The 144179-nt window shown below is 37.9% G+C and overlaps 4 protein-coding genes and 2 long non-coding RNA genes across 7 annotated transcripts; 3 read left to right on the top strand and 3 right to left on the bottom strand.

Annotated features, from left to right (window-relative positions):
• The first annotated feature begins 3011 nt into the window (after nt 1-3011).
• LOC110923264 (flowering-promoting factor 1-like protein 3) lies at nt 3012-3674 on the top strand. The gene has a single exon (XM_022167411.2). It carries the CDS (start codon nt 3039-3041, stop codon nt 3363-3365), a length of 327 nt encoding a protein of 108 aa, XP_022023103.1. The 5' UTR covers nt 3012-3038; the 3' UTR covers nt 3366-3674.
• Nucleotides 3675-5658: 1984 nt separating this feature from the next.
• Nucleotides 5659-6383, top strand: LOC110923523 (flowering-promoting factor 1-like protein 3). The gene has a single exon (XM_022167604.2). It carries the CDS (start codon nt 5706-5708, stop codon nt 6030-6032), a length of 327 nt encoding a protein of 108 aa, XP_022023296.1. The 5' UTR covers nt 5659-5705; the 3' UTR covers nt 6033-6383.
• Nucleotides 6384-50709: 44326 nt separating this feature from the next.
• On the top strand, nt 50710-51260 carry LOC110922031 (flowering-promoting factor 1-like protein 3). Its single transcript, XM_022166358.2, has one exon. It carries the CDS (start codon nt 50799-50801, stop codon nt 51123-51125), a length of 327 nt encoding a protein of 108 aa, XP_022022050.1. The 5' UTR covers nt 50710-50798; the 3' UTR covers nt 51126-51260.
• A 33628-nt stretch (nt 51261-84888) lies between these two features.
• LOC118489100 lies at nt 84889-99268 on the bottom strand. The gene is made up of 3 exons (XR_004886227.1): nt 99125-99268; nt 86630-86713; nt 84889-85098 (listed from the first exon to the last, which is right to left on the bottom strand). It is a non-coding gene; the product is annotated as an uncharacterized LOC118489100 (long non-coding RNA).
• A 2790-nt stretch (nt 99269-102058) lies between these two features.
• On the bottom strand, nt 102059-115942 carry LOC110922498. 2 transcript variants are annotated; one of them, XR_002583202.2, is made up of 3 exons: nt 115799-115942; nt 114543-114631; nt 102059-102268 (listed from the first exon to the last, which is right to left on the bottom strand). It is a non-coding gene; the product is annotated as an uncharacterized LOC110922498 (long non-coding RNA). The 2 variants fall into 2 exon arrangements; XR_002583201.2 differs by having other exon boundaries at nt 114543-114626.
• Nucleotides 115943-132100: 16158 nt separating this feature from the next.
• Nucleotides 132101-132430, bottom strand: LOC110923730. The gene has a single exon (XM_022167794.1). It carries the CDS (start codon nt 132428-132430, stop codon nt 132101-132103), a length of 330 nt encoding a protein of 109 aa, XP_022023486.1.
• Between the last annotated feature and the right edge of the window lie 11749 nt (nt 132431-144179).

Genomic DNA, 144179 nt, shown 5'->3' with positions numbered 1-144179 from the left:
AAACATGTATCAACAAGTTCCAGTGCAGACGAAACCACCTTCGTGCGTTTTAAAGTGTTTCGACACAAGGTGTTTCGCCCCAGGTGTTTCGACCTAAGGTGTTTCGCCCCAAGTTCCTGTGCTTCGCGTGCATAGTGTTTCGTCTCAACACTTTTTGTTTTGCGTGTCACTATTTCGCGTGACTAGTGTTTCGCCTTAAGTCTTCTGTGTCGTGTGAAGACAGTGTGTCATGTGAGTAACAGTTGCTCAGTTTTTATAACAATTAGTTATTTTAACTCACTTAACCTTTATATCTCCAGAAGTTATTTTACCCATCTTAGTATTAGTCAATATGTCTTCTAATTCATGGGATTGGAGTGTCAACGATACTTCGAGCGGTACCGCACCTTCACAAAATTCCGCAACATCATGGGTTAAATCGATCATGCTATCTCCATCCGCAATGATATCGGCTAATAAGTGGGCGTTCTTTGCAAATCAGAATCAACAACCCACTTACCTTCAACCCCTTCACTTTTATGATTAATGTTACCTGCCATGTTGGCTATGGGAGGTTCCTGTTCTTTAGTTGCATTTAGTTTTTCACCAAAAAATTCATGATTTGTTGATATTGTACGTCTGTTAATTCCGGCATCTTGCTCTTCTCCCCTTCGACACACGGAGCTTTGGGCTTCGGCTTTTCTTGTTTTGCTTTGCCCGACCACCATTCTGGGTATCCTATTAACTTGAAGCAACCTTCTTTATCATGGACATGTTTTTCACAAAGTTCACAGTATTTGGATGGTTCACCGTCGTTACGTTGTCCGTCCTTTTGGTGAACTTACTTTGTGATGAATTGTGGTCCTTCTTCTTTGGCCCAAAAGCTTGAAACGCTGCTGCATCTACGGTGGGCCTTCTAATGCCATTAGATGATACGCGGTACCAAGAGATGGCGTGGGTTGCATAGATAATATCTAAATTCGTATGGTTCCAAACTCACCATCTAGGCCAAGTAAAAACTCATACAACCTTTCACTTTCTTTGAGGCTGTTAAGTTTCATTCTGATATCACACGTGCAACCGTTACACTTGCAAACGGGAACCGGGAGCACAGACTGGATCTCGTCCCAGATGGAACACAACCTTGTGTAGTAGGCAGAGACAGACGTACCTTCCTGTTTGATCGTGGCTAATGACTGCTTCAGCTCGTACGCCCAAGGTGCGTTGATTTTCCCCAAACGCACCTTTAGATCTGCCCAGATTTCTTGCGCCGTGGCCGCATATTTGACGCTTGTTCTTATTTCTTTTCTAGTGTTCAACCAGCCTTTGAGCATGGCATCACATCTCATCCAAGCCATGTAGTTTGAAGAAGTAGGTTTTGGTTTCTTGATTGACCCGTCGATGAATCCGACCTTGTTTTTTGCAAACAAGAAATTCAACATCTCCTAGGACCAATCGATGTAATTCCCATCGTTGATGTGTAGTTGCATTGGGTAATCAGAAGGATATAGATAATATGGGGAGTTGTGGTTGATGGTTACTTCATCTTCTTTGTTTGTTTTGTCGCCGGCCATGGTGGCGATTTAGGGTTTTGTGTATAGGATCGTAAAGCGCTCTGATACCATAACAAATATGTTATGGAAAGATAATTTTGTTACAATGCAAGCCTTTCCTTATATGGGGAATAGAACATCATATAAAAGGAAATAATAGAAATTTGGAAGCCATAATTAAGGAGAAAATAGGAGAGGATTGTGAAGAGATATGTGTAATCTCGTTTACATATTAAATAATAATAATAATAATAATAATAATAATAATAATAATAATAATAATAATAATAATAATAATAATAATAATAATATTAATATATTTTGATCATGTGTCTTCTAGTTGACCAACTTTGAAAATAGTGATGAGTTTTGGATAAAGTTGTCTAATTTTATTGTATAAATATAAATTATGGATTTGATTTTGTTGGTATATTTTTATCTGTATCTTGGATATATTTAAGAAGAAAATACTCGAAAACAAAAATGCCCAGGAATATTAAAAGCTAAGAAAAATTGATAGAAAATTCTGTAGTCAAATTCGTAGGAAAAAAGTGGTAGTCAAATCCATAGGAATAATTGTATAAGCTATCCTATAACATAAAGGGTTCTAGTACAATCTTTTTGTTTTTGTAGTAGTGGCAAGCAAACGTAACGTAACATCGTTTATTCCTTCTTACCTTTTCTAAGATACTAATTTCTGGAAAAAAACTACAATAGCCGCCGTACATGTGCTTGTTACCAAGCAATTTCCCCAATATATATCAAAATTTCCCGCAAACTAAAAACAGCATAACTTTTTTTCTAAACAAAAGGGCATTAAGGGGAGTTTTTGAAGCATTGTAACAACCTTAGAGCAACTTCCAATTGTGAATTTAATAGATAGTGCACAAAGGGGCTCACACAATGTATGAGCATGAGACAAGAAATGTCATTCCTTGTTTTTGATACCTAGTAACATTATTTAGCCCAAAAACATTGTGGATAATAATAGTATGTACGTGGCTCGATCTATTGATCATTAAGCTTAGTGAAAAAAACAGGATGTATCTTTATCTGGAAAATAAATTCTGCAACTTCAAGAAACGCCAACTAACGTCTCCATGAACTAGAACAACCAGTTTACAATAGTTAGATGTTTTATTTCAGTGAAATGGACTGAGATTGTGCCTGTAACATCAATCAACATCTGGTGATACAGGATGCGGATCTCTACAGTTGTTTCCGATTTTGGATGTTCAAAAAATAAGCCGGATCAATTCAGCCGAAGATTCCCTTTATGTTTGTGGGGATTTCCCTCCCCCACATTCACATGTGGGTAAGTGATGCCCTGAACACACAAATCTTTTTTTCTCAACAGTTTAATGGGCCCAAACACACGCTTTATGTAGTAACTATATACTCAACGTGGCTAGAAACTCTTATATAAACCCCCAGCCTCCCAATTCCATACATTCATATTCTTGTTCATAAAAACCAAAACATAAAACCTTATCTATACCTAAAGATATGTCTGGTGTATGGGTGTTCAAGCAGAATGGTGTGGTTCGACTGGTGGAGGGCGGTGGAGGTGAGTCCTCTCAGGGTTCGCGCCGACGTAAGGTCCTTGTCCATGTACCAACGAACGAAGTGGTGACTTCCTATGATAGGCTGGGAAGAATCTTGTCATCATTAGGATGGGAAAGGTACTATGATGATCCTGATTTATTGCAGTTTCACAAAAGAACAAATGTGCATCTCATTTCTCTCCCCAAGGACTTCAACAAGTTCAAATCAATGCATATGTATGATATAGTCGTCAAGAACCGCAACATATTTGAAGTAAGAGACATGTAGCTAGCTAGTACCAATTAGCTATCTAGCCTTCCTTATCCAGTTGTAGTTGGCTAGGTTCCATTTGGATTATTACAAGAGTGTATGTCGTGTGGTGAATTAGGTTTTCATATAGAAGTTAATTCGTGGTTTGTTTCCTCTAAGGTATGAGTGAAGTATGTATGTCCAAGTTTGATTATGGGTTGTCAAACATAATGTTCGAGTGCTTAATGGTCCTCACTTTTAGGTTTTGTGTTTATGGGTGGTCGCAATCTTCGAGTGCTTACTAGTCCTCATTTTTAGGTTTTGTTAGAAATTAAGAAGCGAATTTCATGTACCTGTAAGTCATATATATTTTGTGTGATGAAAAATCAAGTTTGTGTTTTAATACGAGTATCTCATATATATAATCCTTTCTTATTTTTCGGATTGTATGCATACAAATAGATTCAAATATGGTCGATACATGAAGCATATGTGTTCTTGCATTAGTTAGGAAATCGACTCCGGCCAATTAACCCATGAGTTTTTTCATACAGCAAACCTTGTGGACCCAGCAATTATGCTTAGATGATTAGGGTTAATTTTAATTTAACAGCTATAATTTAAGAATTATGTGTTTCAATTTGATTTTCATTTTTTGAACCGAAAAATTTATTAACGAACCGGCAACTAGCAAAGGACTAGAAGCCATGTGTTTCAATTTGATAATATGGTTTTTGTGCTCTTCTAAAAGGACCACCTCATTGATAATATGGTTTTTGTGCTCTCCTAAAAGGACCACCTCATGTTTTCACTCATGGATTCATGGTTTTATACTTTTTCTTTATAATTAGCAAACATTTAAGCTAAGAAATTCTTCCTTTTGGTCCAATTGGTTTTCAGAACATGATGATATGTTAAAGACTATGCAAGCACGGGAAACATGGCTAAATTTGCAGGCTTAATTAGCATTAGTATTGGAACATTAGGCGTGTCATATAGTGAATAAGAAAAAGGCTTAGAATATGTGCCTTCCTTTATTTATAGGTTATCTATAATGGGAGAAATATTAAATCATAATGGCATATGATGTCATATTTCCATCTCATTAGAGTGGGTATCATTTTAATAAAATTTGCGATTTTGCTGTTAGAAAATTTTCACCAGCAATGTTTAAGTTGTAGTGAATAGATGCATTCTAAACTTTTTACAGTAGTGTTCATGATTGGTTATATATATTTGGTTATGCATTAAGATGATAATTATTGTTTAAATAACGAATCCAAACCATGTCATGCTTAATTTTTTTTAACAATAATTTCTAGAATTTTTTAGGATAAACACACCACAATATACATTTTACAGTATTTGAACTTTCAATATTTTAGTTGTAAAGCATATCACTTAACCACTTGGATGTCCCCTTGAGAACCCGTCATGCTTAAATTTGACACAAAATCCATCTAATTGATTTAGAGGGTGTTTGAGTTTATGTTTTGAAGTGATTATTTGATTATTGCGTTTGTAAAACATAAATTATCTAAAAAAGTGTTTGGATGAAAAAGTGATTATCTGCCTACAAAACGCAATTTTAAAGAAGCATGTACCTACATGCTTTTTCAAAACGCGGTTTTGAAAACGCAAAATCTATTTTGAAAACGTATAATCTATTTTGAAAACGCAACGCCAAACACCCCCTTAGTCTCCCTCTAATTAGAGTTTATGTACTCAAGCCCAATTAGTTAGTTAAGCGAGGTTGTGGAATTGCAAGGCAAGAATGTTAACACTGTTTAGATAAATATCATTGTGTGATTTATTAGTTATTTAAGTACACATTATTATTAAAATTTTGATACGTTTTGATTAATTTCGGTGGTAAAATGGTTTCTCAGACATTCCAATCAAAACTGCATAGTCATGACCCATCAAAAGATTTCTCAATCACCCTTAACTGCTTGTAATATCAATCAATATATGGTCACACAGGATGCCATCAGTACAGTTGTTTCCAATGTTGGTTGTACCAGAAACGACTCGACAATATCTACTTAAGAATCCCTTTATGTTTGTGGGGATTTATAATGACTTGGAAAGAGATTTCGGACTCCCCTCCATCCAAAATTTCCCCTCCCCACTCATTCACACGTGGGTAAGTGATGCCCAACACACAAAGTTCTTTTCCCTAATGTTTAATGGGCCCAAAACGCACGCTTTTATCTATTATCTATTATATATAGATAGAGATATATGTGTATGCATATATTCTCCACCCTAGGTGGCTAGAAACCCTTATATAAACCTCCATCCCCCAACTCCAGACATTCATATTCTTGTTCATAAGAACCTAAACTCAAAAACCTATCTAGCTAGTACAGAACTAAAATGTCTGGTGTTTGGGTGTTCAACCAGAACGGTGTGGTTCGACTAGTGGAGAGCCCTGGAGGTGATTCCTGCCAGGGTTCGGCTCGACGTAAGGTCCTGGTCCATGTACCAACGAACGAAGTGGTGACTTCCTATGATAGGCTGGAGAGAATCTTGTCATCTTTAGGATGGGAAAGGTACTATGATGATCCTGATTTGTTGCAGTTTCACAAAAGGTCCACTGTTCATCTCATTTCTCTCCCTAAGCACTTCAACAAGTTCAAGTCTGTGCATATGTTTGATATAGTCGTCAAGAACCGCAACATGTTTGAAGTAAGAGATGTGTAGTATCTTAGCTAAACTGACTAGGTCTTTCGGTTTGATTATATATATCTACGTGATCGTTTTCTCAAAAGTTTATAGGTTTGTTTGTTTCCTCTGATGGGTATGAGGGAAACTATGTATCTTTTGCTGACAAAGCACGTCCAAGTTTGATTATGGGTTGTCACAATGTTCAAGTGCATAAAAGAGCTCAAATTTGAGTTTCTGCTTTTTTAGGGTTCAAGAAGCTAATTTCATGTAGCACAAAGTTTGTTGTTCATGTATCTGAAAATCATATATTGGTATTACGCGATGAAGAATCAAGTTTCTGTGTGACTACAAATCTCTATATGTATATATTACAAAATCTTTATCATTTTTCTGTTTGTTTGTATAAAAATTGAATCAATTACGATTCTGCTAGTTTGTATAATAATTGAATCAATTATGATATATATACACAAAAATTTCAGTACTTCATTACTTATTACTAATATATTTTTTCTTTTTGCCGTAGTACCGTCCCCTTTAAAAAACAAAGTGAATAAATCTGTGATGGCTGCGAAGGGAAGTCTATGCATGAAGCATTTTCTTTTCATTTTATTAAACGGCTCCAACCCATGAGCTTTCTTTCAAAATAAAACATAATTTCTCGTTAATTTGTGGGGCAAGCTTATACATATGCTTAGATGATAAGAATTCATTATTTTAATTAATTGCTACAAGTTACAGATTCTGCATTTCAATTTAATATTTTTGGCTATTGTGCTTCAATTCGAATAATAACCACCTCATGTTTCACTCATTGTTTTATTATACTTCCAAGTTGGAAGTTCCAACGAACTTTAATAACTCATTTAAGCAAAGAGATTCTTCGTTTTGGCCAAGTTTGGTTTTTAAATATACGTTAAAGGCTATGCAAGCACGTGAAACATGGCTATTTCCATCTGCAGGCTTAATTATCACCATTATTGTTAAGCATTATAAAATGGCTTAGAATATATGCCTTTCTTTTATTTGATGGTTAAAATATATCATCATAACGGCATCTGATGTCTTCTTTGTATTAATAAAGGTTCCGTTTGGCGATTCAAAAAAAAAAAAATCGGATGTCTTCTAATGTTATAAAAATATCGTTGGTTGCTTTACTATAAGCAGCGGCGTAAATAGGTTGGGGCTACGGAATCGCATGTCTCTCCGTGTTATTTTTTTAGTTGTAGGTGATTTAATCTCAAACAACTCTCAAGATATGTGACACATCAACCTTCAGAAATAAAAGATTAAGATCTAGTTCGGGTTATGAACCCCTTTAGGCTCTAACCAACAGACTTTTAATATAGGATGTACATATTTGCATACCAAAATGTCTATTTGCACACTAAACCTTAGCCTTATCCACGCCACGTATAGAGTTGTATGTGGCGTATAGGGTTTCCATGTACGCCACGTACATAGCTATACTAGATGGTAAACCTCGTACAGTGTCAAATCAATCAGATGTACACCGAGTATAGAGATGTATGAGGCTTGTGTATGAGGCTTATATTCGCTGCGTATAGCTCTATACGCAGCGTACATCTGCCAGATTTGACATTGATATGATGTTGTTTGGGCACGAGAATAAAGGTATACGCATAGTATAGGGCTATACAAGGCGTATACTTGTCAATTTGAAACATTTGTATTTAGACTTTCATGTGTTCACTCACGGCATACGAATCAAGCTTCCTTTCATTTGCATATTAATTGTCGCACGAGTGTGGAGCTAAAATGTCATCGTTTTGGGACGATAATTATTTCTTTGGACAGTATTCTAACGACTCGTGGGGGGTGCCTAAAACCGATCTGATATCATTTACTAACTTAACTTTCTTCATTGTTGTTTTTTATATTAATAAATATTTATCATACCATTGTTTTAGGATGAATCGGGCATTCTAGATTCTAATTAGGAGGAGGAGGTTGAGTCTCGCGTCCCTATTGATCAAAACAAACCGTTTCCAGACTTGAATGAGGCTCTAACTCCACCTGTTCATGAACCATATTACCCGGCGCATCAAGTGTATCCAAATTATGGATATGGGTGTGAATCTTCATACGTTGTAACACCTCGTAAAATCATACCCAATAAAATAAAGACACCTGTCATGTAAGACAAACGTGTCAGGAACCCGGACCAAATAAAAGATGTATGGTAGGATTTAAAAGGGCGACATGTTATTAAAATACCTCTGAGCGACCCAAATTATAAATCCCAAGATCCTTAAATCATTATGATAAACATCAAATATATATTTGGCTGGTTATTCCTAAATAAATAAATTCCATTCTTATATGGAAATTGGGTTCTTTAAAAATGATACTACAAAATCCTGATTTAATTCTTGTTTAAAAGAAGTTGAATTTAGTTTGATAAGTCATGACCAACCTCCATAAGAATCCAAAGGTGAAGTCTTGATGTTCCGACACTTCAAAAACCTTGCACAAGGAGCCAAAGTGGTGTAAGTGCATGCAAAGCATGCAAAGGCTGAGCAAAAGGGACCCTGAACTGAAAAGGATTGCATGAGATTCGGAGTTTATAAAGTTGCATGGTCAAAACTTGAAAGTTTGCAAAAGTTTGGATTCTGGTCATCGGTTACGGACCGTAAGGCTTAAAGCTTACGGTCCGCAAGGATCGGTTACGGACCGCAACCGGTTAAGCATACGGTCCGCAAGAGGCATATCTGGGAGCATCAGACCAGGGTCGGTTACAGACCGCAACCACCTAAGCTTACGGTCCGTAAGAGATGGATACGGACCGCAAGGGATTTGGCTTACGGTCCGTAAGCCTGTCGCTGGCAGCAGGTTTTGGACAGCTGCCTGTTCAGCCAGTTCCACCGCCTTATTAGTGTGGTTTTCGAAATCAGGGGCTTGATAGGTAGTATATAGCATCATAGGGGCACCTGGGATCATCTCACAACATTTGTAGAGTTACTTGGCTTGATCTTGTGCTTCTTAGTTCACTATATAAGGAGAAGAAGTGGTGACATTTTCCCTTGCTCATTTACAACTTATTTCAAGACTTACCTGGAGCATCTTTGGACTTCAACAAGCTTCTCTTAGGTCCCTAATCATACTTAGGACTCTTGTAAGTGTCCTTAATCCTTCATAATTCAGTTTAGCTTAGTTAATTAGCTAAAAGTCAAACCGTCGTAATTAAGGTTTGACTTCGAGATTAAGCTATAATTATTCAGTCAAATCTCGAATCAAAAATACCTATAAGTAGGTAATTATGTGGGTAATAAACCCTTAAAAGGGTATTCTCAGATTCTCACTCTAACTATGTCAATTGTCGGGTCAAAGCTAATTACAAAAAGTCAACAGAAAGCTTTATTTCAAATTAAAACATAATTAGCAATGTAGGATCCATACAACCTGTTTTATCATTAATATAACTTGCACTACAAGAAAACTGGGTTTTTAGTACGCGCAAAAGCGTCCTAAAATGCTATTTTATAGGACCTTTCATTTAATAGGACCAACGGTAAAAGCGTTTCATGTAAAGGGGTCGTAATAAGTCCCGGAACTAAAAAAGCGTCCTAACATCTCAAATAAGATTATGAAACCAATTTTATGGTCGCGTAATATGTCTTTGAAGAACCAAAATAGTGTCCTAATAGAAACATATTAGGACATTTTTATGTTGTTCTAACATGTGCTTACATACTTTTAATCTTTTGATACACTTACAAGCGTCCTTAAAAATTAACTGATAGGACCTTATGATGTAACATTATAGCTAATTTAGTACCAAGAAAAGGGTCCTAATATACCAAATAAGATCATGAAACCAATTTTATAGTCGCGTAATATGTCTATAGACAACTTGAATAGCGTCCTAAAAAGAACATATTAGGACACTTTTACAATCACTACAAAAGAATTGCCATATAGTGGCACACAAAAGGTGCCACAAAAAACAAAAAAAATGCCACAAAAGACCATTGTTGGAATGGGCGGCACACAAAAAAGTGCCACTAGAAGCGGTGACGCTAAAGCCTTTTAGTGGCACTTTTTTGATCTGACGCTACAAACTTTTGGGCTTAGTGGCACTTTTTTGTTTGCCACTATATAGTTTTGAGCTTTTAATTGTACAAATTAAATGCCACTAAAGACATTTATCATATTAGTTTTGATTAATTAAAATCATTATTTGTTTGCAATATAAAATAAAAATAAAAGTATAAAATGTAGAAAGCATAATATCATAACTTCGTTTATCTTCCAAATGTTTAACAAGTGTCACATTAATTCTAAATATCTAACATATAAAACAAAAACCTAACAAATATTTAAATAAAAACTCGAAACTTCATTGTCCTCATAAATAATATCCTCATCAATTGTGTCATGGTTGATGGTTATCACCAACTCCTATTAATGTAAGAACATGTCTAAACATGTTCAACTCGACAATTTTCAGTTTACGCTCGGTTTGGAACAGAAAGTCGCATAGTTTGACTTATGCTTTGACTTTCAGTTCTGACCCGTTTAAGCCAAGTTTAGGATTTCCTTAGAGCTTCTTTTGGACCTAATTACATGTTAGTATAACCCTTTGTGATTATACAACTTGGTTCATTAGACATCTAATTCATATGCATGTTTCCGTTAATCGCTTAAATGTTGACTATTATGCCCTCTTCACCTTAAAATGTGAATTTTGAAAATGTAAAAGAGTAGACACCTTAGTTACTGATTTATAAACTTGTACTTAAAATTTTACATCAGTTTGAGGTCTAGATTTAGAGTTATGCTCATTAGCGTAATTAGAAGCATTCTTAGTAATTAACTGGCGTAATTAGCATATAGCCTATCTAAACCCAAATTATAATATCAAACTTTTTACCTACTGATATAAAATAATATTTTGGGATTTTTGGAGATTTTTATTTATTTTGAGCATAACTTAGAGTTTTTAAGCTTATTTCGGTTATTGCCGGTTTTGCCCTTTTGGCATATAAAATGAGTTTTATAAATCCTTTTGACCTCAAACCTTTTTCTACTGATTTGTTATGTTAAATAAAGTATTTTTGAGCCTTCTGGAATATTAAAAATATCAGCTTTTTATACAAAACCCGGAAATGGCTCCAAATCGCCTTTTAAGCATTTTTACGACATAGTATGTATCAAAACTAGTTTATATGTATAAGGTTTGATACCCACTGATTTATTCAGTAAATTTTTATATTATAACAGTAAACAAAGGTTTTAAACTCAGAATTCCAGTTTTAACCTTTTAGGCTTATGTGAAATTAACAAAATGCCCCTTCGGTGCATAAAATGATTATAATTAATAAATTTCACATATATATGATACCCTACTGTTATAACTTATTAAATTAAGTATATTTACTAAATAAATCAGACCTGTAACTCAGATTTCAAATTAAACTCTTTTATACCCTTTAAAATGACCAAAATGCCCTTATGAGGCATAGTTTCTGTTTAAAATCATTTTGGGCATAATAGGAGATATCTTACTGATGTCACAACATATTTAGTGCATATTAACTCAGGGAACTTGCATATGATTCATATGGTTACTCGTTACGCACTTTCCGCGTTCGAATCGGCTTATGTAACTAGTTTACATATATTAGCCGAAACGGGTCAAACCATATCATTTTTGTCTCAAAATCCAGAATGTCTTTAAGTTACCCATATTAAACAAGCATGCAAGCTTGTCGGGTCAAAACCACATTCTAAAACGGTCTTCGCTTAATCATGCGTTTAAACCGTATTCTTTTTAAAACTATCTGGTCTAAGCTTAGGCTAAATTAAAGACCCATTAGGATTCTAATAGGTTATTATAAACCTTCGTTCCAGAATAGGAGATCCAGTAAAAGATATTTGCACTTGCTTATTGTGACTATACTTGCTCAGGTAAATACTTTTAACTTATTTTCCCTATACGAGCTTGGGGTACGGTATATAAAATACCGCTTGGTCGGGCATTGAATCTTTAATCAAATGTAGGTTAAATCATTGAAATGACCCGTTAAAATTGCTTTGTTTGCTTAAAGCCTTTGGGGGGTTAATGACCATGTCCCGGATATCCTTGGCATCATTTTACGAAATGGCGACGACCTAAGCATACGGGTGTAGGCGTACACCCGTTGTGCATAAATATTAAGGTATAACCGCCGGTTTGGTTAAACCGCTGCGGGATTATATCATGTGGTGTGTCTATCGATCTTTAACCCGGTGTAAACCCGGGCTACTGGATGCATAAGAAACATGTAAATCTTTTACAAGTTTATATTCAAATAATTATCCCAAGTTTTAAAAATCTTTTTATGCCATGTGCATTTAAATCAATTTTAAACCTTTTCAAAATGAGTCAGTTAAATTGTATTTACCAGTGTAAACTGACGTATTTTCCCAAAAAGATTAAGTGTAGGTACTACGCGTAATAGGCTGGCCTCTCCTTAGCGTCACTTAGAGTCTCGCAAGCTTGGATTCAAATAAATCTGTTGAACAAGTTTCCTTTTTCTTTTGATCCGCCTGTGGATCTATTTCAACTGTTGTGATACTTAATATTACAATATTTTTTCGATTGGAATAAATCTATCTTTTTGCTTCTGCTGTGCATTTTAAATTTGTGTTGTTTGACTATGATGATATCAACTACGTCACGATACTCCCCACCGGGTCCACCGGTGATACGTAGTGTTTTGGTCAAAAATTACCAAAGCAATTAAGTGATCAAATTAGTTAAGTGAGGTAGTGTGCTGAAAATATGCTGATTATGTTGTTTGGAAAAACAGTGTTCAGGATACGGCTCAGGATATTGAGCTGTATCTATGATCAAACAATGAGCAAAAAATAAAGGGGTTGACACGAGATGTACGAGGAAAGCCCTTGATCAATCTAGATCGCCGGCATAAAACCTCGGGAGCTGATAATCGCAGCTGCCTAGTTCTTCTTATTACTTCAAACTTCAGGATACAGTGCAGGATATTGACCAAATCGCTAAGTGTTACAATGATTTGTGTGAGAGTGCAAGTTGCGAGAGAACAAGTGTGTAAGTGTAGTGAGTGTAGCTGTGATGTCCTATTCGATCCGGTATACCCACCTATTTATAGTAACCAAATACAAACTGAAATTCCTACAAATATGGGATGCTTCGGAATATTCCATTGTTAACGTTGTAGACCAAGTAATGCGGCTTCAACATCTTCACTTGAACGACTTGGACCGAGTCTCCTAGAGAAAGGGTCTTTGTGAACGTTGGGCACCTGCACGCGTACTCCTGCACACAACCCGTTAGTAATCCTGAGGATACCATTCAGGATATTATAGATATCCTGAATGAGCATCCCGGATATAAGCAGATATCGTTCAATTAAGATATAACTCAAGATATTTCCCAGGATATGAGGAGCTCAGAATTTTGCCCATAACAATTGTCCCCAAAAATGTTGCCGTTAAGGATCCTGAGTCCTAACGGTTACATTTTTCACGATAACCGAGGTAATTAAGAGATAGGACCTGACATGACCGCTTGTAACCGTGCAACCTATTTCTACTCATTACTCCCCTATATCTTCTCATGTTTACCCCATTTAATCTTTATCAAGAAGAAAAAAGGTAAAACTCTTCTCTCTCTCCTTATTTCTTTCCTCTACACTATTCCGGCGAAGATATGGCGAGACAGACAAGATCAAGCTCCGGTGACTCCGCTCCTTCGTTCATTCACCAAAATATTCTCCAAGATCCAGAGAAGGAAATATGCACCTTCGACATCGCACATCTGTCAGCCCTTAAAACCTCCGGCATCTTCCCGAAAGGGACGGTGTTCCGGCCATTTGATCGGGAAATCCGATCAGATATTGTCTCCGACGAGTGGATATGCTTCAATGCTTTTCCTTTCACCTTAGGGTTACAGTTTCCGTTTCCCGACTTTATCACCGAGTTCTTCGATACCACAAAAATCTGTTTCAGTCAAACAATGCCAATGCTATGGCGAGTCCTGCTTGTTCTTGATCAAATCAAGAACAACCATATTCCTGACCTTTCCATTCATGACCTCCCCTTAGCATATCGGCTTAGATGCCATGGTTCTTGCCGTTTTTTGCTCTATTCTACCTCCGGCGACCCACTGGTACTTCGTGCCACTAGGAATGAGGATGAATGGAAGTCCAAGTTCTTCTTTGTAAAAAGAGACTCAATCCCTGGTGGAACGGAATATCCAGTGCAGTGGTTGAGAAAGGGTAGGATTTAGGGCTTTAGGATGATCCTGTTTTGTATCTTGTTCCATATCCTGAACTGATCAATTTTCTTTTTACTGTTTTGTATGCAGCTGATTTTAGGAAGCTAGCACCTCCTCTTGCAGATTCACAGAAAAGGATTGACACTATCAGACTCCTTCCTGAAGCTGAAAGAAGTTTTAACCCGTCTCCACCGTCTCCAAGCCCTCTTTCCAGTGTTAACATGTCTGGTAAGGATCCTGTTCAATATCCTGCATACATGCTTTTATTTGAAATATTTAGGAAAGAATTTTTACTCCCTGTGTGCAGACTCCAGCAAAGTTCCGATCCTCCTTGACCTTGACGAGCTTGATAGTTATCCTACTCCTGTCATGGTCAAGAAAGAGACACCTGCTGCTACCAGCTCCAAGCCACTGCCGGCCCCCAAGGCTAACCCAAGGACCCATGCTTCCACAGCAAAAAAGAGGAAGGGCTCTGAAATCAGTGCCCCAGGCTCCGAGGGGTTCTCCTATAATGAACTCAGCTTTTCCGACTCCTTAGATCCCATGACATCCTTCCTCAACAAGGTAATATCCTGCTACATATCCTGCATATATATCCTGATAGGATATCCTGATTAATATATTCTGACCCATACCTGAATTTGATGTGCAGGGCCTTCAGCATCTGCTCCACCTGTACAACGATGCCTGCGGTACTGTTGCACTCCACGAAGCCAGGATCAAACAGCTCGAAAGCACAGTTGCTGACCAAGGTACCATCGCTGAAGCAAAGTCCCGGCATTACGAGAGCTTGATGAAAAAGGTCACCCAAGAGGCTGAGCTCAAAACTGCTACCGCAGAAATGGATCACGAGCAAGCCATGGTTTCTTTCCGGGAAGGGATCAAGGCCTCCGCCATCGTCTCCTTGCTACAAGCTCGCATCAAGATGGCCTACGAGGCCAAGGAGACAGGCCTCGTGTGCCCAGCTTGGCCGGTGGACTCTTGGGTGGCCAAACTGAAGGAGCTTGGAGGAAAAGCTGTGCCACTCCCTGCAGAAGCCGGTGAGTCCTCCAAGCCAGCAGAGGTGGTGGATCAGGCTGGAGACAAGAAGGATGCTGGAGCGGATGCTGGTGAGGATGCTGGGCAGGATGCTGGTGCTGATAAGCCGGAGAAGGTTGGAGAGGATGCCGCTGTGTGAGGGCATCTGAGTGGGCGATGATGGATATTGATGCTTAGGCCGGAGCCCACTTTTTTAGATTTGATGGTTGTGGTCCCTTGAACAATTTACTTTTCTTGTCTTTGAAACAATTTACTTTCCTGCACTTAGACAATATGATGACCAAAGGTGGAGGGATCCTGAGTTTCAGGACGAAGCCCTTGGTTATCAGTTAGTATAGTTTATTTTGAATACTTTTAACAAGTGAAGGTGGAAGTATCTTGGGTTCCAAGACGAAGCCTTCATTTGTTAAGTAAATATGTTGAAAAACTAATCATGCTTTTGGTGGATGGGTCTCGGTTTGAGACGAAGCCAAAAGCATAATCTTTTGCTATGTTAATAATATAACCCTTTTTTGGCTTTACTCCTTTCATTACATGAATTTTATTTATGAAAATTGTTTTGTTTGAGAATTCTTGGAAACATTATGGGAACATCATCTAAGAATATCCTGACAAGTATCTTAAGAGATATCCTGGTCAGGATATCATAATATAACTTAGGAAATTCAAATCTTCTGAGAAAAGGAAAGATCATACCAAAGATTCCCAAAGAATCAATTCCAATTTTTCACCATAGGAATGTCCCCAGTTCACACTTATAAACTTGGATCCAACCTTTGAATAGTATAATGTCCCCTGTGTATGACACAAAAATGCAAAAGTATTCATGGTCTGGTTTGAATAAATTCCAAACACCTCGAGGCAAAAACCTTGTTATCCTGAAATGAATCCTCAACATATTGGGGTAAACCCTTAATATTCTGGGGATAAGCCCTGAGTTTCGTGCGCTACAGGCGAGAGTGTATAAACTCCAAGTCTTAGAAAGGTGAAAACCTTTAAACCTTAGAGAGTATGAAAATACCCTTTCGTGAGAGAGGGTGATCAATCCTCATATACCTTCAGGATCCAGGATATAGCCAACAGTAACGAAATTGTCAGCCACTTTTACATGAACTGGTCCCGCTACCTTGAACTATAGCTAGATAACTTGCGCTCCAGGCGAGGTGTTTAAACCCAATTCGAAAGAAAGGTGAATACCTTTAAACCTTTGAAGGGATCGAGATCCCTTAAACGTGAGAGAGGGGGCCAATCCTCTAGTCTTCCGATTCGTCCCGAGTGCAAATCCTGGAGCTATATCCTGGAGCATATGCTGCAAAACAACTACAAACTAAGGTGGGTGTTAGCCTGGCTAACACCCCTCCGATGCTTAAGTCAGTATTGGGTTCAAGATAATACATAAATATATTTAAAAGAGATAGAGTACATACCATTAGGATAGAAATTAAATTCTACTCTTACTTGAAATAGAGCTTTAAGTGTATTGCATTCCAGGATCTTGGTAGCATATCCCCTTCCATATCCTTGAGTCTATATGCTCCTTTCCCTGCTTCTGATTCAACCTCGTATGGTCCTTCCCATTTTGGAGCTAGCTTGCCATCGGCAGGATTAGTAGTATTCTGAAAAGCCTTTCTTAACACCCAATCACCAACTCGAAATCTTCTAGTCCTTATACTCTTGTTATATGCCCTGGATATTCTTTGTTGATATGCTGCCATCCTTAACCTTGCTGCATCCCTTTTTTCATCTATAGTATCCAAATCTTGACATAAATCCTCAGGATTCCGTTCAGGATCCCGTAGGATAGATCTTGCAGTAGGTATCGTCATTTCCGTTGGAATCATTGCTTCTGCTCTGAACACCAAGGAAAATGGGGTCTGGCCTGTGGCATTCTTTACCGTCGTTCTATCAGCCCACAAAACAAAGGGTAATTCTTCTGCCCATCTTCCTTTCTTGGCCCCTAATCTTTTCTTCAAGTTGTTGACGATTATCTTGTTTGAGGATTCTGCTTGTCCATTCGCTTGAGGATGTACTGGGGTAGATGTTATCATTTTGATCCCCCAACTCTTGCAAAAGTTAGTGGTCCTCTTGCTTATAAACTGGGACCCATTATCACAGATGATTTCAGCTGGTACCCCAAACCTGGTCAAGATATTCCTCTTTATGAAGGATACTACTTCTTGGTCTCTAACTTGGACAAATGCTTCAGCTTCAACCCACTTAGAGAAATAATCCGTCATTGCTAGCATAAAGACTTTTCCTCCCGGAGCTTTCGGTAACTTTCCTACTATATCCATCCCCCATTTCATGAACGGCCAAGGAGATGCTATAGGATATAGTGGTTCAGCTGGTTGATGTAGTATGTTACTATGCCTTTGACATGTATCACATCTTCGAGCATATTCTGCAACATCTTTCCTCATCGTTGGCCAATAATATCCTGTCCTTAATACTTTGGAGAACAATGACCTGCCCCTAGTATGGTTACCACAATCCCCTTCATGTATATCCTGAAGTACTTCTTTGGCTTCAGGATCCTCCAAGCACGTCAAATACGGTCCTGCAAGAGATTTCTTGTACAAAACATTATTTATAATAGTGAATCGTGATACCTTCATCCTAAATGCCTTAGGATTTTCATGTTCGGGAATATGTCCTTTTTTGAGATATCTCATGATTGGAGTCATCCAGGATGTAGGATTCTTTTCAGGATACTCCACTCCAGGATCCTGAATACCTGCTACTTCTTTATCCTGAGGATTCGTTGCAGGATACAAGATATGTAATATTGGTATTTGGGTCCCATCTAGTATCCTGATTGATGATCCCAGGTTTGCCAAGGCATCTGCCTCAGCATTATCCTCCCTTGGTACCTGTTCAAGTGTAAAAACATCGAAATATCTTGCTAATTTTTTAAGAATACCAAGGTATTCGATTAACTTTTCACCCATGACTGCATAGGATCCGTTAAAATGATTAGTAATTAACAAGGAATCAACATATACTTGTAAATTCTTAATACTCATTTTCTTAGCCAATTCTAATCCTGCAATCAAAGCCTCATATTCTGCTTCATTATTGGTAGCAGGGAATTCACACCTAATAGCCTGGGGTAATATGTCCCCCTGTGGCGATTTTAGTAGTATACCCAAACCTACTCCTCTTACATTAGACGCACCATCAGTATATAATGTCCAGGATCCTGAGGATTCTCCTAACTGCTGGACTTCTAGGTCTACCTCATCCTGAATATCACTACTGAAATCAGCCACAAAGTCAGCTAAGGCCTTGGACTTTATGGCATTTCTAGGTTCATATACTAAGTCATAAGCACTCAACTTTACCGACCACTTAGCCATCCTACCAGACATCTCTGGTTTCCTAAGCACATTTTTAACAGGATAATTAGTTTTAACATGAATCCTATGTGTCTCAAAGTAATGTCTAAGCTTTGTTGATGCTATAACTAGAGCCAATATTAACTTTTCTAGGTGAGAATATCTAGCTTCAGCATTTAATAAACTTTTGCTAACATAATAAATAGGATACTGCTGACCTTCGTGATCCTTTACGAGAACTGCACTTACTGCATTCCCTGATACTGCAAGATATAGGGATAATGGTTCACCATCCTCAGGCTTCATCAATAGAGGCGTGGTTGAAAGATACTGCTTCAAACCCCGAAGGGCTGCTTCATGCTTCTCACCCCATTCAAATTTCTTATTCTTTTTCAGGATATCATAGAACTCTTTACATTTTTCTGAGGATCTTGAAATAAATCGGTTTAGTGCCGCCACTCTTCCTGTTAACCGCTGAACGTCTTTCATATTTGAAGGTGATTTAATATCCAAGATGGCTTTAATCTGCTCCGGGCTCGCCTCTATTCCTCTTTTGGTCACCATATATCCTAGGAATTTTCCTGCCCCTACTCCGAAATGGCACTTAGCAGGATTTAGCTTCATATTATACTGGTCCAAGATATCAAATGCTCCCTTAATATCCTGGAGGTGGTCCTGGGCTCTCTTTGATTTTACCACCATATCATCAATGTATACCTCCATGGTGTCCCCCAGCTTGTCTTTAAACATCATATTTACCAATCTCTGGTTTGTTGCACCTGCATTTTTTAAACCAAAAGGCATAGCAGTATAACAATAAATACCTGTTGGTGTCATGAAGGCAGTATCCTCCTGGTCAGAAGGTTCCATTTGAATCTGCTGAAATCCTGAGGATGCATCCATGAAAGTCAACATTTCATGCCCGGCAGTAGCATCCACCATTGATTCGATATGTGGAAGAGGGGACGGGTCTTTTGGACAAGCTTTGTTCAGGTCTGTGTAGTCTACACAAACTCTCCACTTCCCATTCTTCTTTTGAACCACTACCACGTTTGCTAGCCATCTAGGGAATTTGACTTCTCTGATCATCTTGGACTTCAATAATCTTTCAACTTCCTCTTGGATAATTGCATTTCGTTCAGGGGCGAACTTCCTTCTCTTTTGTTGTATAAGCTTGAATGACCTGTCAATTCCAAGCTTGTGAGTAATAATGTCTTTGGATATACCTGTCATATCCTCATGCTTCCATGCGAATGTTGACATCCTGCATTTCAAAAAGTTAGTTAATTGATCTTCAATATCCTGAGGGATATTGGTTCCTACGAGCACCGAGATATCAGGATTATCCTGATCCAGGATAACTTTCTTCACATCCTGCTCCGAATTCTCCACGATATCCTGGGCCCGCATCTTTAATTGCTATGCTGCAGTTGGTTTGGTCGAGGATTTCATTGAGGATGAGTAACATTCTTTTGCCTCCTGCTGATCACTATCGACTTTGACAACTCCCCAAGGGGTAGGGATCTTGATGCATTGATGATATGTTTATGGCACAGCCTTCATATCATGGATCCATGGTCTTCCCAGTATGATGTTATAGCAGGATAGAGAATCCATCACACAGAAACGTTGTATCGAGTTGACTCCTTCAACATATACTGGTAACTTTATCTCTCCCACTGTGTTCCTAGCCTCTCCACTAAACCCAACGAGCACGGTGGACTTCGAAGTGATATCCATCGGAGACACATTCATTCTCTTTAGAGTCTCTAGTTGGATTATATTGACGGAGCTGCCATTATCATCCAGTATCCTGCGTACAAAATGGTTAGCCACATATAACGTTATTACCAGAGCATCATGATGAGGATCCTGGACAGTATCCCTGTCATCAGCATCAAATGTGATCATTTTGTCAGTTGTGAGGGTAGTCATCCTAACATGTTTGTCTCCCCTCTCAGCCTTAGCTTCTTTTGCATGTCTTTTCGCCGCCGAATACGAAGTCCCACAAATGTCGGATCCTCCCGAAATGAAGTTGATTATCTTGGCATCCGCGGGAGGTGAGGCTGCTCGTTCAGGATCCTTCTCAGTATCTTGACCTTTATTCTTCTTTCTTCCTAAGAGATCTTTTAGATATCCCTTGCTCAGAAGATAGCTTATTTCCTTCCTCAGGGCAATGCAATCCTCAGTCACATGTCCGAAATCTTCGTGGAAGGCACACCATTTTGACTTATCTTTCCAATCAGCTTTTTGTTGATTCTTTCGAGGCCACCTTGCCTTGTCTCCTAAACCCTGCATGGCATACATTAGTTCAGGAATGTTAACAGAAAAGCAATATTCAGATAATTCAGGATATTCTTCAGGATCCTCGTCTTCAACAACATTCACTCTCTTGTTATCATTTCTACCATATGGCTTAGAGCGGTATGGTTTGTACGAGGATTCTGACTTCCTGTTAGTCGATTCGTATGTTGAGGATGCATTCATCCTCTCTTGCATCTTTTTGTCATCCTCCAATCGAATATATCTTAGAGCCCTGTTTTGAGCTTCGTCCAAGTTCCTGCATGGGTTCATTACAAGGTCTTGGTAAAATTGAGAATCTTTTTGCAACCCCATCTTGAAGGCTTGCACATCTGTTGCAACATCAAGATGCGGGATGTCTAAAGATTCCCTACTGAACTTGTTCACATAATCCCTTAGGGACTCTTGGGCCCCTGTGTTATCCTGTAAAGGTCACTTGTTAGTTTTTCAAAGCTTCTACTACAAGAAAACTGACTATTAAATAAATTGACTAGGTGAGCAAATGATGTAATCGAATGTGGAGGAACATTCAACAGCCATTTTAAGGCTGATCCTATCAGAGTAGAACCGAAACCCTTGCACAAGCAAGCTTCCTTAAGCCCCGGAGGGATAGGGTTGATCTCCATCCTCTCCCTATACTGGGCAATATGCTCTTCAGGATCCGTGGTTCCATCATAAAGCTTCATGTTTGGAGTCTGGAATCTTTTTGGGATTTCAGCATCACAAATGGGATGTACGAACCGAGATATCCTGTGGCTATCCTGGGATACTTCAGGAATTGGCTGAACCACCCCAGGTACACTGGATATCATATCCTTTAGCTTCTGAAGCTCCCTGGATAGTGCTGATGTTATAGCTGTATCCTGCAAAGATCCAACACTGTTAGTGGCAAAAGTATTATTATTATTAGGTACGTTACCAGTCAGAGGATTTTGCCCATATCCTGAAGCATATCCTGAGCTCCTCACGGTTGACATCCTAACCGAGGAGGGTATTTCAGGAGTATGATTATGAGGAAGGCTGGGCACAATATTCCCCCTATTATCCTCAGTATACACAGCTTAACTAAAGTTCAAAGCTCCGGGTTGTAGAGGAGTGACGATATCTTCGGTGGATCTGCTTGAACCAGCTTTTAAGAGTTGTATCTCTCTTAACAGCATTTGGTTTGTTTCCTGTTGTTGCCTCATTTGTTCCTGCACACTTCCAAACAAGGTTAGAATTTCATCATTTGAAGCTAAAATCAGAGCAGATCCCTGAATATTCCGGGTAGGGATAATATCCTGAGGTTGTGAAGAAGATTGCATCCTTGGAGGAGGTGGTGGAAGCACCGGACCAGTAGTAGCAGAAGTCATAGCAGACATAGTAGAAGAGCTCATGCTTGATTTTGAGGCCATTGCAGATAATGTGTCAAAAAGTTTTGAAAACAGAAAACCGATTAATGATTTCACAAAGAATTTTAGTAAAGATAGCACCACTTGCCCCACGGTGGGCGCCAAATTGTTTTGGTCAAAAATTACCGAAGCAATTAAGTGATCAAATTAGTTAAGTGAGGTAGTGTGCTGAAAATATGCTGATTATGTTGTTTGGAAAAACAGTGTTCAGGATACGGCTCAGGATATTGAGCTGTATCTATGATCAAACAATGAGCAAAAAGTAAAGGGGTTGACACGAGATGTACGAGGAAAGCCCTTGATCAATCTAGATCGCCGGCATAAAACCTCGGGAGCTGACAATCGCAGCTGCCTAGTTCTTCTTATTACTTCAAACTTCAGGATACAGTGCAGGATATTGACCAGATCGCTAAGTGTTACAATGATTTGTGTGAGAGTGCAAGTTGCGAGAGAACAAGTGTGTAAGTGTAGTGAGTGTAGCTGTGATGTCCTATTCGATCCGGTATACCCACCTATTTATAGTAACCAAATACAAACTGAAATTCCTACAAATATGGGATGCTTCCGAATATTCCATTGTTAACGTTGTAGACCGAGTAATGCGGCTTCAACGTCTTCACTTGAACGACTTGGACTGAGTCTCCTGGAGAAAGGGTCTTTGTGAACGTTGGGCACCTGCACGCGTACTCCAGCACACAACCCGTTAGTAATCCTGGGGATACCATTCAGGATATTATAGATATCCTGAATGAGCATCCCGGATATAAGCAGATATCGTTCAATCAAGATATAACTCAAGATATTTCCCAGGATATGAGCAGCTCAGAATTTTGCCCATAACACGTAGAAATTAGGGGTGTGACAGGTTGGTATCAGAGCCAACACTGAGTGAATTAAACACTAGCCTTTTGTGTTTAATCTCAGTGCACAAATTGCTCATTCCTCGAGTTCCGAGTCTAGACAAAGAACATAGGACAAATTCTGTTTTTGTTTTATTTTATTTGTCTTTTCATTTTATATATTCTTGTTGTTATTTTTAATTATGATTGTAGGTTTAAGAATGCCGCCCAGGATGAGACGAGGACGAGGTAAGGCTCCATTTACTAGCCATGACCATGAAGCCGGGCCTTCTCACCGGCGTACACCCTCGATCACAATGAGCACTAGCCCTCAAGAGCCTTGGAGGGTTTACGTTGAACCTGGGAGGCGATCAGTCTCCCTGAGTTCCTCCCCATCTTACCTACATTCTTTTGGGCCGCAATCCAAAAAACGAGCCCAACAACCCTCCGCCTTCCTTCATACCTTTGCAGCGGTCAAACTCGCACCATTCTTTTGGTGACCCTACCCCTGCTTTTCAAAGCCGGTTCAACCCGGCTAATTACATTCAAGAACCCGTGGGTTTTAACCCACTAGGACCCGAAGATCATTTTTCGGGTGATAACGACATGGATGAAGATGCGGATCCCGTGGAGCCTGCAACCGGGCCCCCAAACCATCCCATCGAGATCTCGGATGGGTCCTCGTTTCATGGATCGCCTTACCGCGGTCCGGATAGCTACCAGGCGAGGTTTAACCAGTGGGACTGGTATTTTACTCCCTTTGAGCACTCGTCTCCATACCAGCAGCAGCAGAAGCAACAGCAGCAGGATCCTTCCAAGGATTCCCGATTTGTGGCAGTCACTCCGCCACCACCTCCACCAGTGGAGCAGCCGCTTCCGGAACCACCGAGGCGGAGAAGGTCAAACGCACGGATGTCCGTGCGAGGAGGAGTCCGCATCAGCACTCCCCAGCCCTCGAGTGGCAGCCATTATCCGCCACTCCAAGAAGAAGAAGACCCGCAGATGGGGGACCGTCAAACCCCGTCACGGAGGCAAACTCTGCACCTGCGGTGCCACCATTAGGTTTTGATTACCCAATCCCTGCATATGCCGGTTCTGTGGCATATAACCCGTTCGAGCTACCGGGCCACAACAGCTTCAACTATGCCAATGTGGACCCGTACCAGGAGGCGTGGGACTACAATGCTCGTCACCCAGAGGGATCCTATGGTGGTCTTTGGACCACTGGTTACCCAACTTATGGGTACCAGCGTCCGCCACTGTCACACCCCCAAAATCCACCTGCGGAGTATCACCGCTTGGGAGCGTGACTGACCAGGATCAAGCCACCAATCATATAGAACAATGTAAATAGTAAAAGTAAATGTAAATTTAACCAAACCAATCCCTATGAAAGGTGTTCAAAACATAAGTATAAATTCAAAGTTCAGCGGAAGCATATGAGTAAAAGCCCAACATAAGTAAAGTATGAAATGTCAAATGTTTAATCAAAGCATTCACAATCCTTGTCCACAACGACCGCGCCTCCCAGTGCAAGCTCCATGTATACCTAACGACCTGCAAGGCATGTAACAGAGAGTCAACAACTAGTTGAGCGAGTTCACAGTAAGTAAGTTCGTAATAGTAAGTCCGTTGCATCACCATGCGATGGTAATTAAGTCAGTTGTATGTTCGTATAGTGGGGGCTTCCCATGTGTGCATGTACTAGACTAGAGGTAACCATAAGTGTTCTTCTTAACCCGAGAACAGTAGTACGTACAAGGTTTACGTAGGTTTTATGTAAGTGCCCTTCTCAACCCGAGGACAGTGGTATGCGGGGGTTTACGTAGGTTTTACGTAAGTGCCTGTCACAACCCGAGGCAGTAGTGAATATAAGTTTACGTAGGTTTTACGTAAGTGTCCTTCGCAACCTAAGGACAGTGATGAGTACAAGTATACGTAGGTTTTACGTATGTATCCTTCAAATCTGAGGACGATGGTAAATAGTCTAGTAACAGTGTAAGTACAATCCCATTCCTTCAATCCCATTCCCAACCCTGGGAATCCCATGCCTTGGTAAGAGTGTGAACTCACCTTGGTTTGCTCGGTTTGTTATTGCTTCTAGTGTTAATTAATGGTTAGGCCCGTTACACACGACCTAAGGTACATTGCACATAAACTCAATGTAAGCGTTTACGTTCGAATAAGGTTTACAATTCCTTGGTGTCCAAACAATTGTGTTCCATGTGATAATTGTTTACAGATTGACATGACATAGATTGCACATACATACAGTAACATACTGTAACATACAGTAATTTACAGTGGCATGCAGTGGCATACAATGGCATACAGGTGTTCTTCACACAGGGTTTTGAACTAAGCATTATAAGTAAACTCAGATCCCTGGTGTTAACATTAAGTCTAATACTGGTGTTTACGAGTAAACTCGGACCTTCCAAGCATTAACAGAAACTCGGATCATTCAAGCATTACAAGAATTCGGACCATACAATCATCACTAAAAGTCGGACCATACTAGGATCACAAAAGTCAGACCATACTAGTATCCTAAAAGTCGGACCAAACAACATCACAAAAGTCGGACCCAAGGAGCTTTTATAACATTCGGACTATGTTTACTCTTCACAAAATTCGGACTAGACAAACAACCCAGAAATTCGGACCATAGATTAAGCATAAACTCGGACCATATGCATACTTAATAAAATTCGGACCTTGCAAACTTAACAAAAATTCGGACCAACATTGTTTACAAGAGTCGGACCATGTTTTCTTTACAAAGTTCAGACTATGAGTTTCCTTTACAAAAATTCGGATCATTTATCATTTACAAAAACTCAGATCTAGCATTCAATCAAAACTCGGACTTTGTGACTTCACAAAACCCTGACACTTAGCTCAGAGTTATCAACATGCGTGAATTCCAAAACCATTTTACAGTTTTCAATGGAACAGTTACATTTACGATCCAAAACCCTAATCCCAGACATTGCCAGTGTTGTAATCTAATCAATAATCAAACAATTCTAACATATCATGCATCTCATTGACAAGCATTTGATTAAGCAACTATTCACAAACCATTTCACAATAATCAGGATGATCAATAAACACAGAACCATTATTTGGAGAACTAGGGTTTTGCATGAATCAAATAATCAATGATTAACAACAAACAATCATTAAACGTTTACCTTAGATTGATTCTAGATGGATTGGAAGATCAAGATTGATGCAAGAGAACTTGTGTAGCCAAGAATGATGAGAGAAATGATTGTAGAGAGAATGATTTGAAGTGCTGTATGATTGAAATTGGTGAGAATGATTAGGGTTAAGGGGTTTTGTTTTATTTTCATTATTACCACTAAACACCCCTAAGTATCCTCCTTTACACAAAACACACACATCACATATAATTTACAGTTTCATCACCAAGTTCATGTATTTGTCAAATCATTCGTAAAATGACACATAACCATGCAACAATCACAATACACTATATCAAATCACAACGTATACAGTTACAAAGCAAACATATTGTGTAAGTAAGCAACTAAACAAACAGTGAACGTGCAATAAATGTGAAAATGGAATCTCGGAAACTCGAGTTGTCACAGCCACCTCCTCAACCTCTGTATCAGTCGCCGCAGCCGCAACTGATCTCGCCAGAACGCCAATAAGAGGTTCTCGATAGGTTGAACCAAGTTGAGCAAGAAGTTCGAGAAGACCGCAGGGAACGTCAAGGCTTCTTCAAGGGTCTGTCAGACCTACTCAAGGGGAAGTCCAAAAGAAGGGGTCATTGAAGACCTTTGTTTATTTAATTTATTTAGTTGTAATCAAGTCCCTGCGTGGACTTCTTATTCCAGTACTTAGCCCCTGCGTGGGCTTGTCTTTTTGTACTCTGCCCCTGCGTGGGCATGTCTTTTGTTAACCCCTGCGTGGGTTTGTTGTTTGTTTCGCCCCTGCGTGGGCATATTATTTTGTAGAAGTCCCGTTTAGGGCAAAAATGTACTTGTTTAAATTATTAATGAGATGTTTAATTTATGTTTTCATTTTATTGTTATTTATTATGTGAATGAGACATAGAATAAATGAAAATAAAATTTTCTTATTAAAAGATCTACCATTATATTAAAATGGCAAAATAAAAAAAGGGACAATACCTAGCCATATGTCATTTTAAGACAGGGCCAAGATGGTAGTTCCATAATTAGATTCAGATCCATATTAACATCTCAATTTAGGACTATTCTGCGTTAATTATTAAAAGAATCTTAAAGGTAAAACCTAGCTTATGTGTCGTTGCAGACATGGCCAAGATGGTAGAACCTACACAAAAGATTCCAATTCTTGTTAACATCTGAAAGCATGTTAACATTCATGATAAACTGTGATGCGATAAAATCACATATGTCATCTTTTAATTGGGTTATTTAAGTTCCTTTAATTATATAACCATCCCTTAAGGATGAAGTGCCTACGTGCTATAACTAATGTCCTTGTGGACTAAAGGCAGTAGTAGCTTATAACTCCCTGTCTAGAATAAGGCAATAAACTTTGATTAAAGCCTTAATACCTTGACTCCGTAGAAGTCTTGGTTTATATATAAAATTTGTCTCTATGACTATGCCCTTTTATGCTATTATTAAATTAAAATATAGGATTATAATAAAGGTCTTGAACATAAATAATTAATTAACCTAAAATGGCTATTAAAACCATGGTTAATAAATCATAAAACACTGTAAAAGCTTCTAAATAAAACCTTGCCCATTATTTTCTATATGTAGCAATTGAAGCTACATGGCTGGGTCGAATGAAGTGAATAGTCATCCGGTGGTTAACCACGGGAATGCTAGGATACAGCTGACTGGTGCAGAACTGCAAGCACTAGTTGATAATGCTGTTACAAGGGCTTTGGATCGGCAGAATAGTGAGTCTAATGGGACTCAAAGTAGGACTCTATCTACACCGCATTCCAAGCCCAAGACCCATTCTGAAGCACACAGCAAGCCACCCTCTATCCAACCTAAACCTAAGAAAGAGGAATCAAAGAAAGATGATGATCGACATTCCTCAAACCAAAATAGTATTCTATCCAAAAAATTGTATTTGATGACAAGCCTCGTGCTAAAGGTTGCACCTACAAGTACTTTGTTTCTTGCAAGCCCCAGGATTTTACTGGGGAGAAAAGGGCTGTGGAATGCATGACCTGGTTGGATGAGATGGACACTGTGGTAGATATAAGTGGATGTGCTGAAAGGGACATTGTGAAGTTTGTATCTCAGTCTTTTAAAGGTGAGGTATTAGCTTGGTGGAGGTCCCTGATCCAAGCTACAGGGAAAATCCCATTGTACAATATGTCTTGGGAATAGTTTGTGGCACTAATCAAGGAGAACTACTGCCCACAGCATGAGGTTGAAAAGATTGAGTCTGATTTTCTGTCATTGGTGATGAAAAACCTGGATTGTCAAGCCTACCTCACAAGCTTTAATACTATGTGAAGGTTGGTTCCTTATCTCGTGACTCCGGAAGCCAAAAGAATAGCTCGATTCATTGGAGCTATACACCCCAAAAAAGATGTAGTAGCCCCAGAGATAAAGGCAAGTGTGAAGGCCTCTCGGCCAACTACATTCAGGTCTGTAGCTGATATATCCCTGTCCCTCACATTGGACGCGGTCTGGCAGAGATCGCTGAGGAACACGGATGCAGAGAAAAGAAAGCGTGATGATGACAACTCATGACGCTCAGGCAAGAAGCACAGGGGAAACAATGACCACAATAAGGGGTCTGAATCTAGGAAGGATGGGCATCAGTCTGGAGATAAGCCCAAGTGTAAGGTCTGCAATAAACACCACTTTGAGAAGTGCAGATACGACTCAAAATCCCAGTCTCAGCCGAGGCCATGTGGGATTTGCAAATCTTCTGAGCATAAGACCCTAGAGTGCAAGAAACTGAAGGATGCAAATTGCTACAGTTGCAATGAAAAAGGGCATATCAAGACAAATTGCCCAAAGGCTGCGAAGAAAGCTGAAGAAGGAAAGAAGACCAATGCAAGGGTCTTCCGCATGGATGCGAAGGAAGCTGTTCAGGACGACAATGTGATAACAGGTACCTTCCTAATTAATGATGTCTACGCAAGAGTACTTTTTGATTCAGGAGTTGATAAGTCATTCGTAGATAATAAGTTTTGTGAATTATTAAAATTGCATGTTAAAGCCTTAAGTGTGAAGTATGAAGTGGAATTAGCTGATGGAACCATAGAAACCGATTCGACCGTTTTAGATGGATGTTTTATATCCATTAGGAACCACTCTTTTCCTTTGTCCTTACTTCCGTTTAAGCTAGCCGGTTTCGATATAGTGATAGGCATGGATTGGTTATCGCATAACCAAGCCCAGATTGTATGCAACAAGAAACAAGTGGTGATCAAGACTCCGTCTGGTGAGCCACTTACCATTCAAGGAGATACCCAGTACGGAGTCCATCACGCAGAAGCGTTGTATGGAGTTGACCCCTTCAACATATACTGGCAGCTTTATCTCCCCTACGGTATTCCTAGCTTCTCCACTGAAACCAACGAGCACAGTGGACTTCGAAGTAATGTCCATCGGAGATACATTCATCCTCTTCAATGTTTCCAGCTGAATTATATTGACAGAACTACCGTTGTCTACCAGTATCCTGCGTACAAAATGGTTAGCCACATATAATGTTTTTACCAAAGCATCATGGTGAGGATCCTGAACAGTATCCCTGTCATCACTATCGAAAGTGATCACTTTATCAGTTGTGAGGGTAGTCATCCTGACTGGTTTGTCTCCCCTCTCACTCTTAGCTCCCTTTGCATGTCTCTTAGCCGCTGAATACGAAGTCCCACAAATGTCGGATCCTCCTGAAATAAAGTTAATTATCTTGGCATCTGCTGGGGGTGATGCTGCTCGCTCAGGATCCTTCTCGGGATCCTGCCCTTTATTTTTCTTTCTTCCCAGCAAGTCCTTCAGATATCCTTTGCTTAGTAGGTAGCTTATTTCTTTCCTCAGGGCAATGCAATCCTCAGTAACATGTCCAAAATCCTCATGGAAGGCACACCATTTGGATTTATCCTTCCAATCAGCTTTTTGTTGATTCTTCCGAGGCCACCTGGCTTTATCCCCCAAACCCTGCATAGCATACATTAGTTCAGGTATATTAACAGAAAAACAATATTCAGATAATTCAGGATATTCTTTAGGATCCTCGTCTTCAACAGCATTCACTCTCTTGCTATCATTTCTGCCATATGGCTTAGAGCGATATGGCTTATATGAGGATTCTGATTTCCTGTTGGTTGATTCGTAGGTTGAGGTAGAATTCATGCTCTCTTGCATTTTCTTGTCATCTTCCAAATGGATATATCTCAAAGCCCTGTTACGAGCTTCGTCGAGATTCCTGCAGGGATTCATTACAAGATCCTGATAAAACTGAGAATCCTTTTGTAACCACATCTTAAAAGCTTGCACAGCTGTTGCAACATCAAGATGTGGGATATCCAAGGATTCTCGACTGAATTTGTTCACATAATCCCTCAAGGATTCCTGAGGCCCTTGAGTTATCCTGTAAAGATCACTGGTTAGTTTCTCAAAACTCCGACTACAAGAAAACTGACTGTTAAATAAATTAACCAAATGAGCAAACGAAGTAATTGAGTGAGGAGGAACGTTTAACAGCCATTTTAAGGCTGATCCTGTCAAAGTAGAACCAAATCCCTTGCATAAGCATGCTTCCTTGAGCTCCGGAGGGATAGGGTTAATCTCCATTCTTTCCCTATACTGGGCAATATGCTCTTCAGGATCCCTAGTCCCATCATACAGCTTCATGTTAGGAGTTTGGAATCTTTTTGGGATTTCAGCATCACAAATAGGATGCACAAACCGAGATATCCTGTGGCTATCCTGGGATACTTCAGGAATTGGCTGAACCACCCCAGGTACACTGGATATCATATCCTTTAGCTTCTAAAGCTCCCTAGATAATGCTGATGTCACAGCTGTATTCTGCAAAGATCCAACACTGTTAGTGGCAAGAGTATTATTATTATTAGACACGTTACCAGTCTGAGGGTTCTGCCCATATCCTGAGCTCCTCATGGCTGACATCCTGACCGAGGAGGGTATTTCAGGAGTATGATTCTGAGGAAGGCTGGGCACAATATTCCCCCTATTATCCTCAGTGTAAACTGCGGAACTGAAATTCAAAGCCCTGGGCTGTATAGGAGTGACAGTTTCTTCAGCGGGTCTACTCGAGCTAGCTTTTAAGAGTTGTATTTCCCTTAACAGCATTTGATTAGTTTCCTGTTGCTGTCTCATTTGTTCCTGCACACTTCCAAATAAAGACAAAATTTCATCGTTAGAGGCTAAAACGGGAGCAGATCACTAGATACTCCGAGTAGGGATAACATCTTGAGATTGTGAAGAAAACGGCATCCTTGGAGGAGGTGGTGGAAGCACCGAACCAGTAGTAGCAGAGGTCGTAGCAGACACAGTGGAGGAGCTCATGTTTGATCTTGAGGCCATTGTAAACAATGTGGCAAAAAATTTTGAAAACAGAAGACTGATTAGCGATTTCACAAAAACTTTTTTTAGTAAAGAGAGCACCACTTGCCCCTCGGTGGGCGCCAAATTGTTTTGGTCAAAAATCACCGAAGCAATTAAGTGATCAAATTAGTTAAGTGAGGTAGTGTGCTAAAAAATGTGTTGAAAATATGTTGGTTAAGTTGTTTAGAAAAACAGTATTCAGAATACGGCTCAGGATATTGAGCTGTATTTACGATCAAACAATGAGCAAAACGTAAAGGGGTGACACGTGATGTACGAGGAAAGCCCTTGATCAATCTAGATCTCCGGCATAAAACCTCGGGAGCTGACAATCGCCGCTGCCTTGTTCTTCTTATTGCTTCAAACTTCAGGATACAGTGCAGGATGTGGTGCGGATCGACTAAGTGTTACAATGTAATTTGAATACAAGTGTTTGAGTGTGGTGTTTGCAGTGAGCTAGAGAGTAAAAGTTTTCGAGAGTGTAAGTGTAAAAATTGCGTGCCTTAAACTGATCCGCCCCCATCTATTTATAGTAAAGATAATGTAACAAACTATCCTAAACTTCCGGGATCCAGCGAATATTCCCACTCGAACGTTGAGGACCAAGTCTTTCGGGTTCAACGGCTCCCTTATAACAAATACGCCCGAGTCTTGAGGAGAAGAAGTCCCGATGACCGTTAGTAACTTACAGCCATTAACCTGCACGTGTTTAATTCACTCAACCTTAGGATATCGCCCAGGATGTTAGCAATATCCCCGTCCAGTATCCTGGTCACAAATAAACAATTAAAAGCGGGATATTAGTCAGGATATGTATACTCAGAAAATGACCCATAACAAGGTATCACCCTGGAAAGGGGTGATGCGATTTGGTAAGAAAGGTAAGTTAAGCCCGAGATATATAGGACCATTTGAGATTATCGAATGTGTAGGAACAGTGGCTTATAAGTTAAACTTACCTGAAGAGCTCAGTAGTATTCACAATGTGTTCCACGTCTGCAATCTGAAGAAATGTCTAGCTGATGAATCGCTAGTCATACCACACACGGATGTGCACATAGATGAGAGCTTGAAATTTGTGGAAAAACCTTTGTCGATTGAGGATCTACAGGTTAAGAAGCTTCGGAGGAAGCATTTACCTATTGTAAAAGTCAAATGGGATGCCCGTAGAGGTCCCGAATATACGTGGGAGTTAGAGTCCACAATGAAAGAAAAATACCCTCAATTGTTTCAGTAAATCTCGAGGTCGAGATTTCTTTTAAGGGGGTGAGGATGTAACACCTCGTAAAATCATACCCAATAAAATAAAGACACGTATCATGTAAGACAAACGTGTCAGGAACCCGGACCAAATAAAAGATGTATGGTAGGATTTAAAAGGGCGACATGTTATTAAAATACCTCTGAGCGACCCAAATTATAAATCCCAAAATCCTTAAATCATTATGATAAACATCAAATATATATTTAGCCGGTTTTTCCTAAATAAATAAATTCCATTCTTATATGGAAATTGGGTTCTTTAAAAATGATACTACAAAATCCTGAGAGTTGAATTTAGTTTGATAAGTCATGACCAACCTCCATAAGAATCCAAAGGTGAAGTCTTGATGTTCCGACACTTCAAAAACCTTGCACAAGGAGCCAAAGTGGTGTAAGTGCATGCAAAGCATGCAAAGGCTGAGCAAACGGGACCCTCAACTGAAAAGGATTGCATGAGATTCGGAGTTTACAAAGTTGCATGGTCAAAACTTGAAAGTTTGCAAAAGTTTGGATTCTGGTCATCGGTTACGGACCGTAAGGCTTAAAGCTTACGGTCCGTAAGGATCGGTTACGGACCGCAACCGGTTAAGCATACGGTCCGCAAGAGGCATATATGGGCGCATCAGACCAGGGTCGGTTACGGACCGCAACCACCTAAGCTTACGGTCCGTAAGAGATGGATACGGACCGCAAGGGATTTGGCTTACGGTCCGTAAGCCTGTCGCTGGCAGCAGGTTTTGGACAGCTGCCTGTTCAGCCAGTTCCACCGCCTTTATTAGTGTGGTTTTCGAAATCAGGGGCTTGATAGGTGGTATATAGCATCATAGGGGCACCTGGGATCATCTCACAACATTTGTAGAGTTACTTGGCTTGATCTTGTGCTTCTTAGTTCACTATATAAGGAGAAGAAGTGGTAACATTTTCCCTTGCTCATTTACAACTTATTTCAAGACTTCCCTGGAGCATCTCTGGACTTCAACAAGCTTCTCTTAGGTCCCTAATCATACTTAGGACTCTTGTAAGTGTCCTTAATCCTTCATAATTCAGTTTAGCTTAGTTAATTAGCTAAAAGTCAAACCGTCGTAATTAAGGTTTGACTTCGAGATTAAGCTATAACTATTCAGTCAAATCTCGAATCAAAAATACCTATAAGTAGGTAATTATGTGGGTAATAAACCCTTAAAAGGGTATTCTCAGATTCCCACTCTAACTATGTCAATTGTCGGGCCAAAGCTAATTACAAAAAGTCAACAGAAAGCTTTATTTCAAATTAAAACATAATTAGCAATGTAGGATCCATACAACCTATTTTATCATTAATATAACTTGGTAATTAATGTAAGAACATGTCTAAACATGTTCAACTCGACAATTCTCAGTTTAGGCTCGGTTTGGAACCGAAAGTCGCATAGTTTGACTTATGCTTTGACTTTCAGTTCTGACCCGTTTAAGCCAAGTTTAGGATTGCCTTAGAGCTTCTTTTGGACCTAATTACATGTTAGTATAACCCTCTGTGATTATACAACTTGGTTCATTAGACATCTAATTCATATGCATGTTTCCGTTAGTCGCTTAAATGTTGACTATTATGCCCTCTTCACCTTAAAATGTGAATTTTGAAAATGTAAAAGAGTAGACACCTTAGTTACTGATTTATAAACTTGTACTTAAAATTTTACATCAGTTTGAGGTCTAGATTTAGAGTTATGCTCATTAGCGTAATTAGAAGCATTCTTAGTAATTAATTGGCGTAATTAGCATATAGCCTATCTAAACCCAAATTATAATATCAAAATTTTTACCTACTGATATAAAATAATATTTTGGGATTTTTGGAGATTTTTATTTATTTTTAGGCTGAGCATAACTTAGAGTTTTTAAGCTTATTTCGGTTATTGCCGGTTTTGCCCTTTTGGGCTATAAAACGAGTTTTATAAATCCTTTTGACCTCAAACCTTTTTCTACTGATTTGTTATGTTAAATAAAGTATTTTGAGCCTTCTGGAATATTAAAAATATCAGCTTTTTATACAAAACCCGGAAATGGCTCCAAATCGCCTTTTAAGCATTTTTACGACATAGTATGTATCAAAACTAGTTTATATGTATAAGGTTTGATACCTACTGATTTATTCAGTAAATTTTTATATTATAACAGTAAACAAAGGCTTTAAACTCAGAATTCCAGTTTTAACCTTTTAGGCTTATGTGAAATTAACAAAATGCCCCTTCGGTGCATAAAATGATTATAATTAATAAATTTCACATATATATGATACCCTACTGTTATAACTTATTAAATTAAGTATATTTACTAAATAAATCAGACCTGTAACTCAGATTTCAAATTAAACTCTTTTATACCCTTTAAAATGACCAAAATGCCCTTATGAGGCATAGTTTCTGTTTAAAATCATTTTGGGCATAATAGGAGATATCTTATTGATGTCACAACATATTTAGTGCATATTAACTCAGGGAACTTGCATATTATTCATATGGTCACTCGTTACGCACTTTCCGCGTTCGGATCGGCTTATGTAACTAGGTTACATATATTAGCCGAAACGGGTCAAACCATATCATTTTTGTCTCAAAATCCAGAATGTGTTTAAGTTACCCATATTAAACAAGCATGCAAGCTTGTCGGGTCAAAACCACATTCTAAAATGGTCTTCGCTTAATCATGCGTTTAAACCGTATTCTTTTTAAAACTAACCGGTCTAAGCTTAGGCTAAATTAAAGACCCGTTCGGATTCTAATAGGTTATTATAAACCTTCGTTCCAGAATAAGAGATCCAGTAAAAGATATTTGCACTTGCTTATTGTGACTATACTTGCTCAGGTAAATACTTTTAACTTATTTTCCCTATATGGGCTTGGGTACGGTATATAAAATACCGCTTGGTCGGGCACTGAATCTTTAATCAAATGTAGGTTAAATCATTGAAATGACCCGTTAAAATTGTTTTGTTTGCTTAATGCCTTTGGGGGGTTAATGACCATGTCCCGGATATCCTTGGCATCATTTTACGAAATGGCCACGACCTATGCACACGGGTGTAGGCGTACACCCGTTGTGCATAAATATTAAGGTATAACCGCCGGTTTGGGTTAAACCGCTGTGGGATTATATCATGTGGTGTGTCTATTGATCTTTAACCCGGTGTAAACCCGGGCTACTGGACGCATAAGAAACATGTAAATCTTTTACAAGTTTATATTCAAATAATTATCCCAAGTTATAAAAATCTTTTTATGCCATGTGCATTTAAATCAATTTTAAACCTTTTCAAAATGAGTCAGTTAAATTTTATTTACCAGTGTAAACTGACGTATTTTTCCCAAAAGATTAAGTGCAGGTACTACGCGTAATAGGCTGGCCTCTCATTAGCATCACTTAGAGTCTCGCAAGCTTGGATGCAAATAAATTTGTTGAACAAGTTTCCTTTTTCTTTTGATCCGCTTGTGGATCTATTTCAACTGTTGTGATACTTAATATTACAATATTTTTTTGGTTGGAATAAATCTATCTTTTTGCTTCCGATGTGCATTTTAAATTTGTGTTGTTTGACTATGATGATATCAACTACGTCACGATACTCCCCACCGGGCCCACCGGTGATACGTAGAAATTAGGGGTGTGACATACGTGCAACAACTTAATTCGGATGGATACATAGGATACGGTGTTGAGCATGCCCCTATTGATGAACCATATTAACTGGCACAACAAGGGTATCCGGATTACGGATACAGATGTGAATCTTCGTACGTGCAACAAGACAATTTGGATGGATACAGAGGATATGATGGTGAGCCTCCATTCACACCACTGTATTATGGTGAGCAACCTCCTAACCCGAGTAATTCGCATACGACGGAGGATACGATAGTGAGCCTCCGAACACACCACCGTATGATGATTATCAACCCACTAACCCGGACAATCCGTTTCAAACTAAGTAGGTATCACATTAATTTACTTAAATGTTATGTATTTAAATTAGTATATACAATAAAAAATAATTAACAAAGACTAATAAATATTCAATGTAAATTAAACGTATTTGTTTTTTAGCATTTCATGTTTCTAATTGAACTAAAGAAATGGGTATAAGAAATGACAAACGAGAATGGTTACGTTATTGTGAACCATGAATATTGGTGGTAGTACAGGGATGGTATCGCTTGTGTGCGATCGTGGTGGTGAGCACATTTTACCAGCAAAAAAAATTGGTTGCCCGTTTTCACTACTTGCGGTGTGGGCCATGACACATGACACCTGAGAGTTAGTAGTAGAAAACCTTAACATAACCACGAACCTACGCAGAATCTGTTGGGCCATGTGTTAGTGCGAAGATTTACTGGATACGAATACAAGCTGGTCGAGAGCAGCTGACAGCTCAAAATATGGGGCCACGTAACATTTTTCAAACCATAAGAAAACAGTACCCCGACAACCTCCAAGTTACGTGCAAAATGTAGTTCAGAATATTAGGGCATCAAAAATGGACGAAAAGACTCCCATGCAGACACTAGAAACCATGCTGTATGAAAACAACTTCATTTATGAGACCCGGCAAGAACCCATAACAGATGTCGTAACAGAGCTTTTCTTTGTTGATCCCCAATCGAGTACAATGTGGCGTGTATTCCGGCACGTGATGTTGATCGACGCGATATACAAAACAAACATCTACAACATTCCATTTGTCCAGCTTGTGGGTTTGACGTCGACCAGCAAGTCTTTTTGTATCGTGCATGCCGTTATTTGCAAAGTACGTAGTGATAACTTCGTATGGGTGCTTGAAAGGATCAAGTCAATGTTGATTGAATGTATGGAGCCACGTTACTACGGATAGAGAGCTAGCCCTAATGAACGCATGTGCTAAAGTATTCCCGAACGCTTCTAGGTAGCTATGTTGGTTTTACATACAACAGAATATTTCTAAACATTGCAAGAAAGCCTTCAATAACAAAGATCGGGAGAAATTTCTATCGTACTGGCGGACATTGTGCGAGTCTCCTTAAGAATCCATATACGATTACAACTTATGCAAGATGTATAACAGACTTGTCGCTTACAAACCTTTAAGTAAGTGTGTCTTCAACAAATGATTCACAGATTCCATTATATTTACACACATTTACATTTAATTTATTATTTTACTTTTGCATGGGTCTTTAAATATTTGTACGATAAGTTGCTCAAAGACTATAAAGAAATGTTCGTTTTTGCGTGGACTAATACGAGTCGCAACTTTGGTCAGCGCACCACTAATAGAGTTGACAGCCAGCACGCTAATTTGAAGAGATACGTTTGAGATAGGAGTTCGTTGGAACGAATAGTGGGATGTATATAGTTGCAACACAGTTCAGAGAAACAAAAAAAAGTTTCAAGAAAGCATCAGAAAAATGATGAACCACCATATACTACCACTGTTTGACAACCTACATGGAAAGGTTTCCCATAAAGCACTTAAGTTGCTGGAAGGAGAGCTATTGAGGAAGCTAGAGGTGTTGCATTGTGAGTTGCCGTGTGCTTGTAGGTTGCAAAAGTACAAACGTACAGGTAAAAAAATCTTAAACCTACAAACCTTTTGTAATTTAGAACGATTTTAGTAGCTTACACACTGTATTGATCTAATTGTGTAGAGCGTAAAATACAACTCAAAAGTGTAGATGTATTCTGGCATGAGCTTAACTTACTACCATGTAAACTGATCGATGATGAGGTCGATGTGGTCGAAGAGCTCAATATTGTGTGGCAACAATAAGAGTCGCCCCCCATGTTCAGAAAAAAAAGCTTGATTTCAAAGATAAAAGTGGTTTTTGTCATACCACGACCCGCGACGGAATGGTACGAGGCATGATTGATTGCCCAAAGCTTATAACAACTATTATAAAGTTATGATATTTAAAGCATCATATTACATCTTTTCACACATAAATATAGAATCCATATAATAATCCAAAAATCTTGAAACATAACAAAATCCAATTTAATTACTAAGGCAAGCCCTAAGTGTCTTCGTCTCGAGTTCGGCTCACAGTTGTATACCTATATCACGCGTAAAAGAGTATTGGGTCGACAAAGTTGTTGGTTAATAGAATTAGTTTTTAATTAAAGACATTTTTGTACTATTTGTTAACATGTATAATCAAATGTGAAAGTATATCCTTCAATATAACAAGAATTAAACACATATATCATAAGCAACACAAACATAACAATAATGATAACCATAGATACATAGAGATTCAAGCCCTGAAAGACGAATATGCGAAACAATGATGTCTTAATATATATACATATATATATACATACATATATATATACATATATATATATATATATATATATATATATATATATATATATATATATATATATATATATATATATATATATTACAGAAACAACTATACATTTATACACTTATTTTAAGTATAGATACTTTTTTATATAACTAAAGAAAAAGTTATCCCATCATTACATATTTTAAATAAGAAATAGAATATTGATATGATTAGAATTTAGAAATCGGATATGGAAATGGGTCGGGTTACGAATACAAATAATTGCCAGATGTCACAGTTTTGACCCAACCAAATCAAATAAGAAATCACTGATTGTCCAACAAGATACTCGCACTCGGCTAACATTAAAGAAAGTATAGTATAATTATTATATTGATGTCGAAGTCGGTGAAGCGAGCGTATAATAACGCGAAAAATATAATATAATATATTTTATTATCAACATCGACATGGAAGTTGGAGTACCGAGCGTATGATAATCCTAAAAATACATTAAAATTTGTGTGTTGTGTGTAATTGTTTTCATTGTTTCTTTGTAAAATCTTAATTTGTTTAACAAAATCCAAATTTGATTTCTTTTAAAAGATTCAATTTTATTTGTACCTCGAGATTTCAGGAAGTTCACATTTTGAACCTTTTTCTTGTTCTGAGCTCTTTGATTTTAAACCTCTTGGTTTTGAGCCTTCTTTTCGTGCTTCTTTCCTTGATTAACATGATTTTCCTATTGTTGAATTGGAAACTTTTAATTTCTAAATTGCTTTCGATCTTCGGCTGTTGGGATAGGAGCATACTGTGTTACTAAACCTGTTGGGCTCGACATTCTAAAAAATTTACTAGTCGAATCTTGAAAAACTTTATCAATCAAAGATTGATTGACATTTCGAATTGGAAAGTCATTGTTTGAAAAGATTTTATCAGAACCAGTCAACGTGAAAAGCAAATTCACGCTTTCAGACTTTTCAACAGGCACTTCAACGAATTTGACCAAAGCAATTTCCGAAGGTTCCACTGATGGATTACAAAGAATGTGATTCTCAAGAAGTATGTTTCCCCTTTTGGTCACATTGTTTGACTACTTGGGTTTATCGTCATCTAATTCATCACCTGTACTATCAGCATCATCCTCAACAATGGGAGAATCCTAATTTTTCATGGATGTTGACTCCTTGACCTCGACCAATTGAGTTTGACTCGAGGATTCACACTTTTTGAAACCTAGTGCAACTTCAAACCCAACAGGATCTAAAGGAACTATAGGTTCAAAGTATGGCATTTCCTCGTCATTGAGCAACTTGGTGTAGTTGTGTCTCATCGGTGGAGAACAAGCTTGATAACTGATACACTTAACATCTCCTTTCTTTTTCTGTGTATCAATGATATGATCCAATACATATCTCGAGTTGGAATAACTGTCTAACTTCTGTTTGATGGTCTCATACTCACATCATGCAAGGGATAACTATTTCTTTGTTTGTTTATTGATATTAATGTAACTATTAATACCAATTTTCTTGTTCAAAACAATTTTCTTAAGTTTAGAAAAGTCTTTTCTTAATGTTTCAATTGTTTTTTTAACTCTTTTTTAATTTTCTTCAATGCCATGTTCTCTGTGCACTTGGCAAGATCACCAATCAAACTTTTATTGTGACACTTCATGTGTTCCATTTTACCTTCAAACTCTAAGCATTTATTACACTTAAGAGGATTGGGTTTATCGGCACTTACCTGATCGGACAGAGAAAAAAATTGGAGAATTCATCAGACGAATCAAATGCTTTTACATCAATAACCTCCCGTGACAATCTTCCAGATCCATCTTCACTCGAACTTGAACCCTCTTCATCTAAACTGCCACTGTATTCAGAACTATCTTCATTTCTAGAATATTCACCATCACTAACATTCTTGATAATCTCGGCATAAAACGCTCCTGTTTGACCATCATTTCCTAACTGTACAGTCCGATTACATCCGATAGGAGGTTGAACCCAATAGTTGATTTATGGTGGTGGTGGTGTTGGTGGAGGGTTATTTGTGGACTATGAAGGAATAAAAGATTTAACACATGATGTGGCAGGGTTATTTTGTGGTGGAGGATTATTTGTAGATTGTGAATTAAAAAGAGATTGAGCCTATGTAGAGGAATTGGTTTATTCTGAAGGGTTATTTTGGTTTACGTTCTTTACCCAATCCCACGGATTTATCCCCCTTTTATCAGGAATTTTAAATAAGCCTAAAAGTTAGTTAACTTTCAAAAGACCCCATGCTAAGTCAAACAACACCCTTTCTGGTCAAACAACAAGGTAAATAGTCAAACAATAAGGAGGTATGTCATTTCGCTTGTTGATTAAACGATATTGTTTGATGAAGTGTCTAGAAACGATAAGCAGATGTCATTTTGTTTAAAAAATACTGACGTTGATCTGGCATGAGGTGTCGTTTGAACCCGATAAGGAGATAAAAAGGACAACTTTTTCAGGATTTTAAACATGCAAATGCACCAATAGCCTTCCAGAACGAACAAGCGAACTTTTACTTTTCAGGCGTACTTGATCACCGGAAACAATCGTGGAATGGTTTACATGCTCAAAACTCAACAAAAGCCATGTTTTTTATTGTCTCCACAAGTTTTAACAAGTATTCAATCATTTTCATCAACAAATAACATCATTTTAAGGTCATTTAATCCATTTTTTAGTCTAAAACAAGTTTTTAAGGGTTTTTTTTTTTTTTGTGAAAGAAAAGTCTAATAAACACTAAAAATTCTCTCAAAATGCATGATTTTTAACAAGATATCAAGCCTAATGCTCTGATACCACTTGTAGGTCCAGATTTCGACCTTGAACAATGAAGATTTCTTGTTCTTAATGGTGCAACAAGTGCGAAATCCAAGTTAAACCACAAACCAAGCGATACAATAATTAATAAAACAAAGATATCATCAATAACATTTCGTATATTGATTTAAACAGAGTTTCGGTTGTAGGTCCCTTTGATGTGTATGGATCTTCACAGAATTGTATATCTAATCTAGAGTGCGGAATCCTCTAGATCAGATTTGCACAGAAACGAGTAGAAAATAGAAATTCCAATCAAACGGGTCTTCTATTGATTATCCAACTTGCAGTTTACAATCAATTCAAGACCTTCACAACCTCACAGCCTATCTCTGTGATATTGCCTCACACAAAAAACGTTTTTCTCTCTCTCTCTATGTTTTCTCTCTCTAAAACTCTCTAACCACTAAAACCCTAATCACAAAAACATGTTTATATACCACATGTTTGTGAACTGGGCTTCCTACATGGACTAGGCCATTTTCCAAGCCCATTACAATAATAAACTCACTAACCAATAAGCTAAGCCCATTACAAAATATCCAAAGACTAAATAATCAAACTATTAAGTTGTTGTCACCGAATATGCACCAACAGACTCCCCCTTGACAATAGCTTCATAGTGTAACTTTGTCTTCAAACATCTTGTTTTCTTTTGGTCTTTGGATAGCGTCAGCTACACAGCTTCTGACATCAACAGACTCCCCCTTAGCTGATGCTTCCAATCTCCAAAACTTTCATTCGTTGTAGATCAGTTAGCTAGCAATCCTTGGTTAAGCGAGTAAGCTCCAACTCTTCCATATCTCTTTCTCTTTCTGCAATGTAGTAGAAGGATCCTACCATGCATCTTCACACGTTCTTCACTTCACTCACAATCTGCACTTTACTTGTATTCTGCACTTCATTTTGATAACTGCATCAATCTATTTAGAAACACAAGCTAGTATCTCGAAAAACCATTAGTCTTTTTCACATTTAAAGATAAACCAATATTTTATCTTAGTTTGCAAAAACAACTACCTGTCAATTCAAAATGGAAGTCTTTTTAAAAAAAAATATTTTTGGTATTTTTGATATTTTAAGAAAGCAGTAAACTATTTACAAAAGCAAGTAAATACAAAAGCAATAAACACTCTATTTTTGTGAGAATCACTGGTAAGAAGATCATATCAGCACAATCAAACTGTTTCACACTATTAGATAATTCTTTATTTAATTTTTCGTGAAAAGCAGTTCAAGACGATTACCAGTATGTTTGTCCTCTTAAACAAAATGCATGAACATTTCAAGTACCATTACCATATGATACGTTAAGCTAATTTTATTTTCTGAAATACGAGCGTGTCCCACTTCAGGATATACCCCCACGATCAATGTATGCACAAAGATTCATCGTAGTAGGTGAGTATACTGATGTCATACTTTAAGATATCCTGACTGTGTCTAGGTCTGCATATAAACTGTTTTATCATGTTTTGATTGCTTAACTATGAACACCCAAATAAATACAAATCAAATCCTGGAAATATAAACAGCACACTCTATCATGCAAGTATCTTCCCTACCACATATTTCACAAGTCCAATCCAGATTTCTGAAATCGTAACTGGGAATAGGTTGAGAAGAGAACAGAATAGATCTTTAGTAGAGATGGTATAATATACAGATCAAATGAGATTTTCTCAGTTTGATATAGGTTTCTTGGGTTTCTTTTGGGCACTTGAGGGCCTCTTTCGGGTGTAATAGATCTATAGCGCGACAACGTACAGCTAGGTCAGCATATATCTGGATGCAGCAGAAGCCGTCGTTACCTAGCACCTCCAGGTCAGCATATATCTGGATGCAGCAGAGGAGGTACACGACTTTTTTAAGAGAATATTTCAGAATCAGATCAAAATTGTGTGTATCGGAAAATATACAGACATTCAAATAGAAATGAGCTAATTCCAAGTGACTATCTTTCCTGGGGTCATGTACAAGTTTTAGTTCTAACAGACAGACAGCCAAGATATCCCTAGATAAAACAACAGCATAAAGACCCAAAACTTCAGATTTTGGCAATCTATCAATGCAAGAATTAAGGTCATTAAACCATACACCACTGATGTGTTCCCCACTCATATTCAGTTCATTTAAGTTTATATCACATTGGTAAGTTGATTATTTCATGCTTTTGCCTACTGGTACATCATATGATGAAGCTGCTATCACACTTAAGCAATTTATGATTCAGTTTCAGTGTGACAGTCTAACTTGCTGATGTACTATCATTTCTTCTTTTTCACACAGTGAAATCTCATTTTTGATTTTCTATTTTTTTTATGTTTTTGATTTTTCAATTTTTTTTGTGTTTTTGATTTTTAAATTATAACTTACTCCCCCTAAACTCACGCACTAACTAAACTCTCTTTGGCTTAGGGAAATTTCTCCCCCTAAATTTTTGTTTTTATGGAGCAAGTTTTAAAAAACACAAATTTAAAAACACAAGCAGACTCTCACTTCAATCTGACAATAAGTTTTTCACTTTTGAAGTTTAGAAAAATCATAACCATCACTGAAGTAAATAGTTCGTTACCCATGTTAACCTACTATTCACCTCAGACACTTTACAGGAACAACCACTGTTGAACACATCAACAGTCCTTCTTGGTCATCCTGCACATTCTCAACAACTTAGTTAGATTTAACAACCCAAACCTGACCGGTTTTGGGTCGACCATGTAAATCAGTATAAGATGCTTCTAACCAATATCCATCACACCTAACTGGTGTCTTGGATGTTGTGCTCGTTGTTGAACAAGATTTATAATTTTCACTAGGTCTTTTATCACGAGAGTTCCAATAAAATCTCGGATTTTCTGACCTCTGAAAATTATTATCTTTATACCTTCTTCTCCCATTATCAAACCGTGAATTTTGAAAATATTTTGGATTATGTTGAACATTTGAGTTACTGAAACCCCTATGTTCGTTTCTTCTTTGAAAATTTCGATTACCAAAACTCTGGTATCGATTTTGATATCCAAAATTTCTATTTTGATTTTGAAACCGATTTGATTTACCATTGAAATGACTAAAATGTGAAAAATTGTTTCTTGGTCTATCAAATCGTCTTGGTGTTGAAGTTATAGATTGAAACCTTGGTTGATTACGTTGACAATGTGGTTGCACATTATTATTTAAACCAACCCTATTCCCATCCTTAACCTCATCAACTTTTTCTTTATTTTTCTTCACAGGACAACAACTCGCCACGTGCCCTTTGTTGTGACATCTAAAACAAGATTTTGTCTTGTAATTTCTCTTTTTCTTAAATCTCTTTTTAAATGTTTTCTTCTTTTCCTTTTCAGTATCCTCATCCGATTTATGAGGTTTACTGTCAGACTCAACAAATTCTTTCAGAGTTTCTGGACTACTTGGCAAGTCCACAGCTATCGGATCCACTACAGCTGGTGTAGTAGGCACAAAATCAATTAGCTCATTTTCATCAGGTAAAAACGAGTAATCATGATCTTTAGAAGATGAGGCTTTACTAAACCCCAAACCCTTTTTATCATTACTCTTTTTCAACCCTTTTTGAATTTGAGTCCTAACTAATGAAGAATTTCCAAATTTGTCTAACTTTCCTTTAAGTTCAACAATTTGGTCTTGTGCAACGGCCAATTCCCTGCACTTATCAGAAAATTCATTAGTTTTATCTTTCACAGTTTCACGAGCCAAATCAATGATCTGTAACAGTTCATTGACTTTGCTTGTTAAACTGCTGATTTCTTGTTCATTTGATTTGAGTTCATTTAAGCAATTTGACTCTCTTTTAATCAAAAGAACATTTGACTCTTTTTGTTTTTCCAATTCAGCTAACAGAATTTTGTTTTGCTCCGATAGTCTGTTAACTTGACCCTGTAGTTCAGTGCAATTATGACATGTATGACTTACAGGTTCTGATGTTACCTTCACCTTTGTTGTAAGTTCATTCACACCATTCAAGCCCTTTGAAACTTCTGCAGCCTTCTTCTCAACAGCTTTCTTCTTCTCTTCTACCACAACATCTGCATTTCCCTGATATCGCTTTTCTAATGCATCCCACATATCCTTTGAATTAGTGTACTTCGTAAAGGTATGCTTGATGGCATCAGGTAAGGACATTTTAATTGCACCTAAAACTTTCTTCTCAGCATCAACCACCTGCCTCTCAGATTCATCCATCTTGTCATAAGACATCACTATAACCCTTCCTTCGACACGACGTGTAGGAGCAACATATCCATCAATCATACAATACCACATTCTGGTATCTTCACTCTTCACAACCGATTCAAACTCCTCCTTCCAGACAGCATATTCTTTAACGTTTCTCAGCTTTGGCCAATTCATAACAGTCTCACTGACCTTATCCATTTTAACCATCTTAAAACAAGTTTTACCGTAACCGTACTGATAAAACCCTACAAAATTTTTCCGAAAACTGTTTTTACCAAATTATACCCTTAGAATCGTCTCGAAAAAACGAATCCAATGATATATAATGTCGAAAACCCAATTCGGAAAAAAACGAATCCAACGAATCGTCTCGAAAACTGTTTTTTTTTTTACTCCACCTTTTAATTCCTCTAGCTAATTTTGCTGGCAAACCAAGTTAATTTCGCCGGGTTACGCTAATTATGCTGGCAAGCCAAGTTAAATATGCTGATAGAGAAATTATAAATTTGCTGGTAGAGTAGATATAATTATGCTGACTTTTTAAATTCGCTGGAACAATTCCTGGGTAATTCCTCTGATCAATTCGCTGGGTAATTATGCTGACTTAAATTCGCTGGGTAATTCCTCTGATCAATTAAATTCGCTGGGTAATTATGCTAGTAGATCAAATTCGCTAGTAAATAATTTCGCTAGCACGACGTCTAGTAACTTCGCCGATCACCGTAATAATGTCGCTGAGGACAATTAAAACGGTCACCAAAGTCGCCTTTGGATTTTAATTTCGCCGGTCACCGAGTTGCTAGGATTTAATTTCACCGGTCACCGAGTTGCTAGGACTTAATTTCACCAGTTTGTCAGTGTAGATGTTAAATTTGCTGCGAAATTGTTAAATTTGCTAGAAAATTTTGGAAACTCAATATGTTTGAAATTTCTGAAGATTTTCCAGATTCTTTTAACAGTTTCCTGCAAAATCAAAACACCAAAATCAGCAAAAATTTTCAAAATTTATGAAGAACACAATGAAGAACACGAAGAACACGAAGAACAAATCTTCAAATCTTCAAGTTTTTCTTCAAATCTTCAAGTTTTTCTTCAAAATCTTCAACTTTCCTGCAACTAAAACACTAAAAACAGCAAAATTAAATACGCAATAAGATCAAAATACCCAAAATTTCAAAAATCCCAAGAACAAAACTCAAAAATTTCGAAATTTTTCAAAACCCTAGTTTTCAGATTTTAAATTTTTCGAAAATTTCTTCAAGTTTCTGCAGCCAATTCTGAACCAAGCCTCTTCAAGAGCCTAATGCTCTGATACCAATTGTAGGTCCCTTTGATGTGTATGGATCTTCACAGAATTGTATATCTAATCTAGAGTGCGGAATCCTCTAGATCAGATTTGCACAGAAACGAGTAGAAAATAGAAATTCCAATCAAACGGGTCTTCTATTGATTATCCAACTTGCAGTTTACAATCAATTCAAGACCTTCACAACCTCACAGCCTATCTCTGTGATATTGCCTCACACAAAAAACGTTTTTCTCTCTCTCTCTATGTTTTCTCTCTCTAAAACTCTCTAACCACTAAAACCCTAATCACAAAAACATGTTTATATACCACATGTTTGTGAACTAGGCTTCCTACATGGACTAGGCCATTTTCCAAGCCCATTACAATAATAAACTCACTAACCAATAAGCTAAGCCCATTACAAAATATCCAAAGACTAAATAATCAAACTATTAAGCTGTTGTCACCGAATATGCACCAACATCGGTACAAGATATACAAAGAAAAGCTCTCCAGTACACACACACACACACACACTCTCTCTCTCTCTCTCTCTCTCTCTCTCTCTCTCTCTCTCTCTCTCTCTCTCTCTCTTTTCAGCTCTATATTCCAAAAGGCATGTTGGGTATTTATAATCAAAACCCAGCTGCCAAGTGTCATGGTTCAGATAACCAAACAACATCACATGTTGTTTGGATATTCTAAACGACATCACATGTTTTTTGGATGGGGAATTTCCAAAATGTCACTTGACCAACTCAACTTACCAAAATGTCACATTTCTGCGTCCATGGGCGGACTCGTCCGATATGGGAAGTGTCCGTCTATAAAGTTGAAGAGTCCATGAATGAGGAGGTTACAAGTGTCCAACAAAGGTGACGAGTCGACGGCGGACTCCTCCTAAGAGTCCACCGACTCTTCCAAAGCGTCCACCGACTCTTCCGAAGAGTCCACCGATTCTTCATTTCTGACCACAACGTCTTCTCAGACGAGTCATCTTCTCTGGCACCGATGTGAACTACATTTATTTTGATCATTTTAGTCTCCATTTATTTACCAGACGAGTCATCTTCTCACAGAAAGCACCACAGAAAGCTCTGTGTGGGATGAAGCTGTCCCTCCTGTTGTGATGAAGCTGTACCTTCTTCGAGGGCCGTGTATGAATTTTCAATCATATTTGTGTGATGAAGCTGTCCCTCCTGTTGTGATGAAGTTGTACCTTCTTCGAGGGCCGTGTATGAATTTTCAATCACGTTTGTGTGTATGATTTTTCAATCACATTTGTTATATAAATCCGCCCTTTGATTGAATCAGTGTCACATCCTGGAGATATTTAAAATTTCCTGTCTGTGGTTGTCACATTGTTACTCTAAAACAAGAATAACATAATATATAAAACAGGTAAATAAATGGTGACTAAAATGATCAATATATGTAGTTCACATTGGCGCCGGAGAAGATGACTCGTCTGAGAAAACGTTGTGGTCAGAAAATGAAGAGTCGGTGGACTCTTCGAAAGAGTCCGCCGTCGACTCATCTTCGGAAGAATCGGTGGACTTTTCGGAAGAGTCCGCCGTCGACTCATCACCTTTGTTGGACACATGGAACCCCCTCATTCATGGACTCTTCAACTTTACAGACGGACGCTTCCCATATCGGATGAGTCCGCCCATGGACGCAGAAGGGTGACATTTTGGTAAGTTGAGTTGGTCAAGTGACATTTTGGTAATTTTCCCCTTTTGGATTCCTTTCAAACAACAACTCATTCCAAAAGACAACATCTTTGGATAAACAACATCCGTTTTTGTTTGGTTAGTGACATATCATATCCAACTCAAACGACAAGACAATGTTGTTTGACTTTGGTCAACTTACACAAAAGTCAAACATTTACATACTTAAACGTCTACATAACGACCAAAAGACATATGGTATAACCAATTACTAGCTACAGACACAAAATGCATCAACAACAAACATAAACATCCGGCTTTGTAATTGACCAATTTAGCAGCCCATAATAATATTAATAGTAATAGTAATAATAGTAATAGTAATAGTAGTAGTAGTAGTAGTAATAATAATAATAATAATAATAATAATAATAATAATAATAATAATAATAATAATAATAATAAGTTTAATTTTTATCAAATAAGACTATTAAAGGTATATTAAAGAATTAGAACTTCAATATATTTGTTGTATGAACATAAATCTTGGAGTATGTTTGGTTGTTATCTGTCACGGGTACCCCATTTAATTAGTTGTAAACGTATTTTCTAGTATAACAGATTACAAAATAGTCATGTTAGGATAGGATAGGATCTGAACACGAATTCTTTAATTACTTGAAAAGTAAGAAAATTCAACCGGCTTATCAACACCAGTGCAGTGTTGATAAGGAATACTATATGTTGCTTCTTTTTAGTTATATTCAGAAGTGATTCTCCACAAACCATAAGTTGTAGTTTCGATTATAAGTTGTAGTTTCGATTGTCGTTTATGATTTACTTATGATATGATCTAAAACCCCACAACCAACATATTCATAGGATGTTTGATTCAGTGAAAAAACCACGTACTTTGATTGTTAAGTAAGTCTTATTATATACACAAGGTACACTTTGCATATCAAAACAAGTTAATAACAATACAACTAAAATAGAGCCAGACCTGTAATATCAATCAACATCTGGTCACACACAGGAAGCCGATCCATACAGTTGTTTCCAATTAATGTTGTTCCAGAACGACTCGACCAACCGAAGCTTAAGATTCCCTCTATGTTTGTGGGGATTTATAATGACATGGAAAATGATTTTGGATTCTCCTAAATCCAAAGTTTGCCCTCCCCCACATATTCACACGTGGGCTAGTGATGCCCTAAACACACAAAAAATTAACTCTTACCAGTTAATGGGCCACAAAGCACGCTTTTATGTATCATATAAAGAAAGTGATATATGTATATGCATATATTCTCCAACCCAAGTGGCAAAAAACCCTATATAAACCTCCACTCCGGACTCCAGACATTCATATTCCTGTTCATCAAAACCACAACTAAAAAACCCTAAATAGCTAGCTAGTCAAGAACTAAAACCACAACTAAAAAACCCTATATAGCTAGTCAAGAACTAAAGATATGTCTGGTGTTTGGGTGTTCAAGCAGAACGGTGTGGTACGACTAGTGGATAGTCCTGGAAGTGATTCCTTTCAGGGTGCGGGCCGACGTAAGGTCCTGGTTCATGTACCAACGAACGAAGTGGTGACTTCATACGATGTGCTGGGAAGAATGCTGTCATCATTCGGATGGGAAAGGTACTACGATGACCCTGATTTGTTGCAATTTCACAAAAGATCGACAGTGCATCTCATTTCTCTACCTAAAGACTTCAACAAACTCAAACCTATGCATATGTTTGACATAGTCGTCAAGAACCGCAACATGTTTGAAGTTAGAGATATGTAGTAACTTAGCTAAACAACCATCGATATCCAGTTATGGTTGTTTAGGTCTTTCCGAGTTGATTATAACTAGCGTGTTTATTGTGTTTTCTGGGTGATTACTTTCTCATATTGCAGTTTCAAGGTTTGTTTGATTATAACTAGCGTGTTTATGTGTGGAAGTATGTACCGTTTGCTGGCAAAGTAAGTCCAAGTTTGAACATGGGTTGCCACAATGTTCCGAGTGCATAATAGAGCACAAAATTCGGATTTTTTTGGGGGGTTTAAAAACCTAATTTCATGTACAACAAGGGTTGTTTGATGTTCATGTAGTTCTTATATTGGTATTTTATGTATTGAAAAATCAAGTTTCTGTGTGACTACAAGTATGTCTATATGTTGCAGGGCCGGGCTCTTGGGCCGGCCAACCCGTGCCGTTGCTCGAGTCCTAAATTTTTAAAGGGCCCGAAAGGTTTTTATAAGCTTTTATATATATATATATATATATATATACTAAATTGTATATTTGATATTAATATATCCATTTATTATGTAAAAAAGTGTTGGTGGTAGAGTGGAAAAGCCATCTTAGGAAAAAGAAAATGTCTTACGTTCAACTCTTGGCTCCACCACCAAGATTTTATTTTTTAAATCATTTCCCCTTAACCACAATTTTTGGGCCTAATTTTTTTTTTTTCGCCCAAAGCCTAAATTTTTTTTAAAGTTCTCGTGGACGGCCCATGAGATTTTTCTTTGGGATTAGGCCAGTTATAGTATTTTTTATTGTTTTTTCTAAAAGAGTTAGCTACCATTTTCATTCCAGTGGTTTGTTAACTTTTTTCATTTCAGGTCAATTTTTAAAAATACACCAGTTTCCTCCTTGACATATTGGAAATGTGTCACTCAGTTAAAAAATTTAAACTCAGTTAAGTCAGACAGGTTAAATAAAGGGTATTATTGTCAATTCATAAAATAAAGTGAAAATAAAAGATATATGAATTTTCATTTAACTTATCTGACTTAACTGAGTTTTAATTTTTGCACTGAAGTGACACATTTTCAGTATACCAAGGAGGAAACTGGTGTATTTTTAAAAACTGGTCTGAAATGATAAAAGTGAACAAAAGACAGAGATAAAAATGGCCGTTAACTCTTTCTCTAAAAATTAGATGACTTTAGCTAAAAGTCCATTATAAAGTATTTTCATCAACTCTCAAAAGACAATTACATCAAAATCTATATAGATCTCAAATGAGTAACAACCTCCACACCACCCCTTATATTGATCGGCGTCAAAATATGTCAACACTTGCATAGAATAGAACACTAGTAGGGAGTTGCAACGGACTGACATCCTCATAAAAGATTATGGATTTAGATTAATCTTGCGTAAATTCCAGATCGACTTACAAAGGCTTTAAATAGAGTTAGTGTAGGTCCCTCGGAGGATGAGGTCAAACCTTAACCTTGTTATGTTAAACACACTAGCAAGTGCGGAATCCAAGCTAGAGTGCAAACCGAGATGAAACAAGCACAAACACAAGACACACAATATTCACCGATTAACACCACTTGTATTAATACGTATGAAAGGTTCGGTTACAAGCTCAATGTCTACAAATCTGTTTTGCAAACTCTCTAAGTGTGTGTGTGTTCTCTGTGAAGTGTCTCTCCTGGTGTCCGTCTGAAGTGAACACATTACATGAGTATATATACTCATCACAGCTTGTCTGGTCGAAGGATTAGATAGATTGATCGAAGGATCATCTATCGATCTGAAACCTGTCGAAGGATCTACATATATCTCGAAGGATGATCTATCGAGGTCCATCAACATCCATCGAAGGTTTATCTTTCGAGCTCATCGAAGGATCTAAACTATCCTTCGATGACTCATCCTTCGACACAGACATATGACAATCATGTACCAACTGTTTGTCCAAGTCAAACCAGGAGGATGGTTGACTTGGTCAAACTTACAGGACTAACAAAGGACATCGTTTTATATACAGACAAAGTACAGACACAAGTGCACCAACAAACTCCCCCTTGGCTGTAGCTTTGTCTCGATCTTCGTGTCTTCAAGTCTCTGACGTCCTTTCAAGTCATCAATGTCGGAGGATCTTCAAAGTCTTCACGTCTTGAAAGCAGAAAGTGTATCAACAAACTACCCGTATCATGTAGGAAGTGTGTTGACAAACTCCCCCTTAACATAAGCTCCCCCTTGAGTTATGCTCGCAAAAGACTTGATCATTAATGCTTGAGATCCTTGTGGTGTTGATGATGGTCAGCGGCAACTCGATCATCTTCATCATTTGAGTGCCTTCACGTCGTGTCTTCATTCTGAAGCTTGTCGTCGACTATGTTCTCCTTGCTTTTAGAATCTGCACATGCAAGAAATCTAAACGCGTAATGAGAACAACTGCTTGGAATATAGTTAGCATAAACAAATGACACACGTATGACCATGTTTCAATCAAACACCGTCCGACAGTTTGAAAGTTTAATAAATTTGTCAGTCTTAGTTTCTAACTTTCAAAACTTGCAAATTTCGACCGTTTATGAAGATTTTGTCAATTCGGTTTTCAGTCAGGTTTCAGGTAACGAAGACTCGAGATCCAACATCGTACGATCGAAAATAAAATAGAAAGAAAATCTTTTTAGCTTTTATAAAATTTATATTAAAACACACCTAAAATCTTTTTGGTATTTTTAATTTTTTTTAAATGTAAAGACTGAAAGCAGTAAATAAATATATACAGACATTCTTTTTGCGAGTTTCGAGGGTAAGAGAATCATATCAGTGTACGGTCATGCCAAAACGCTCTTGTTGTTCAATTAGTTAACATTAAGATAAGCATCCTATAACAATTATCGGTATTGTTGTCCACTTAAGCTCAACTTATCAGATGTAATCATGGCGAAGGGATACGTTAAGGTATGATTTATACTTACCGACCGGTGTTCATCCACATCACGACACATTCCCGTATCAAGGTATGCACGAGAGTTCATCTTACCGGTGAGTATACCGATTATCATCTGTTTGACCGTATATGATGTGAGATTCTCACTTATTTTGATTTGAAAACAAGCCCTATGTGATAGAATCACTTATTGATGAGGAACTTGATTTTCATATGCATGAGGGCACAGGAGCAAGTCCGTGAACAGGTCAGTACTTCCGTACAGCAGAGAGACGAACTTGACTCCCGGATAAATGTGATATATTATCACTTATTTTGATATGGACATGTGATTGTTTATCACTTATTGAGGTCGTATGCAATATGTACACGTATGTATAGTATCATGGAAGATCTAGACTTGCGTCCCCGTTATTTTTCGGTATAAGATACAACTATGATACCCAGATGATAAGCAGCATAAAGACCGAATATCTCAGAACCTCGGCAATCTATCAAACGAAATTTCGGTACTAAGACCATATGCCAATGAATGGTTCCCACCTGGTCTTCAGTCGATTTAAGTTTATATCACCCTGCACACTTTAAAATGATTGTGAGCCTACCGATAAATCTTATATAGAGCTGCTTATCGTTTTTCATTTAAGGTTTAAAGTGGTTTGGATAGACCACTGATGTACTATCATTTTCTCTTTTGCTCGCCAGGAAACTCATTTTTGTTTTTCTATTGTTTTTGTGTTTTTGAAATTTTTCGATGTTTTTGGATTTTCAGATTTTGGATTTACTCCCCCTAAAATCAATAAACTAAGATAAAATTTAAAAACACAGAGGTATTTACAAAAATGATTTTCCGATGTTGGTTTACTCTTGCTTGACCTTAATGCCGTTTACCAATAATAAAAAGTCAAATCTTGATTTGTCAAATGCTTTGGTAAAAAGGTCGGCACGTTGGTCATCGGTGTGGACCTTAACAACATCGATTAGCCTTTTCTCAAAGCAATCACGTATGAAGTGATATTTGATTTCGATGTGTTTGGTCTTTGAGTGCTGCACAGGATTTCTAGTGATCTGTAATGCAGCAGAATTATCAACGTAAATAGGAGTAGTTAGGAATTCAAAACCGTAGTTGCGTAATTGTTGTTGGATCCAAAGAACTTGGGAGCAACAACTTGAGGCAGCAATGTATTCAGCTTCGCATGTTGATGTAGCGACGCATGTCTGCTTCTTGCACTGCCATGTGACTAGGCGATTTCCAAAAAACTGACATCCAGCCGTTGTGGATTTGCCGTCGATTTTGCATCCGCCAAAATCAGAATCACTGAATGCGATCAAGTTAAAGTTATTATCCCTAGGGTACCATAGACCGGTGTCAGGGCAACCCTTCAAATAACGAAAAATCCTTTTTATAGCTGCAAGATGTGAGGCCTTCGGGTTGACTTGATATCTGGCAAGCAGGCACGTTGGGTACATTATGTCTGGCCTTGATGCTGTGAGGTACATAAGAGATCCGATCATTGCGCGGTAATATGAGGGGCTAACAGCTTCACCCTTCAAGTCTGGGGTAATTCCGTGATTTTGTGGCAGTGTGGTACCAATGGGCGTTGCATCAGACATCTGGAACCGGCTCAAGATGTCACCAACATATTTAGTCTGATGAATAAATATCCCAGACTCAGTTTGTTGTACTTGTAGGCCCAAAAAGAAAGTCATTTCCCCCATAGCACTCATCTCGAATTTATCCTGCATTATGCGCTCGAAATTCCTACACAAGGCATCATTAGTAGAACCAAAAATAATATCATCAACGTATACCTGTACCAGAAGAAGATCTCCATCTTGTTCTTTGATGAAAAGAGTACAGTCAATAAGACCTCTTCGAAAACCGTTCTCCAGCAGATAGTTAGATAAGGTTGCATACCAAGCTCGCGGTGCTTGATGTAGACCATAGAGAGCTTTGTTGAGCAACCAAACCCGACCGGGATGGATAGGATCTTCAAAACCTGGAGGCTGTTCGACGTACACCTCTTCTTCAACCACACCATGTAAGAATGCACTTTTCACGTCCATCTGATAAACCTTGAATCCTTTGAAGGACGCATAGGCTAGAAAGATTCGAATTGCTTCGAGACGTGCAACAGGTGCATACACTTCGTTGTAGTCGATCCCTTCTATCTGACGAAAACCTTGAACGACTAAACGTGCTTTGTTCCGGATAACAACTCCGCGGTCATCCTTTTTGCATTTGAAAACCCAACGGGTACCAATCTTCTTGTAACCAGCAGGTTTCTCTACGAGTTTCTAGACACCAAGCTTCTGGAACTGTTGCAGTTCTTCCTGCATTGCTTCAACCCAAGAATTATCTTTCATGGCTTCCTTCCAAGTTCTTGGCTCTTCCTGTGAAACATAACACGCGAAAGACCAATTGTTTTGTTGCCCGGATTCTCGAATAGCTGCATACAGGCCTGCATTGTTGTTGTTTCGCAACATGTTTCTTGTTTGAATGCCACTTTGCACATTTCCAATGATGTTTTGTTGAGGATGGGTATTATGAATCCTTGTTTCTGGATTATCTGGAACTGGAATATTTATACCCAGATTGTTGAAATTGAGATCAACAACTAAATCAATGCCCGGAATTGACGAAGAGGATGATGCAGTAGCTTCAGCTGTTCTATGGGCATCCACTGGAGGAGTACCCTCTGAAGTACCATGAACTGCTGTTGTTGGGGCTTCTTGATCTGCATCTAGAAATTCATCATCCTCTGAAGATTCGTTCAATTCGGTTGCATCATGAAAATCCTCATTGTCGAGAGTATTATTGTTCACCGAAGATGGTTCTTGATTGACAAGAATTGAACGCACCACCGGTGAAACTGTTGCATTGTCACTCTCGAAAAACATCCTTGCCGCAGCACTTTCTTCAACGGCTTCAACATTGATCGAATTGAAAAAGTCATCGTACTCAAACATCCAAGGCTGACCAGGACATTTGACTGGCAAAGTGTGCCTTTGTACTCTGACCTCAGACCATTCCTCGACCCTTTTTGTCTCTAGATTCTAGACTCGTAAGTTAGGGGTGGCATACCCAAGAAAGTATCCATCAATTGCTTTTGCCCCAAACTTTCCATTAGGATCGATGATTGTACATGGAGCTCCAAACGGTTCAAGATAAGACAAATCTGGTTTCCGTTTTTGAAGAAGCTCAAAGCAGGTCTTGTTGTGCCTTTTGACTGTAAGGACTCGGTTCAACGTGTAACATGCAGAGGCCACAGCTTCAGTCCAGAATGGAATGGGCAACTGCGACTCTACCAACATTGTCCTAGCAGTCTCGATCAGTGTGCGGTTCTTACGTTCAGCGACGCCATTCTGTTGAGGAGTATAAGCTGCACTAAACTCATGAAGAATACCCTTTGAAGTGCAAAACTCCGCCATGGCATGATTTTTAAATTCAGTACCATTGTCGCTACGTATCCGCCTAACCTTTAACTTATACAAATTCTCAATCTGAATGATCAAGTTTTTGATAATACCAAAGGTTTCACTCTTGTGAGCCATGAAAGCCACCCAAGAAAATCTTGAATAGTCATCAGTAATCACGAGACAATATTGATCATTCCGAATACTCTTGTGCTTGACAGGACCGAACAAATCCATGTGCAAACGTTCAAGAGGAACTGCCACCGTGTTGATCTTCTCAGTAGGGTGCTTCTTCTTTGTTTGCTTTCCTTTCTGGCATGAAACACAGATGTCTTGAAGATGGAAGTTTTTAAGAGGAACACCATTCACCAATTCATTTGAAACCAAATGATTCATTTTACGTAAGTGAATGTGACCCATTCGTCTGTCCAAGAGATAGAGTCTTTTTCTATGGCTTTGGAAACGAAACAAGTTGCTTGTGCAGACGTAGTAATAGCTTGGCTCATATCAAGGACGTACAAATCATTTATCCTTGGAGCTGACAAGAGGATCCATTCTTTTGGAATTTTGAAGCCGGGTTTCAGCACATAACATCCATTAGCATCAAAGTGTACTGAGAATTGCTTGTCACAAATTTGAGAAACACTAAGAAGATTGTGATCAAGTTGTTGCACAAAGTTGATCTTGTCAAAGCTGACAATCCCGTTGGATATCATTCCTTCACCCGTAATATAACCACCCTTATCTCCAGCAAAAGCAACATAACCTCCTCTAATAGATTTGACGTCATAGAGAAGCTTCATGTCGCCTGTCATGTGCCTGGATGCCCCACTATCAACAATCCAATGACTACTGATAGTTCCTCCTGGAACACCCTGCACATGAACTTAATTGATTAGTTGGAGATGGGGACCCAAGCCATTGTGGTCTTGGGTCTTCCATTTTCATCAATAACAATAACTTCTTGTCTTTGATGATTGGTAAATTGTGATGATCCCCCTGATTCAGTAACCGTTTTTGGTTTCCAGGTCTGTTTTGTTTTACCAGTGTCATTCTTTAAAATTTTAACTTCATGGTTGTCAGAAGTTTTTGAATTGTCTGGTTTGACAGAAACAGATGTTTTGGTAACCACATCAGTTTTAATTGCCTTTTCATCTTTCTTGACCTGTTGGCGTTTTTGTTTCTTTTCCCTTTCTTTTATAAGGCGGGGATCTTGTTTTACCGAAACAGTTTGCCTCCGGTCAGTTTGGTCACGGGGAACATCAACTTTTCCTTTTTGTTTATGAAGATATGGACAATTTCGAATTATATGTCCAATTGTTCCACACTGAAAACATGATCTTCGTTCAACAAACCCCGAAGTATCATGTGATCGTCTTGCCGATGATGATGAACTTTGTGATCCCGAGGTACTAGGTTTTGAACTGCTTGGTTCATTTCTTTTCTGTACATTTGCTTTCTTAACAAAATCTAAGTTAGATTTGTTTTCAAACATTTCAATTTTGTCCGTTCCCGTCGATTTCACAAAGTTTACATTTTTGTTCTTCTTTTGATTCGGCTTCTTTTGAGCTTGAGTCGGTGATTTTCCTTTTGGCTTGGTGTGATTTTGCTGTTTTTGCACTGTTGGTAATTTCTTATTGCCATATTGTTTTCGAATTTCGGCCTTTGGAATAGGAGGACACTGTGTAACTGTAACACGTGGTCCTGTCTTTCCTAAAAACTTACTTGTCGAATTTTCAAAGACTTTACTTATTAAAGATTGATTAACATTCTTAATAGGAAAATCTTTGTCAGAGTAGATTTTATCATCACCAACAAGAGTGTACAGCAAGTTCACACTCTCCGACTCTTTTTCAGACGAGGACTCAATTGCAACAGTCTTACCGGGTTTTGAAGGAGGATCACATAGAATGTAATTCTCAAGAGGTATGTTCTCATCTTTGACTACCACATCAGACTTTGCTGGGACAGCATCATCAGATTCATCATCAGAAGAATCAGCATCCTCAGTAATGACTGGAGGATCCGGATTCAGTTCAGCAGAAGACTCACATGTATCTGCTGATACATCTGAATCTGATGATACTTCTTTCTTGTATCCGAGCCCTGTAGCAAACTCCTTTACATCTAGAGGAACAGATGGTTCAAAGAACACTCTATCCTCCTCGTCAGGCATTGCATCATAATTGTGTCTCACTGGTGGTGGACAGTTCTTGTAACCTATGCATGTGACATCCCGTTTCTCTTTCTGAACGTCAATGATGTGATCCAACACATAGCTAGAGCTCAAATAACTGTCTAGCTTAAGTTGGATTGCCTCACTTTCGGTTTTCACACAAGCCATCTCTTTTTGCATAGTCTCAAGGCGAGATATATACAAATTAATGTCAGTTTGTTTTCTGGAAACCATTTTAGTTAGCTCGGTTTTATCTTTCTTTAACTTTTCAATTACCGATTTAAACTCCTTTTCATGGTTTTCATAAAACATATTGGCTTCAGTGCATTTTGAAAGATCCACGGTCAACTTTTGATTGTGGATGAATGTCACATCATACTTCTCTTGCAAAGCCTCGTGTTTGCTTTGCAATTCACACCACTTGGCATTCAAAGAAACATATTTGTCTTGCAAGTCAAACAAACTAGCTTGTAAAGCATCATGTTTGCCTTGCAACTCAGACATGTTTGCCTCTAAATCAGCACATTTAACATGCAAACTATCACAATTAGCACAATTAATAGCAGTGGGTTCATCGACACATACCTGACTTGATGAACTGTCGACATTAGCCATAAAGGCTGAATGGAGAGAAGACGAAGAGTAAGCAGCTTGATCCACCAAGATAGATCTTCTTTGAGTTCCTGCTTCAGCTTCCTCCAAAAGTTCATCAATATCTGCATCGATTGATGCATTTGATGTCTCACCCACATGATCATCGCCTGAACTTGAGGATTCTTCATCTGAACTCCTGCTATATCCCGAAGAGTCTTCATCCTCAGAAGATTCACCACCATTGGCGGAAGATTCTCCACCACTGGTGTGAACTAAATCCTTAACCACTTCAGCAAAACATGCTGTTCCATCTGGAGCATCACCACTCAACTGGATTGACCAGTCACAACCTTCATCCACTTGAACCACAAGTGCCCGGTTGGCATTTGATGTTCCAGCTTGGCTCTGGTTGTTGACAGGTATTAATGTATGCTCATTGTTCCTGTTCCGGTTCTGCTGGTTGCCTTGGTTTCTGAAGGGATTCTGGTTCCCATGCTGTGCTGGCTTTGTACATTCCCTTTTAAAGTGACCCCGTTCACCACAATTGAAGCACTTTACTGCCTGTTTATCGAACCCATACTTGGTGTCTTTCTTGCTTTCCAAGCTGGTTCTGCCAGTACTTTCCATGAAATCCTTTGCCCTTCTTACAGCACTAGCAAAGGCCCACTTGATATCCATCAAGTCCATCTCTTCCTTATCAATCTGCCGATAGTCTTCTTGTGTCAGATTAATGTTGCCAATCTGACCTTCCACTAACCCACAGTACGCGCTCACTATAGTGTTAAGCAGCTCCATGTGTTCCCTTGCTACTTCTACACTGACCTTAGAGAAGCTTGAAGTGTCGAGCTGTACTGTAGTTGGTTTTGATTGCTGACCAGCAGATGATGTTCCTCCATAACACGCTTGTTGTTGAGCAGGAGGAGGTGGTTGTAGTGGATTTCCATACATGTCTGTGGTGGGAGCCGGCTTAACAGGAACTTGTACTGGGTTGCCATACATATCCGTGCTTGTGACAAACGCCGTTTGAAGTGGAGCATGTGGACCGGTTCTTACAGATGAAGAACTGGAAGTTCCATAATACATCTCTGGATTTTGTGGCACTGGAATTCTTTTTGCCTTTAAGGTTTCCTCCTGATCCTTGTTTTCTAAAAGCTGCACGAAGTCGTTGATGTTTGTAGTTCTCAAAACTCCGTTATACTTCAAGATTTCCAAGAAACTATTCCATTGGGGAGGCAATGCATCAGCAAACTTCTTCACCACCTCTGCTGTAGTTGTAGTTACTCCAAAATTGTTCAACTCTGTAAGCAAGTGATAAAACCGGCTTGTCATATCTCCCAAAGACTCCTTATCCATACACGTGAAACCGTCAAATTCTTTCTTGAGAAGATCATGACGCAATTGACGTGTTGCTTCATTCCCTACCCCTCTGGTCTTCAACGCATCCCACAGTTTCTTCGTTGTCTTGAAACTGACAAATTGATGGTAAATATCTTTGCTTAACGCCTGAGTGAGAATGGCGTATGCTTTCTTTTCCAGATCATACGTCTTCTTTTGATCTTCAGGAAGATCGGCAAACGTGCCGGCAGATGAAGCGGCAACCTCTATTGTTTGATCGAAATCTGTGGTGAAACGTAACCACAATTCTGTATTTTGCCCTAGCACGTAAGTGTAGAATCTATCAACCCAACCCGGATATTCGTTTAGGTGCATCAACTTTGGAGGTCGATTCAAACTTCCGGTTTCGCTTTCGCTCAATAAGATACTTTGAATGCTCGGAGTTTGATTTGATACTAATGCCCATTGACCTGTCGATACGGCATTTGCTTGCGAAGATGTCGACACCGGAGATTCGGCCCATGATGGAGATAGACTTGTATTTGTGTACTTTCCACTATCTTGAGCCGGTGTACCCCACCATGAAGGAGTAGAGCCTGTATTTGTGTATTTTCCACTATCTGGAGCCGGAGTTCCCCACCAACTTGGGTTCATGTTTGATAAGAAAAATGAATTCTATGTTAATATCTCGAAGGATAACAGCCAGCCGAAGGATCCCTGATCAAAAGACCTGAAAAACACAAACCTGTTAAACTAAACAGACTAAGATCGAAGGATCAATACTTGTTCGAAGGATCAACAGTGTTCGAAAGATCACTGTTGAATTTCGAACAATGATTTCGAAAGATTCACAATTGAAAGATCCTTATCTTTCGAATATATATCCTTCGAAAAGATTCCCTGGATCGAAGGATAAGTCTCAGTCTTCGAAGGATGTTCGAAGGATGATTATCTATCGAACTTCCTTTGATCGAAAGATGATCTTTCGACTTCGAAGGATATCCTTCGATTTCTACTGACACAGTTGACAAAAAGGTGACAGGTTGGTGAAAAGGTGATTGGTTGGTAGAAACTTTCGGCAGAAAGGTATGTTCAGACCATACCTTTTCTACCAAATCAGATTTGACTAATAAAATATTACCAAAAAAAAAAAAAGAAGGATCTTATCCAGAAACCGGTCACCGGAGTAAGCCGGAATTTGACCTGAAATCACCAAGTTTCTTAAAAACAAGTTTTTAAGTTACCCAACCCGTCCTTTAACACACCCGGTTAGTTTAGAACACGTTTTTACGTCAAGAAATGCGAGAAAAACACTAAAAACGGGTGCTAAACCATGTGTCCAAACACTCCAAAGTCTTGTATAAACTTGGTTTTAACAAGGAAAAGAGCCTTAGCTCTGATACCATTTGTAGGTCCCTCGGAGGATGAGGTCAAACCTTAACCTTGTTATGTTAAACACACTAGCAAGTGCGGAATCCAAGCTAGAGTGCAAACCGAGATGAAACAAGCACAAACACAAGACACACAATATTCACCGATTAACACCACTTGTATTAATACGTATGAAAGGTTCGGTTACAAGCTCAATGTCTACAAATCTGTTTTGCAAACTCTCTAAGTGTGTGTGTGTTCTCTGTGAAGTGTCTCTCCTGGTGTCCGTCTGAAGTGAACACATTACATGAGTATATATACTCATCACAGCTTGTCTGGCCGAAGGATTAGATAGATTGATTGAAGGATCATCTTTCGATCTGAAACCTGTCGAAGAATCTACATATATCTCGAAGGATGATCTATCGAGGTCCATCAACATCCATCGAAGGTTTATCTTTCGAGCTCATCGAAGGATCTAAACTATCCTTCGATGACTCATCCTTCGACACAGACATATGACAATCATGTACCAACTGTTTGTCCAAGTCAAACCAGGAGGATGGTTGACTTGGTCAAATTTACAGGACTAACAAAGGACATCGTTTTATATACAGACAAAGTACAGACACAAGTGCACCAACAGGTAGAGTTGTTTATATAAACAAGGATTATGTAATGCTTTATATTTTTTGGGTTAACTATAATAAAAAAGTCAAACAAGTCATTAATATTGTGTGCTTTGTGATCGATCAAAGGCTTGATTTTCCAACAGAATTTTCCAAGGGGTTGATCATCGTATCTAAGGACTGGTTAAGCCTAAAATTTAATATAAGCTTTAAATTTGATATTTTTATTGGCATTTATTAAGAAGTGTTGGTTAAGACTGAAATTTAGTCCTGCTATTTAAAGGCTGCATTTTAGCAAGTGTTTGTAAGACTAGACTATCTCCAATGCTAAGGGCGTCCTTAGACGCCCTTAGCTGCCTAACCAACTGCCACATCATATCTTTATAAATCCTTACAAATCCTTAAAAACCCCAGTTTTACCTCCAATCATACAAACATCTTTACCCATCCTTAGGAGACTAGGGGTGGTTCACTAGTGATAGAATCTATCACTCCCACTATCCAATCAAGTCATGCCATGTACACAACTAATATTCTATCACTAGTGATAGAAATGTAGGGGGGGTGGTATCACTAGTGATGGGATTCCAATGTACAAGTATTAATACCCAATGTACAAGTAATACACATTCATTTGATCAAACTTCAACGCGTGATGTGTTTAACGCGTTTTCTTATTCACGCGTGATGGTGGTGACCGGCGGCCGTGTATAACGGCGTTGTCAAGTTCATCACGGAACTTTTTGCTCCCACCCCGGATCCTCTTATATTTTCTACATCATCACCATTTTTTCTTTAAGTTTAATTACTTAAATTATAAAAAAGTTTCTAAACAGTTAACATAAGTAATATTAAAAATAAAAAGTAAATAAAAACATATATTGAAGTTTTATATGAAATTGAAGTTTTACCGTTGAAATAATTTATTTGTTTTAGAAATTGAAGTTTTAGATGAAGTTGATAAATGCATGGCTTTAATAAGTTGATCTAATACTTCTTCAATATAATTGTCTAAAAAGAATACTTCTCCAATAAATCAAGCGGTGAAAGTAAAAGAGTTAAATGCTTGGTTGGTCCCTGTAGTTTGCGAAAATTGCAGACTTGGTCCCAGTGGTTCACTAATTATACACGTGGTCCTAATATTTGTAATTTTTGCACTCGGGTGGTCTTTAACGCTAACCTATGTTAAATTTATCAGTTAAGTACTTGTGAAATGACGAGATTACCCTTAACTAAAAAACAAAAATACCAATAAAATCATCATCCTCGTCTTCTTCACTGTGAGTCCCACCCCCTTCTTCCCCAGATCACCATCATCTCTACCTAGATATCTCTCTCTCTTCTCAAACACCACCACCATTGAACACCCACCATCACCACAATCATCCTCTCACAGTTCCCCGTGCCTCTGCCTTTCTAGTGGCATCGTCGTCTCCGATAGTCTCTTCTGCTCGCCGTCTCCGTTCGTCTCTTCTTCAAAATCCAGTCGGTTTCCGTTTCTGGATCGTTGATGTAGCAATTTGAATTTGATATGTCTGATTCTGTCCAGTTCGTTATCAGTCTATTATATTTTTTTGATGTAACGATTTGAAATTGATATATAATTCTGTTCATGAGCAGCTGGTTTGCCGGTTTACTCACACATTTTTGAAACATTTCAAACAACCCATTTAAAAAAAACGTATCTTGCTAGACCCGCCCGGTTAGGGTTTGAAACGCTCATCTTCCAATTCATCGAACACTTTGATCGGAACGGAGCAATGTCATCAATCGGAGTCCGGCAACTCATAATTCTTGGCGAGTTCAAGCCCTTCGTCCTCATTGCTGAAGCTCTTGGCGGTAAATCTGGATCGAATTAGTGTAGGTAACAAAAAAGAGTTAAATGGGTAGAGATGATGGTGATATGGGGAAGAAGGGGGTGGGACTCACAGTGAAGAAGATGAGGATGATGATTTTATTGGTATTTTTTTTAGTTAAGGGTACTCTCGTCATTTCACACGTACTTAACTAATAAATTTAACATAGGTTAGCGTTAAGGACACGCGAATGCAAAAATTACAACTATTAGGACCACGTGTGTAATTAGTAAAACACTTGGACCAAGTCTGCAATTTTTGCAAACCACAGCGACCAACCAAGCATTTAACTCAAAGTAAAATATAATATAATGAAAATGGCACAATAACCTATGTTTTTAAGCCTTTGCGGAAGGATGAAGTTTTCAGATTTCTCCACATGCTCCAATGCGCCTTCAAATTTGGACAATTCCACCTCATCTCGGGCGGTGACGGTTCGGATGCGTTGGAGTTAGCCTTAGTCTACACTTTATACGTATATTATTTGATTGGTTTTTTTAGTTGAGCTCATTGTACCGTTTAAAGGTTTTTGTGTCGGTTATAATTTAGTCAAACACTTTACCATCTTAGCTAACGTACTTAGTAGTCCTGTTCTAACTGATTTCTTTTTAAATATGTCTATTTTGCAAAGGCAAAATCAAATATCTATTTTGTTTATTTTTGGGTCAACTTGTCTAGTTACTTTTTAGGTCAACTCCTATTGTTAAATATTGTCATATACAACACAATTTTAATAAATACAAAAAGATATAGATAAAACGAACTAACATTACCGTAATATTTCAAACTATAATAAAATAATTAAAGCCTAAAACCTTTAGAAATTCTCTTCCGCTTTTTCTCTCTCGCGTCCCTGCACTGCCAACGAACAACATCACCCAGCGACAACAGTCCAGCAGCCGCCGGCAACCACCGTAATCAGCCACCATACCACCGTTGTTTGACACCAAATCTAACCGGAATCCGAACACGGGTAAGTTTCTTTGTTATTTTGATGATTTTGGTTGATATTATAGGAGAAAAAAGGGTAATAAAGTTGTTAAATAGGTTTGAAATTTTATGTGTTATGACGCTGTTTATGGTTGTTTAGAAGATTTTTAGGGTGATTATGTTGTTTATATATTTTTAGGTTGATTACGTTGTTTATATATTTTTAGGGTGATTACAACTTACGTTATGATTTCTAGGGCTTGAATAGTTGAAAGTTAAAATTGAAACATTATGTTATGGAGCGATGAACTTATGTTATATAAAGAAAGAATTGCTTAAGATATTAGTTTTAGATGATATTTTGGATAGATTTCAAAAAATGAAAACCCGTAGGGCGTCGACGTTTTAATTATGTTTGTAACAAGGTTTGACATGTTTTTGATGATTATATAAATTTAGTTTGATGTTCGTTTATTTTACATGACCCGACCCGATACGAACCGATTTTTTACTTATATACCTAGGGGCCTAAAATTTTTAAAAATGTTCCGCACCCCCATGGAAAAATTCCTGGGTCCGCCACTGAGATTACGTACCCCGGACTAAGATTTTGCCTGACTGCCTGTAACATCTATCAACATCTGGTCACAGATGATGCCTATCAATACAGTTGTCTCCAATCTTTAGCTGTTCCAAAAACGACTCGACCAAACAGAGCTTAAGAGTCCTTTTGATGTTTGTGGGGGATTTATAATGGGGTTGTATTATTGGCACACTATGCAAAATAAAATCGACACCACCAATACGAGTTATATAGGCCTATACGACTCGTATTAGGGTAAATTCAATTTCCAAGGTTAGTCAAAGGCTGATATTGTCTTCACATGCCCACCTAATATGCATCGTATCAGCCTATACGATGCGTATTAGTAAAAGGTTGTCTATTAACTCTGACAGATAGGGTTCACGTGCAAACCCTATACGATCGTATAGGCCTATACGACCCGTATTAAGTACGAGGTTACTTTCTGTCACACAACAGTGACATAAAGTGATTGACAGGATCATTACGTCAGCCCTATACGGGTCGTATAAGCCTATACGACCCATATTGATATGTGAATTTGCATTCCGCTTAGCCTTTATAAACGAGGAAAACGAATGCGATTCACAAAATTCATTCCCTTTCTCTTCGTTTTTTTCTTTATATTCGATTCCACCATGTCTTGGTTCAACCTTAATTACATTTTCGACGAGTCGTCCGAGACAAACACGAGCATGTTTATTTCAGGAAGCAGTGTGGTATAGCATTTTTAACTTGTTTTGTTTGTTTTGTTTATGAAATACTTAGCACACCGTTTGTATTAAGGTGGGCCTACTGTCCCAGATTCTTACGATGAGAGAGGAAATTCTTACGATGAGAGAGGAAATGATGATCATGCAGAGGAGGTCGTGTTCGGCTTTCAGCCCCATCGTAATGAATCGTTGTTGCCAGACCTCAACGAGGTAAATATTTATTTACTTTTTTCTACTCGGCGTTAAATTTACCATTATCTTTTACCCGTTTGTTTATTTTAGTTTGTTGTGCTCCACCAACCATTGTTGCCAGATCTGAATGAGGTGAAAATATATTTACTTATTATTAGAAGGCTTTTAGATGTGCCATTATCATTCGACCGTTGTTTTTTTTTTCCAGGTTATTATGCCTAGCGATGATCATGGTTATGGGTGTCCGGATTTTAAGCCGGTTACGGTGCCTTGTACGGACAAGAAGAATATGGCAATAACTTTTTCGTTAGTGGTGCCTCGGGCGTACAACAAGACGTTGGTGAGCCTTCTTACGCGTAAGAGTCATTGGGTGATGAGCAACCCGCTTACCCAGAAGTTTCGTACAAAACTGATAGGTACGAATGATATATATTTTGTTAAAAATATTACTATAAATGTTATATATTTTTTTATAATGTATTATAAATGTTATTTTTTCTGTTAAAAATTATTATAAATGTTATATATTTTTTTAAAATGTATTATAATTTTTATATTTGTTTGGTGAAAAAAAATATTATAAATGTTATATATATTTTTCACTTAGGATTTTATATCCCGCAATGATTTGGAAGGTTGGGTAAAAAGAAGAAGTTTAGCCAACGGATACGTTATTGTTACTAGATGGTCCAAGAATCGCTGGACATAGCTCCAATGTTGTCGTAGTGGCGAGTATGAGAGTAAGGCCATGGTTAGGAAAACCAGCTACAAAAAAGGCGCATGCCCTTTTATGGTGATGGGTCGTGTCGACCAAAGTCGTCGAGCTTGGCGGATAGATTATCTGCACAAAAATTTTAATAAGAAGCATAACCATGGCCTGCTGAACATCTGGAGGGTTACGCGTATGCCAGGAGACTTACTCCTAATGAGTTTAGACTGGTGCAAGAGCTGATAGATCAAGACATACAGCCCCATACAAGCTGGAAAGCCGTAGCCAAACAGAACCCTAAAAACAAATGTGTTTTGAATGACATACACAATGCTCGCCAAAATATTAGGGCCTCAAAGTTTGATAAAAAACGACTTGTAGAGACTGGAACAAATCCTCCAGGAAAAAAAGATGACCTATTACATACAGGTTGAACCTTCCACCAATGTCGTTCAGAATATATTTTTCTGTGACAACAAGTCCTTTGAAATATGGCTGGCATTCCCGTATGTGCTTATGGTTGACGCGACCTACAAAACTAACATGTACAATCTTCCATTTTTGCAAGTTGTGGGTATGACGTCGACAAACTAAACCTTTTGTGTTGCGCATGCATTTCTTTCAAACGAGTAGGAGGTACGCACGTCTGGGTCCTGGAGAGGATCAGGTCCATGCTGCATGAGTGCTTGGAGCCGCTGGTAATTCTTATGGACAGAGACCAAGCACTGATAAACACGTGTAAAAAAATATTCCTTGTCGCACACGGATATCTCTGCAGGTTCCACATCTTACAGAATATTGTAAAGCATTGCAAAAATTCATTTACTCAACCAGATTGAGAGGACTTTGTTCATCAGTGGAAGACAGTGTGTGATTCTGCTAATGAGGAGTTATACGATTATAGCCTCACCAACCTTCATAGACACCTTCTCAATCAAGAACGTAAACTTACGTTTTCTCTTAAGTTAATATATTCATTTAAATAGATATATAATTTGAATATGTTTATATTTTTCAGATGTTTTTTATTACCTGTGGGATAACTGGTAAAACACATCCCGCTATAAATTTGTATTTGCATGGACCAATCAAACGCTAAAATACGTCAAATATGCTAAAATACGCTAAAATGCGCTAAAATACGTCAAAATACGCTAAAATATGTCAAAATACGCTAAAATATGTCAAAATACGCTAAAATATGTCAAAATACGTCAACATACACTAAAATAAATCAAAATATGCTAAAATACGTTAAAATACGTCAAAGTACGCTAAAATACGTCAAAGTAGGCTAAAATACGTTAAAGTAGGCTAAAATACGTTAAAATACGCTAAATATGCCAAAATACGCTAAAATACGTCAAAATTCGCTAAAATACTTTATACGTCAAAATACGCTAAAATACGTCAAAATACGCTACAGTACGTTAAAATACGGCAAAATACGTCAAAATACGTTAAAATACATCAAAATACGTTAAAATACATCAAAATACGCAAGTAATGATATTCTAAGACATGTATACATATAACACGACACTTTACAATACAAGTGGATTCCAAACAAATTGTACGTTGTTAGGATCTGAGTTTGGATTAATTGTGTTTTACGTTTGATTTAAGATGAAAGATGAATGAGAAATGCAGCGGAATATAAATGATAACAAACTTTGCACACAATCAAACAGGAGAAATGCTTTCAACATACAAGTTTAACATTGAACCGAATGCTTAAATTTATTATAAGATTCAATTACAATTGCAAGTATGTAACAAACTCCCCCTCAACCTGAGCTCACAATGATTTGTTCGTGCAGGAAGAAAGATGGTGAAGAGCTAATAGAACAGTTCAGGATACTGTTCTATTTATAGGCACGGACAAACCACTGAAGCATCTTTGCTGACGTCACCATGAAAGTGAGATCTAACCTCCTAAAAAACTCTAACAACTGATCTATACAAGTACTGCTATGCTAACTACTGTTATAAATTACATTTCATAATATAAACTAAACTACTGCTGCATCCTTCCACTGATGTGAACCCAGCAGTACTTGATATATCCAGCAGAGCTTGACCCATAGCAGTAGATTGAACAACAGAGCTTTAGTCTTCTATCAGTCTTTGACTTGGGTAGCAGTTGTAGGTCAGCAGTTTGTAATGATCAGTAGATTGGAACCACTTTCAAGGGGGGAGACTTGAATACATAACTTTTGCTTAGTCTGGATCCACTGCCCTGATCCAGTTTTGGCTTTAACTCTGATAGGGTTCAATCCCAACATACGTAATCATAGAATACGATAATCACACGTAATCGAACGTCACCGAAACGACGCATATTGAAGGTATACTTCATAAAATGACATAGTACGCCAAAAAATCGTCAAAATATGACACCTATACTCGTCGAACCAAGGAAAACATGATAAAAACAAATTTTGGTATTATGGGCTATACGATCGTATAGGCCTAAACTTTGTCGTATTGCAGGTTTATACGCATCGTATAAGCCTAAACGATACGTATTACCCCCTAATTTCTCAAAAAATAAGGGGTCATTTGAAAAATTCAGGGGGGTATTACGCACCGTATAGTCCTTTACGATGCGTATTACCCCCCCTAAATTTTCAAAAGAATAGGGGATTAATACCAATCGTATATGCCTATACGATGTGTATTAAAGGGCAAAACGATATAAACCCCTGATTAATAGGGGGTTATTATGATATATGACCCAAATACACACAAATACACACACATACGGTGAAGAACATATGGTCAAGATATGGTTAGGATACGAGTTAAGGTATGTATCTCTAAACCCTCATCATTTATACGTATTCATTTTTTATTTTTACGGTATAATTGTGTGTATTTTGGGTTTAAAAGCTGATAATTTTGGGTTTTTTCCTTAACCGATGAAGTAATACGATGCGTATAGGCCCATACGCGTCGTATTACTTCAAAAACTCATGGTTTTGTTTTTAAATTTAAGGGGTTATACGATACGTATGGGCCTATACGATGCGTATATGCCCAAATACGTTTATTTTTTTTCTTTTTTAAAATATAAAAATATGTTTAAATATTATTTTCTTGGTAAAAATGTTGTATTCTTAAATAGAAATTGATGTCATATTTTTAAAAAATAAATTACAAAAAGAGTTAATTACATAGTTAGTCCCCGTGGTTTGCACAAAATAACACACTTATGTACTAATAGTTTAAAATCACTTTCTAGGGTATTAACTTTTCATTTTGTAACGTTTGGAGGTATTAACTTCTAGGGTATTAACATAGTTAGTCCCTGTGGTTTTCGTAAAATAACATGCTTAGGTACTAATAGAATGTGATTTTAAACCTAAAAATAACGTTAATACCTCCAAACGTTACAAAATGAAAAGTTAATACCCTAGAATGTGATTTTAAACTATTAGTACCTAAGTATGTTACTTTGTGCAAACCACAAGTACTAAGTATGTAATTAACTCTTAAAAATGTTATATTTAATATTAAAAATTAAAAATTATTGTTACCTTTTTTTAAAAAAATATTAAAAAATTTTATATTTTTTTAAAATATAATAAAAAGGTTATATTTAATATTACAAATTAAAATTATTTTTCTATTTTTTTAAAAGTATTTAAAATTGTTATATGTTTTTAATATATAATAAAAGGTTATATTTAATATTACAAATTAAAATTATTGTTCGATTTTTAAAAAAAATATTAAAAATTGTTAGATTTTTTAAATATAACAAAAGGTTATATTTAATATTACAAATTAAAAATTATTGTTCAAATTTAAAAAAAAATATTAAAATTTTTATTTTTTTAAATATAATAAAAAGGTTATATTTAATATTAAATTAATAATGTTATATTTGATATTAAAAATCGTTATACTTTTTATAAATTAAATTAAAAATGTTGTAAAAAATATAAAAAATTGTTATACTTTTTAGATTAATATGGCTGACGTTGTGGGGCGAGGGCGGGGCCGGGGTGGTGGAGGTGGAGGTGGCGGTGGAGCTGGCGGACGTGGTAGAGATGGAGGTAGAGGAGGAGGGCAGGGGCGGGGTGGTGGAGGACGTGCGAGGGCGGGGGCATGGGCGGGTGGTAGGGGACATGGACGTGGGCATGGATGTGGGCTTGGGCGCGGTGGCTCAGATGTTGACCCGGTGCTAGATAATCCTTATCTAGCGTTCGAGGATGGGTTCGAGGCTTTTCACGGATGTGAAAAGTTTCGGCGGATGGAGATCGACGGCCATGTGGCCGTCGATTGGATGGCTCTTGAGGAGGTGGACGAGGCGGCGAGAGCCCGAGATTACATTGGACATGATACTCCATGGGACAGGTATACTATTTGTTACTATGTTTTCTTTCTTTTGTATATGAAATGGATACTAACCATACTGTGTGACAGGTTGTTCTAGCTGGCATACTTGTCGTCGTATCGGGTCACGGTGTTCGAGTTCTTGGCATCGTTCGAGTTTGCTCCTAGGCCTGCAGACCAGCCAGAGGAGCTTGACGACCCCTAGGATCCGTGGGTCGAGGTTAGTTTACGTTTAGGAGGTTAGTGGCATGAGATGCCGTTGAGAGAGTTTGCCATGCATAACGACCTTTATACGATGGAGGAGACAAACACCCCCTCTACACCGCGGGCGTCTATGTGTTACCCCGTTCGACACTAGCTTGCAGGTTCTGGAAAATGATCGGTTGGGGTCGCTTTGGCCACTTGAAGTCGAGTGTTTCTCATATCAGAGACCCCCTGTTCCTTTACATGCACATGCTTATTGCCATACCTATTGCACCACGTGAGTAGAGTCACGAGTGTTGCAATCAGGGGGATCTGTTTTATATGTTTTGTCTTATGTGGGGGGAGACGTGTGCCCGCCATCGCTGCCTAGCCCAGTGGTTTGCGGTGACGTACCACCAGCAGGACATGTTTTTGTTGGGGGGGGGGGACGCGTATTGCCCACTCGTTGGGCCCTGTTCCGTATCAGGACCCAAAGTTCACCGAGGGGGGCACGATTGAGCCGACCAGGTTGCCATGACAGACGCTGATCGGCATGCACATCACGCGTGACTTCCCTGGGCTTGGGCTTCGGTTTATAGGAGCGGACGGGCAGCTGTTTATCCCCGCCGACCTCCTAGACTAGTTACCAGAGGAGCTGCCGGAGTCGGCATGTGGTGATGCCGACGACGATGGTGACCACGCTCACCCACCGCCTCCGCCACCGCAGCCGCAACCAGAGGGGGTGCCTCAGTACCCCCAGCACGTTCTGTATGACCAGCTCCCACCAGTTGTGGCACTTGCTTTACAACAGATGGAGGGCCGGCTGTAGGCATAGATAGACATTGTAACACCCCGAAAATTTCGTCCAATTATGTGACGACACGTGTCCAATTCTCCAACTAATCCCGACTACGTGGAGAGAGAAACCTCCAACTAATCCTGATTATATGGAAGGAGGAAGGACCTACACTGTACGTTCACTGAAACGTGTTTTGAATCTCCGACTAATCCCGATTCTGGGAAGGAAAAAAAGATTATTATTGTGCGTTAACTAAAACGCGTCCCGGATCTCCGACTAATCCCAACTACAAGGAAGGAGGGGGACTAAAAGTGCCAAATGGCCAAAGATGTAAAGTCCGAGGACTGAATGTGCAAAATTCACAAAGATTGAGTTCTGGATTTTCCATACGGACTTGAAATCTTGAATCTAAGACCATCAAATATAAGTGTACCTAAAGGCTTTTGCCTTTATCAATGGATCACCAACCTCATTGGTAAGTAACAAACATATAAGAAATCTATAAATCTCTAATATTTATTTGTACATCACATTTGTCGTTTTATTGATAACATTTTTCATCTTTGTCTAATATTAATAACCTGACTCTGTATCTTCTTTTTATTCTTGATAGGGTCACATACAACTATCATGAGCAAAGACCGGGTATTTAAGTATAATCCAACCTTTGATAGTGATTGTGTTTGACTTTTATTAATAATCGTTTGCTATACATCAAATTGTTGTTTATTTATAAGATATGCAAACATTTTAAATATGAAAATGATGTTTCATTCAAGATTTCATTAAAAAAACAATAATAACAATACACATAAGGTAATAATTATTATATTAATTTATTTAAACAAAAAGGCAATTTAAACTATATTGATTGTATTTATTATAATTTTTACAAGTCTGTTTATATTAGTTACAATTATAGATTATATTTTAAAATGTCTTTGTATTTTAAAATGTCATCGTGGTGGTTTATGGTTCTCCGACATTCGAGTTTCAATGTCAAAAAAGGATTCGGCAAGGTGATCCTCTCTCGCCTTTCCATTTCCTAATTGTTATGGAAGCTCTGTCATGTTTAGTGGTGAAAGCTTGTGAGTCGGGGAGGCTAAAGGGGATTAGTTTACCTAACGGGGGCCCGGTCGTTTCTCACCTCCTCTTTGCGGACGATGCGTTGATTATTGGAGAATGGGAGGGAGAGAATGTTAATGTGGTTGCTAGAATCCTTCGGGTTTTCTATGCGTGTTTGGGTTTGAAAATTAACTTTCACAAATCTAACTTGTTTGGTGTGGGAGTGGAAGAAGAGGAGATTAATCAATTGGCGTCGGAGGTGGGTTGTTTAAAAGGGAACTTCCCTTTTAAATATTTGGGAATCCCCCTTGGGGCTAACATGAATCGCGTTAAAAATTGGGACCCTATCGTGGAGATTTTTAAGAATCGCCTTTCATCTTGGAAAGCGAATTCTCTGTCCATTGGTGGTCGGGTTGTTCTTATCAAGTCGGTGTTAGCCAGCCTCCCTATTTAGTACTTCTCTATTTTTAAAGTGTCGTTAAAGTAGTTAATAGGTTGGAGTCTCTTACGAAGAATTTCCTTTGGGGTGGTTCGGATGAAGTTAGAAAAATGCATTGGGTTGCATGGAACAAGGTTACTCGCCCTAAAAAACTTGGTGGTTTAGGTATATGTAAACTCAAAACAGTGAACAAAGCTCTTCTTTCGAAATAGGTTTGGAGATTCCGGGTTGAAGAAGGGAGTCTATGGAGGAAAGTTATTTTGGCTTGTCACGGTAAGGGTAGGAAGTGCTCCAATTTACCTTCTAAACCAGCGTTGACTGGTGTCTGGAAGCATATTACGAATTTAGAGTCTAAGGTTTTATTTAAAGGTAAAAGAAGCCACTGTTTCATCAAAGGGGTGCTGGGAAATGGTAAAAGTATACGATTCTGGATTGATATCTGGTTCGGCGATGTCCCGCTGATGCTAAAATGGCCCAGGTTGTTTGCGATTGAAGGTAAGAAAGATTGTTGGGTTAATGAACGGCTTCCGATAGTTGGAGGTTTCGGTTCATGGAATTGGAGTTGGTCCAAGTCTATGCTAACTCATGAAGAAGCCGCTGACCTGGAGGATTGCCAGCGATCGCTGAGTGGGGTTATACCTTCTGCAGGGATGGATAAATGGTCTTGGACGCCTGATGTTTCAGGCAGATTCTCCACTTCCTCAGTTAAACTTCTGGTTGTTGAGGTCGATAATTCCGACAACAGGTGGTGGAAATGGAAAGGCGGCCGGATTGCATTGAAGTGCAAAATCTTTATCTGGAGATCAGATCTAGACCATATTCCGACTAGACATGCTTTAGCTAGGAGGAATGTGTAACACCCTTAAATTTTTCTCTCGTTTATACTAATAAACAACACCATTTTAGTGAAAACATTGTTTATGTACATGACTTTCATTAAAAAGGTTCATAAGTAACAAAAGCCTTAGTCGACTAATGACTAAGTTAAAGCATTGAAAAAGATGTTCAAAACATGTTTACATCCCATATACAAAGTTTTAAGGATTCAAAACATAGCGGAAGCTTAGAAATGTAGTGTTCGGTTCTTCATATATCACTTGGTCGCCACCCGTAAGATTTGCAAAATTACCTATGATCAAAACCATTAAAACATTAGTTTTGATGTTAATATATAATATAATCACAAGTTTGAACATCACAATTAAAATAATAAAAGCAAAACAACTATTCTGGGTCTACCGTAAATTACGGTATCACCGTAATTTACGGTGAGTCCTGGAGATTTCTGGTCACCGTAAACCAGGAGACATTCACCATAAAATGTCTGACCCTTACCGCAAAATTACGGTATTACCGTAATTTACGGTGGGTCCTGGGAATCCTTGTCTTGTTTTGGTTTTGTTCATCTCACTCAAAGAAATCTTGTGATTCGCTTTTCTAAGACTCGTTACATCCAATTCTAGTAATTCTAACATGTGATAAATGTCAACCAATAACTTACAACAATCCATCATATCCCGAAATATAAATCGTGTTTTACTTGATTATTTGACTCGTTTGGCTCGTCTAAGGAATCCTCCTATATGACGACTACCAACGAGTACCAACCGAATTTAGTCGATCAATTGATACGACAACTTCATTGTTTTATTCAAAACACTTTTATTCATAATTCAATTACATATTTGAATCATCCGATATAATAAATGTAACAGAAACAAGTTACATACCTTAGCGCACGCCCTTCAACCGTGAGTCACCACCGGCTTGTCCACCCGACGTTCCGGTATCTTGTCCTATAGAGTTCAATTCAAGTCATGTTTAGAACTCTTTTCAAATCATAAAACGCATTATACACCGAACATCATGATTATGCGTTTAAACTCGAAATTTCAGTTTTTAAGCCTTCATAGAGGCATTTCAACAAACACTTCATAGGCAGATTTTTACATGATTAAACTTCACATCTCTAGTTTAACATTTAACCCTATTTTCGTATAATTCAACCAATTTATATGTATATTAGCTTCTAATTACTGAAATCACTTCCAGATTGCCAATTTACACTAGATTAACCATCTACTTTCTAGTGTTCATCCAAATACACATAATCCACTAATCACCTACCAAGGTGATTATGGATTCACCTAAAATTTCTTATGATTTCAACTTCTATCAATCTAGGGTTTGTCCTTAGACACTATAGTTGTTCCTCCATCATCATAACACACACATGCATCCCTAATTTCAGATTTTCTTCCAATTCATGAAAATTTCAACTTGAGAGAAATTCATAAATTTTACATACCTCGAGATCCTCTTGTGATGAGGGTCACGATTCTATGCTCGGATTTTCGTTTGGACCAGATTTAGGCCTTCAATTTGATTGTTTTGTGAAGTTAGGGTTTTGGAATGGGGATGTCGCCCCCTGCTCCTTTCCTGGTCGACCAACACTTCAAATTTTGGAGTGTTTGGTTTGTTTTTAATTAAGTTTCAGATTTTAACAATTAGGGCCCCTCCATTTTGTTCCACATATAGTTTGGTAACTTTTAATCACCTTATAAGCTATTTTTAGACTAGTTAACTAGCTAGGTTAGAATTACTAGTTAGTAAACCCCCATTCATTTACGCTTCATAATTATGATATACTGTTTTATATTTTCGGGGTGTTACAATTCCACCCCCCTTAAAAGGGTTTCGTCCCCGAAACCGAAATACGTACCAAATAATGAAGGGTAGAGTCGTCGCATTTCTTCCTCGGACTCCCACGTAGTGTCCGAGCCTTTTCTATGCTCCCATCTGATTTTGACTTGATCAATTTGTCTATTTCTTAAGTATTTGACTTTCCGGTCTAAAATCTCCACCGGTCTCACCGCATAATTCAGGCTATCATCTACTTCAATATCATCGAAATGAATATAAGCTGTTTCATCTGCTAGGCACTTTCTTAATTGAGACACGTGAAACGTGCTATGGATTCCACTTAGTTCTGCCGGTAGCTCGAGGCGGTAAGCTACTTTGCCGATCTTTTCAATAATTTTAAATGGTCCAATGAACCTTGGGCTTAGCTTCCCCCTTTTTCTGAATCTAATAACACCTTTCCATGGGGAGACTTTTAGCAAGACCATGTCACCAACTTGGAATGCAATCGGCCTTCTCCTTTTATCGGCATACGCCTTTTGCCTGTCTTGAGCCGCTTTCAAGTGTGCCCGAACTTTATCGATCTTTTCATTCGTGGCTCGTACTATATCTTGGTGGGCGAGTTCTCGTGGACCCACCTCACCCCAACATACTGGGGTTCGACACTTCCTACCGTAAAGCATTTCGTATGGTGCCATCTTAATACTAGATTGGTAACTGTTGTTATACGAAAACTCAACTAACGGTAAGTGAACATCCCAACTGCCTCCAAAGTCGATTATACACGCCCGTAGCATATCCCCCAATGTTTGTATCGTCCTTTCACTTTGTCCATCCGTTTGAGGATGGTACGCAGTGCTAATGAACAATTTGGTCCCCATTTGCTCTTGGAAATCTCGCCAGAAATTCGAATTAAACCGGGTATCCCTATCGGACACGATGGACACCGGCACCCCATGACGTGCTATGATTTCATTGGTATAAACTTCTGACATCTTTTCTGACGTATAAGTCTCACGAATCGGAATGAAGTGAGCACTTTTCGTCAATCGATCTACCACTACCCATATGTCATCAAAACCGCGATTCGTTTTAGGTAACTTGGTCAGTAAGTCCATTGTTATATGTTCCCATTTCCAAACCGGAATATCTAATGGTAGGAGTTTGCCGTATGGTTTCTGATGCTCCGCCTTGACTTGTAAACATGTCAAGCATTTTTCCACATACTTCGCCACATCTCTCTTCATTCCGGGCCACCAATAGTTTTGTTTCAAGTCATTGTACATCTTGGTCGCACCCGGATGAATTGAATAACGGGATTTATGGGCTTCATTAAGTAGGAGTGCCTTTACTCCACAGGTATGTGGGACCCATATCCTTCCGGATCGAGTCTTTAACCCGTGATTCCCATCCGACAAATCTTTCAACTGACCAATTATTCTTTCTTTCTTCCAATTCTCTTCTTTTACTGCTTCTAATTGCGCCCCTCGAATACGTTCAAGTATACCCGAGGTTACCACAAGTTGCATCGATCTTACTCGTATCGAGACATAATCCGTTTTTCTGCTCAAAGCATCCGCCACCGCATTAGCCTTCCCTGGGTGATAACGTATTTCGCAATCGTAATCTTTCATCGTTTCCAGCCATCGCCTTTGTCGCATATTTAACTCCTTCTGATCGAAGAAGTATTTCAAACTCTTGTGGCCGGTGAATATGGTGCACTTTACTCCATACAAGTAGTGCCTCCATATTTTTAATGCAAACACTACCGCCGCCAACTCGAGATCGTGTGTGGGATATTTCTTCTCGTGTATCTTCAATTGCCTAGAGGCATAGGCTATTACCTTGCCCAGTTGCATCAACACGCAACCGAGTCCCGATAGTGAAGCATCCGAATAAACCTCCATGTCTTCGACTCCGTCCGGCAATGTTAGTACCGGAGCTTGAGTTAACTTTTCTTTTAGCGTTTGAAACGCTTTCTCTTGGTCAACACCCCAAATGAACCTCTCTTTCTTTCGTGTTAGCTTTGTTAGTGGTGACGCAATCTTGGAGAAATCTTGAATGAATCTCCTGTAATATCCCGCAAGCCCCAAAAAGCTTCTAATTTCTGATGGGTTCTTCGGGGAATTCCATTTTGACACCGCCTCAATCTTTGACGGATCCACCAATACTCCATCGACACTTATAACATGGCCAAGAAATTGTACCTCTCGTAACCAAAAGGCACATTTAGAGAATTTTGCGTATAGCTTCTCTCGTCTAAGGGTCTCTAACACTTCTTGTAAGTGATGTGCGTGTTCAGCTTCACTTTTCGAATATACCAATATATCATCGATAAACACGATGACCGACTTATCCAGCATTGGCTTGCAAACCCGGTTCATGAGGTCCATGAAAGCCGCGGGTGCGTTTGTTAGCCCGAATGACATCACGAGGAATTCGTAATGTCCGTATCTTGTGCGGAAAGCCGTTTTCGGCACATCTTCTTCTTTGACCTTTAGTTGGTGATACCCCGATCTAAGGTCAATTTTAGAAAACCAGTTCGCACCTTGTAGTTGGTCGAATAAATCATCTATCCTCGGGAGCGGGTATCGATTCTTTACCGTGAGTTTGTTTAACTCCCGGTAATCGATACACATGCGCATGCTCCCGTCTTTCTTTCTCACGAACAATACCGGTGCGCCCCAAGGAGACACACTCGGCCTTATGAATCCCTTGTTAAGCAGGTCTAGGATTTGGGACATCAACTCTTGTAATTCCGATGGTGCAAGTCGGTACGGGGCTTTTGCTACGGGTTTCGCGCCCGGAATCAATTCGATCCCGAACTCTACTTCCCGTTCAGGCGGTATCCCCGGTAAATCTTCCGGAAAAACATCTTCATAATCTCGTACTACCGGTACATCTCCAATCTTTCGTGATTCTTTTTCGGGTTCATTAGCGTATATCATAAATGCCTTGCATCCTCGCTTCATTAGCTTGTGAGCTTTCAACATTGAGCATACTACGGGATTGCCTCCTTTTTCGCCATAAATGGTGACGTGTTTCCCGCTCGGAGATGTCAGTTTTATCTCTTTACGGAAGCACACGACCTTTGCATGGTGCCGAGATAGCCAATCCATCCCAACGACTACTTGAAATTCTCCCATCGACATCGGGATTAGATTTATCAAATATTCTTCATCGTCAATGCTCGGTTTGCAATTTTCACATACATCGCAAACAATAAAGCTTTTATTATTACCTATCTCTACTTCTAAGGGCACAGGTAATTTAGTTAGAACAAATGAAGGATGTCGAATAAATCCATATGAAACAAAGGATTTATTCGCACCCGTATCAAATAACACACGTGCAGGAATCGAGTTTACAGTAAATATACCTGAGACCACGTCAGGTTCAATCTTTGCTTCTGCGGCGGTTAGTTGAAAAGATCTTGCCTTTGCTTTAGGGGCTTCACCCTTCGGTTCCTGCCCATCCTTCCTTTCAACCAATTCCGGGCATTCAGACTTCTTATGACCCGTTCGATAACAATTGTAACAAACCGTCACCTTCTCCGGGCATGATATGGCTATATGTCCCGTTTTCTTGCATATGGGACAAGGCTTATCCTTGTAACGACATTCGCCTTTATGACCCTTCCCGCAGATTCTGCAACTTGGCGACCCGCCTTTCGTATCAGGTTTCCTTGCGCTTTCGTTTGTTCGTGCCTTCTTAGTAGGGCTTGGATTTACATCATGTGCTCTCCGTTCACCCCTTTCGATACTCTTTTTCAGCTCGATCTCCCTTTCCCGAGCAGCATTTATAATCTCGGTAAGGGTCTCGTATTTGGAAGGGGTGATAAATTCCCTATACTCGGCACTCAACATGTTATGATAGTAGTATATCTTTTGCTCTTCGTTTGTCACCAGATCGTCACAAAACTTCATCTTATCCATAAACGTTGTCGTAATCTTGTCTATGGTCTCCATTTTGTGCCTAAGCTGCATGAACTCTTCCTTGATTTTATTCATAACCGCTTTGGGGCTATGATGCTTCAGAAATGGCGTCTTGAATTCTTCCCAAGTCATGACCTTAGCAGCTTCAATACCGATCTCTCTCTTCTTGTTATCCCACCAATCTTTCCCTTGATTTCTTAGTTGACCCGTACCATAGGCTACATAGTCATCTACATCACAATGGGTCCTCTCGAATACCCCTTCGATATCACTTAGCCATCTTTGGCACACTATTGGGTCAACCTCCCCATTATATATCGGTGGTTTACAAGCCATGAATTCCTTGTATGAACAAGGCTTTCGTCCTCCATGCTTTTCCTTTTCTGATTTCGAATCATCTTCTAATTTCTTGATTCTATCTTCTACCATTGATAAAACTGTGTTTTGAATTCTATCAATGAAGCCTGTCAAACTGTTTTCGATCGCCTTTCCAACCTCTTCGGCAATCACTTCCCTCACTTGTTCGGTGACTCTTGGCACCGCATCATCGTTACCTTTATCAGCCATCTATATTTCTGAAATGTTTACACAAGTTGTTAAAACATTCCATTCATAACACATGTACTTGTTTGATCCAATCAAGTTCATAACTTGATTTAATCGCTCTTGCTTTGATTCAATCAAGTTCACAACTTGATTTGATCATTCTTGCTTTTGATTCAATCAAGTTCACAACTTGATTTGATCGTTCTTGCTTTTGATTCAATCAAGTTCACAACTTGATTTGATCGTTCTTGCTTTTGATTCAATCAAGTTCACAACTTGATTTGATCGTTCTTGCTTTTGATTCAATCAAGTTCACAACTTGATTTGATCGTTCTTGCTTTTGATTCCTTGTATTTAAATGAGCTTACTTGCTCTTTTCATGCATATTTGTTCATTTCTCATTCTTTACGTAATATAAAATTTATTAACAGAAGTTAGTTCTTACCGGACGGTCGATCAAGCTTGAACTGAACACTTTGTAAACAACCTTAGGCTCTGATTACCAACTTGTAACACCCTTAAATTTTTCGCTCGTTTATACTAATAAACAACACCATTTTAGTGAAAACATTGTTTATGTACATGACTTTCATTAAAAAGGTTCATAAGTAACAAAAGCCTTAGTCGACTAATGACTAAGTTAAAGCATTGAAAAAGATGTTCAAAACATGTTTACATCCCATATACAAAGTTTTAAGGATTCAAAACATAGCGGAAGCTTAGAAATGTAGTGTTCGGTTCTTCATATATCACTTGGTCGCCACCCGTAAGATTTGCAAAATTACCTATGATCAAAACCATTAAAACATTAGTTTTGATGTTAACATATAATATAATCACAAGTTTGAACATCACAATTAAAATAATAAAAGCAAAACAACTATTCTGGGTCTACCGTAAATTACGGTATCACCGTAATTTACGGTGAGTCTTGGAGATTTCTGGTCACCGTAAACCAGGAGACATTCACCATAAAATGTCTGACCCTTACCGTAAATTGCGGTATTACCGTAATTTACGGTGGGTCCTGGGAATCCTTGTCTTGTTTTGGTTTTGTTCATCTCACTCAAAGAAATCTTGTGATTCGCTTTTCTAAGACTCGTTACATCCAATTCTAGTAATTCTAACATGTGATAAATGTCAACCAATAACTTACAACAATCCATCATATCCCGAAATATAAATCGTGTTTTACTTGATTATTTGACCCGTTTGGCTCGTCTAAGGAATCCTCCTATATGACGACTACCAACGAGTACCAACTGAATTTAGTCGATCAATTGATACGACAACTTCATTGTTTTATTCAAAACACTTTTATTCATAATTCAATTACATATTTGAATCATCCGATATAATAAATGTAACGGAAACAAGTTACATACCTTAGCGCACGCCCTTCAACCGTGAGTCACCACCGGCTTGTCCACCCGACGTTCCGGTATCTTGTCCTATAGAGTTCAATTCAAGTCATGTTTAGAACTCTTTTCAAATCATAAAACGCATTATACACCGAACATCATGATTATGCGTTTAAACTCGAAATTTCAGTTTTTAAGCCTTCATAGAGGCATTTCAACAAACACTTCATAGGCAGATTTTTACATGATTAAACTTCACATCTCTAGTTTATCATTTAACCCTATTTTCGTATAATTCAACCAATTTATATGTATATTAGCTTCTAATTACTGAAATCACTTCCAGATTGCCAATTTACACTAGATTAACCATCTACTTTCTAGTGTTCATCCAAATACACATAACCCACTAATCACCTACCAAGGTGATTATGGATTCACCTAAAATTTCTTATGATTTCAACTTCTATCAATCTAGGGTTTGTCCTTAGACACTATAGTTGTTCCTCCATCATCATAACACACACATGCATCCCTAATTTCAGATTTTCTTCCAATTCATGAAAATTTCAACTTGAGAGAAATTCATAAATTTTACATACCTCGAGATCCTCTTGTGATGAGGGTCACGATTCTATGCTCGGATTTTCGTTTGGACCAGATTTAGGCCTTCAATTTGATTGTTTTGTGAAGTTAGGGTTTTGGAATGGGGATGTCGCCCCCTGCTCCTTTCCTGGTCGACCAACACTTCAAATTTTGGAGTGTTTGGCTTGTTTTTAATTAAGTTTCAGATTTTAACAATTAGGGCCCCTCCATTTTGTTCCACATATAGTTTGGTAACTTTTAATCACCTTATAAGCTATTTTTAGACTAGTTAACTAGCTAGGTTAGAATTACTAGTTAGTAAACCCCCATTCATTTACGCTTCATAATTATGATATACTGTTTTATATTTTCGGGGTGTTACAGAATGTTCCGGTGGTTCGCAGAATTGCATCCTTGTAAGACCCTAATGCGTATTTGACTAAAAGTCGCAGCGGAAGTTCAAGCCATAAACTTTCTTTCCTTATAATTACCTTGACTTACTTAAAACTTCATTTTAATACAACCTTTTCACATGAAGTCATCAATTGACTCATTTACAATTAAATGCATGACATGGGTTTTCTAAATTTCAACACCAACGTTTCCGTACAATCTGTCTTGTGACTCGATCCTCGATCTCTAATCCTTGAAGATCCTCGTGACTCGTACAACCTGCACTCACCACATTCATTCATACATTAGCACACATTATATAAACAAGATTCATTCACAAACACTTCACTGTTCGTCATTTTTCAAACTTTAAGCATTACATCTGCGTATCCATTCCCTGGTGAGGCTTCAGTAATGTACCTGCATTACCTTTCATTCTCAAGGTACACCATTAAAACGTTAACACTCAACGTGTCTAAATCATGCTTATATACATACTTACATACAAACATACATTCACATCTACATACATACATATCTTTCCTCCAACTTTACATACATGCATACACTCATACATGTCTTTACACATACATACATACACAATTACATACATACATACATACCTTTCCTACATCTCTACATTCATGCATACACTCATACATATCTTTATACATACGTACGTTCACATCTACATACGTACATACCTTTCTTACATCTTTACATACACGCATACACTCATACATACCTTTATACATACATACATACACATCTATATACGTAAAGGAAATTCTTAACTTAGAATCCCACAATTAGGTACCATATTACTACATATTCTTTAGGATCCCACCTTTGGGTACCATATTACTACTTATTCTTTAGGATCCCACCTTTGGGTACCATATTACTACATATTCTTTAGGATCCCACCTTTGGGTACCATATTACTACATATTCTTTAGGATCCCACCTTTGGGTACCATATTACTACATATTCTTTAGGATCCCACCTTTGGGTACCATATTACTACATATTCTTTAGGATCCCACCTTTGGGTACCATATTACTACATATTCTTTAGGATCCCACCTTTGGGTACCATATTACTACATATTCTTTAGGATCCCACCTTTGGGTACCATATTACTACATATTCTTTAGGATCCCACCTTTGGGTACCATATTACTACATATTCTTTAGGATCCCACCTTTGGGTACCATATTACTACATATTCTTTAGGATCCCACCTTTGGGTACCATATTACTACATATTCTTTAGGATCCCACCTTTGGGTACCCCTACCCGTCGGCGACGCCCTCTAGTTTTTTGCAGTTTTCTGCAGGTTCGTTTCGTCGTCCGTACGCACTAAAACGCACGTAACTTTTGAACCGTTTACCCGTTTGACCTCCCGTTTCTTCCTACATGCTTGTAAATTCACATTCTATCATATGAACATAAAATCTTACCTCCGGATTACGGAAATCCTTAACTTACATACATTCGACTTAACTATTTTCTAACTATTTGACCCGTTAAGGGTATTCGCGCATTAATTGGTCTATGACTGACCAAACCATCATCCCCACTTCCATACCTGCCCAAAACATTACTCTAATCGAATAACTTGCTTCTAAACCACTTTTAAGTTCGTTTACCCCAAAATACCCATCATGGGCATTTTGGTCAACCTTAAACCCATCATTTACGACGAAAGACCTTAACACATATTTGACCTCAAACATCATATTTAATTCATTACAACACTTTATTACTTACTTGTACTACGAAGTGATTACGGAAATCACTTACCTTTAGTGTTCGTATTCGCATCCGTTTCCTCGCCTCTTTTTGACCCGTTAACCTTCCATGCTTCCATCCATCTTGACATGATCCCTATACTTTCATGTCATCGCATTCACATTCTTGTTAGCATACATGATTGTACATATTAACAATCATATCAAATTCATGTTTCACATTTGACTTTCATTAGTCAATTCTAACAAGCATAAGGCATATTTCCACAAGTTAATTGTAGGTCCCTCTCGGAGGATCGAGAACAAACCTATACCTTGTTATACAAACCCACTAGCGAGTGCGGAATCCAAGCTAGTAGGCAAACCGGGATGAGACAAGTAGAAACACAATCACACAAAGATTCACCGATTAACACTAGTCGTATTAATGCAAATGAAGGTTTCGGTTACAAGCACAATGTTTACAAATCTAACATGTAAACTCTCAAGTGTGTGTGTGTGTGAGTTCCAACAGAAAGCTCTCAACACTCTCTATCTCTCGGTGCAAAAAATGGCAGAACTCTCAGAACTCAACACATGCATGGGTATATATACCCAGCTCAGCAGGTCTGCTCGAAGGATTCGACAGATGGTCCGAAGGATCATCTGTCGACCACATGTTACACGAAAGATCAGCATGGACCTCGAAGGATCATCCTTCGAGGTCTAATGGTCGAACCATGGTCGAACCATATCTTTCGATCACCTCGAAGGATCAGGTGTATCCTTCGAGGCTATCCTTCGATCAGAACATCTTTCAGCTGTTGTCCAAGTCAAACCGGAGGATGGTTGACTTGGTCAACTTACAACACAAATCAGGACATCGTTTATATCAGACCGAATACAGACAAAGTACAGACACAAGTGCACCAACAAACTCCCCCTTGGCTGTAGCTTTGTCTTTGATCTCTAAGCTTTGTCTTGTTCTTCTAAAAGTTTAGACTCGTCTGGAACTTAGACAGTCTTTAGTCTTCAGGTCTTCAAGACTCTGATGTCCTATCATGTCTTCAATGTCGGAGGATCTTCAAAGTCTTCACGTCTTGAAAGTTGAAAGTGTATCAACAAACTACCCGTATCATGTAGGAAGTGTGTTGACAAACTCCCCCTTAACATAAGCTCCCCCTTGAGTTATGCTCGTGAAATACTTTAACTTTATGAAGTAAGATCCTTGTGGTGTTGATGATGGGCAGCGGCAACTCGATCATTTTCATCACTTGAGCGCCTTCTCGTCGTGTCTTCATTCCAGAGCTTGTCATCGACTATGTTCTCCCAGCCTTTAGAATCTGCACATGTAAGAAATCTAAGCGCGTAATGAGAACAACTGCTTGGAATATAGTATAAACAAATGACACACGAATGACCATGTCATAATCAAACACCGTCCGACAGTTTGAAAGTTTTTCAAATTTATCAATTTCAGATTTTAACTTTCAAAACATGCAAATTTTGACCGTTTATGAAGATTTAGTCAGTTCGGTTTTCAGTCCGGTTTCAGGTAACGAAGACTTGAGCTCCAACATCGTACGATCGAAAATAAAGCAGAAATAAAATCTTTTTGGTTTTTATAAAGTTTATATTAAAACAAGCCTAAAATCTTTTTGGTATTTTTGAAATTAAAAGACAACAATTTAAAATCCTTTGAGTGTTATCAAACGACATCACCGCTAATGTCGTGCTGATATGCACCAAACGACGAAACTGTTTAAAAGAAAGATAATAAATGTTAAGCAGTAAATAAATATATACAAACATTCTATTTGCGAGTTTCGAGGGTAAGAGAATCATATCAGTGTACGGTCATGCCAAAACACTCTTGTTGTTCAGTTAATTAACATTAAGATAAGCATCCTATAACAATTATCGGTATTGTTATCCACTTAAGCTCAACTTATCAGATGTAATCATGTTTAGAGGATACGTTAATGTATGATTTATACTTACCGACCGGTGTTCATCCACATCACGACACATTCCTGTATCAAGGTATGCACGAGAGTTCATCTTACCGGTGAGTATACCGATTATCATCTGTTTGACCGTATAAAATGTGAGATACTCACTTATTTTGAATTGAAAACAAGCCCTATGTGATATAATCACTTATTGATGAGGAACTTGATTTTCGTATGCATGAGGGCACAGGTGCAAGTCCGTGAACAGGTCAGTACTTTCGTACAGCAGAGAGACGAACTTGACACCCGGAAAAATGTGATATTTTATCACTTATTTGATTTGGACATGTGATTGTTTATCACTTATTGAGGTCGAATGCAGTATGTAATATGTACACGTATGTATAGTATCATGGAAGATCTAGACTTGCGTCCCCGTTATTTTTCGGTAAAAGATACAACCATGATACCCAGATGATAAGCAGCATAAAGACCGAATATCTCAGAACCTCGGCAATCTATCAAACGAAATTTCGGTACTAAGACCATATGCCAATGAATGGTTCCCACCTGGTCTTCAGTCGATTAAGATTTATATCACCCTGCACACTTTAAAATGATTGTGAGCCTACCGATACATCTTATATAGAGCTGCTTATCGTTTTGCATTTAAAGTTTAAAGAGGTTTGAATAGACCACTGATGTACTATCATTTTCTCTTTTGCTCGCCAGGAAACTCATTTTTGTTTTTCTATTGTTTTTGAGTTTTTGAAATTTTTCGATGTTTTTGGATTTTCTGATTTTTGGATTTACTCCCCCTAAAATCAATAAACTAAGACAAATTGAAAACACAAAGGTATTTACAAAAATGATTTTCCGATGTTGGTTTTACTCTTGCTTGACCTTAATGCCATTTACCAATAATAAAAAGTCAAATCTTGATTTGTCAAATGCTTTGGTAAATAAGTCGGCACGTTGGTCATCGGTGTGGACCTTAACAACATCGATTAGCCTTTTCTCAAAGCAATCACGTATGAAGTGATATTTGATTTCGATGTGTTTGGTCTTTGAATGCTGCACAGGATTTCTAGTGATATCTAAAGCAGCAGAATTATCAACGTAAATAGGAGTAGTTAGGAATTCAAAACCGTAGTCCCGCATTTGTTGTTGGATCCAAAGAACTTGGGAGCAACAACTCGAGGCAGCAATGTATTCAGCTTCGCATGTTGATGTAGCTACACACGTCTGCTTCTTGCACTGCCATGTAACTAGGCGATTTCCTAAAAACTGACATCCAGCCGTTGTGGACTTGCCGTCGATTTTGCATCCGCCAAAATCAGAATCACTGAAAGCTACCAATTCAAAGTTATTATCCCTAGGGTACCACAGACCGGTGTCAGGGTACGCCTTCAAATAACGAAAAATCCTTTTAACAGCAGCAAGATGTGAGGCCTTCGGGTTAACTTGATATCTGGCAAGCAGGCACGTCGGGTACATTATGTCTGGCCTTGATGCTGTGAGGTACATAAGAGATCCGATCATAGCGCGATAGTTTGAGGGACTAACTGCTTCTCCCTTCAAATCTGGAGTAATTCCGTGATTAGTTGGCAATGGGGTACCAATGGGCGTTGCATCAGACATCTGGAACCGGCTCAAGATGTCACCAACATATTTAGTCTGATGGATGAATATCCCAGACTCCGTTTGTTGTACTTGTAGGCCCAAGAAGAAGGTCATTTCCCCCATAGCACTCATCTCGAATTTATCCTGCATAATGCGCTCGAATTCCCTACACAAGACATCATTAGTAGAACCAAAAATAATGTCATCAATGTATACCTGTACCAGAAGAAGATCTCCATCTTGTTCCTTGATGAAAAGAGTACAATCGATAAGACCTCTTCGAAAACCGTTCTCCAGCAGATAGTGTGATAAGGTTGCATACCAAGCTCGTGGTGCTTGATGAAGACCATAAAGAGCTTTGTTGAGCAACCAAACCCGATCTGGATGGATAGGATCTTCAAAACCTGGAGGCTGTTCGACGTACACCTCTTCTTCAACCACACCATGTAAAAATGCACTTTTCACGTCCATCTGATAAACCTTGAATCCTTTGAAGGACGCATAGGCTAGAAAGATTCGAATTGCTTCGAGACGTGCAACAGGTGCATAGACTTCGTTATAGTCGATCCCTTCAATCTGACGAAAACCTTGAACGACTAAACGAGCTTTGTTTCGGATAACAACTCCGCGGTCATCCTTTTTGCATTTGAAAACCCAACGGGTACCAATCTTCTTGTATCCAGCAGGTTTCTCTACGAGTTTCCAGACACCCAGCTTCTGGAATTGTTGCAGTTCTTCCTGCATTGCTTCAACCCAAGCATTATCTTTCAAGGCTTCTTTCCACGTTCTTGGTTCTTCTTGTGAGACATAACACGCGAAGGACCAGTCGTTTTGTTGCCCGGATTCTCGAATAGCTGCATACAAGCCTGCATTGTTGTTGTTTCGCAACATGTTTCTTGTTTGTACGCCACTTTGCACATTTCCAATGATGTTTTGTTGAGGATGGGTATTATGAATCCTTGTTTCTGGATTATCTGGAACTGGAACATTTATACCCAGATTGTTGAGGTTAAGATCAACAACCAATTCAAGACCCGGAATTGACGAAGAAGATGATGCAGTAGTCTCAGCTGTTCTATGTGTATCCACTGGAGGAGTACCCTCTGAAGTACCATGAACTGATGTTGTAGGAGCTTCTTGATCTGCATCTAGAAATTCATCATCCTCTGAAGATTCGTTCAATTCGTTTGCATCATGAAAATCCTCATTGTTGAGAGTATTATTGTTCACCGAAGAAGATGGTTCTTGATTAACAAGAATTGGACGAACCACCGGTGAAACTGTTGCATTGTCACTCTCGAAAAACATCCTAGCCGCAGCATTTTCTTCAGCGGCTTCAACATTGATCGAATTGAAGAAGTCATCATACTCAAACATCCAAGGTTGACCCGGATTTTTGACTGGCAAGGTGTGCCTTTGTACTCTGACCTCAGACCACTCTTCGACCCTTTTAGTCTCTAGATTCCAGACTCGTAAGTTAGGGGTGGCATACCCAAGAAAGTACCCATCAATTGCTCTTGCCCCAAACTTTCCATTAGGATCGATGATTGTGCATGGAGCTCCAAACGGTTCTAGATAAGACAAATCTGGTTTCCGTTTTTGAAGAAGCTCGAAGCAGGTCTTGTTGTGTCTTTTGACTGTAAGGACTCTGTTCAATGTGTAACATGCAGAGGCCACAGCTTCAGTCCAGAATGGAATGGGTAACTGTGACTCTACCAACATTGTCCTAGCAGTCTCGATCAATGTGCGGTTCTTACGTTCAGCGACACCATTCTGTTGAGGAGTATAAGCTGCACTAAACTCATGAAGAATACCCTTTGAAGTGCAGAACTCCGTCATGGAATGATTTTTAAATTCAGTACCATTGTCGCTACGTATCCGCCTAACCTTCAACTTATACAAATTCTCAATCTGAATGATCAAGTTTTTGATAATGCCAAAGGTTTCACTCTTGTGTGCCATGAACGCAACCCAAGAAAATCGTGAATAATCATCAGTAACCACGAGGCAGTATTGATCACCCCGAATACTCTTGTGCTTGACAGGACCGAACAAATCCATGTGCAAACGCTCAAGAGGAACTGCCACTGTGTTGATCTTCTTTGTAGGGTGCTTCTTCTTTGTTTGTTTTCCTTTCTGGCACGAAACACAGATGTCTTGAAGATGAAAATTTTTGAGGGGAACACCATTCACCAATTCATTTGAAACTAAATGATTCATTTTGCGTAAGTGAATGTGACCCATTCGTCTGTGCCAAGAGATAGTGTCTTTTTCTGTGGCTTTAGAAACGAAACAAGTTGCTTGTGCAGACGTAGTAATAGCCTGGCTCATGTCAAGGACGTACAAATCATTTATCCTTGGAGCCGACAAGAGAATCCATTCTTTTGGAATTTTGAAGCCGGGTTTCAGCACATAACATCCATTAGCATCAAAGTGTACTGAAAATTTCTTGTCACAAATTTGAGAAACACTAAGAAGATTGTGATCAAGTTGTTGCACAAAATTGATCTTGTCAAAGCTGACAATCCCGTTAGATATCATTCCTTCTCCCGTAATGTATCCACCTTTATCTCCAGCAAAAGCAACATAACCTCCTCTAATAGATTTAACGTCATAGAGAAGCTTCATGTCGCCTGTCATGTGCCTAGATGCCCCACTATCAACAATCCAATGACTACTGATAGTTCCTCCTGAAGCACCCTGCACATGAACTCAAATGAATTAGTTGGAGATGGGGACCCAAGCCATTGTGGTCTTGGGTCTTCCATTTTCATCAATGACAATAACTTCTTGTCTTTGATGGTTGGTGAATTGTGATGGTCCCCCTGATTCATTAACCGTTTTTGGTTTCCAAGTCTGTTTGGTTTCACCAGTGTTTTTCTTTAAAATTTTAACTTCTTGATGATTTGAAGTTTTAGAATTTTCTGGTTTTACAACAACAGATTGTTTTTGAACCACATCGGTTTTAATCGCTTTTTCAATCTTTTTGACCTGTTGGCGTTTCTGTTTCTTTTCCCTTTCTTTTACAAGGCGGGGATCTTGTTTTGTGGAAACAGTTGGCTTACGGTCAGCTTTGCCACGGGGATCATCAACCTTTCCTTTCTGCTTATGAAGATATGGGCAGTTTCTAATAATGTGCCCAATGGTTCCACACTCAAAACATGATCTTCGTTCTACAAACCCCGAAGAATCATGTGATCGTCTAGCCGATGATGTTGAACTTTGTGAACCCGAGGTACTAGGCTTTGAACTGCTTGGTTCATTTCTTTTCTCGACAATAGCTTTCTTGACAAAATCTAAGTTAGATTGATTTTCAAACTTTTCAATTTTGTCTGTTCCCGTCGATTTCACAAAGTTAACATTCTTTTTCTTCTTTTGGTTCGGCTTCTTGTTAGCTTGAGCCGGTGCTTTACCTTTGGGTTTGGTGTGATTTTGCTGTGTTGGCATTGTTGGTAATTTCTTGTTGCCAAATTGTTTTCGAATTTCAGCCTTTGGAATAGGAGGACACTGTGTAACTTTAACTTTAGGTCCTGCCTTTCCCAAGAACTTACTCGTCGAATTCTCAAAGACTTTGCAGATTAAGGATTGATTAACGTTCTTAATGGGAAAATCTTTGTCTGAGTAAATTTTATCATCACCAACTAGAGTGTACAGCAAATTCACACTCTCCGGCTCTCCTGCAGATGAGGACTCAGTTGCAACAGTCTTAGCGGGTTGAACAGGGGGATCACATAGAATGTGATTCTCAAGAGGTATGTCCTCATTTTTGGCTACCGCATCAGACTTTGCTGGGACAGTATCATCAGATTCATCATCAGACGAATCGGCATCCTCAATCACAACTGGAGGATCTTGATTCTGTTCAGCACTCACAAATGTATCTGCTGACACATCTGAATCTGAGGATACTTCCTTTTGGTATCCAAGTCCTGCAGCAAACTCCTTAACATCTAGAGGCACAGAAGGTTCAAAGAAAACTCTGTCCTCTTCATCAGGCATGGCGTCATAATTATGTCTCACTGGTGGTGGACACTTCTTGTAGCCTATGCATGTGACATCTCTCTTTTCCTTCTGAACGTCAATGATGTGATCTAACACATAGCTAGAGCTCAAATAACTGTCTAGCTTGAGTCGGATCGCATCACTTTCGGTTTTCACACAAGCCATCTCTTTTTGCATACTCTCAAGGCGAGATATATACAAATTAATATCAGTTTGTTTCCTTGAAACCATTTTAGTCAGTTCTGTTTTATCCTTCTTTAATGTTTCAATTACTGACTTAAATTCTTTTTCATGGTTTTCATAAAACATGTTGGCTTCTGTGCATTTAGAGAGGTCCACAGTCAACTTCTGATTGTGGATGAATGTCACATCATATTTCTCTTGCAAAGCCTCATGCTTGCTTTGCAAGTCACACCTATCAGCACTCAAGGAACTATGTTTGTCTTGCAAGTCAAACAAACTAGCTTGTAAAGCATCATGTTTGGCTTGCAACTCAGACATGTTTCCTTCCAAATCAGCACACCTAGCATGTAACCTAGCACATTCATCACAATTAACAGCAGTGGGTTCATCGACACATACCTGACTTGATGAACCGTCGACATTAGCCATAAAGGCTGAATGGAGAGAAGACGAAGAGTAAGCAGCTTGATCCACCAGAATAGATCTTCTTTGAGTTTCTGCTACAGCTTCCCCCAAGAGTTCATCAATGTCAATATCATCCGAAACATTGGATGTCTCACCCACATGATCATCACCAGAGTTGGATGATTCTTCATCAACACTCCTGCTGTATCCAGAGGAGTCTTCATCTTCAGACGATTCATCACCACTGGCAGAAGATTCTCCACCACTGGTGTGAACTAGCTCCTTCACAATCTGAGCAAAACATGCTGTTCCATCAGGAGCATCACCACCCAACTGGATTGACCAGTCACAACCTTCATCCACCTGAACTGCAAGTGCTCGGTTGGTTTGGTTGTTGACAGGCACCAATGTACGATCATTGTTTCTGTTCTGCTGGTTGCCTTGGTTCCTGAAGGGGTTTTGATTCCCGTGCTGGGCTGGCTTTGTACATTCCCGTTTAAAGTGGCCCCGTTCACCACAGTTGAAGCACTTAACAGCTTGCTTATCGAACCCATACTTGGTGTCTCGCTTACTTTCCAAGCTGGTCCTGCCAGTACTTTCCATCCAATCCTTTGCTCTTCTCACAGCACTCGCAAAGGCCCACTTGATATCCATCAAGTCCATCTCTTCCTTATCAATCTGCCTGTAATCTTCTTGTGTCAGATTAATGTTTCCAATCTGACCTTCTATCAACCCACAGTACGCGCTCACTACAGTGTTAAGCAGCTCCATGTGTTCCTTAGCTACTTCTACACTGATTTTAGAGAAACTTGACGTGTCGAGCTGCACTGTATTTGACTTTGATTGTTGACCTGCAGCAGATGATGTTCCTCCATAACATGCATATTGTGGTTGTTGAGCAGGAGGAGGAGGAGGTGGTTGTATTGGATTTCCATACAGATCTGTGGTTGGAGACGGCTTTACAGGAACTTGCACTGGATTGCCATACATATCCGTGCTTGTGACAAACGCCGTTTGAAGTGGAGCATGTGAACCGGCTTTTGCAGATGACGTAGTGGAGGTGCCATAATACATCTCTGGATTCTGTGGCACTGCAACTCTCTTTGCCTTCAATGTTTCTTCCTGATCCTTGTTCTCCAGAAGCTGCACGAAATCGTTGATATTTGTGGTTCTCAACGTTCCGTTGTACTTCAAGATTTCCAGGAAGTTGTTCCATTGAGGAGGCAATGCATCGGCAAACTTCTTTACCACCTCTGTTGGAGTCGTTGTGACTTCAAAGTTGGTCAGCTCAGTAAGCAGATGATAGAAACGGCTTGTCATATCTCCCAAGGACTCCTTATCCATACATGTGAAGCCATCGAATTCTTTCTTCAGTAGATCTCGTCTTAGTTGACGTGTGGCTTCATTACCTACTCCTCTTGTCTTCAAAGCATCCCACAGCTTCTTCGTTGTCTTGAAACTGACGAACTGATGATAAATATCCTTGCTCAGTGCTTGAGTGAGAATAGCGTATGCTTTCTTTTCTAAGTCATACGTCTTCTTTTGATCATCAGGAAGATCGGCAAATGTAGCTGTCGAAGAAGCAGCAACCTCGATAGTTTGATCGAATTCCGTAATGAACCGTAACCACAACTCTGTATTTTGACCAAGAATGTATGTATGGAAACGATCAACCCATCCTGGATATTCATGAAGATGCATCAACTTTGGAGGCCTGTTTAAACTTCCGGTTTCACTTTCGCTTAGAAGAAGACTTTGAATACTCGGAGTTTGATTTGAAACAAACGCCCATTGACCAGCTGGAGTGGCATTTGTTTGTGAGGATGTAGATACCGGAGATTCGGCCCATGATGGAGATTGACTGGTATTCATGTATTTTCCACTGTCTGGAGCCGGACTTCCCCACCAACTCGGATTCATGATAGATAAGCAAAATAAATGCTAAGTATGAATGATCCGAAAGATAACACAACCGAAGGATCCTGGTCGAAGGATCTGAAATCACAGAAACTTGTTAGCAGTAAACTGACCACAGTCGAAAGATCGATTTATTGTTCGAAGGATCAACAGTATTCGAAAGATTACTGTTGACTCTCGAACAATGACTTCGAAGGATTCAAGAGCTCGAAGGATTCCCTTTTGAAAGATCCTTATCTTTCGAGTTAACTCTTTATCTTTCGGACACTAATCTTTCGAAAAGATTCCTCTGTCGAAGGATATGTTTCAGACTTCGAAGGATGGGTCGAAGGATATAAATCTTTCGATCCCTCCTTGATCGAAAGATATCGAAGGATGATCTTTCGATGTCGAAAGATATCTTTCGAGAGCTCTGACACAATCTGATCTGATGTGAAAGGTTGGTGAAAAGGTGACAGGGGTTGGTGAAGTTGCTTTCGGCAGAAGGGATGTTTCTGCACAACTTTCCACCAAACTTTTTGACTTTCAAAAATTATACCCAAAAAGGCAAAACCTTATCCTCAAGTTCAGTCACCGGAAACACACCGGAATACCACCGGAAAACACAAAGTTTTCTAAAAACCAATTTTTATGTTACCCAACCCAAACTTGAACACTCCCGTTAAGTTTAGACACGTTTTTACTCAAAGAAAATGCAAGAAACTTAGTAAAAACAGGTGCAAAACCAAGTGTTTCAACACACCAAAACTTGTAAAAACCCGGTTTTAAACAAGGTAAAGAGCGAGGCTCTGATACCACTTGTAGGTCCCTCTCGGAGGATCGAGAACAAACCTATACCTTGTTATACAAACCCACTAGCGAGTGCGGAATCCAAGCTAGTAGGCAAACCGGGATGAGACAAGTAGAAACACAATCACACAAAGATTCACCGATTAACACTAGTCGTATTAATGCAAATGAAGGTTTCGGTTACAAGCACAATGTTTACAAATCTAACATGTAAACTCTCAAGTGTGTGTGTGTGTGAGTTCCAACAGAAAGCTCTCAACACTCTCTATCTCTCGGTGCAAAAAATGGCAGAACTCTCAGAACTCAACACATGCATGGGTATATATACCCAGCTCAGCAGGTCTGCTCGAAGGATTCGACAGATGGTCCGAAGGATCATCTGTCGACCACATGTTACACGAAAGATCAGCATGGACCTCGAAGGATCATCCTTCGAGGTCTAATGGTCGAACCATGGTCGAACCATATCTTTCGATCACCTCGAAGGATCAGGTGTATCCTTCGAGGCTATCCTTCGATCAGAACATCTTTCAGCTGTTGTCCAAGTCAAACCGGAGGATGGTTGACTTGGTCAACTTACAACACAAATCAGGACATCGTTTATATCAGACCGAATACAGACAAAGTACAGACACAAGTGCACCAACATTAATCTTTCAAACTCATACAATTCATCGTGTCATCACATATAACACGTATGGATATAACACGCATCATATGACTTTCTATAATATCACAATTGTGACAAAAGTCCAACATTGCTACTTATGCACAGTTGACTTTCAAAAAGTCAACAATTTATCATATGAACTTTCGACTTAACCTCATACATCCATGTCATTATAGTAGACTATACTAATGACACTATATACATTTCATACTCACGATGCAATAAGCATACAACCACATGATCATCTAGTTATATGCACATACCAAACATATTTAATTCCGTTCATTCTAGTAACATAATTCTACAACTAACACCATGACCTATGCTTAACAACCCAACATCATTCTAACTTCATCCTATTCTAATGATCTCATATGCTTCACATTTAGTGTACTTTTACTTATCAATTTTGATTAAGCAATTATTCAAACATGTAGTAAACATCATACCACTCCAACATAGAGTACAATATTCTAATGCATACTTTTACTAAATAACATGGCCAACCAAATCCTACATGAATTCCATATAAAAATAGATTTCTCATGTTTATTTATCATCAAATACATCATATCCCCATATTATACGATTTCATCCATTACTTGCATACCATTTCATCTATTAATCCCACCTAGGCATTTCATCAAACACTTGGTGTGCATGCCACAATTTATGCATAATGTACAAGTGTTTCATGCTTTACTTCCTACTTCATGCTTTCATTCATCAATTAACACAAAAACATCAACAAATTCATATCACATTCAATCTACCTAACAAGAACGCATTACATACACCATAACACAACAAGATGTGAACAAGGATTGGACTTGGGTGATCATTCAAGTCATCATCCTTACCAAAACAAATGGGTTTCACCTCTAAACATCAAATTAACCTAAATCATGCATAACCCATGTTCAATATGATGATTCTAACACACACCCATTCACAATTTCATACAAATTCGCAATTTACATCATAACCCACTTCGTGAAAGATCACCAATCTAACTTTTAAGACATACCTTACAATCCCCTTGTGAAGGTGATCATTAATCCGTGTTCATTCATGAATTTAGACCTTGATTTGCCCTTCGATTTGATGATTCTTCACGTTTAGGGTTTCTTGAGCTCTCATGAGAGCTCCTGCTCCTTTCTAGAACACACGAATGTGTGTGTTTGTGTGCGTTGATTTTCATAAATAAAACCCATCTTTCCATCCTAACCGTTTTGGTCCCTCAAGTTTTCTCACTAATTAGAATTGACACAACTTTCATTCCTTATTTGTTTCTACCATACTTTTAACTAGGACGAATAACCTAGTTATTTATTTCTTGATGTACCCGATCATAACACTTAACGAATATAAACATTCGGGTTTTGGGGTGTTACAAGTCTACCCCCCTTAAATAAGGTTTCGTCCCCGAAACCTTTCTCATTTCCTCTTACACACACACATCTATGTTTGACTTCATAGTCATATCATAATTATATGTAATCATCCTATCTCAGTTCATATTTATTCATACTATTGACTTTTTTTATAATAAGTCCATATTTTTCACACCATACCTTCACATAACATTTTCATTTCCCTTGACCCGTTTTTAATAGGTCAATATACATACTTCTTCAAGCTTGTGATAATACGTTCATTCGTTGGATTTGTTTATAACGGATCTAATACTTTCATCTTGTCTTTTAAGATTACATTTCATACACACATTCTATAACATTCAACTCTTGTTTTGTTATCACAACAAAACTACTACTTCATAGTTACACCTACATGCTTAACTCCATAGTTAGCATCATTCTACTTTTCTATAGTCATTCGTACCTTACATATCCTTACGTTACCTTCAACTTGCCTCATTCGTTCTACATTACTATACCTCTCATTTCGTGCCTTACTTATTTTGCATAAGCATACGTGTCGTGCAATTCATTTCATGAGATTTTAACCAATACTCGAACTTTTCACTCAAAACCTTTGAGATTCGCTTCTTGATGACATAGTTTTCTTCTTATGTCAACTGAAAAAAAATCAAACTTCCCATACTATACCATACCCATTCCATCATTCATTTCGTAGGTCGTACCCAATTAACCAATTCATACTTATCTAACATAAGTTAAACTTTTTACTGACCTCATCTCATATCATCAATCGACGATCCGTAACCCAGATCGATCCGCATTCTTCACGAGTACTAGCCATACCAGGCTAGATTTCATTCATCCGCGTAATGCGCTTTCGCCCGTGCACATCCTTCCACCAATTCGGTTGGTTTCATCACATCAAGAGTTTCTAACATTATCATCTACAATTTTAGCGGTTAGCACATTTCATTCAAGCATTCATTAAACTAGGTGATTACTCACCTATAATTCTTTACAATTTCCTACGCACATGCTATAACATTTTCCACACTTCATTCCTTACATGCAATTCTTTATTTTGGTTACTTATTTTGTCGACCTTTGCAGTTTGACGTTTCAAGGTCAAACTGACATTTCTTACTTACCGTAGATGTAAAGAGGTACACATTCGTACGTCTTTCCCTTCATGTTTACCTACAAGGACATCCATTACATCATTTTGGTATTCTTAACAAAACTCACCCTTCTCATTCATACTTAAATTATTGTCCGGGTCGTAGCCCGTCATTCATTATGACTCCTAAGAGTCCATTACTAACATATTTAACACATAACTTGTTCGAACTTCTTTCTTTCGCTTTAAAATTTAGGTTTGCATGCCCATTACGATCATTCTTTTGTTTATTACTTTACATTTATCCGTATGACTCGTTTGACACAACCATGGTCAAACTGTCGACACATTGTGATGTGGATTAATTTCATCCCTTTTTATATTTTAAATCCGTCCTTCGGACGCAATCATAGCATCCATACCTTTCATTATTTCTATGTTTTGAATCCGTCTAGCGGTTTCGAACATTCTCTTCATGCATTTCATACCTTGAATCCGTCTCACGGATTCAAACATATCATTCATGCCTTTCATCCTTGAATCCGTCTCACGGATTCAAACATTGCATTCATAACTTTCATTCCCTGAATCCATCTCCCGGATTCAGACATATTATTCATATCTTTCTTTCCTTGAATCCGTCTCATGGATTCAAATCATTTCATTCATACATTGCATTCCTTGAATCCATCTCGTGGATTCAAACATTTCATTCATACATATCATTCATATCTTGTTGATCCGTACCTTCTTACGGATTCAACATTCTTCATTTTTTTTTATCACTCATACTTTTCATTCCTACATAGTACTCTCAACTTCCCGAGAGTCTTAATTCCCATTTCCCCCCACACGCCCGCCTGCTACTCAACTCTACCGGACATACCTGTAACAATTATCATAATCTCACGAACGTCATACGTTTCTCGTGTACTGGCCAGGTACACAATCCACATAGTAGTTTCGTGCCTTCATGTAATTGTCACCTTATGTCCGTAGACTTAGGTTTCGGCGCGTGTATCACTTTCAGTACCTCATTACATACAATCCTTGTCTTTCATTTAAAACTTTTCCTTCCTTTAATGGACTTTACCATTGCTTACATCCTTACATTAAATTCACATACCTGGGCTCATTTGCCTACTTGTCTCATTACCTCTTTACCTACCTTAGTATTCATTCTAGGCTGCATTCACGGATCATCCTCTTCCAACACTTATGCTTACCTTGCACATACAAAACCGTCAGTTTTGTTATACGTATACATAAATGCATACTTTCATCAACCCTTTACCTTTGGATCTTGATCGAGTCTTGGATTGTACGGATTTCTTATCTCAAGAGCACACAAGTTTGAGTTCAAGTACTTACCTTCTCGTACTTGATTCCCTCAAACCAGGGCTCTGATACCAACTTGTAAGACCCTAATGCGTATTTGACTAAAAGTCGCAGCGGAAGTTCAAGCCATAAACTTTCTTTCCTTATAATTACCTTGACTTACTTAAAACTTCATTTTAATACAACCTTTTCACATGAAGTCATCAATTGACTCATTTACAATTAAATGCATGACATGGGTTTTCTAAATTTCAACACCAACGTTTCCGTACAATCTGTCTTGTGACTCGATCCTCGATCTCTAATCCTTGAAGATCCTCGTGACTCGTACAACCTGCACTCACCACATTCATTCATACATTAGCACACATTATATAAACAAGATTCATTCACAAACACTTCACTGTTCGTCATTTTTCAAACTTTAAGCATTACATCTGCGTATCCATTCCCTGGTGAGGCTTCAGTAATGTACCTGCATTACCTTTCATTCTCAAGGTACACCATTAAAACGTTAACACTCAACGTGTCTAAATCATGCTTATATACATACTTACATACAAACATACATTCACATCTACATACATACATATCTTTCCTCCAACTTTACATACATGCATACACTCATACATGTCTTTACACATACATACATACACAATTACATACATACATACATACCTTTCCTACATCTCTACATTCATGCATACACTCATACATATCTTTATACATACGTACGTTCACATCTACATACGTACATACCTTTCTTACATCTTTACATACACGCATACACTCATACATACCTTTATACATACATACATACACATCTATATACGTAAAGGAAATTCTTAACTTAGAATCCCACAATTAGGTACCATATTACTACATATTCTTTAGGATCCCACCTTTGGGTACCATATTACTACTTATTCTTTAGGATCCCACCTTTGGGTACCATATTACTACATATTCTTTAGGATCCCACCTTTGGGTACCATATTACTACATATTCTTTAGGATCCCACCTTTGGGTACCATATTACTACATATTCTTTAGGATCCCACCTTTGGGTACCATATTACTACATATTCTTTAGGATCCCACCTTTGGGTACCATATTACTACATATTCTTTAGGATCCCACCTTTGGGTACCATATTACTACATATTCTTTAGGATCCCACCTTTGGGTACCATATTACTACATATTCTTTAGGATCCCACCTTTGGGTACCATATTACTACATATTCTTTAGGATCCCACCTTTGGGTACCATATTACTACATATTCTTTAGGATCCCACCTTTGGGTACCATATTACTACATATTCTTTAGGATCCCACCTTTGGGTACCCCTACCCGTCGGCGACGCCCTCTAGTTTTTTGCAGTTTTCTGCAGGTTCGTTTCGTCGTCCGTACGCACTAAAACGCACGTAACTTTTGAACCGTTTACCCGTTTGACCTCCCGTTTCTTCCTACATGCTTGTAAATTCACATTCTATCATATGAACATAAAATCTTACCTCCGGATTACGGAAATCCTTAACTTACATACATTCGACTTAACTATTTTCTAACTATTTGACCCGTTAAGGGTATTCGCGCATTAATTGGTCTATGACTGACCAAACCATCATCCCCACTTCCATACCTGCCCAAAACATTACTCTAATCGAATAACTTGCTTCTAAACCACTTTTAAGTTCGTTTACCCCAAAATACCCATCATGGGCATTTTGGTCAACCTTAAACCCATCATTTACGACGAAAGACCTTAACACATATTTGACCTCAAACATCATATTTAATTCATTACAACACTTTATTACTTACTTGTACTACGAAGTTGTTTTGGTCAAAAATCACACAAGGATAATGTAACCAAACTTTATGTAAACGGGGTATGATGCTTGGTTAGCTATGAAAGTAAAGGATCACTTCTGTGATAAAGATACAAAGACACAATGATTTATACGAGGAAAAAGCCCTTGATCAATGTATGATCTCCGGCATAAAAAACCTCGGGTGATGGCAACTACCGATCACCAACTTCAATATAATAAAAATGTAGTTACAACTTCGGATGATAATGAGCTGAGTACAAGGATCACTGAGTGTCTAAGTGTTGAGAGTTGTGTCGTATGTTGTGTGTGTTCTTCCGAATGAGGAAGATGGGTATTTATACATGTGTAGGTAACTTATTTTAGGTAGATAGACCACTAATCAGCTCATTACCCCTTTAGAAATAAAGATAATCTAGCCTAAATTGCTGCCCATTAATCAAGCTAAGTTTCCATATCCGGTACAACGTCTATCTCCAATTTAGCTCTTGCCATATTTGTAAAAGCGCGTCCCTGGATCATGATATGTAGGGCATATCCTGCTAGGTGTTCCTGCAAAATAATTTTGTAACAAGTGGAAGTGACCGTTAGTGTAAGGATCACCATATCGTCCCATGATCCTGATCCTGAAGTCTGGCTGAGGATCACTATCTGTCAAAGAAACAAGGATCACTGGTCAGGATCACGTATAAGGATCATTAATAGTAAAATCCAGCCCCAACAATTGCCCCCAAAATATAAGGAGTTAAATGTAAATGGATGAGTTATATTTTGTTTTGAGCTTATCTCTAACGGACGATTCCGATTTACTAGCCGTTGCACATGGACTAGCCGTTATGATATTTACGTCACTGATGTGACAATCCCTGCGAATCATCATTATAAATAGGAGATAGGGTTAGGATCACTTTGTATTTAAATTCGAAGTATCTCCCTTTATAATCGTCACCGAAGGCTTTGATCAGGTATCATTTTCTTCTTTCTCTTCTTTGCTCTGTTCTTTCTTGCTTTTACTCTGTTTTTTGTCTCGAACATGCTTCTTCGGAATTCACCGCACAAAGGCTCTAAGAAGGATAGTCCCTTGAAAAGCCAGGGGATTATCAAGGATTCTCCTATGGAGAGGTGCTGTTTTACCGATATCCAAATAGACAAGATTCGCCATTGTTTCCCAGCGAATGTTGTTTTCAAACCCTTTGATCCTACTGCTCTGAGTGATTTTGTTTCGGACACTTGGGTGGCCTTTCCTGCTACTCCTTTCCTCATCGGGTATTCATATCCTTTTCCGACATTTACCCAATCTTTCTTTTCTCTTACCGGCATCTCATTTATCCAAGCTATGCCGATGATCTGGAGGGTTCTATATACCTTTGAGAGGATCATCGAGCAAGAAGGGATTGATTTGGGGATGTCAGAGTTAGCTGAGCTCTATGATCTCACCACCTTTGGTTCTCACCGGTACTTGTTGAAACGGAAATCTGGGGAGGATCACCCTATCTTCAAAGTTACCAAGAATGATAAAAACTGGAAACATCGGTTTTTCTTTGTTAAGAGGGATTCCATCCCGGATGGGAAGGATCTGCCCGAGGAATGGGTCACTCATGGTAGGGTAGAGGATCCTTGAAGGATCACTATCAGTCCTGTCTCGTATGATGAGGATCACTGATGTCTTTTCTTTTTTGTCTTTTTATGCAGCTATCTCCGTTGCTCATTTAAACTTGACCCCTGCTGCCAAAGAGAGAGTGTTAGCTTTCAAGAAGCTTGATCCTGAAGTTCGAAGTTTCCAGGTTATTATCCAAGATTCTCAAGAGATATCCTCTGCATCTGCCACAATGTCAAGTAAGTATCCTCATAGAAAATAAGTTTTATGTGAAAGTATTTAATTTAACAAGGGAACTTATCTTGTTTTTGAATGGTGTAGGTGCCGGAAAGTCTGCCAGGTCTGTTAAATCTGCCTCCAAGTTTGGGATTAGTGACCTTGCCAATGTCACCTCCTCAAAGAAGAAAGCTTCTGCTGCCAGCCCTTCAGTCTCAGCTCCTAAAGCGTCCATTCGGGGTAAGGGAAAAAAGAGGAAAGCCTCTGATGAACTCCAAGGATTCCCTCTCCTTCGTCAGCAATTTCTTGACTATGTGAACGAGGTGAGGATCATTGCCCCTGTTGGTTATCTAGTATCTTTCGAGGATCACCTGATTCCGAGCTTGTCTTTATTTCTTTTGTTTGCAGAAACTTGCTGAGATTGAAACTTATCTTGGCAATGTTGAGGACCAGGAGAGTCAGATTGCCGATCTTCAGCAAATGGGTGTGTTGAAGGATCTCAAGATAGCGGATCTTGAGAAGGAACTCCAGGCCACCAAGGATGAAGCTGCTCAGAGGCTGATTGACATGGATAATGAGAAGCAGGAGATCATCCAGGATGCCAAGGTCTCTGCCGCAACTGCTATGTACAAGATACAACTACAAATGGCTGCGGAGGCTCAGGATCCTGCCTTTGACAAGAGCTCATGGGATGTTGAAGGTTGGAAGGCAAGGCTGGTGGACTTGGATGATGAGGAGGATGCTGAGGATATCCCAAGGCTGGAGGGAGGTGATGCTGGCAAGGATCAAGGTGAAGATGCTGGTGGAGATGGAGCAGCGAAGGTGTAGGCTGCATGATTGGGCGATGATGGATATTGTTGACTAGGCCGGAGCCCAATTTTTTAGGTTTTTTGGTAGTGGTTTGTGGTTGATGGTTTGTGAACAATTATGGTCTGTAATCTCTGAACAGTAGTTTCTTTAGGGTTAAGGATCCTGGATCCTTTGAACAATAGGTAGGATTACACATGGTGGAGGGATCCTCTGTTTGGGGGATGAAGCCGTTGTGATCCTGCCGCCTTTTAATTTCCCTGCAATACTTTTGAACCTATTATCATGGACACCCTTTACCTACCCCAGCGGACGGGCCACGTATTGCTGGTAGATGCTTTGGGTAGGTAATTTTGACAACTTTTTGAAAGGGTTAAAGATCCTTTTGTTTAATAAATAAAATCCTAAACTTTTGTCGCTTATCTTGTGTTGTTATCCTTCAATAATCCTCTTATTTCTCAATAGCTACATTTGTTAAAATGACAAGAGTTGACAAAGTGTTAAATAATCTTAGGATATGATCCTGGATCAAATATCCTTATATTGAAAATTCTTAAAGCGTTTTAGTTCAAGGATCATAGGTTCGGTTGTCAAAGTATAAGGGTTGGTTAGGATAAAGAGTATAGTCAAAAATAGTCAAGGATCATACCTGAGGATCCACGTAAGGATCCTAACCTTCAATCAAGACAACATAGATAAGACTTTGATAATTAATAAGGATTAAAGATCCTTATATGTTTAGACTTCCAAAACCTGAAAAGTGAGATGTAACTTGGGACTAAGCCAATGTAAAAGATAAATGAGTAACTGGGGACATGCCCAAAGTATAACTGAGAATGATCCCAGAGGATCACTGGGGACAAGCCCATAGGATAACTGGGGATGATCCCGGAGGATCACTGGGGACAAGCCCATAGGATAACTGGGGACAAGCCCAAAGGATCGTATGTAAACTGGAGTATGGCCCTTTCTGGCAACTATCCAAACTTTAGTGACATGAAAATGTCAAAACCTTAGCTAACGTGAAAACGTTAGAAACCTTAGGAACGGATGTATGGTGCGTCCACCATTATACGTAGGATCCCAAGTATAGCCAGTACGATGAGGTCGCCAGCCCCGAAAATGGGTACTGATCCCAAAGACATGAACTATATCAGGATCATCGTGCGCTGCTGGCGGAAACTGGGGATAATCCCACGGATAACTGGGGTTGTACCCAAGGATCTGTGGTGCTTTTGGAGATCTTTGACGATTTGCTGATGATACCTGAACTATCATAACTCAAATGGTTTGTGAGTAGAGGATGAAGGATACATGATCCTTATCCTTAGGCAAAAAGTAAGAAAATGCAATAGTTTTAGGATAAGCATATTACCAGAATGAGGATCATCAATGGCACCGGGATCCTTCAAGGATACTCCAATGTAAGGATCACATGCATGAAGGATCCTGTTCACATGAAATATTTCTTTAAGTGAACAGCATTCCATGCTCTTGGCAACAAGTTCCCTTCCATGGTTAGCAGCCTGTATGCCCCCTTTCCTGCTTCGGCTTCAATTAAGTAGGGACCTTCCCATTTTGGTGCTAGCTTCCCGTCAGCAGGATTGATGGTATTTTGAAATGTTTTTCTCAACACCATATCTCCGACTTGGAACTTCCTTATCCTGACATTTTTGTTGTAGGCACCAGCCATCCTTTGTTGGTAGCTTGCCATCCTTATCCTAGCTAGATCCCTGTTTTCCTCAATAGTATCCAAATCCTGAGCTAGGATTGTAGCATTTTCTTCAGGATCACGAGCACTTGTTCTAGCAGTTGGGATCACCATCTCTGTTGGGAGCACTGCTTCTGCCCCAAATACTAAAGAGAAGGGTGTTTGACCGGTGGCATTCTTGGGAGTTGTCCTATCAGCCCATAGGACATAAGGTAATTCTTCTGCCCATTTCCCTTTCTTGGATCCTAGCTTCTTCTTCAGATTGTTGATGATGATCTTGTTGGATGATTCTGCTTGACCATTGGCTTGTGGGTGAACTGGTGTTGATGTGATCATCTTGATTCCCCAACTGTCACAAAAGTTAGTGGTTCTCCTTCCAATGAATTGAGAACCATTATCACATATAATTTCAGAGGGGATGCCAAATCTGGTTATAATGTTTATTTTGATAAAGGATATAACTTCCTTCTCTCTGACTTGAGCAAAGGCTTCAGCTTCTATCCACTTGGAAAAATAGTCAGTCATGGCAAGCATAAATACTTTTCCACCAGGTGCTTTAGGAAGCTTGCCAACTATATCCATTCCCCATCTCATGAATGGCCAAGAGGATGGTATGGGGTGTAGTAATTCAGCTAGTTGGTGAAGGATATTGCTATGTCTTTGGCAAGGATCACATTTCTTAGCATACTCCGTAGCATCCCTTTTCATGGTTGGCCAGTAGTATCCTGTTCTAAGGATCCTTGAGAACAAAGCTCTGCCCCCAGTATGGTTTCCACAATCTCCTTCATGGAAATCCTTCAACACCTCTTCAATTTCAGGATCCTCGATACATCTCAAATATGGTCCTGCAAGAGATCGCTTATATAATACATTATTCAGAATTGTGAATTGAGATACCTTAATCCTGAAAGCTCTAGGATTTTCTCCCATCGGGATCTCCCCGTGTTGCAAATATCCCATGATCGGTGAGATCCATGATCCTGAATTAGGTTGGGCTTCTTCACTAGGGATCATTGCAGTATCCTCTTCTATTTCCATGGCCGCCTGTTTTTCAATAGCAGGAGCCAGGATATGGATGATAGGGATACTTATATCCTCTGGAATCTTCAAGGATGATCCTAGGTTGGCCAATGCATCAGCTTCCGTGTTATCCTCCCTTGGTACCTGTGTTAAGCTAAAAGAAACAAAAGAGAGTGCCAATTCTTTGACTATCTCTAAATATTTGGTTAGTTTTTCACCTTTAACAGCATAGGATCTATTAAAGTGATTGGCAATCAATAATGAATCTACATATACTTCGAGATACTTTACCCCCATATCCTTAGCAATTTGTAAGCCAGCAATTAAGGCTTCATACTCAGCCTCATTGTTAGTTGCCTGGAACTCACAAGCTATGGAGTGGGGTATTATGTCCCCCTGTGGCGATTTTAGTAGGATCCCTAGCCCTGTGCCTTTGATATTTGAGGATCCGTCGGTGTGTAGTATCCAAGGATCCTTGGTCTCATCCAGCTGCTGGACCTCCAATTCTGCTTCCTTTTGTAGGTCACTACTGAAATCAGCCACAAAGTCAGCTAGTGCTTGAGATTTAATGGCTGTTCTTGGTTCGTATCTTATATCGTGGGCACTAAGCTTCACTGCCCACTTAGCCATTCTCCCTGACATATCCGGTTTCCTGAGGACATTCTTAATTGGAAAATTAGTTTTAACAATAATAGTATAGATTTCAAAATAATGCCTTAACTTAGTGGATGCCATGATTAATGCAAGGATAAGTTTTTCGAGGTGTGAGTACCTGGATTCGGCATCAAGTAGACTTTTACTTACATAGTAGATAGGATATTGTGTACCTTCGTGATCCTTAACAAGGACAGCACTTACAGCGGTTGAGGATACCGCCAGATATAAGGATAACACATCTCCTTTTTCCGGTTTTGCTAATGCTGGTGCTGAGGACATATACTCTTTTAGGGCTTGTAAAGCATTTTCATGCTTCTCAGTCCATTCGAATTTCTTATTCTTCCTTAGGATATCGTAGAATTCTTTGCACTTTTCTGAGGATTTCGATATGAACCTGTTTAAAGCTGCTATCCTGCCTGTTAGTCTTTGAACATCCTTGGCATTGGCCGGAGATTTGATATTTATTAATGCTTTGATTTGTTCCGGGCTTGCTTCAATGCCCCTCTGGGTTACCATGTATCCTAAGAACTTTCCTGCCTTAACACCAAAATGGCATTTTGAAGGATTAAGTTTCATGTTATAATTATCAAGGATATCGAATGCTTCTTCCAAGTCCCTTAGGTGATCCTCTGCTTTCTTTGACTTGACCACCATATCATCTATGTACACCTCCATAGTTTTTCCAATTTGATCCTTGAACATCATATTTACCAGCCTTTGATATGTTGCACCTGCATTTCTTAGTCCAAAAGGCATGGCAATATAACAATATAAACCGGTTGGGGTCATAAAGGCTGTATCCTCTTGGTCAGATGGTTCCATCTGGATTTGTTGGAATCCAGATGATGCATCCATAAAAGTTAACAGTTCATGCCCCGCTGTTGCATCCACCATGGAGTCAATGTGGGGTAATGGGAAAGGATCCTTGGGACATGCCTTATTCAAATCAGTGAAATCGACACATACCCTCCACTTTCCGTTTTTCTTTTGGACAACAACCACATTGGCTAACCATTTAGGATACTTTACCTCTCTGATCATACCTGCTCGAAGTAGTCTCTCTACTTCTTCTTGGATAATGGCATTCCTTTCTGGTGCAAACTTCCTCCTTTTTTGATGGATTGGCTTGATAGACCTGTCAATGCCAAGTTTGTGAGTAATAATATCCTTGGATATACCTGTCATATCTTCATGTTTCCAAGCAAAGGTAGATTTTCTTCTTTTGAGGAAGGATATCATGTCTTCTTTCATCTTGCCAAGGATCCCTGATCCGATATAGATTTTTGATTCAGGATCACTAGGGTCCAAGAGGATTTCATCTACATCTTGCTCCCTTGCCTCCAAGACGTTCCTCGGAGGATACTGTAATTGCTATTGCTCCCTTGGCTTCGAGGTTGGCTTCATGGATGAGGTATAGCAATCCTTAGCCTCTTGCTGATCGCTGTCGATCTTGATTATCCCCCATGGGCTAGGGAGCTTCACACATTGATGGTAGGTAGATGGAACCGCTTTTATGTCATGTATCCAGGGCCTGCCAAGGATAACGTTGCAACAAGATAAACAGTCAATAACACAAAATTTCTGATAATTATGTAATCCTTCCACATAGATTGGGAGTTTGATGTCCCCCAGAGTTTTCTTCGTTTCTCCACTAAATCCTACAAGCACGGAGGATCTTGGTGTGATGTCTGATTCTGGGATACCCATTTTCTTCAGTACATCAAGCTGGATAATGTTGACTGAACTTCCTCCATCGATAAGGATCCTGCGGACAAAATGGTTAGAAATAAAGAGAGTAATAACTAAACTATCATGATGAGGATCTTGGATGTTTATGCGATCATCCTCGTCAAAGGTTATCGTTTTCCCTTCTGAAACACTTGATGTTCTAATAGGCCTTTCTCCATTGTCCATTTTTGATTCTTTTGCATATCTTTTGGCCGCTGAGAAGGATGTACCACAGATGTCTGATCCTCCGGATATAAAGTTGATCACTTGTGCATTTGCCGGAGGTGCTGGGGCTTTTTCGGGGATCCTTTCAGGATCCTGGGTCCTTTGCTTTTTTCTCCCCAGCAATTCTTTTAGATGCCCCTTGCTTAGCAGGTATCCAATTTCCTTTCTTAAGGCTATGCAATCTTCAGTCAGATGGCCGAAATCCTCATGGTATGCACACCATTTGGACTTGTCTTTAGTCCCGGGTGGTTTATCATTCTTCCTGGGCCACCTAGCCTTTTCACCTAGATTCTGCATTGCAAGGATTAGTTCATGATTATCAACGGAAAAACAATATTCTGAGATTGGAGGATATTCTTCATCATCCTCCTCTTGGTCGACAGCATGCACATTCTTGTTCTCGTTTCTATGGTAGGATTTGAACTTGTTGCTTTTGAAGGAGGATCCTTGCTTATCTTGTTTTGAGGATCCTACTTGTCTCTCCTGGATCCTCTTGTCATCCTCTAGCCGGATAAACCTGAGTGCTCGAGTTCTTACTTCATCTAAATTCCTGCAAGGTGTCATAACAAGATCATCATAGAATAATGAATCCTTAAGAAGTCCCATTTTGAAGGCTTCAACCGCCGTAGCCATATCCAAGTTGGGAATATCCAAGGATTCTTTACTAAATTTAGTTATATAATCCCTTAATGATTCATTATTATTTTGAGTTATCCTGTACAAATCACTAGTTAATTTTTCAAATTTTCTACTACAAGAGAATTGGTTATTGAATAAATTAACTAAATTAGCAAATGAAGTAATAGAGTAAGGGGGAAGACTTAGCAGCCACTTAAGAGCTGATCCAGTTAGAGTGGATCCAAATCCTTTACATAGGCATGCTTCCTTCAACTTTTCTGGGATAGGATTGATTTCCATCCTTTCCCTGTATTGTGCTATATGCTCCTCTGGATCCGTTGTGCCATCATACAGCTTCATGGTAGGGATATGGAACCTTTTGGGTACCTCTGCATCACAGATTGGTGGTGCAAAGCGAGATACCTTGTGGCTCCCATCTGCAATTTCTGGGATAGGCTTGACTACCCCTGGAACACTTGAGATCATGTCCTTTAGTTTCTGTAATTCCCTGGCCATAACATGATTGGTACCTGTATCCTGCATGAATCCAAGGTTAGTAGTAGGATAATTATTTAAAGTGTTACCTCCCATTGGGTTCTGGTTAGGGAATCCACATTGCTGGGATTCTGGAACAACGGAAGGACCAGTGGAAGCAATGGTCTGCATTGGAATGAAGTCCCCTTGATGGACATCTAGATTCCCTGTTTGCAAACTTTTTAGGGATCCTGGCATCTGTAAGGATCCTGGTATCTGGGATGATCCTGGAACGAAGGAGGATCCTTGAACCTGGGATGATCCTGGAACAAAGGAGGATCCTTGGCCCTGGAATGATCCTGGAATAAAGTAGGATCCTTGAAACTGCTGTGCCCCCGGATAGGCTCCCGGATTCATGAAGGATCCCACATACTGAGGATAGGATCCTGCTGGCTGAAAATACGAGCCCGATGTCTGAGTCATTGCTGCTGACTTGAGATGTAATCCTCTCGTCTCCCCTGTGATCTGTACGTCTGGGATCCCTGATGGCTGAGAGGTGGCCATTGGAGTCTCAAAACTCAAGGATTTTGGCATCAGTGGGGAATGATCCTCTGCCGCTTTCTTTTGTCTTTTGAGATCTCCAATCTCCCTGAGGATCCTGTCATTAGTTTCATCCTGCCGCTGCATACGATCCTTCATCTGCAAAATTAAAGCAAACACATCACTAGTACTGGGAGTAGAAGAATTCATAACAGAAGAAGATGGAGGTTTAGAGAAAGAAGGGGTTGGTCTCTTCTCAGCATTTCTCTGGGATTCTGCCGGTGGAGGAGGTAGAGTGGCTTGTGCTGAGGTGACTGCAGACATCGCCGTGGAGGTGTTCTTCAATGATGAAGCCATGTAACTCTTCGAAATGATTTCGAACAAAAGATTTTCTTTATGAATGAAGCACCAATTGCCCCACGGTGGGCGCCAAACTGTTTTGGTCAAAAATCACACAAGGATAATGTAACCAAACTTTATGTAAACGGGGTATGATGCTTGGTTAGCTATGAAAGTAAAGGATCACTTCTGTGATAAAGATACAAAGACACAATGATTTATACGAGGAAAAAGCCCTTGATCAATGTATGATCTCCGGCATAAAAACCTCGGGTGATGGCAACTACCGATCACCAACTTCAATATAATAAAAATGTAGTTACAACTTCGGATGATAATGAGCTGAGTACAAGGATCACTGAGTGTCTAAGTGTTGAGAGTTGTGTCGTATGTTGTGTGTGTTCTTCCGAATGAGGAAGATGGGTATTTATACATGTGTAGGTAACTTATTTTAGGTAGATAGACCACTAATCAGCTCATTACCCCTTTAGAAATAAAGATAATCTAGCCTAAATTGCTGCCCATTAATCAAGCTAAGTTTCCATATCCGGTACAACGTCTATCTCCAATTTAGCTCTTGCCATATTTGTAAAAGCGCGTCCCTGGATCATGATATGTAGGGCATATCCTGCTAGGTGTTCCTGCAAAATAATTTTGTAACAAGTGGAAGTGACCGTTAGTGTAAGGATCACCATATCGTCCCATGATCCTGATCCTGAAGTCTGGCTGAGGATCACTATCTGTCAAAGAAACAAGGATCACTGGTCAGGATCACGTATAAGGATCATTAATAGTAAAATCCAGCCCCAACAGAAGTGATTACGGAAATCACTTACCTTTAGTGTTCGTATTCGCATCTGTTTCCTCGCCTCTTTTTGACCCGTTAACCTTCCATGCTTCCATCCATCTTGACATGATCCCTATACTTTCATGTCATCGCATTCACATTCTTGTTAGCATACATGATTGTACATATTAACAATCATATCAAATTCATGTTTCACATTTGACTTTCATTAGTCAATTCTAACAAGCATAAGGCATATTTCCACAAGTTAATCTTTCAAACTCATACAATTCATCGTGTCATCACATATAACACGTATGGATATAACACGCATCATATGACTTTCTATAATATCACAATTGTGACAAAAGTCCAACATTGCTACTTATGCACAGTTGACTTTCAAAAAGTCAACAATTTATCATATGAACTTTCGACTTAACCTCATACATCCATGTCATTATAGTAGACTATACTAATGACACTATATCACGATGCAATAAGCATACAACCACATGATCATCTAGTTATATGCACATACCAAACATATTTAATTCCGTTCATTCTAGTAACATAATTCTACAACTAACACCATGACCTATGCTTAACAACCCAACATCATTCTAACTTCATCCTATTCTAATGATCTCATATGCTTCACATTTAGTGTACTTTTACTTATCAATTTTGATTAAGCAATTATTCAAACATGTAGTAAACATCATACCACTCCAACATAGAGTACAATATTCTAATGCATACTTTTACTAAATAACATGGCCAACCAAATCCTACATGAATTCCATATAAAAATAGATTTCTCATGTTTATTTATCATCAAATACATCATATCCCCATATTATACGATTTCATCCATTACTTGCATACCATTTCATCTATTAATCCCACCTAGGCATTTCATCAAACACTTGGTGTGCATGCCACAATTTATGCATAATGTACAAGTGTTTCATGCTTTACTTCCTACTTCATGCTTTCATTCATCAATTAACACAAAAACATCAACAAATTCATATCACATTCAATCTACCTAACAAGAACGCATTACATACACCATAACACAACAAGATGTGAACAAGGATTGGACTTGGGTGATCATTCAAGTCATCATCCTTACCAAAACAAATGGGTTTCACCTCTAAACATCAAATTAACCTAAATCATGCATAACCCATGTTCAATATGATGATTCTAACACACACCCATTCACAATTTCATACAAATTCGCAATTTACATCATAACCCACTTCGTGAAAGATCACCAATCTAACTTTTAAGACATACCTTACAATCCCCTTGTGAAGGTGATCATTAATCCGTGTTCATTCATGAATTTAGACCTTGATTTGCCCTTCGATTTGATGATTCTTCACGTTTAGGGTTTCTTGAGCTCTCATGAGAGCTCCTGCTCCTTTCTAGAACACACGAATGTGTGTGTTTGTGTGCGTTGATTTTCATAAATAAAACCCATCTTTCCATCCTAACCGTTTTGGTCCCTCAAGTTTTCTCACTAATTAGAATTGACACAACTTTCATTCCTTATTTGTTTCTACCATACTTTTAACTAGGACGAATAACCTAGTTATTTATTTCTTGATGTACCCGATCATAACACTTAACGAATATAAACATTCGGGTTTAGGGGTGTTACAATCCTTTGCGGAGAAGCTATTGAAACAGTGGACCATTGGACCATTTATTTTCAGCATGTGAAGTGTCGTTAAGGGTATGGAACAGGTTTAGTGTTTGGGCCAGGATCCCGCCTATCTTTGCCTTTTCTTTCAAGGACCTTCTTGTATACCATAAAGGGGTCGGAGTGGTTAAGAAGGCCAAGGAGATTGTCCATGGGCTCGTCATGGTTACTTGTTGGAGTATTTGGAAAGTCGGGAACGAAAAATGCTTCTCAAATGGTAGAGGTAATAGTGAAGAGATTTTCGACGATGTGAAGTCTTTAGGTTTCCTTTGGTTAAAATGTAGATCCATTCATAGAAACATAGTTTGAAGAGAGTGGTTTGTATATGTTGTAGTTGGTGTGGTGTGGTCCTGAGTTTTTTTGGGCGTGGCCAGCCAGTTTTTAATGAAATTTACTTTCCAAAAAAAAAATAATAATAAAATGTCATTGTATTTATTAAGTGTATTTATATAGATTATTAAGCCTTGTGGCCTAAGATGATTTTAATTTATTATAATTTATAGATTTTTTTTAAATGTTTCAATAATAATACGCATGGTATCCCCCATTTGTGGCCTAGTGGTAGAAGACTTGGGTTTCCAATGGAGACTGAAGTTCAATTCCCACTTGTGTCATGTTGGGATGAATATAATCTTGGGCTTATGCTCAGTGGTTGGGCAATGATGGTGACAAACCCATCGAGGGGGGTTCGATCCTGAGCCGCACCTCGGTTTTAATCCGGCTGTTAGTTCAGCGAGACAACTTGTGTGGAGGCAGTACGATTTCCGGGGGAACGTCGTAACCAAGTTTGACCAACCCAGCGTGGACCCGGTTAAGAGAACATCTGGACAGATTTTGGCTAGGGCTGTCGTTTAGACGATGTAACATTGGGTCACTCAAGTCACCGTTCAAAAAAAAAATACGCATGGTTGTTTCCTAAATATAGTGTGTATAACAGATATTTGAAAATTTCTTAATCCTGATTCGCAAAATTTCAACAACCGTATGTTTGTGCAACTTAGTCGTTAGTCCAAAAGTAGTGGAGGCCATTACTATTCCCATTCGTTCTCAACACTGTTAATACCTCATTTCAGAAAAATAGCTAAATTATCACCAAACCAATCATAAAAGTGGCATACCTTTTTTTTTTTTTTGAACGGCAAATTTGGATCACTGACGGACCACTGGAGTATCATCGTGCCACCAGCGGAACCACCCGATCATATCCATCTCCACTAGGCATAATGCCTATACACCAATTCAGGAGGAAACCCAATAAATATTGGAAAAACCCCCTTGTGAGAATCGAACCCAGAACCTATTGGTCCAAAGTCTTATCTCACCCCCCAAGATACCACTAGGCTATAAAGCCATGGGTATAAAAGTGGCATACTGTTCTTCCTTGTTCATTGGCAGTGCATCCCTTTCCCATAGTTAAAGGCTGCATGCTATATTCATATGGAAAATAGAAATCATTCATGGACGCCATATCCTATTATTGATCCCATTTCTATCTGTATAGGAATTTGAAGGGAGATATAATAAAAGGAGACATATTTGAGTTTGATACCGACGCATGTTTTCTTTTTGGTAACTTTGAGAACCCTTTCAGGGCCCCCGAAGTGCTTTGGATATGTATGAGTTTGATTCTTAAGTTGGTCACATGGATTGCCCTATCATCTAGTTATATATATGATTCCGTTCTTTCAAGATTGAGGGATCGGGAATCTCCTTATCTATATAGGAAAAAAAGCTATGAGCTGTTCAGGCCGATGTCTACATAGTCTGTTATGTGAGAGTTATCAAAACATGTGTCAATCATTTCTTCATCAATGTTTGGTTAAGTATTATCTCAAAACATATAGGTGCGACCAGATTTAAGAAATAAGGATTGTTCTTGTAATTCTTTTTATAGTAAGGTCGTTTTATGATATATATATATATATATATATATATATATATATATATATATATATATATATGGGATCGCTAGAATGAGAACCACCCCGAGTTGTAAGAACCGCGAGAACCACACCATCCGGGTCGCCGTTTACCACGATTTTTTTTTTTTACAACTAGATGTGTGTATTATAAACACAGCCGTAAAAAAAAATTTAAACCCCCCCCCCCCCGAGGGGGTAGTTTTTTACACCACAAGTTTGGTGTTTTTATTTTTTTTTTCTTTTTTCTTTTTTTTTACACCAAACTTGTGGTGTAAAAAACTACCCCCTCGGGGGGGAGCGTTTAAATTTTTTTTTTTACGGCTGTGTTTATAATACACACATCTAGTTGTAAAAAAAAAATCGTGGTAAACGGCGACCCGGATGGTGTGGTTCTCGCGGTTCTTACAACTCGGGGTGGTTCTCATTTTAGCGCAATTCTATATATATATATATATATATAGGTAGAGGATCCTGTACAAAGTGGGACTTTTGTAAGAAGTGTGAGAAATAATTTGGGAGTGACAAGTGTTCTTTATCCTAATTAATTCAAAAGGGTATATTAGTAATTTGACTTTCTTATCATTTAATTGATTTCAAAGATAACTGGCAAAAAAAAAAAAAAAAAAAAAAAAAAAAAAAAAAAACTTGCGATGAGTTTTTATAGGGATGAATCGAATTTTGAATTAGGAGAATTTTTAGGAAACATTATACATCTGATTCTTTTATCTTCTTCATCATCTTTTAATCGCAACATCTTTTAATCATATATTGTTCATGACGTGGTGTTTTAAACATCTGGATACATTGTTCATGGCGTGGTGTTTTAAACATCTGGAGACATTGACTATGATTCAAGTCATGGTGTTTTATCAGGAGACAATGTTCATGGCGTGGTGTTTTAAACATCTGAAGACATTGTTTATGTCGTGGTGTTTTAAACATCTGGAGACATTGACTATGATTCAAGTCATGGTGTTTTATCTGACTCGAATTCCAGATAAAACACCATGACTTGAATCGTCTGTTTGTTTGATGATTTACAATGTTTTTTGGATTCCAGATAAAACGCCATGACTTGAATCATAGTCATGGTGTTTTAAAATCTGGGAATATTTTGTATTGATAAAACACCATGACTTGAATCATAGATGTTCTGGGAATGTTGTGTATTGATAAAACACCATGACTTGAATCATAGATGTTTAAAACACCACGCCATGAACAGTGTCTCCAGATAAAACACCATGACTTTGAATCATAGATGTTTAAAACACCACGCCATGAACAATGTCTCCAGATAAAACACCATGACTTGAATCATAGTCATGGTGTTTACGATTTTTATACAATGTCTCCAGATAAAACACCATGACTTGAATCATAGATGTTTAAAACACCACGCCATGAACAATGTCTCCAGATAAAACACCATGACTTGAATCATAGTCAATTTATCCAGTTGTTTTAAAACACCATGCCATGAACCTGATTACAGTTCTCTTTATGATAATGTATGACGAATATGCAACCAAAGACCTCCTACAATTAAGGTGAATCATTAATTCCGATATTTAAGGAAAAAGGAGTGAATGTAGGAGTTTTTTGGTCGTGTATGATATGGTTACCATATTTCAAACATTGAAAAAGACACTATTGCCCTTCAATTTTACATAAGGTCCCTCTTATTAAAACACAATTTACATTTTTATACCCTATTGATCTCAACCATTAGACCAAATATCCAATGGTTAGAACACTTCTTACCCTTCTTACATTTTAGACACTTTTTACCATATCCCTACCCTATATATATATATATATATATATATATATATATATATATATATATATATAGAGAGAGAGAGAGAGAGAGAGAGCAGAGCCATTCCTACGTTTTCGAAGCCCCTAAGCAAACTATAAAGTGGAGGCCCAATTTCGTTATTGACTAACATTAGAGGTGCAAAAATCGTTTTTCTAATGCCCAATTTCGGGAACCAAACCGTGTTTCGGTATGATGGGGTATTCGAAAATCGGGTTTTTAGATACCTAGATATTAATTAATACCCTATTTTCTATTTTTTACACAATATAAATCCATTTTATTTTTTAATTTGCTTTGTATTTGATAAAAATACTTGAAATAATTATAGTATTACAACTTTTTTTTAATTAATATATCTCAGTCTTTTGTTTAATGTCACTAGAAGGATGCGCCAAAAGGAAAAAAATATATATTGCTTATGAGTCTTTGGTTTAATGTCACCAGAAGGATGCGCCAAAAGGAAAAAAAATATTTTGCTTATGAGATTCGAGCTATGGTCTTTACAAGACTAGGGCAGGACTAATACCACTACACTAGCAAAGTTAATAGATCTATAGAATCAAAAAAATTATATATTATATATCATTTTTATATTAAATGGAGGCCCTAAAAGTTTGGAGGCCCTAGGCCCGAGCCTAGGTTTTGATAAGCATTGGGCCGGCCCTGATATAGAGGCCTGTTATCATGCAAATAACCTAATCGTACATTATGTACGCTTCATCCACAACCGTCGGATCATCTCTCTTAAACGGCAAATTTATCAAATTAAGATTAATAAAAAAGAAACCGCCATGGTTAAAATCGTCAAATTTAAGATCAAAACACCTGATAAACGGCAAACAAAACCTCAAAAATCATAACGTAAGATCCTAAATCAAAACCAAAAACGAAATTATAACAATTAATCAAAAATCGATCGATTCCTATTCACCAAATTGATCGATTCCTATTCACCAAATTCTTCTATGAAAATGAACTTCTGATGAATTTAGAAATTCTGGATGGACTGACTATCGAAGAAGATGATGCAGAATGTGAAATCATGTGCGAAATCATGGACAATGCAAATGCGAATTCAGTAAAAAAAGAATTCTTTGAAATTTCATATAGTTTGTGAATTCATGACATGCACATGCGATTTCAGTAAAAAGTTAAGTATTCTATGAGATTTCATATAGTTTGCGAATTCATGATAACGCACATGCGATTTAAAAAAAGTTAAGAACTCTTTGAATTTTACACATGCGATATCAGAAAAAGGATATTTATATGTTGGTTTCTTACAGTTTGCGAATTTCTTTCGAATCAAGTGCGATTTTGAATAAGAACACTGCAAAAAAACTTTAAAAAATACTTTGTAATAAAAATGCAAAAAAAAAAAAAACAAACTACCAATCTTAAAAACTAAAAATAGTATTATTTTATATAAAAAAACTTAATTTATTAACGATGTGACTATAATTTGACATGTAATGATGAATTTTACAATAAATACTACTGAATTTTACCACCCTACCTATATAATAAATTTACTATATTAATATAAAAAACCTAGATATAACTACCTTCCATATTAAGATAAATAATACGAAATAAAGACACACAACAAACAGACCAACAAAAAATGGCATCTGAAGAATCAGAAAAAATCAAAAACATTGCTATCAAAGAGCTATTGTCAACTAGAATGTTGACATAAATAAGCACTGATGTCACCTCTTCTCATCTGGTTCTTGATGTGTAGGGAAAAATTCTTGAACAAATCAAGAAAAATCAAGATGTATGGGAACAGCTACTTCAAGAACCACCATCAAGCTTCAAAGAGAGCTTTGGATCACATAAAAGGGCAATCTCAAGCTGATGACTTAGCTTCTCTTTCCTGACAGATGCTCTGAAGATTGTGAAGGAGAAGATGGAGTTCAGCTCTTCTGAACGAGACAAAATATTTGCTCCAAGTAACTAAAATCTATTTTTTAATCGTTTTGTGGTTGGGGCTGTGTTAGACAATAACTAATATTATATTTTTGGTACATGTTTTGAACACATATTATGTTTGCTATATAAGATATTAAATCGAATGAATGATATAGCCATCATTGTCACATAACAAAACAAAAAGATACCTCATATATCGCATGTAATAAAAGTGAAATCGCATGTAAGAATGATTATACACTGTAGCTTATAGAAATCGCATGTTTTAAACTATAAATCGCATGATAAAATGATGTAAACATATGAATATAAAATTGCATGTGTTTAGTATAATTCGCATGTGCATTTATAAAAACCTACTCATCCTCGTCATCTTCAGACACCTCTTCCCACTGATCTTCTTCTTCAGATCCATCATCACTACTGTAATCTTCAAAGTCATCTTCCTCTTCGTCGTCTTCAACCTCATTGTCTTTGTCTCTCCCACCATTTTCAATCTGGACACCCTTCATCTTCTTTTTTCCCTGTTTACCTTGTTGTTTGGGTTTAAGCTCACCGCAAGTCCGAATGTCATGACCTTTTTCATTGCATACGCTACATGTCCTTGACCTTTTCCCTTTGCGGCTGATCATTTGTTCCTTCTTAGATTTAATCCTTCTATGCGAGCCGCGGCCTTTGTTTCTTATACCAGCCGGCACACGAACAGTAGGGGGAGCATTAGTTACTGGTTGTTGATAACCAATCAACTTTGAAAATCGGTCAAATTTTGGATCAAGTTGCTTGGTTATGCGACTCTGGTCAACTCTCTCTTTAAGCTGCATCATTTGATCCCTCACTAAGACAAGTTGATCAAGGTCGGAAATCAAATTACTAACCAAATACTCCCCTGTGTGGATGATTTCACGAGCAATCCGTTTAGCCTTGTGTTGCACATCCTTACCACCAATATTTAGATTGTACTTCACATTTAACTCATTGGGCACCACATCCTTCGTCCATCTCTCCGTAACATATTTGTTTGGAATTTCTTTAACACCAAACATCTTGAAAAGAAAATGTATGTGTTTGCATAGCAGCCCATACTGCTCAAAACGCAAACAGCTACACTGTGCAGTTACATCATTTTCAAGATTCTTGAACCACACCTAGCAATAACCAAAAAAAATAATAATAATAAAATTCTAAATCGCATGTATAAAATAACAATTTCGCATGTCTAAACAATCATGTAAGTGAATAAAATTAAAATCGCATGTGAAACATAACAATTTCGCATGTCTAAAAAATTATGTAAATAAATAAACTAAAATCGCATGTGTAATGTAACAAATTCGCATGTCTAAAAAACATGTAAAATACCTCCAATAAACCATCTCCATGTGCTTTAAAGTCCTTCAACAATATTCTGATACGTGGACCTTCAACTTTGGTGTCCATCGGCAAACATTCGGAAATTGTTCTATGTATCTCTAATTGCTGATCAAAAAATATAGACCTGGTGTAGATCTTAGCAGCATCTTTTTTTCAAGGTAGTTTAACTCCAATCAGCTGGCTCAGTATATCTTGAAATATGATCATTTTTTCTATGATTGAACCTTTGTACATCCATTGCACCATCAAAATGATTCATAAACTCTACGAGTGTGAGTTGTGAATTAGCAATCTGACAAAAAAAATGGTTTTCACTCTCTGATCTTGAAGTTGTTCTCATAAGACCCGACATTGGCTCGTGCCAGTAAAAAGCCGGAATCCACATGGATCTCATCCCAAACATATCATCAATCCATTTGTTTTCAGTAAGACCGAACTCAATCATCACCAACTTCCACTGTCTCCCGAATTCTTCAGGCTCAATCGAATCAGTCCAAACAATGTCGCACATCCTCCTTTTAAACTCATCATTATTGCACAACTCGTGTCCAACCTATAACAATAAATGCTTTTTATATCAACCTATAACAAAAAACTATAACAAAAAAATAAAAAAAAATAAAAAAAATAACACCAACAAAACATAAAAATATTGCATGCTATACTTTATCTGCCACTTTTTTCATTATGTGCCACATACACAATCTGTGTCTGCTAATAGGGAAAACCTCCTCAATAGCCTGTTTCATAGCAGGGTCTTGATCCGTCACTACAACATTTGGCTGCCGACCAAATGACTTTAAAAATGAATTCAGAAGCCATTTATATGTTTCAATACTCTCTGATGCCAACAACCCAGCTGAGACTGTTACATTTCGACAATGGTTGTCAATGCCAGTGAACGGAACAAACACCATCTTGTACCTGAACAACACATGCGAAATAACGTTTATGATATGCGAATTACTAAAAATCATATGCGAAACCAGAAATATAGCATGCGATATATTCAACACCACTCTGTTGTCTACACATGCGATATTGAACGCTCATTAGCAACAAACATGCGAAAATCAGTAACAAACATGTTTGTCTTTGAAACACTTACCTGTTTGTCTTGAAAGTTGCATCGAACGATATCACATCCCCAAATTCCATATAGTTAAGCTTGCATAAACCATCAGCCCAGAACAAACCAGTTAACTGTTTGCCATCATCAACAGAGTATTCAAATGAATAATCAGCTAAATACTTTTTTTTGTCAGTCATCCTATTTATTACCATGTCAGCGTCATATTCTCCTATATAGTTGTTTATTCGCTTCCTAAAATTTTTGCAATCATCAACCGTGGCACCAACGTTCTCAAAACCACCATAACGCTTCCTCATTATATGGAAAGCTTTGACAGGACCAAGGTTTAAAGTGCCTAGTTCCCATACCATCTCCTCCTGGACATCTGACAATTGTCTGTAAGCTGGCAGCATGTGAATATCATTTTGACATACAAACTTATGATTATGGCCATCAACAAATCTCTTTACTGTATATTATCTACCATCCACAGTGCAAATCATAAGTTGAGCTTTGCATCCAGTCCTAATAGTCCCCCTGTTCCTTTTTTTGAATTGCTTTTTTGACTTCGAATGATCATCAATACACAGAGGCTTATGTCCCTCTTTAGAACAAACAAAATACTTAGTTTTGATTATACCACCACTGTATACTTCACCACCTTTCCGAATAGAAAAACCAGCTAACTTAGCATATGATTGATAAAATGCATATGCTTGTTAAATAGAGATAAATTGCATTCCAACAACAGGTGTAGCTGATGCTTGAACCTCCGGAGTGTAAACCCTTTCATCTACATGAATCAAAATCAGAAACATAAAACGTCATAAAAAACACATGCGAAACGTCTGATCAAAGCATGCGAAATGATGATATGGATTAATCTGAATTACATATGCGATTTATTATACAATAACATGCGAAAATGCATAAAAAATAATATCAAATGCGAATTGTTAGAGTAATAACATGCGAAATTTCTGCATGTTGATTTCAATACAAAAGTATAATCAACATTCAACCTTCAAAAAAAGCAACAACAAACAAACATTGCTACGATTAAAACAAAAAACAATTATACGAACAATTTAGATATCTGAATAAACATAATTACCATTAGAACACTCGTTTGCATGACTTGTACTTGGAATTGGAATTGGATTTGCACGTTGCGGATTTAAAACATCCTCAATCGAAACTCTCTGATAAGCAGATAATTGAGCATGATCACCGATCGGTCGATTTTCTTCAAAATCAACATCTGTTCGTCCAGTGCTACTCTGTGGATCCATCGAAATAAACAAATTGAATGAAACCCTAACACAGATGAACAAAAACTGCCAATTGAGAATTATGGAAAATTTGAAACTGATTTGAATAATAATTACCGGGATATCAGTATAACGAACTTCTCGCTGAATGAATAAAGAGACGAATTTGCCCTCTGATGATTAGGTTAATTGTCTAATCTAACCTTATTGAACCGAAAATGAATCAGGACACGTGTATGGCTCAAAATATAGCGTATGTAATGTACGATAACCATATTTGTACCATACTATTTACCTATATATATATATATATATATATATATATATATATATATAGGGGAAGGTTCTATGCAGAACACAAAATATTGCGAGAACACGCAGAACACAATGAATCACCTATTTTTTCAATCCTAAAAACCTAAAAAGTAAATGAAAATTTTGCTAATGTAAGATTTATCGTTTCTTACACTAGAATTCAAAACAAAATATGGAAAAATTTCACTTTTTCTATAACCTACACATATGTAGGTTATGTGTAGGTTAAATTACCAACATGTATGTAAGCTACGTGTAGGTAAAAAAAAATATGTTTTTTATGAATATATAATACACATATGAATGTAAGAAACATAAAATTTAAAAAACATGAAACTTAAATCCCAAAATTTAGTGTTTTAGAGTTGTTCTTTTTGTTCTCGCAATAGTTAGTGTTCTGTAATTATCCTCATCCTAATATATATATATATATATATATATATATATATATATATAGGCTAGGAGTTGGCAAGAAAGTCCAAATTTCCTAAAAAGTGTAAAAAGACATAAAACACCATAATGTCAATCATAAAACACACCAAAAATCCACAAATAATATGATGAAGATTACTAAAACATCATGTATGTGCGTTTTGTGTTGTGTTTTATGTTGTTTAGCATTTTGTGTTTTATATTCATAGTTATCCGATGGTGCGTTTGAAGTTTTTATAGACTATTAGAGTTTGAATATGGTGTTTTAGTAATATCCATTCTATTATTTGTGAGTTTTAGGTGTGTTTTTTGCTTGAAATTATTGTGTTTTATGATTTTTTACACTTTTTAGGAAATTTGGACTTTCTACCCGAACCTCACCCTATATATATATATATATATATATAAAGAGAGAGAGAGAGATAAAGTATAATGTACTTCAAGGCTTAACCTACATTAACATACATGACAAAAATATAACGTGCGTTATTATCATAGAACGTGCGTGATTATAGTCCCATGCGTGATTATGTGGTCCCATGCGTGATTATACCCCTGATCCAACGGTTACCATTGTCTCCTACGTGATGTATGATAAGGCTTTTTGTATGTTAACCTTACTCTATATATATATATATATATATATATATATATATATATATATATATAGGGGAAGGTTTAAATGAGAACGCTAAATATTGTGAGAACCGTGAGAACAAATGAAAAAACCGCAAGAACTTGGTCAAAAACAATTCAAATTCAAATTTTTTTTTCTACACTTATCATTATTATTCGAATACAATGTTAGAAATTTAATTACACGTTTAAATTTACGTGAATTCATAAATAAAGAAAATTTACACATGCGTAAGTTTGCCATTTACACATGTGTAAATCTGTTATATTTACACATGTGTAAAAAATCTAAAAAGAGTAATTTTGAAAGGAGAAATGAATTATTTAATGTTGTAAATTCATTTTTTTGATGTTGTATCTCAATTACAATGATGTTTGTGTTAAAAAAATTGGTTTTGATTGGTTTTTTCATTCGTTCTCACGGTTCTCGCAATATTTAGCGTTCTCAAGATAACCCTCCCATATATATATATATATATATATATATATATATATATATATATATATATATAGGGTAAGGTTCATGCGAGAACCACCCTTATTGCGAGAACCGCGAGAACCAATGTGAACACAAAATAAAATCTAAAAAAATCAAAAAAGCACTCAAAATTTTTTTTTATTTATTTTTTAATATTTTTCCTAAAAAATCGCTATATTTAGTTACCCAAAAAAAAAACGTTTTTTTTTCCGATTAACAGTTATCCATGCACATGTGCATATGTATCATTACTTCGACAAATTCGGTAATACGTTATCGGGAATAGACAATTGCACTTTAATTTACAATACCATTCATAATTCACTACTTTTACATTACCAATATTCAAAATGCACATGTGCATCATTAGGTATAACCATGATATAACGTGTTTTGTTACAAAAAGTTTGTGATTTTGAATGGAGAAGTAGGCCCATATACATGTTTTTTGGTTAGTTATATCTAGTGGTTGATGGTTTGGTTATAGTTGTCAATTTATGATGTAATATGTTGATTGGATGGTATAAATGGTGTTTACATACATGTAATAAAGTGAAAATATTGGTAATGGTATTGTATTATGGATGGTAGGAGGTAATGGTATTGTATTATGGATGGTAGGAGATAATGGTAGTGTATTATGGATGGTATGATAGATGAAAGGGAAAGTGTATTCAAAGTAGTGTACCAAAACACCTTATTTCATGTTAATACATATAGATACACATGTGCATTTCTAATATTGGTAATGTAAAAACTATTGTATTACACATGGTACTGTAAATGAAAGTGCAATTGTCTAATAGTTGTAATGAATTACGGAATTTGTCAAAGAAATGACAAAAATGCACATGTGCATGTTTGTGTATTATGGATGGAATAAGAGAAATTAGTGTACCAAAACACCTTATTTGATGTTGATACATATAGATACACATGTGCATTTCTAATATTGTTAACGTAAAAAGTAGTGTATTACACGTGGTAGTGTAAATGAAAGTGCAATTGTCTAATATTTGTAATGAATTACGGAATTTGTCAAAGAAAAGATATAAATGCACATGTGCATGGATAACTGTGACTCGGAAATTTTTTTTTTTTTTTTGAAAATTTTTTTATTTTTTTATTGTAAACTAAATATAGAGAATTTTACAAAAAAAATAGTAAAAAAAAATAAAAAAAAATTTTTGGGTGTTTTTTAGATTTTTTAGGTATTACTGTTTGTGTTCACACTGGTTCTCGCGGTTCTCGCAATAAAGGGTGGTTCCTAACGGATCTTTGTTCTATATATATATATATATATATATATATATATATATATATATATATATATAGGGTTAGGTTCATTTGTGAACATTTCCCTATTTGTGAACAAAACGAACAAATCCTAGCCATAGATCTTCTTCACTAAATATAAGGGTAGGATTGTCATTTAACTTAATTTTTTAATTGTAAACAAATTTTAAAATTCACTAAAAGTAGTTACCATGCTAGGTAACCGTTCTTTTTTCATTTAATTATAAACAAAATTTAATTTAATTTAGATTCATCAAAAGCAGTTATAACTAATCCCTACTTTCTTGCAATTTAATTGAATGAATGCACAATCAAAATTTTGAATTCAATATACATGACAAAATTAGATCGACATGTGAGGGTTTTTTCCTATTTCAATATATGGACCAGCCTCATCTTCAAGTCTAATGGTTATAATTTTTTATTGTTCTGGAAATTACATCTGTGTATTATTTTTGTGATACATATATGTATAATGCGTGCTTTCATCATCAACGCAAGTTAACAAAATAAACCACTATCTATTTCACATCTATTACTTCTTCTTTGCACCTCCATTTGTTCCTTCTTTTCACGTTCCGCCTTAGCCCATTCCTATCGTTGCCCAACCAATATCCAAACGAACAAGTTCGCGAGCTTCAATCTCATAGCATCGTGGATGACGAACACGCTTCAGGTATTTTACAACTACATCTTTCTGCACACAATTTAACTTGGTGAAAAAAAAAACAATGCATCTGCAACACCTACAAATATGTGCTATCAGTTTTTCCGACTTTTATACACATATGTATTTTCATCGCTTACACATGTGTATAATAACTGTTAAGTTAACATATATCTCAATGAAATCTAATACAGAACATTTGTATTATTTATACACATGTGTATTTTCATCACTTACACATGTGTATTATTTAAAAAGCTTAGAACAAAACATTTTTAATACACAATGAAATCCATTGAGCAAAAAAAAAACTACAAGTTTTTAAAATACTGGCAGAAATACACAAAAGATGAGGATGATACACTCTGTAATCAGTCCAAATACACATATACTCTGTAATCAGTGAAACGATTTCAAGACATAAGGGTAGAACAATACAATAACATTCGCCCAATTACTACAATCGGCTATATAAATAAGAATAATACACTACCAAATCGAAAAGAATACACTACCAAACGACTGATTATACATACCAAACTAAACCCTAGATCTTGAAGAAAGGGGATTCGTGTGTATAAACAAGTAGTATACACAATGATTTCAGGAATAATACACTATTCAACGATACCTTGATATAATGCTTGCAGAAATCGCCGTTGAACGATTGCAGAAATCATCGCTGAAAGAGGGAGATCGAAGAAGATGCAGTGGATTCGTCTTCTGGGTAATGAAGAGAGAGAATATTGATATGTAGATGATTTGATGAAGCTAGGAAGCAATAACTGATTATTAGAATTTGTACGGGTTTCCATAGATTTTGAGAACAATTAATTACAATTGTGTCCTTGTAAATCAGTTTTTTTTTGTTTTTATTAATTAAAAAATCATTTAAATCCTAAAATCAAGATCTCCTCATCCAATGGCCATGATTTGTTCGTTTTTGTTCACAATATTAACATTGTTCACTCTTGATCCCTACCCTATATATATATATATATATATATATATGTATACACATACATACACAGGCACACAACATGACCAATTGTGTAACAAGTAGAGAAAATTCATAAAAGTAGACAAGTTGACTCACCTGTTTACAAATTTGGAAGGTAAGCCTGCTAAAAGTTGGAGGCTTAACCCGCGAGTTTGGAAGGTAAGCCGGCAAAAATGCCGACCAAGCCTTAGCCGGCAATCAATCTCTATTTTGATAATATTCACTTACCGTGGATTTACTTTTATTCTTTGCAAAGGAAAGTTTAAGATCAATGGAGAACAAACACCCTACAAAGCCTTTCTTTAACATAAAATTAAATTAAATTAAATAAAACTTATAAGTATATTTTATTTCAAACTACAATTCAATGCAACCTAGGAACTAAACATGCCTTAATTCCAGTCGAATAGTGAACCAAAAACACCATTAACTTTGGGAGTTTAATAATGTGATACGAATTTTTTTTTTAACGGCTAAGTTTTTCCTCTTAAATACTTATACCTCCCAATGATTGAATCTTGGTCTTCACACAAGAGATAGTAACTTTTGACGACTAGGCTATAACCTAAGTGGCTATTAATGTGATATGAATATTAGAAAAAAAATGTAGCATGAAAAACATGACCAAAAACCTAATGAAATTCTTCTAACTGAAGTGGGGTAAGGCAACTATTCTCCACTGTTCATGGATGTGTGCTGAAATCAGTGGCGGACCCAGGATTTTATTTCAATGGGGTTCATTTTCGGGTCGGTCCTCGTTCGGGTCGAGTTAAAGTGAGGTTTGAACTAGATTTAAAAAAAAATAAGAAAAATGGGTTTATCAAGGATTGAACCCATGACCTCTTGGTGGAAAAGAGGGAGATTTATCACTACACCAGCTTTCTTTTTATTTCTATGGTGTCCACCTAATTGTATTTATGGGGTCCATATACAATTTAATATACCGAATCTACTATTTTTTTAAAAAAGATTGGGGTCCGGGGACCCCGGTGGCACCAATGTGGGTCCGCCCCTGGCTGAAATGAATTACTTCAAATGTGTACAAGAGAGTGCGAACTTGAAGCCCTCCATGAAGTAGAATTTAGAGTCCTTATTCGTTTTTGGACTAATTTTGGTCGGATCAAAGGGAAAAGAAAAACCTATAAATAGGAGAAAAGGAAGTTAAAGGTTATTTGATTATTTTAATTGAACTAAATATGTTATTGAGTTGTAATTGTTTGTTTTGTTGAGTTTGAGATACAGATGGCACGAGACGGGTTGGTCTTAAAAAACAGTTTGTGCGGTTTGTTTTTTTATTAGTAACTAGAGTAGAAACTCGATAAATTAATACTCGATTATTTAATAAACTCTCTAAGATAATATTTTTTGCCGGTCCCGACTCAGGATAGGGTGCTAAATTAATAATTCGCTAAAATTATAAGATAATACATTTTTGATAATTTCTTTAGACCCCATATAAAATATAAATTAATAATTCCTTATATATAGCATATTACATGAATGATTTATGAAGGTTTCTTGAAAAATGACTCAATTGTCTTTTGTTTTTTGTTGAAATCAATTTCCCCTTAAATCTCGTCTCTAATTTTCCTTAGCATGGTAAGAACTTCTGGTGTTGTTTTCTCATAGCTCAACAAGAAATTGTTCAATGTGATTGCCGCTTTAATAGCTTCGTTTCACGAAGGGGGCTCCATTGTAGAACTTTCATCATCTTCTTCATCGATATCATCTTTATTAATTCCAATAACGCTTTCAATAATTTCTTCATCAGTCAACAACTGCGCAACTACATTTTCTTCTGGGTGAGTCACAACATCTTCGACATCCATTGCATTGCGATAACCCAACTCTTTGATCAAATTCTGGAGTTCTTGAGTGCTTTCACCACCTTCATCTGAGTTCTCAAAAGTCATGTTATCTGTTGATCGAAGTTTACAATGACGAAAGCAGTTCGCAATTGTATTTGCACGAACATCCATAGTCCATGCTGAAATTGCAAGATTCATTGTATCCAATACATTTATTTTTGTTGGATTTGGAACCCCTAATTCATAACCCTCCAAAAGACTTCTATAAAATTGACGACGATAATGCATCTTAAAAGCATTGTATACAATAATTAAGTGGAAGCTTGAAAGGTGTTTGTAAACTAAGTATTCTACTATAAATTAATAAAATATTAATTAATATATGAATTAATAATTATTAATTTATCGATTAATTAATAACTCTTTTAATTAATAAATTTTGGTGGTCCCAAGTGTATTATTTTATAGAGTTTCTACTGTAGTAAGATTACTTGCGCTACGCTGCGGGGTTTCGGTCAAAATCTAATTTGGTTCAGTATACCAACCAACCGAAATAAATATGTTGACACATGTTTTACATCGACTGAAAACTATAAAAATAAATTTAAATTGGACAACGAGACGAAATGGTTTTAATTTAATTGTAAATGAAACGTAAATGTTATTTTAACTATAACTTTAACGAAATGAACTTAAAACTAAAACACTAAACATAAAGAAAACTAAAAACTAAAAATAATAAAATCCAGAAAAATCCGATAAAGAAACAAAAAAGCCAATACGATAAAAGTACTATTCTCATGATACCATGATCTTTCATGTAATGCTTGCCTATTCTCATTCCACAATATCGGTAAAAATACAATGAGACGAGATCAATTAGGATCTCGTAAATTTGGACATAAACAATTACATCAATTACAATAAATACAATAAATATGATGGAGCGTCTATTATTACTAACTGTAATTTATGTTACAACGTAAACAAACTGAAAACGTACATAAAAATAAGCAGGAAAACGAATTATATTGGACACATATTTCCGAGAAAATTTACGTCGAATCGTAAACCAACTTGAATTTATACTGACGCGTGCATAAAAATAAGCACGTAAGAAAATAGTTACGGTGCGTTGCGGTGGTGTCGAAACGTAAATTGACTCGAATTTATAGCGTTTAATGAAAACATATTATATTTGACTCGACGTGTTTCCAAACCAAATTTATGTCAAATCATAGACTATTTGAACACATACATAAAAATAAGCACGAAAACGTATTATATTTTACCGACTAATTTATAGAAAAAATAAAATTTACATCAAAATGTAGAGCAACTGAAAATGTGTATAATAATAAGCATAATGAATATATTATATTTGACCCAACTTATCACTAGGAAAAATTTACGTTTAAATCTAAATCAATTTGAATTTATAAAAATACATACATAAAAATAAACATGTAAAAGTTGATTATAAAATTTTTAAAAAAGTTAAGAGGTTGTAATAGTTAAAATTGAAAATTAAAGGGTAAAAATAAAAAAAGAAAAATAATAAAGAAAAAAAAGACAAAAAAAAGACACAAAAAAAAAAAAAAGAAAAGAAAAAGCAAGTAAGTATTTATGTAAATTGCAATTGTTATATTATACAATAGCCTGGGTCTTTACACGCGACCTCCATGCCGACGTCCATGGATTAAGGAACCTAGAAGATTTTCAAACAAGTGTGTTTTTTAACACTAACGAATAAAAGTCTGGTTACTCGAGGTAAGTCAATCGCAAAAGGTGACTCATACGTCCGTGATTGCAAACAACATTGGGTAGTCCAAGCCCACCATCTCTAGTTTCGGAAAAAAACCCATCGCCTAAAGGCCAACTACGGTAAAATCCGGCTAGGATCGGATTCGAACTTGACACCTATGGTCTCCAACCCAAATCTTCACTTCCCTTTTTATGCCAATTGAGCTATAGCTTATTGCAGGGGCGGAGCTACCTTATGCCGGGGGGCAACGCTCGCTACGGCTTGGCGCGGAAAAATTGGAAAAATTAGTGTAAATTTTGAAAAAAATTGAGGTTTTTTCGATTTCGTTACGGCTTATTTATTAAACGTTACGGCTTGACGGATTTTCTAAATCCGCCACTGGTTGGCGTTCAAACGTGTGTGTGTGTGGGGGGGGGGGGGATTCTATATATAATCTTGCTAATACATCTAGGGATCATCTACATTCACTAAAATTCCGGTGAATGAATGTCTTTTAGAGCCAAGTCTACAATCTCGCTAATACAAAAAGGTGCTAAAACAAAATCAGTTGGTACTTGGCCGGTCCAACTTATTCCAAACATTGAAAGGTCTCAATACTTTATTGGCTATATTTTAGGGTACATAAATTCTCTTCTAGCCAACTCCATTCTCTGACACTCTCACCTTGGTTAGGACTTGGTGCACTGTGCTCGTGAAAGATGGTCCCTCTTGGATTGAGACCTTAGCTAGGTTTTATTCTATCCATATTGCTTTTCACATGACTAACACTTAGGAAGTTTTGACCACGGCTATTCTCTTTTCCAACGATTCCATACCCTTATTATATAAGTTTGGACCACGGCTATTCTCTTTTCCAACGATTCCATTCCCTTATTATATTCATGAGTTAAATGCTTGGTTGGTCCCTGTGGTTTGCAAATATTGCAAATTTGGTCCTAGTGGTTCAAGAATTACAAAGTTGGTCCCGGTTGTTCTAATTTTTGCACTTGGGTGGTCCTTACCACTAACCCATGTTAAATTTTTTAGTTAAATATGTGTAAAATGACATAAATGCCACTGAACAATTAAAAGAATTAAAAATATATAAATTATAACTACTAATAAATTAAAAGAATTGGTTTTTCTATTCAAAAGGGGGTGGCGGCGCAACTTGTTGCCCGACTGCCTGCCATGGCTTTGTAATTGTCTTTTTTTTCGTGTGGAATGGATAATGTTTGTTTCTTTAAAAAAAAAAAAAAAAAAAAAGTGGTCCTATTTGCTAGTTGCTACCCAACCCCTTCCCCACGTTCTTCTTCTTCAACAATCCTCCTCCGCATTTGCAGGTAACAATAAAACCTCCACCACCACTGTCTCACCTCCACCACCGGTAACCTACCACTGATCGAATCTGAGTTGTTAACCGGGCGAACGCATAGGCGGCATGGGGCCAGCAACTGAGACATCAGCGGCAGCAGCGATGGCAGCAGCAACTGCAATTGCACGTCTGCTCTGTTCTTCACAATAACACTCTCTCTATCTCTCTTCCGACGCATATAGATACACATAATATGTATGTATATATCTGTTGTGGAGTTTCCCTCCTAATAGAAATATATAAAATCTGGGTTGTTACAATTTGTTTAAATTAGAAAACCCTGTCTCTTTCTTCTTGACTTATAGGAACAAAAAATGGGGAAGTTGCTGCCGCCACCGCTGATGTCGCCGTTGCTGCCGCCCATGCCACCTATGATGATGGTGATTTGGGAAGATGGTAGTGGTTGATGGCTGTTAAAGGGTGATATGGGGAGATGATGATTTGGGGAGATGATGATGGTGATCTGGGTAGAAGATGATTTGGGAAGATGATGATAGTGACCGTGTTAAAGGGTGGAGTGGGGAAGGAGGAGGGTAGGGATGAGGTGGGGTTCATTTATTTTTATTTGTTTTTTTAACTTTAGGGGTAAAACAGACATTATACACACATTTAACTAGAAAACTTAACAGAGGTTAGTAATAAGGACCACCCGAGTGCAAAAATTACAACTATTAGGACCAACTTTGTAATTAGTAAACCATTGGGACCAAGTCTGCAATTTTCGCAAACCACAGGGACCAACCAAGCATTTAACTCTTATATTCATACATTAACATCGCTTTTTTTTTAGCGGCACAGAATCTCACGTGTAAACTCACCCTGCTCGGGGCTATATCCAAGGTTGACTCCTCGACCGCCATAAGACCGTGCCTCCCGATACGTGGGAGCCGGATGGAATCCGTAAACCCTCACCCCGGTCGGGTTCGAACCCGGGATTAAAGCCCCGATTCGTCCATTCACCCAGATGTCCCTTGAAAATGGCTCAAGTGAGAATCGAACATGCGTCTCCAATAGGAAGGGTAGACCAATTTACCACTAGACCAAGTTCTCAGGACAATACATTAACATCTCTTAATTCAGGGAAAATCACCTAAATAGTCATGTTAATTAGGTTTTTCTTTTTCCAAATATAGATGGATATGAAAATTTAGTTATTCTAAAAAGCATGAGGTTGTTAGGATCGTTAGGATTGAACACACATACAAAATCAATAAACGACACAAATATTTAAAGTGGTTCGGTCGGCTGACTTACGTCTACTGTGCTGCAACTAGGGTTACAAGTACAATGAAATCAATAAATAAAGACTAATCTAGGATTGGAAAACTTTATCCCTAAGTTAGACCCAAGCTCACATATAGATAACTAGGGCCGACTAAATTAGAACCCTAATTTAACTGCCAAATAAAAGACATGTGGGCTGATCATCCAACTGGCCAACATAAATCAATAACCACTTCAAACCTGGAATAACCTTGACATCTTTTAAAGTCCACGGACCGATTAAAGACTCCCAAACAATGTCTTCCATGCCCGTAACATCAAGTATCTTATCATTCGCCAATTTTACCTTTCCAAAGTTACCTTCTTTTAGATTTTGCAGTGCTTCACTGATGTGGGTAGCGTGAAATGAAGCACCAGAATGACTCAGGAATCCACATTGCTCTCCACACTATAGACTAATGCATCATCATCACTATGGTCTCCTGCAGAGTTTATTTCTTTCTTTTGTTTCGAACACTAATTCCTAAATTATCCTACTTCATTGCAATTCTAACATACCACATCCTTCGGAGCCTTAGACACACTCCTCTTGCCCTGATGACTTCCTCGCTAATTCTTTCTTCCCCTTGACTCTATACTCAACAAAAAAAAAAACCTCAAAGACTCAGTTGAACCATGGCATCGAGCATCCTCTCCCAATGTGAACTTACTTGATTCTGAAGTGCTAGTAATAGCAGTTATAGTTTTGGGCCAACTATGAGGTAATAGGACAATAACAATAGGGTTGGACCTCATCAAAAGAGACAAGATCGAGTTTAGGTTATTAATGTGGGCTATTACCGAATCATCTTCCCTCATCCTAGTATTCACACACTCTTTACTCTTGTGATGAGAAATTACAAGTACATGCACATGTATTTATAATAAAGATTTAGGGTTTTAACTTATTGATATTCTAGGAACCGGCGAGTTGGACGGAGCCTCGGTCCCGATACGACATGTTCGGTTCATTATTATTACTAAGAAAGGAGTAGAAGATAGATACGACACTGTGCAGTCACTTATAATCCGGTCTCTATTCATATCTTGACAAGTTACAGCACCATGAGACCAGTTGGACAGCATGTCCTCTCTGGTAACCAAAAGCTTATCTGAATGGGAACCTCAACTCCCTGTGTATAGGCAAAAACCTATCCGGTCTGAATGAGCTGGTGTCCATCCGTCCGGATGGACTTTACAATATCAATACCTATTCGACCGGATGGGGTTTGGACTATTCTATTGTCCATTCATTCGGATGAACTTGTCCATCCGTCCGGATGGACTTTGACAATCCAAAAACCTGTCCAACTTATACTATTCTATACAATATTCAACACACATCTATCTAACTATTCGCATAGTGGCAGACGTACAAAATATGCACCAACATATTCCCTCTAGGCTGTCACTGTCGAATCGCCACTAATACATTAAGAACCTTGAGCTGTGTTTGAATATTCTGTAATCTTCAATTTTTCTGCAACTTCAATCAGGCATCTTAAAATATTACAATACATTCCCCCTTGATTGATGCTTCGGGTTTGCTTTGATAGAGTAAAGCACCAATTCCCACTGAAATGAATCTTCAGGTCTTTTGCACAGTTCACGACTTGATGGAGAGGGTAAACCCGAGCCTTAGAGTGTTTAAATATTGTGTTTTATGTGCATTTGATGTGTTTACTTGCTTTGAATGAGATAACTATGAGAAATTGGTGATTTGCAGGTAAAGCACGTAATTTGGTGCACTTACAATGGTTAAAGATGAAGTTGAAAGCATTGGATTGGATATTGCAGCTCGAGAATGGAGTTTGGAGTTTGTTCGGTTGATATAAAGGTTTACTAGTGAAAGAATCAAGGAAGAGTGAAGTGCAGGGGTCATTTGGTACTTAGTTGAAAGTTATTTTGTGCTTGAATACGCAAGAAATATGTAGAAGCAAAGTACAGGGACCAAAATGCCATTATGTGAAAGTTGATGTTGAAGAGGAAAAAGGCTCGCAGGTGCGACCGTAGGCTACGGTTCTTCAACCGTAGCTTACGGCTGGTGTATAATGGGCATATATCAAACAGAGTTTAGGAACCGTAGCCTACGGTTCCCAAGCCATAGGTTACGGTTGGGTCAGATGTTGGAAACAGAGTTTTGCAACCATAAGCTGCGGTCCTCAAGCGTAGCTTACGGTTTGGGTTACGAAAAAACACGAATTTTAAGGTTTTTAAAGGACATTAGGGTTTTGAAAAGAAGGAATCATTATCTCATCATCTAACTTCAACCTAAGGCATCCAAGAGCAAAGGGATTCAAGTTTTTTCACCTCAAATCCATCATTTATCCTACCGAATCATCAATCACAATCATGAGTTCATCCGTTTATCAAACTTTTGGCGATTTCACATGTGAGATGAGCAGCTAAACTTCTTTGGTTTCGTCCGGATGGAAGGTTTTTGTAAGTTAACAGATTTTATGTGCTTAGTGACAATCGTTTGACTCAGTGATCTAAGCATTCGATGCTTTTCACTTATGATTTTGTTAATTAATTGTAATCGACTGCATTTGCTTAACCTTATTCTTTGATCATTCAATTCCTGAGAGTTCTAGTAATTGGGATATATTTGTTATGGGATTAGGGTTGGTAATTATGATTGATAACCACTAGATAACCTCCCGTTATGTATTGACCGGAGTACTTAGTCTTTGGTTATCACAATTAGTTGATTAGGTTAGTCCACTTATGTCTATGTAAGTGTTCGATTAAGCATATAATTGAAGTTAACTGCAAAACTTGAATTCCGGAGGAACCATTCCTTCTCTTATTGAGTACAATCTTATTTCTTTTTCGTGTTAACAATCAATCAATCAAAATCGAATTGATAGTTTATAGTTTTCATAGTTGTTAGTCAGCACTTGGCATCATACACTTTCCATAATCCTCCCTTGGTTTAATACCCTGCTTATGCTATACTAATAGTTTAATTAGGTTTTTGCATGTCCTTAACGACAGACATCACAACTCTCCTCTGATTTGCTAAACTACAACCTTCACGAACAATCACCAACTTGAATGTAGTCAATGCAACATCCTCTGTTTTAGCTTTAACCGCATCCGAGTTCAGTTTTTGATATATCATTTCAGCACCACGATCTCGCATTCCGCTTGCTTGATCTAAGAATGTACAAAAACTCAACCGGCAATTGATAGAAATTTCAAACACCCCACTGGTTAACTTCAAATCCGTAATCCAACTTATACTATTCTATACAATATTCAACACACACTCTATCTAACTATTCGCAGAGTGGAAGATGTACGAAATATTCACCAACAGATTCCTCCTCGGCTGTCACCGTCGAATCGTCACTAACACTTTAAGAACCTTGAGCTGTGTTTGAATATTCTGTAATCTTCAATTTTTCTGCAACTTCAATCAGGTATCTTGAAATCTGACAATAGATTCCACCTTGATTGATGATTCGGGTTTGCTTTGACAGAGTAAAGCACCAATTCCCCCTGAAATGAATCTTCAGGTCTTTTGCACAGTTCATGATTCTCCTTTGATTTGCTAAACTGCAACCTTCACGAACAATCACCAACTTGAAACTAGTCAATGTAGCATCCTTTGTTCGCACAATGGCAGACGTACGAAATATGCACCAACACTTATTCCCCAAAAAATAATATATAGGCTAGATAAAATTAAACGGGCCAAACTTGCCCAAAACTAATCTAGCCTCTATAACCTAACAGATTTAAGCCTAGCTGACACCCAAAAGCTGGGGTTAAGCCTCCAATAGGGGTGTTCATGAGTCGAACCGAACTGAAAGGAGGTATGCTTGTGCTGGGTTCGTTTCAGATTTAGGAAATCGAGCGGAAATCTTATGCTCGAACTCGGTTCGGTTTAGAACCGAGCCGCTTGGTTCGGTTCGTTTTTGCTCAGTTTTATTTAGCATTCCTACACAGCCATTCATTCACCAAAATTCACCAACTTATATGTCTCACACACTTAACAATGTAACAAAATACAAACATAAAAAGTCCCACAAAATAAACACAAAATGTCATCCAAATGTGTAATGTTTAAGAACATCTAAAATACAAAATAACTTCAAAGACCTCCAATTTTGAACCTGCAACAGCTGCAAAACCAAACATAAAGAAAGCACACGAATTAATGATTAGAAAAATAACTATATTCCTTTTTTAACTCGTAAGAGCAATGTTCTAATGGGTTAAAGAGAGCATACAAACTAATTTGTTGGATGTATTTCATAATTTTGTTTCTAACGGGTCAAAGCTCAAATATGTATTCAAGAGAACAAATGGCAAAACAAAAAATAATACCTTCCATTATTAAATAGTGAGAAGACTTATCGGGAATCAAGACATCAATGTCCAAGTTTTCTCCGTCTCTTGCAGATTGCTACATATTAAAAAGTATAAAGGTTAGTATATAAAGTATAAAATATAGAAATGAACGAAAAAAAATGAATTTAATCTTACGGCCAATGTTTTTATCGTTGTCTTTGAGATGGATTTTAACCAATCACTTTCGCAAACAAGAAGTTCTACCATGTCCTTTGATAGAGAGCTTTGGTAGTCATCTAAAATACGCTCCCCGCAGTAAATGCGGATTCAGAACCTACAGTAGTGATTGGAATGCCAAAGATGTCTTTTGCCAACCTGCTTAGAACAGGAAACTTACTCGAATGTTGACGCCACCACTTCAACACATCAAATTGTAGCTCCTTTGATCTATGAATAGGCTCTTCCAAATACACTTTAAGTTCAGTTTTTCGGTCAGAGAGAGAGAGAGAGAGACTAGGGCTAGTTTTGGAGAAATACTGAAATGGTGAACTTGAGTCTTGAGAAAAATGAGGGAAATAAGGAATTAGTGATTTAGGGAAATTAGGGTTACTTTACTAAAGTCTAAAACAATAGCGGAAATATCAGATTTCAACTATGTTAATACTTTTTTGAATATATTTATTATATATATATATATATATATATATATAAATATTTATGTTACCTGTTTATATTTAATAAATATAATACGTATATATATATATATATATATATATATATAGGGTTAGGTTAACGTACAAATGCCCTTATCGTACATTACGTACGCTACAATCTCAGCCGTCCGATCATCTTCCCGCATTGAATTCGCATGTTGTTTTTTTTAACAATTTCGCATGTTGGTTTTTTAACATGCGATTTCATCAAAATTACCACATGCGAAATTGTTACAAAAAACAGCGTGCTATTTCATCAAAATAATCACATGCGAAATTGGTACAAAAAAACAACATGCGAATTCATCAAAAATTATCACATGCGAAATTGTTATAAAAAACAACATGCTATTTTATAAAAAATTATCACATGTGAAATTGGTAAAAAAAACAACATGCGAATTCATCAAAAAATATCACATGCGAAATTGTTATAAAAAAACAACATGCGATTTTTAAAATGCGGGAAGATGATCTGACGGCTGAGATTGTAGCCTACGTAACGTACGATAAGGGCATTTGTACAATACACTTTACCTACCTATATATATATATATATATATATATATATATATATAATATAATAAAAATAATTTTGATCGAAACCGAACGAAAGACGAGCGAGCGTACCTATGCTCGTGCTCGGTTTGTTTTTAAACCGAACCGAGCTGCTCGGCTCGGTTTTAACCGAGCAAGAAATTGAACGAGCAAATTTCCGAGCCTTTTCGAATGATCTTCGAGCGTCGAGCAGTTTGGATAGCCCTAGTCTCCAATAGCACGACCTTAGCCGACGCTTTCGCCGGAAGCCTAGGCTTAGCCGTCTCAGTAGTCTCACAAAAAGTGTAGGTTAAATCGTAGTCTTCTTCGATACGTTAAAAGTGTAAGCTAAATTCTAGCCGAAGGCTGAAATTCCAAGCTTGTATTGGAAAATAAATCTGGTCAACTTGGCTATTTAGAATATTTCCCCCTCAATTAATCCTTCATATACAGATGTTAGTTGCTTTTGAAAATAAAGCATTTAAATTTGATATAACTTGATACTTTGGCTTATCTTTTTTTATTGATTCTATTCAACTATAACAAATTAATGCATGTATGTTACAACTTATTGTGTAGATTACCTGAATGGAATAAAATTAAATTCATCTGATAAACTTGTTCCTCCTTAACGAATGTGATTGGTTTCAGTTAGGATCATCATTAAACAAATAGACAATGGAAATAACTTTAGTACGTGATGGTAGAATTTAAAAAGTCCTTATTCTTTCCAATCTTTTTGCTAAATTCGCTAAATACAAATATCGTATACGAAAAGAATATTTATGGATAATACTTTAATATATATAGGTAAACTAGTCTAAGAACCCATGAATTTCATAGGTTGTGAAAAGTAAATTATATAATATTTAACTGTATTGAAATAAAATTTAAAATAAAAGAAACGTTCCATTACCCAAGATTTACCTATGAACCTATATATATGATTTATAAATTACGTAATAAATTCCGTACATGCACAACCTAAAAAGCATGTTGTACAACATCCTAATACACAAAAAATATCATGTAAATTATTATTTAACTGCGTTGAACAATGTAAATTATATATGTCATTTTTTACCCTTTTAACTGTTTTTAAACATTTTTGAATTTTTTTTATTAAAAAGGCTTTTACATGTATTTATATACAAAAACTTCGAAGTTTTTTTTTAAATATCATTGATTAAAGTTTTATTTATGCTAAAAGCATCTGCCCCTGCATTCTCCTCTCTGGGTACCTGTGTTATGCTAAAATAATCAAAAGATTTTCACTAGCAATACGTGGACCATTCACTCGGGCTAAATTGGGATGTTATCGGTTGTTAATGTCTATGTAGGAAAAATAAAGGAAGAAGGGTGACAAAGGGTTCATCCCCCAAAACAGGAGGACTGGAGAACCCGTCCACCTTTTTCACCCTCCAAATTGTCTTAAGAATCAAGGATCCATATCCTAGCAACTATTGTCTAAAGTTATTACAGACCAAATTGTTCAACGAAAAACATCATCAAAAAACATAAAAAAGTGGGCTCATGCCAAGGCATCAACATCCTTCATCGCCCAATTTTGCAGCTTCACCACCTGTTGCTTCCCTACCACCAGCTCCTCCAATAGCTCCCTAGCTCCACACGTTTCGTCCTTTGCTGTCTTCTCCACCGCAGGCTCCACCTCTCCGTCGCCGCCAAGCTTGATCTGGTCTGCTCCAATGAAGCTAGATCCCAAGCAGACCTATCGAAGTTAGGATCAATGGCCTCCTTAGCCATTTTGATCCTTGCCTACATCACAATCCTAGCAGCACAGACTTTGGCCTCATTTGTAGCCACCATGACAGCTACGTGACGACCCATTTCAGAGAAAAGCAGCTGCTCCTGCAAGCCTCTTTTGTCCTTCTCCAATTTGGAGATTGTTTTATCTTTTGCGGTGACAATGGATCACAGGTCGGTCCGGTTCTCTTCCATCTCAGCTAGGCTCCTCTCATAATGGGCCTTCACATGGATGAAGGCCTACAAATCACA

This window comes from Helianthus annuus, chromosome 17 (assembly GCF_002127325.2).
Source record: "Helianthus annuus cultivar XRQ/B chromosome 17, HanXRQr2.0-SUNRISE, whole genome shotgun sequence".
In the NCBI taxonomy this organism is placed as follows: Eukaryota; Viridiplantae; Streptophyta; class Magnoliopsida; order Asterales; family Asteraceae; genus Helianthus; species Helianthus annuus.
This window is presented reverse-complemented; position numbering and strand designations above follow the sequence as displayed.

What these genes read in the sequence shown, in the direction of transcription:
- LOC110923264 (XM_022167411.2), top strand. Translation starts at nt 3,039, where the DNA reads ATGTCTGGTGTATGGGTGTTCAAGCAGAATGGTGTGGTTCGACTGGTG.
- LOC110923523 (XM_022167604.2), top strand. Translation starts at nt 5,706, where the DNA reads ATGTCTGGTGTTTGGGTGTTCAACCAGAACGGTGTGGTTCGACTAGTG.
- LOC110922031 (XM_022166358.2), top strand. Translation starts at nt 50,799, where the DNA reads ATGTCTGGTGTTTGGGTGTTCAAGCAGAACGGTGTGGTACGACTAGTG.
- LOC110923730 (XM_022167794.1), bottom strand. Translation starts at nt 132,430, where the DNA reads ATGAATCTTGCAATTTCAGCATGGACTATGGATGTTCGTGCAAATACA.